The sequence below is a fragment of the Rana temporaria genome, chromosome 11, assembly GCF_905171775.1.
Source record: "Rana temporaria chromosome 11, aRanTem1.1, whole genome shotgun sequence".
In the NCBI taxonomy this organism is placed as follows: Eukaryota; Metazoa; Chordata; class Amphibia; order Anura; family Ranidae; genus Rana; species Rana temporaria.
This window is the reverse complement of record NC_053499.1, coordinates 10032349-10160300: the sequence shown is the minus strand read 5'-3', so window position 1 is coordinate 10160300 and position 127952 is coordinate 10032349. Positions and strand designations below refer to the sequence as shown.

At 42.7% G+C, this 127952-nt stretch overlaps 1 protein-coding gene across 2 annotated transcripts; it reads left to right on the top strand.

Annotated features, from left to right (window-relative positions):
• The first annotated feature begins 16841 nt into the window (after positions 1-16841).
• Positions 16842-121290, top strand: LOC120917024 (receptor-type tyrosine-protein phosphatase eta-like). Of its 2 annotated transcripts, XM_040328011.1 has the most exons (40): positions 16842-17386; positions 20305-20586; positions 20895-21032; positions 22588-22777; positions 64602-64729; positions 64844-64981; positions 65542-65743; positions 68354-68481; positions 68586-68723; positions 69826-70027; positions 73474-73607; positions 74422-74559; positions 77247-77448; positions 78357-78484; positions 79677-79814; positions 80797-80998; positions 82677-82840; positions 84489-84626; positions 86056-86257; positions 88903-89030; positions 90008-90145; positions 90748-90949; positions 92553-92662; positions 93328-93450; positions 96243-96327; positions 97796-97831; positions 99644-99841; positions 100685-100720; positions 104003-104200; positions 105905-106090; positions 107529-107564; positions 110341-110538; positions 112590-112677; positions 112782-112920; positions 113312-113385; positions 114604-114738; positions 117679-117798; positions 117907-118067; positions 119911-120046; positions 120896-121290. In XM_040328011.1, exons 2-40 carry the CDS (start codon positions 20310-20312, stop codon positions 121004-121006), a joined length of 5625 nt encoding a protein of 1874 aa, XP_040183945.1. In that variant the 5' UTR covers positions 16842-17386; positions 20305-20309; the 3' UTR covers positions 121007-121290. The 2 variants fall into 2 exon arrangements, with proteins under 2 accessions (XP_040183945.1, XP_040183946.1); XM_040328012.1 differs by lacking the exons at positions 65542-65743; positions 68354-68481; positions 68586-68723 and having other exon boundaries at positions 16844-17386.
• The last annotated feature ends 6662 nt before the right edge of the window (positions 121291-127952 follow it).

Here is a 127952-nt window from a genome sequence, read left to right as displayed (position 1 = left end):
CAGATTACATGAAGAGAATCTCCTGTTTACTCAGCAGCGTCTCTATTGGAAGTCCCGTCTCCTGGGATGCCATTGCGGGACTTTGTATTAAAGAGGCCACAGAGTAAACAAGAGATTCTCCTGTTTGTAATCTGTCGGCACTCGTCCCCGCCCCCCTGCCTCTGCCTTCCAAGGCTGCAGATGGGCAGGGGGGTAAAAGAATATGGTAAAGCAAATTAACAATTTGTATCGTAAAGCAGATTAACATGTATTCATATATCGGAAGGGAGGGCAAAAATTAAAAATCTGTGTAGATTGTAAATGTGTAGATTTTTAATTTTTGCCCTCCCTTCCGATATATGAATACATGTTAATCTGCTTTACGATACAAATTGTTAATTTGCTTTACCATATTCTTTTACTGCATACAGTATAATTGTCGCATGGACACCGGCCCCTGAAGAAGGGACTGAAATCTCGAAACGCGTAGGGCCTGAACTTGTCCCTGCGGACATATGCACCACTTAGTGACGTACCTTGTTTTTACAATAATGTGTTGCTTATCATAATTTTTGTTTTGTATTCTTCATATTAAATTTTACTTTACCTTATATTTTGTATCATTGTTACCGTTAAAGCCCCACCCTGGGGGAACCTCTCCTCTTTCCGATCTCAGAGATACGACGGCGTATCAGGAGATACACCGTCGTATCTCTATCTGAATCTGCCCCAGGATATCCAAAAAACACGCCCAAGCTCATCTCTTCACCACACACAAAGGCAATAGAATTCTTGTTGGGCCGTGTATCAGTGCTCGGACAAACACACTTAGACCGAATTTTTGAAAAAAGTTTGGACACCCCTGGGCTAGACTATGCTGGACATCTCCCAGCCAGGAAATGAGGTGGGCTCCCTCTGACTTGCTGCAGCTTCTAATGCACATTGTGAAAAGCTCACAGTGTACACTAATATCAGAGTCCCAACAACTGTGCAAGTATAAAAGGAAGGTCAAATTTAGGTCAAGTTCACTGTTAAGTGCAATCTTGTCATACTTACCATTAACCGCGGCGTGCTGCAGAACCTGTTTCTGTGTTTTATCCCAGGGTGCCCCCAGGCCTTTTTTAATTTGAGTCGTGTTCACATGTTGTCACACTGTTATGACTTTTCTACCTGTAAATCAGGCAGATTACCCTTACAGGCATTCTTAGTATTTACATAATGTTTATACCGATTGAATATTGATTACATGTGATTTTGCAGGTGCGATTAAAGCTTGGCGTGGTCAGTAAGCTGTCCTCGTATTTCATATTGATGTGTCACCTTACCTCGGGACAGTTTTATGTTTTATGACTTTGTGTTATTATCTGTTTGGGGTATTTTAGGCATTTTTTTTCCAATTTTGTTGCGAGGTGTCGTTAAAGATTATCTGAAGCTTCATCTCTGCTGTGTGACATGTAGGTCACAATATACCTTGAGGAGTCAATAGAGAATGTGAGAAAATGCTTTTCTTTCCTGGAGTCTGAGTTTACACCGATCGAAGTGAATTCATTAAGTCCTGGGACTGTTCTGCTGTTGCTACTTTTTGGGGAAAAAAATTATGGTCAATTTTCCATTCTGCAACAGGTACGCTTCATTATTTACCTCCATGGGTAAAATCTTATGCCACTGGCATGCTTGTGGGCAGGTGTAGTAATCCTTCCCACCTGTAGGTGGCCTAGTGCCATTATTGCATGGGAAGAGGTGTCTTGTAGGTCAGTGGTTCTCAACCCTGTCCGCAAGTACCCCCAACAGGCCATGTTTTGGGAATTTCTCTTAGATAAAATAGCTGTACAAAAAACAATCCATTGACTCTGATTTAAAGCACCTGTGCAAGGTAAAGGAAGACCTGCAAACATGTCCTGTTGGGGGTACTTGAGGACAGGGTTGAGAACCACTGTTGTAAGGGAATTGGTCCCCTTAGGCCTCGTACACACAGCCAGACATGTCCGATGAAAACGGTCCGCGGACCGTTTTCATTGGACATGTCTGCTGGGATGTTTTGGTCTGATGTGTGTACACACCATCAGACCAAAATCCCAGCGGACAGAGAACGCGGTGACGTATACGACACCGACGTTCTCTGACGCGGAAGTTCAATGCCTCAAAGGCATGCGTCTAATCAATTCGACGCATGCGCAGGATTTCGGGCCGCTGGTTATACGTCATAACCAGTGGACATGTCCAATGAGTCATACTGACCATAGGACATGTCCGACGGACATGGTTCCAGCGGACAAGTTTCTTAGCATGCTAAGAAACTTTTGTCCGCTGGAAACCTGTCCGCTAGCCCAGAAATCTGGTCTGGTAAGCCCTACACAAGGTCGTACATGTCCGCGGAAACTGGTCCGCGGACCAGTTTCAGCAGACATGTTCGGTCGTGTGCACGAGGCCTCAGAGATTCCCTACCTTGCTTTGAGAGGGGAAGGTAAGTCTGATTGGACACCGAACTCTCAAGAAACTTTGGCGGCCATCTTGGGTGAGGGAAAATGAAAAGAAAAAAGGTGCCTCTACATGCAGAAGAAAAACGTTATATTTCCCAAAAGGGTTAAAAATACTTCATGTCACAACATATCCCCCAAGGCAGTGGCGACTGGTGTTTTTTTTTGGGGGGGGGAGCGGCGAACAACCACCCCCCCCGGCGGCCAGCACTTATCCCATCTAGGTGGCAGGTGGCAGGCTGCGGGCAGCGGCTCCTGTGTCCTTGAGCATGGCAGACCCCATCTAGGTGGAAGACGGTGGGCTGTGGGTGTCCTCTCCTCCAGCACGGCGGCTTCCCCTCTCTCCTCCTCCTAGGCGCTAGGTGTTAAAGCGGACGTTCACCCTAAAAAACAACTATGTACCATGCCATCCAGCATACTAGCGTCAGCTACAGTATGCCTTTATTTTATTTTTTTGCGCTGTACTTACAGTTTAATCCTTTAGTTTCGTTTCAGACTCCCGCGGGGAAAGGCGTTCCTATTAAGAGGGGAACATGATTGACGGCCGGCTATGGTGCGTCACGCGTTCCGAAAATAGCCGGAGTAGGACTCGGCTCTTCACGGCGCTATACGGCGCCTGCGCACAGACTAGGAGCTGACTGCGCAGGCGCTCTATAGCTCCGAGTCCTATTTCGGCTATTTTCGAAACACGTGACGCGCCATAGCCGGCCGTCAATCATGTTCCCCTCTTCAAAGGGAACGCCTACTCCCCGCGGGAGTCTGAAACTAAACTAAAGGATTAAACTGTAAGTACAGCGCAAAAAAATAAAATAAAGGCATACTGTAGCTGACACTAGTATGCTGGATGGCATGGTAGACCAAGATTTTTTTTTTTTAAGGGTGAACCCCCGCTTTAAATAGGATCGCCTGACCTTTTGGTCAATCTGGAAATGGGTCTCACGACTGATTGGCGGGGAGGAGATTTAGTGTGAGAATAGCAATATTCATTCACTATCGTCACACAACTGGGGGGAACGGGGCACAGTATTTCAGGTTGCAGATAACTAGTGCTGAGGTTGAAGTTGTTGAGCATTTTCCATTTGCACGTTTAACTTTTGCTTGTATTCATCATTTGAGGTTGATTTACTAAAACTGGAGAGTGCAAAATCTGGTGCAGCTGTGCATGGTAGCCAATCAGCTTCCAGGTTGAGGCTGGGTTCACACTTGTCCTACAACGGTCCTACATTGGGAGCTCATGTAGCATGACGTGTGAAAATCAATGTTTCCCTATGAGAGCTGTCTTAACTGGTCCTACACAAGTCGGTCCGACTTTGAAACTACTCCCTGTACTACTTTGGTCCTACTTTGATCCTACATCAGCCCATTGAATATCATTAAAGTAGGATCAAAGTAGGAGCCTTGTCCTAACCATCCTACTTTTGACATCCGACTTGTGATTAAGGCTGGGTTCACACTTGTCCTACAACGGTCCTACATTGGGAGCTCATGTAGCATGACGTGTGAAAATCAATGTTTCCCTATGAGAGCTGTCTTAACTGGTCCGACACAAGTCGGTCCGACTTTGAAACTACTCCCTGTACTACTTTGGTCCTACTTTGATCCTACATCAGCCCATTGAATATCATTAAAGTAGGATCAAAGTAGGAGCCTTGTCCTAACCATCCGACTTTTGACATCCGACTTGTGATTACAGCAGCAGTAAAAGGAATTTATCTCACTCTGGGATTGTTTTGAGACTATCACAAAGTCGGATCAAAGTAGTATCCTGTTCATGAAAGTAGGGTGGATGTAGGACCTCAAGCTGGGTTCACACTACTACACTACTTTCATCCTACTTTGCTCTGTGTTCAATGTTTCCCTATGAGAGCGTCTTGTAGCGTCCTACACAAGTCGGTCCGACTTTGAAAATGCTCCCTGTACTACTTTTGGTCCTACATTGATCCTACTTCAGGCCCATTGAATATCATTGAAGTCGGACCAAAGTAGTATCCTGTTCATGAAAGTAGGATGGATGTAGGACCAATGTAGGATAAATGTAGGACCAATGTAGCAGAGCAAAGTAGGATGAAAGTAGTGTAGTAGTGTGAACCCAGCCTTATCGTCAGCTTAAAGGGGTTGTAAAGCTTTGTGTTTTTTCACCTTAATGCATCCTATGCATTAAGGTGAAAAAACACCTTGCACTCTACGGCCCAGTAGTGTATTTAGGTTTTGTGCTGCCCTGGGCCTGACTAAACTAGTGACCCACCCCTTCCTGTCAATTCCACACCCCTTTCTGTTTAAGACCCGCCCTGAAATTTTCAAGTGGGGACACTAGTTCTGGGGGCCTGGGGGGGAAGGGGGGGGCAATAGATTTCCTTAATTTGCATACATTTCCTCTCACTTCCTGTTTTGCTATGGGGCAGGAAGTGTAGTGAACTTTCTGCAATGGAACAGGGATGGTAAAAAATAAACTGACAGGGGCTATAACCCTCCCTTACTCTATCCAAAATGAAAAAAAAAAGTGTTGCCTATAGTTCTACTTTAAGAGCACACATTTCTGATAACTTTATGGAGAGGACTAAGAAGATATAACCATGCCAATGGTGCAGGAGAATACATATTGCACAGTGAGGAAGGTTTGTGGTCCAGGATGATAGGACAGTAAAAATAGGAAGCAGCACCCCCCCCCCACAGTTGTGGAATGCCGGCTGCCTGCATACCGGAAGCAGTGCAGCCACTTTATGGGAGCGCCTGACTAATTTGCCTCTCAGTCTGCCCCATAAGACTGGCGCTACACTAACAGTGTAGCGCAAGCCGGTGGGGACTCTATCCGTGCTGCCCCCCTGCAAAGTGCTGCCCTAGGCCTTGTTGGCCTAGGCCAGGATACAGCGTTGCTGTCACCCCCCCCCCCCCGAGCCTCCGTTTTACCTACCTAACCCCCGAATCTCCAAGGGCGCGATCCCGCGTCCTGCTCTCCATGGCTGATCGGATAGATTGATAGCAGCGCAGACATTGGTAATATAGTGAATGTATTGATTAGCGATTCACTTTTGGGATCCATCATTCTTTTTGTATCCTTTATTGATTAGCACTTGTTTCACCCAATATACAGTATGTTAGTAGGGCTGTTTGGGGTTTATGTTAATTTATTATTATTATTTTTTTACCCATTATTGGAATATTATCACTTTGTATAAGTACGCGTGTGTTAGCAGGATTTGTTTTTGACATATAATTTTGTATTGATTTGAGTGACTAGCAGCGTGACGCTATTTTCTGTCTTTTTAATGTTTACATATTGTTTAAATTGTTTAAATATTTCTCTTACTTTCTAATTGGAGTCGTAGTTCAGGTTGTCAGTAAAAAATGTGCTCTGTCAGTAAGTGGTTGGGGATTTACAACCCTGAACTTGATGGACATGTGCCTTTTTTCATCTTGCAAAACTATGTAACTACTCACACAATGATGCTTAATATTCAGCTTTAAAAAAATCTGAGAGCAACGTTGCCTGAAGGTGAATACATTATTTTATATAATCTTAAAAAAAAAACTGAACTGTGGAAATGATGCCTAAAAAAGGGGACACTGGGCACAGGATTGGCCACCAGTTTTGCCTGTGGTCTCTCTGTGGCTGACCATTTCCTCATTATTGACTTATTACCATGCCTTGTTCTACACTGTGTCTTTGTATCTATGGAGGCGGGCAATTTGGTAGGGCAAGGCTTGGCTTCCTGAGGTCTGCAAGTCTCCAAGCAAAGTGAACAGTGAAAAAAATATATGCAAAAATGTGTTACCGACGCCAAGATACCATTTAGTATATGCTTATTAAGTTTGCTGCAATCAAATATACACCGCTGTGAACTGAGTGTTTGAAAATTATGTAGGATAAGTGGATCGCGCTAACTTTTTTATATATATATTACCACTATCTATAATATCCAAAACCAACACCCAGGGCTGATCCTCACATGCGCCTGGGTGCAGAAATATTTCTGGTGCCCCACATGGGTGTGGTAATTTTACTAACTCCTCCCCATTTACCACCAGCGCCCCAGTCCTGTCAGTGTGATACCTCTTGGTACATCTCATTATACATCACACCTGTAGCTGCACTACTGAGGCACAGGAATGGGCAGGGGCTGTGTATCCTATGCAATCTATCACGCCATAAAACATTTAGAGCAGGAGCAGCCCAGAGCACATGTAAAGGGATGCTGGGGATGCCATCCTCCTGCACACAGCACACAGCACACTGAACACTGTGACTCACCTCGGTTCTATCTTTGTGCTACCCGAGATAGAGATGGGAGGGGGAGGCATTCCAACTGGAGTTGGTGGAGACAATGCGGGACCCAAGTCTCCCAGTGTGAGGAATTCATTCCTGCACATCAGCATTCAGCAGCCACTGAAAACTAGAACCCTTGTGTCAGGAAGAGGAGCGGTCCCTCCCCTGAGCACTGCCAGGCTGGACGGGCTGCCCTTTGCTCACACATCAGTTCTGGATGGACACACACCTATGCTCAGAACACTAGTTCTGGGCGGACACAAACAAGGAGAGAAGGAGGGAGGGGAGAGCTCTGGCACCTCGGCGCCCCCACTTCTGCAGGCGCCTGGGTGCAATGCACCCTGTGCACCCTGCATAGGATCGGCCCTGCTAACACCAATTAGTGTATAAATAATGTGAGCTCTGCGCTCTATAGGTATAGTATATCCAAACTTGTTATGTAAAACCTGTCATATAAATGCCAGTTCAAATTATGTATACCACGAACAACAATTCCAGTGATTAAAGTGCTTGTGCCCAATTTAAAATAAATTTAATTATGAAAATATATAAATATAAAAAATATATAGGATATATAGGAAAATATATAACTTATATAAAAAAAAACTTGCCACTGCAAAGAATATAGAGTGCTTAAACAAAAACCTATGTTGTGCAATTCATTAAGTCCATCATTAAAAAAACAGCGAATAATATCAAATGAAGAATCAAATGAAGAAAAAAATGTCCTCAGTGAAATGATCGCTCCTTTCCAAATAGTGACTTCCTATTCTGCTACCTTCACCATATATGTGAAAAAAACTTGAAAATATCTGCGCTAACTTAAATGTAAAGAAGGAAGTTGCTAGCAAAATATGTGGATAAGACAAGTAAAAATAAAGTTCAAAAGTGCAGCGCTATAGAAATTATTAATGAGGTAAAACAGTGTCCAAATGAGTATATAAAAAAATATATGTGCATCCACCACCTCCGCAGGGATGTGGCACGGCGGCCACATTGCAATTCCCGCATTCTGGAGTCTGCAGTGCCTATGATGGACGTCACACGTCCCGCGGTTCCGGCATTGGACCAGTGGGACGTCCATCATAGGCGTTGCCCAGGCTCCAGAAGGCGGGACCTGCTATGGCACTCGGCAGGACTCGGCGGCACTCAGCCACATTTGGCTGCGCTCAGGATCAGATCGGTCCCATCGCTCGCGGCTCGGGGCTAATAATGGAGAACTAAATACCTGAGACTCGGGGCTTTTCGGGGACCCGTTCGGGGCTCCAGCCTCCCAAGCCCGGGCCTCCCGACGCCCCTGGTGTTGTAGATCCAACAGAAATCCTCCCCACTGCTCTGTTTGAGTGTTTTGCTCTATGAACTCTCATGGAACATACAAACCACCATCATAGTGTAGTATATTATATGAAAATTTATTAAAGTAAAAAAATATCACAAACTCACATGTTCCGGTGCCTTAAGTCGGCACTAAGCTGATCCAGTCATGTATAAGAGTATGTCTGGTCCACATGTGTGCCCCTGTAATTCCTCACGGTAGGAATGCGTTCCAGACCTCGTTATCGCATGACCGGAAGAGACGAACAAACCCAGCAGCCTGTCCACTTTTTCATCTTGACTGCACCATTTTGGATTATGTTTTGATCTGGTTTTATCCAATAAAGACGTCGTTTAACAGAGTGCGGCAGTCCAGGGTTTTTTCCAATTCCGTATACCATAATATACCAGGAAATACACTGGGCCAGATTCAGATACAATGGCATATCTGTCCGGCCGGCGTAACGTATCTCTGATACGTTACACCGCTCTAACTTTGGGCGCAAGTTCTTTATTCAGAAAGAACTTGCGCCCTTAGTTACGGCGGCGTAACGTATGTGTTGCGGCGTAAGGCCGCGTAATTTAAATGGAGATGGAGGGGGCGTGTTTTATTTAAATTTGTGTTGACCCCGCGTTTTTTACGTTTTATTTGAACGGCGCATGCGCCGTCCGTAAAATATCCCAGTGTGCTGTGCCGGGCGGTCGTTCGTTTCTGAATCGGCGTAAATCCTAATTTGCATATTCCTTGCGTAAAACATACGGAAGCGCCACCTAGCGGCCAGCCTGAAATTGCAGCCTAAGATCCGATGGTGTAAGACACCTGGCGGATCTTAGGGATATCTATGTGTAACCCGTATCTCTGAGACCGGCCGGACTCAGAGATACGACGGCGTATCAGGAGCTACGCCGTCGTATCTCTTTCTGAATCCGGCCCACTGTTGTTAATTGAGAGGAATTCAGTACAAAAAGTTAGATTTTACTGGGCATAGCTTAGGCAAAATCAACATTTACAAATCTTCCCTATGACATATCAAACCTTTACTTTTTAAGTTCAGTTAACCCGTCTGTGGGTTCTCACTAATACTAACCACACTCCGGATATGAACCTTGACCATGAATCTTCCATATATTTGAAAATGTATGAAAATAGTAACATCTGTTTTAGTGATATATACTGCTAATTGGGCCAAACACAAATTTTGATACTATGCCCATACACAAATAATTGTTTATTTTGTACTCTAGCTAAAAGTCTGTAATGAATTACATACAAGGTAAACTGATAATAATTTGATTGTATTAGATCGTATTTGTCCCCAGCCTAAAGACCAGAGGTGGCTCTCAATATAGGCAAAGAAGGCGGTCGTCTGAGGCCTCGCGCTTTCAGGGGCCTGGCGGGCTCCTAATTTGCCTGATGTATGTCATATAATGGGAGGGAATGTCCCCAGTCAGTGTCCCCAAGCTGGCAGGGGGAGCGGGCCGGGGCTGGTAAAGGATCACCGTCTTTCGTATACAGCGCTGCCTGCTGCAAACAAATTGTAGAGGTGGAGGCGGAGCTGCCGGCTGCTGCTGAACCCGCCAGGAGGTAGGGGCGCACTGGGCGGGGCGAGGGGGGGGGGGCAGGGAGGTCTCTGATGCCTCGTAAAAATTGCGTAATTTTTTTTATTGCTTGAATTATTTTTCCCATTATAGGCGTGAGTGGGTCCCTTATGTCTAAGTTTTGCCTAAGGCCTCACAAAGCCTAGAGCCACCTCTGCTAAAGACCATGGCCCGGATTCAGAAAGGACTTACGACGGCGTATCTTTCCGCGTATTCAGGAACTGAGATACGCCTGAATTTTGCAAGATACGACCGACGTAAGTCTCCTTACGCCATCGTATCTTGGGTGCATATTTACGCTGGCCGCTAGGGGCGCTTCCGCAGATTTACTTGTCGAATATGCAAATTACCTAGATACGCCGATTCAGAAACGTACTTGCGCCCGTCGGATTTAGCTACGCAGTTTACGTAAGGCGTTGGTCCGGCGTAAGTTTACCCCTTATAAAGCAGGGGTAAGTCATGTTAAGGTATGGACGTCGGGAACGGCGTCGTATTTTACGTACGTGAATGGGGCTGGGCGTAGGTTACGTTCACGTCGACGTTCGAGCCGACGTATCTTAGGGAGTATTTGCGACATGATTTTGAGCATGCACGCACATGCGCCGTTCGATCGGCCATGCATTTACATGGGTCACACTTCATTATAATACAACACGCCCACTGCCTTGCTACTTTGAATTACGCGGGCTTACGTCGGCCCATTTACTTTACGCTGGCGTACATATGGGAGCAAGTGCTTTGTGAATACAGTACTTGCCTCTCTACGTTACGTCGGCGTAGTGCATATGAGATGCTCTACACCCGCTCAAAGATACGACAATGTATCTGAATCGCGGCCCATGTCTGTAACTTACAAAACATTACCTCTTTTCAGTTTTCAAGCAAACATAAGCAAAACTGTGACCAATTTTATGAAGCAAACATAAAGTCAAAGGCCAACATAGAATTTAAAGTATTTGAAACTTTCTACTAACTACGTGCCTCTCATGTAAGTGATCTTCTGCTTAAGGGATTCTGCATGCAGCCATGGCTACCATTGTTCAAGGAATTTCTGCATAGCGGCAGTGGAGCAGGTCATGAAAAAGATTTTCTAGAAGTGCCCAAAGTTTGGCAGACGCCATTTTTTTGTTTTCTGTAATTTTGAAAGTGTAAATGATGGAAATAAAATCTAACTTTTTTTTTACATATTATAAGAATGTCTAATGTGTAATTTAATGCCTTTTGGAGATTTTTCCATCTTTCCTTGGCTTCGTTATGCACATTAATACAAATTTTTACCTGGGGTGCCCAAACATTGGATCCCCACTGTAGTTCAGATCATCATACCTTATAAAATCAATGCAAATACTTGCAAATTCTCATATCACATCAATCTTTTTTTTTAAAGAAAAAAGCTGATAGATATAAAAAAAACGAGGTATCAGTTGAAACTGGTTTTGTTTCATATTCGGCCAACCAACCCCCAGGCCTTTACTATAACAAGTGACGTCTGAAAAATACCTTTAGAACAGGTTCACTCCTTGAAGCCAAAATTTGTCACTGACTGTTACTTAAAAACTTCATAAGGAAACTTACTTCATACAAGACTGTTTCTTGTACCATACAAATATTCATCAACCAAGCAGAAAATCAACCAACAAAAAGTCGTCAACCATACTTCCTGTTATTTAGGGATTAAATGCATTTTTTGGTGACTTTTGTTGACTCTAACAAGGATTCCTGTCCTGCATTTTTTATATCTTTTTTTAAGAAACACAGTTTGGATGTTGTCCTGGGATTGTCAATTTTTTGATTTTGGCTGGAGTCGTTTCATCAGAGGTAAGTTTCCATATTTTGGTTAACATAATTCATTTGTTTGGAAAAACTAACTTTTAGATGGGCAAAGTCTTAATCTGTTTCTACTTTAGACAGGGCTGGTTCACCTACCTCAACTATGACCTTGGCTAGCCACAGATCATTCCAATGCATCTATGATCCTTCACCCTTTTCCGTAGAAGAGTAGGGATAGGGGTCTTGAAAGTCTTCCTGTGGATAATAAATACCTCCACCTGCCCAGCGTTTGCAAGGAAAGCTTGACACTGTTTTACTTTTTTAGAACTTCTGTATTTATGGACAGATATTGTAAAGATTAATTAAGGGGAATCTGTACTTACACCAACCAAGTGAAGGACAGGGCTTGGGGTATTATATGTTGGGCTAATGGCCCAAAGAGTTAAGATACTTTCCCATTCAGACCTCAGTCAGCGTGGGACCCAAAGTCAGTGACACGTGGTGTATGCTCTATAGCAAAGGTCTCCAAACTTTCTAAGCAAATGGCCAGATTACTGTTTGGTTATCAGTGAGAGTACGAAAATTACATAGCACTAGTGATCAATAGGAGGAGAAATAGTGTCCTATCACTGGTGTTGGTGGGAGGAATAGTGCCCCACTGTTGGTATTGGTGGCAGTAGGGTTGCACCGATACTGATACCAGTATTGGTATCAGTGTTGATACTAAGTATTTGCCCTAACTTACCCCCTACTCTCCCCCACCCAGCCCTCACCCCTACTCTCCACCCTGCCCTCACTTACCTCCCTAATCCCCCCACCCTGCCCTCACTTACCCCTCTACTCCCCTCCCCATCCTGTCCTCACTTACCCCCCTACTATCCCCCCGCCCTGTCCTCACTTACCCCCCTACTCCCCCACACCCTGCCCTCACTTACCCCCTACCCCCACCCTGCCCTCACTTACCCCTCTACTCCCCTCCCCATCCTGTCCTCAATTACCCCCTACTCCCCTCCACCCTGTCCTTACTTACCCCCCTACTCCCCCCCCACCTTGCCCTCACTAACCCCTCTACTCCCCCCCACCCTGTCCTTACTTACCCCTCTACTCCCCCCACCCTGTCCTCCCTTACCCCTCTACTCCCCTCCCAATCCTGTCCTCACTTACCCCCCTACTCCCCCCCCTGCCCTCACTTACCCCTCTACTCCCCCAAACCCTGTCCTCACTTACTCCTCTACTCCCCACCAATCTGTCCTCACTTACCCCCTATTCCCCCCCCACCCTGCCCTCACTTACCCCTCTACTCCCTGGCGCCGTGTCCTCAGTTACTCCTCTACTCCCCCCACCCTGTCGTCAATTACCCCCTTACTCCCCCCAACCCTGTCCTCACTTACCCCCCACCCTGCCCTCACTACCCAACTCCCTAAATCCCCTTCCTAGGTGATAGGTATCGGTAATGGGTATCAGTAAGTACTTAAAAAAAATATCAGTACTCGTCCTTGGTGTTTAAAAAGTGGTATCAGCTCATCCCTGCGTGGGAGGAATAGTGAAAAATGTTGCTATCAGTGAGTGGAATAGCGCCCCATTGATGATGTAAGTGGCATGATTAGTGACCTATTGTTGGTGTCAGTTGGAGGAATTGTATCTGTGTCAATAATAATGCCCCAGGGGGCTCAATAAAAGCAAGCAAAGGGCCACATCTGGCCCGCAGGCCACATTTTGAAGAACGCTATTCTATAGTTATCTACTCCCTATTCAGAGCTGAGATCTCAGCTTTTGGTAATAGGAAGTCTTCAAGTTTCCTGTATATTGAGGTGTGCAACTTGTCATCTCTGATGTATACTGTGGTGTCTAGGAAGTTGGCGTGTGCTTGAATAGTCCATTGTTAGTTTGATTGATGGGTAAAATGTGTTGATCAATGAGTATATATTTCACCTCCTGTCCATATGATAACAATATCATTAACCACTTAAGGACCAAGCCACTTTCTGAGATTTGTTGTTTACGAGTTAAAAATATTTTTTTTTTGCTAAAAAATTACTTAGAACCCCCAAAAAATATAAAAAAAATTCTAACACCCTAGAGAATAAAATGGCGGTCGTTGCAATACTTTATGTCACACCATATTTGCACAGCTGTCTTACAAGCACATTTTTTAAATAAAAAAATTTACTTTTTTTAATTAAAAAATAAGACAACAGTAAAGTTAGCCCAATTTTTTCATATTGAGAAATACAATGTTACGCTGAGTAAATTGATACCTGACATGTCACGCTTCAAATATGCGAATATGGAATGGCGAATATGCGAATATGGAATGGCGACAAAATTTTACCCTTGCGAATCTCCATAGGCAACTTTTAAACAATTCTACAGGTTGCATGTTTTGAGTTACAGAGAAGGTCTAGGACTAGAATTATTGCTCTCGCTCTACCGATCGCGGCGATACTTCACATGTGTGGTGCAAATACCGTTATCAAATGCGGGCGCTGCTCACGTGTGCGTTTGTTTCTGCACGCCAGCTCGGCGCGTTTAAATTTAATTTTTTTTCCTATTTATTTTATTTTTTTACACTGTTTTAAAAAAAATATATATATATATTGTGTCACTTTTAGTCCTATTTCAAGGAATGTAAAATATCTGAAATAATGAATGCCGTATCTAAACAAATGGAACAGAACAAATTAATAATACATAATAATAAAAATAATAATAAAAAAAAGTTTTTATTATTATTTATTATTATCAATACGTTATGTTCCATTTGTTTAGATATGGCATTCATTATTTCGGATAATTCGTAACTTCGGATAAATTTGCATTTGAAGCGTTTACTAAGAGCCATAAGTTATTATTAGTTAGTTGTTATTTCAGATTTTCAAATTTTCAAATTTACGAATTTACGAATTTTCTATTTTACGCATTTATGCATTTACAAATTTATGAATATGTTGGAATATTCGGAAAAAAGATTTTCAAATTTACGAATATACCCGAGTTTAAGCCGACCCAAATATAAGCCGAGGCACCTAATTTTACCACAAAAAAATGGGAAAACGTATTGACTCAAGTATAAGCCTAGGGTGTCCATCTGCATGCCTCACTGTGCCTCACTTTGCCTCACTGTGTCCATGTGCATGCCTCACTGTGCCCATGCCTCACTGTAGAGGAGAAATGGAGCTACATGTGTGCCAAGTTCCGGGTCCAGGAAACCTACGACTGGCTGGTACCGGGTCCCCAAATTCACCAGAGAAATGACCGTTTAACATGGGAGTCTATGGAAGGGGTGCCCCTCTTTGAAAAATCGGTGCTCCCCAGCACACTTGTAGAGGAAGAGTGGGGCTACATGTGTGCAAAGTTTGGGGTCCAGGGCACCTACGGCCGGCCGGTACCGGGTCCGCCAAAGTCTGGGAGATCAGGCGCAAAAAGGTGACTCGAGTATAAGGCGAGGGGGGCATTTTCAGCAGAAAAAACTGTACTGACAAATTTGGTCTATACTCGAGTATATACGGTATTTGGAAAAAAGATTTTCCCATTTTCAGGTTTTCGAATTTACAAATTTTCGAATTTACGCATTTATGAATATTTGGAAAAATTCGATAAACGTGTTTTAGTTTATTCAGATATTTCCGAATGAACTAATTTTTCAAAATTAGAGGCAGGCGTACAAAGACTTTTGACAATATAGTGTATATACAATGGCGTACTCTATATATTATATACTGTATATACGATATATATATACTGTATATACTTTTTTACATCTGTTTATTTAGTTTACAGTTAATTTAATTCAAAGCCTGAGACTTTTCTTCTGTTATGTTTTGCTTAACAGATCCTTACCAACCTGGACCTTCAAGGTCTACATCCAGAACATGCGGCTCTCTTCAGAAAGACCCTATATGGCCGCTTTGACAGATGTGATAAGTTCTTGGATACCCCCAACTGCGGGAAAAAAATCAGAGAATGTAAAAAAAGAGAATTTAAATTGTACTGCACAGTTGAAGAAGCAAGACTATCCAATAGAGAGAGAAATATCGTACAAGCTTTGTGTCTTTTATTTTAAGTTCGGTTAGTTATAATATACAGTTCTAATACCTTCCTGCCCTTTAAAAATGTTTAATTGTCTAAAAAACAAAATGTAAACATTTTAAAAGGAAAATAAAGTGCGAACGAGGGTGGGGAGTTCTTCTTTTATTTCAAATAAAATTATTTTTAAAACAGTTGTCTTTGTTTTATTTTGATTAGGCAAAGGGGTTAGATGTCCCTTCCATTGTCCCCCAAGGGCAAAGGAAGGGACCACTTGGGGAGGCACCTTTCCCAACATGTAGAAGTGATCACTTCTACTACATAGCTAAAGAGGTAAACAAACTCCCGGATGCTCTAGCAGCCGGGAGTTTGTTTACATGCCGGTGCTCCCAATGCCGTAACAGTAATGGCAAGGGGATAACAAAGGGTGGGAGTGAAAAGTGTTTCTAAAACTGGTGTCTATGGTGTTTGTATCAAGTTGCAAGGTCAAATGTTTCTTCAGCTCTTCACCAGGGGAAGATGGACCTTTACTTCTACTCAATGCCCTCACCTTCTCTTAGGCCGCCTACACACGATTGGTCAAAACCGATTAAAACAGACTGAAGGACCTTTTCATCGGTCCAAACCGATCCTGTGTGGGCCCCATCGATCAGTTAACCTTCGGTCAAAAAAATGAGAACTTGCTTTAAAATTGAACCGATGGACTGGTAACCGATAGGTCAAAACCAATCGTTAGTATGGAAAACCATGTCCTTGTGTTTTACGTCACCGCGTTCTGACACGATCGTTTTTTTAACCGTTCTCATCGGATGGACTGATCGTGTGTACGAGGCTTTAAAGTACAAGAGAACCAGAAGAAGTTGAGTCTCATGTAGGCTTGTTTTTTGAGAGGGGGTCCCATTTTTATCACCCTTCCATCCAACCAGTATTGCCGCGTACACACCATCGGAAATTCAGAAAAAAAAGCCGTGGATTTTTTTCGAACGGAATTTCGGCTCAAACTTGTGTGGCATACACACGGTCACACAAAATTCCGACCGCCAAGAACGCGGTGACGTACAACACTACGACGAGCCGAGAAAAATTAAGTTCAATGAGTTCAAATTGATTCCGCATACAGACGATCAGAATTTCCTCCAAGAACTTTTCTCGTCTGAAAAATTGAGAACCGGCTCTCAAATTTTTCTTGGCGGAAAGTCCGACAGAAAAATTCAGATGGAGCCTACACATGATTGGAATTTCCGACCAAAAGCTCACTTTTCTTGTCGGAAATTTCCGATCGTGTGTACGCGGCATATGTCTTCTGAGCAGGACAGCCACTGTTCTGTAAAATTACGCTATTAAAAAAGTATTATAATTAAAAAAAAATACTAAAAAAATAAAATAACCTAAGCAGGAAAAAAGTATTGTTGATTAAAGGGAACCTCCAGCATAACAAATACTTAAAAGGATACTAACCTTGCTATTTTTTTCTTTATATAAAATTCCCATCACCCTTGTCTACTTGCTGACATTTTAGAACAGGCAGACAGTGGTAATTCCTGAATCGGAAGCAAGCAAAGACTGTAAGTCGTACAATCTTCCGTCTCTGTTTTCTCTCTTATCTATGTCACTGTCCGATATTTGTTTTTTCTTTGTTCTTGGGAACTGTCATTTTTTTTATATAGATTAAAGATGGTATTAATATGTTTTCCAAACCCCTCTTAACCAGGAAAAATAACTGTCAATGCAACTGGAACCACCAATGTCACGTTATCTTGGGAAGATCCAACGAATAAGACAGATGTGATATATGAAGTGAAATATTGGAATACCTCTTCCTCTTTTACTGTACGAAGTAAGAAGGCCATCGTCACCCTTCAAAACCTGACGTCTGGGACGAAATACAGCGTTGATGTAGTGAGAGTTGGAGCCGGAGGGTCTAATAATGGACATTTTGTTGGATCTGTGTTTACAAGTAAGTTCTACGTTCCTCGAAGTTTAACGTTTTTCAGCCCCAATCCGAAAGCCCCCAGTTAAAAAAAAAATCACAATTTTATACACAGATACAGTGGAACCTCGGATTACGAGCATAATCCGTTCCAGGGGAATGTTTGTAATCCAAAGCACTTGCATATCAAAGCGAGTTTCCCCATTGAAGTCAACGGAAACGAAAATAATTTGTTCCGCATTGACTTCAATGGCATGCAATACCGCATGCGGGCAGAATCGGGGGGGTGCCGGAGAGCAGCGGAAACGGCCGAAAAGGCCCGAGGACACCAAGGCTGACCTTGGCAAACCGCAGAAAGACTTTGTTCCACCGAGATTTGACAAGGTCAGCTGAGCTGTCCTTGAGCCTTTCCGTGCATTTCCGAACAGCGCCGGTGCCGTTAGCCTCTGCTCGGCTCAGGCGCCCCTCCACCTCAGGCCAAAGGCGGTACTGCACACCGCTTTGGCCTGAATCGGCAATTTTGTTTTCTTAAAGGGAAGCTTTATTTTTTGCCAGCCTATTTGAGTGTTAATTATTTGAAGGGTGGGTGAGCTGCCAATAAAGAGGACCGTGCATTTACCATACTTTAAATTGGATCTTCAGATTCACAAAATCTCCTCTCCATCCCTTCTCCCCTCCTCTACACAAATAGTGCATTTCTTTTTATTTAGAGAGGTGAAGATCCGCTTTAAATAGTTAGAGATGGCCAAAAAAAGTAGCGTTATTAGCAGGGCTTTGTTTCTCAGAGAGTAGGTGCAGGAACTCCCACCTTCCGAGTCACCTATTGTGTCCACCCCCTACCCACCTCCGAGAACAATTCCGTGGTTCCACCCCCTACTCACCTCCGAGCACCATTCCGTGGTTCCACCCCCTACTCACCTCTGAGCACCATTCCTTGGTTCCACCCCCTACTCACCTCCGAGCACCATTCCGTGGTTCCACCCCCTACTCACCTCCGAGCACCATTCTGTGGTTCCACCCCCTACTCACCTCCGAGCACCATTCCTTGGTTCCACCCCCTACCTACCTCTGAGCACCATTCCTTGGTTCCACCCCCTACTCACCTCCGAGCACCATTCCGTGGTTCCACCCCCCTCCGAGCACCATTCTGTGATTCCACCCCCTACCCACCTCCGAGCACCATTCCGTGGTTCCACCCCCTACCCACCTCCAAGCACCGTTCCGTGGTTCCACCCCCTACTCACCTCCGAGCACCATTCCGTGGTTCCACCCCCTACTCACCTTCGAGCACCATTCCTTGGTTCCACCCCCTACCTACCTCTGAGCACCATTCCTTGGTTCCACCCCCTACTCACCTCCGAGCACCATTCCATGGTTCCACCCCCCTCCGAGCACCATTCTGTGATTCCACCCCCTACCCACCTCCGAGCACCATTCCGTGGTTCCACCCCCTACCCACCTCCAAGCACCGTTCCTTGGTTCCACCCCCTACCCACCTCCAAGCACCGTTCCTTGGTTCCACCCCCTACCCACCTCCAAGCACCGTTCCTTGGTTCCACCCCCTACCCACCTCTGAGCACCGTTCCTTGGTTCCACCCCCTACCCACCTCTCAGTAATGGATACAGAACCAAGTATCAATTTGTGACGCTAAGTAATTTGTATGTAATTTGTTAATGATAGGAAGTAAAATAGATCCCCTGTAGCCAGCAACAACGGAGCACCCTCAGCAACAATAGACTCTGAACAGCTAGCAGCAATGGACCCCTCCCTCCACAGTAGATGTCTCCCAGCAACAATTGTCTCACAGTACCATAGGAGCCCCCCCCCAGCAACAATAGATCCCCCACTAGTAACAACTGACCTCCTCAGCAACAATAGACCCTTCCACTGAAAAAATAGATCCTCTCCAGCAGCAATAGATCCCCCAGCAGCCAGCATCAATAGACCCACCAGTACACCCCAGCACCCCTTGCCATTACATACATTCAGAGCTAGAGGTGCCAGAACTGCGTTCCCCCACATTCCTGCTGAAAAAAAGCCCTGGTTATTAGAAAGAGTATCATAGTGGCAACCTACATCCTTCTCTCATAACACGTTATCTTTAAACTGAATGTATAGATTTACTGCAACTTATCATTATGTTTTTCACTGTTTGTAAAACATTATAGCGGTATATGAATTGCAATGGCAAATCCTAGTAAATTGTTAATCTTGTTTTTATGAACACAGATAGGCCTGGATTCACGTAACACTTACGCCGACGTATCTACAGATACGCCGCGTAAGTGTAAATGTGCGCCGTCGTATCTATGCGTCTGAAAATAGGCTTCCTACGACCGATGTAACTTTCCTACGCCGGCGTATCTTGGGTGCATATTTACGCTGGCCGCCTCATTGCAAATATGCAAATGAGGGAGATACGCCGATTCACGAACGTACTTGCGCCCGTCGCAGAAAAAACCGCCTTTTACGTAAGGCATACGTCCGGCGTAAAGTTATTCCACCTAAAGGAGGCGCATCCCATGCAAAGGTATGGACCACGGAACAGCCGTCGTATTTTACGTTGTTTACGTAGGACTAAGTGAATAGGGCTGGGCATGCGTACTGGGAAGCGTCTACGGGACGGCGCATGCGCCGTTCATTCGGCCCATCATTTGCACGGGGTCACTGTTCATTTAAATGGATCACGCCCACCGTCCACCTACTATGAATTAGGCGGGCTTACGCCGAATAATTTACATTAGGGAGCAAGTGCTTTGTGAATACTCTGCTTGCCTCTCTGTGTTACGTTGGCGTAGCGCATATGAGATGCGCTACGCCGGCAGAAAGATGCGCCGATCTACCTGAATCCAGCCCATATAGTTTAAAATATTCTATAGCTATACAATATGTTATAATTATACATATTTTATAATTTGCAACATTGGTATTTCTTTGTTTTTAGAACCAATGCCAGTAAAAAGCTTGTGGGGCGCTCTGTCTTCCGCTGACTCCATTTCTCTATTTTGGACCAAACCGGATGAATATCAGGATACTTACAGCTACAGGGTGCAGACCAACGTCACATCATCATCATCTACACTGATCAGTGATAGAAAAGTGACCACCAATGAAACAGCTACAATAAAAAACCTGACACCAGGAGAGACCTATACATTCACCGTATTCACAACAGCTGCTGATAATGTCACTAAATCTGACCCCGTGTCACTGACTACCACCACATGTAAGTTATGTTCTGAAGGAAGAACCTATTTTAGAATGTTATTCATGATCAGGGCTTTTCTAAAGCAGGATCACAATTAGCCATGTCACCCTGATAAAGGAAGTGGTAAAATAAGGGGGTCTACTGGCAGGAACAACAGGTAATAATTGAATATGACAGCTGGGACAGCTGGGAAAAAAACAAAATCTACAATGTTACTGTTAGTGATAGACTGCATCATATACTGTATGTCATTTTTTAATATTTAGTCCACATCTTACACTTACCTGCAATTGGAGAAATTTTACTAATACTGAATTATTTTGCAGGGCCTTTAGAGATCCCAGACAGTGTGCAGATTGTCCGGTCATCCTCAGGGGATGCTATGAACATCACCTTTCAAGGTTTTGACACTACAAATGGACCCATAATGGCTTATGCCGTCATCATGACAACAGATTTAAGTGGTAGGAAAACAAACTTTGTAGAATTATATTAACTATCAGGATAACTGAATGTACGCATTTTAAATGTTTGCATATATATATATATATATATACACAACGTATATACTTGAGTATAAGCCGACCCGAATATAAGCCGAAGCACCTAATTTTACCACAAAAACTGGGAAAACGTATTGACTCGAGTATAAGCCTAGGGTGTCCATCTGCATGCCTCACTGTGCCTCACTTTGCCTCACTGTGTCCATGTCCATGCCTCACTGTGCCCATGCCTCACTGTGTCCATGCCTCATTGTGCCCATGCCTCACTGTGTCCATGCCTCACTGTGCCAATGCCTCACTGTGCCAATGCCTCACTGTGTCCATGCCACACTGTGTCCATGCCTCACTGTGTCTATGCCTCACTGTGTCCATGACTAGACTTACATTTAACATGGGAGTATATAGAAGGGGTGCCTGGCTTTGAAAAATCGGTGCTCCCCGGCCATAAGTCCCCCAGACAGCAAACATTGCACACTGTAGAGGAAAACTGGGGCTACATGTGTGCCGAATTTCGGGTCCAGGGGACCTAGGGCCGGCAAGTACCGGGTCCCCAAAGTTACCAGAGAAATTACCATTTAACATGGGAGTCTATGGAAGAGGTGCCCAAATTTGAAAAATCAGTGCTCCCCGGCCGTAGGTCCCCCAGGCAACAAACATTGCAAACTTGTAGAGGGAGAGAGGCTATTTGTGTGCCAAGTTTGGGGTCCAGGGGACCTACGACCTACGGTACCGGGTCCCCAAAGTCCAGGAGATCAGGCGCAAAAAGGTGACTTGAGTATAAGCTGAGGGGGGCATTTTCAGCACCAAAAAATGTGCTCGAGTATATACAGTATACTGTATATATATATATATATATATATCAATACAAGGTGTTTCTATGCTGCGGCGCAATGTCATCTGGGACTTCGCCCAGATGATTGACATCCTTGAGAAAAAGTTCCCCCCGGCCGGATAAGGCCCCCCCCTCTATTGCGTAGGCGCGTCATGAGTGTCACAGCGTTTCCGAAAGAACCCGAACATGCAGAGCTGCACGTCAGCTCTACGCAGCTTCTAGTCGGTGCGCATGCGCCGTGTAGAACTGACTCGCAGCTCTGCATGTTCGGGTTCTTTCGGAAACTCTGTGACACTCGTGACGCAACTACGCAATAGGGGGGGCCTTATCCGGCCGGGGGGGAACTTTTTCTTGCGCCGCAGCATAGAAACGCCTACTCCCGCGGGAGTGACTACCCGGAAGACGGATTGAAAATAGTCATAATAAGGTATGTACAGCCAAAAAAAAGGGCATACTGTACATGTTGGAAGTATAAAGAATATGATCTTACATCGATGTTTTTTGGGTGAACCTCCGCTTTAAGCATTCCATTTAAATAGACAGACTAAAAATTGTAATAATTATTAATTTCAAGATTTTTTTTTAAAATGAGTGCAAATCTCTCAATTATACTGTAGAAATCATTTTCGTGTTCAAAGTATTTGTGATGCTCATTGGTAATTTTTTTTTTTTTTTATCTTGCAGGCAACAAACTAACTAAGGGATCTTTATCAAAGACATATAATGATTTCAAGAATGGGTTGACCAGCACTTATGTGACCTCTGTCATTGAGCCGCAGAATATCCAATCGAATAAGATAAGTGCCCACATGGGAGATGGGACTGTTTCAAGGGGATATGTCAATGGACCATTGGACCCCACATTACACTACAGGTAATGGAGTTGCTTCCACATCCATCCAATAAGACACACCTTGGCCCGGATTCAGATAAGAGTTACGACGGCGTATCTCCGGATACGCCGTCGTATCTCTGAGTGTGCGGGGTCGTATCTATGCGCCTGATTCTTAGAATCAGCATAGATTTCCCTAAGATCCGACCGGCGTAAGTCTCTTACGCCGTCATACCTTAGTTGCATATTTACGCTGGACGCTAGGTGGCGCTTCCGTAGATTTCCGCAAGGAATATGCAAATTAGGTAGATACGCCGATTCAGAAACGTACGTCCGCCCGGCGCATTTTTTTTACGTCGTTTACGTGAGGCTTTTTCCGGCGTAAAGTTACCCCTCATAAAGCAGGGGTAAGTCATGTTAGGTATGGATACAAACAGCGTCGTATTTTACGTCGTTTGCGTAAGTCGTTCGCGAATAGGGCTGTACGTAAGTTAAGTTCACGTCGAAAGCATTGACAGTTTGCGGCGTAATTTGGAGCATGCACACTTGGAAACGTTTTTATATTGGCCTCTAGGGGCAGCATTGTCGATGTATCATCTCCAGGATATTGTTGATCTTTTGATCTTTGTCATCATCCATCCTGGCAGCCATTGCTCTCTTTGAAGCTTGCTTGCAGAGATATAATCAATGATTCCCATCCTCTCGCTCTAGCCCGACCAAAGCTTGGCTTTGTAATGCACAGTTAGAGGTGTAATTGGTTACATTCCAACTTGGGGGCCATCTGCCTGAATTACCAGAACTTTTATATTAAACCATGTTGCCTTCCAACAGTAAGCATTATGCTTAGAGTCGGCTTTGTGAATTAAAAAAAGCCATTGATCTTGACATCAGCACTGGGATGTTGGGAAAGAGAAATTACCGCTCAAGGTGGGTCTGCTGGACAATCAGTAGCTGCTCAGGAGGCCAGGAGTGCCGGCAATGCACGGGGCAAAATGTAGAAGTTGAAAGGATGGACAGCCGCACCCCCAAAAAAAACCTTAGGTTGTCTTTATTTAAAAAATAGGTAGAAAATGCACTACAAATAACAGCAAAGGGTGGAATACAATATTCCACCCTTTGCTGTTATTTGTAGTGCATTTTCCACCTATTTTTTAAATAAAGACAACCTAAGGGTTTTTTTGGAGGTGCGGCTGTCCATCCTTTCAACTTCTACATTTAGCACTGGGATGTTGATTACATGGCTTTCCTAGGAAAAAAATGTTTTTTTGGCATTTCTCTAAGTCAGTCTTTCTCAACCAGAGAGTGTTCATTGCTCAAGGAACTCCTGGCAACCTCTGAAGGGAACCTTAGGGTTCCATGGAAGTATTCTGCATGGTGAAACCTGAGGTTAATGTTGATTAAATTTCAGTGAAATTGTTACATTTGCTTCAAAAACATTTGGCACAAATAAAAGAATTGACATCGATCTCTTGGCATTCAGGGTCTACATAGTTGGCTTTACAGAGATAAACTATGATCCAGCCACAGACATTATCAATGAAGATCAGTCAACAGCAGCTGTTACCAACCTCTCTGGTTCTACTTCAACATCTACTACTTTTAGAAGAGGAAGAAGAGGTATATACATACTGTAATTTAGTTACCATTTTCTATGTGTGCTATACATTCTTTAGTTTATCAACTATATCTTTAAGAACATGTGCTGCCTCCCATCTTCCAGTCCTTCTCTACCGCCCTAAACCCTTCCCCTGCTCCCCTTCTCCTCCTCTCCAGCATGGTTATGGGAACTGAGTGGCACTTGTGTAATGATGTGTGTGCTCTGTTCAAGTTGCAGTACCATGGTCTCAGGCTGTTGTAAGGATGCAACCCCTGGGCCATGACAGCCTTTTTCTCTTGTGAGGAAGGGAGTTAAATGACACTGCCTGTCATCCAACCCTGAAGTGTACATAACTGGTGAAGGACACAGCCTTTCCTCTTGGACTTATTAAAGCTTACATTTGGAGAGTGTGACCAGATCTATAATCTAGAAAAATGTCCCTACTTTAAACTTTTAGCTACAATTTATTGTAAGATTCTATAACTTCTTAAAAAGAGGGACAAGAAGGGTTTGTAAGGACAGTTGCTTTGGCTGACCATGGATATACACCCATCAAGTAGGTTGTACTGGACTATCTTGGTACTGGTAAACAAACAATTCTTAAAGCGGGGGTTCACCCAAAAAAAAGTTTTAACATTACATTCAGCTGAGTTGTCAGAATGACAATTGGCTGTTTTTTTTTTATTTTATCCCCGTACATACCGTATTTTCACCGCCGCTTCCGGGTATGTCTTCTGCGGGACTGGGCATTCCTAATTGATTGACAGGCTTCCGACCGTCGCATACGGCGCGTCACGAGTTGCCGAAAGAAGCCGGACTGCGAGTCGGCTCTATACGGCGCCTGCGCACCGACGTTGGGCTTTTTTCGGCAACTCATGATGCGCAGTATGCGACGGTCGGAAGCCTGTCAATCAATTAGGAACGCCCAGTCCCGCAGAAGACATACCCGGAAGCGGCGATGAAAATACGGTATGTACGGGAATAAGATCAAAAAAACTGCCGATTGTCATTCTGACAACTCGGCTGAGTGTAATGTTAAAAAAGTTTTTTTGGGTGAACCCCCGCTTTAAAGTAAAAATATAATTTTTAATACATACTTTAAGTCTATTTTAAGCTACATGTTCATCTAAAATACTTTGTCCACATTGTGACAATATTACAACTCAGAAAAACAAAAACTGCAATGTTACTGCTAGTATACCTCTACAGTATACTTCCGGGTATGTGTAATTTTTCCTATGTGGCCCACATTTACACTTCAACTTATCTTTAAATAAAGTTGTGATACTGAACTATTTTACAGGTCATGCAGAGATACCAGGCAGTGTGCAGATTGTTCGCTCATCTTCGAAGAATGCTATGGACATCACCTTTCAAGGTTTTAAGTCTCCATCTGGACCCATAGTGGCGTATGCCATCATCATGACAACCGAATTACATGGTAGTAACCGCAAACATAGTAGAATTATACTAACTAGCAGCATAACTGTGAAACTGAAAATAATTTACACTGACAAGTCCTGCAGTTTTTTAAGGAAAACAATGAGTCTAGATTGCTTTAACTGTAGTTGAGATGTGATATTAGCCACACAGGGAGTGCATTGGTGTAAATGCTGAGGTTGACCCATAGAATTGCCCTTAAAGAAGGAGCTAACATGGCTTCCTTTATGAACATCTGTAATTACAAGTTATGCCTAGAAACATATTTTGATAACATTATTTAAACACAACAAATCCTTTTTAAATAGTTAACTAGACACATGCATTCGTTTTCGTCCGAATGCATTTTCGTCCGATTTTCAGGGATTTCCGCGTTCGTCTTAACAAACGATAACGAACACGCAGAATCCGAAATCCGAAAGAGCCGACATAAAAAATGCTTTATTTTCGTTTCGTTGCGACAACAGTTTGATATAGATAGAAGATTCGACATGACGATGGTGATCTGTGTCTATTGAACCTGCGGTTGAATGTGCCTAACCGAACTCTATTAGTCCGAGATTATTCGACATAGAGAGAAAAGATTCAACATTATAGAGACATGAAGATTCGACAAAGCAGCTAAAAGACATACGATCGCCACGGGCGGACATTTATGGTCAAATGCTCCGCCCATAGGCTATAGAAGAATTCTAAAGTTGGTTGACTAGTAATATTAATTAATAAATATAATTATTACTACTTATACAACATTAGAATTCTACTAAGGCTTGTGGGCGGAGCATTTGACTGGAAATGTACGATCGCGGCGTCGTACAGTTTAGCTGCTTTCTCTAATCTTCTTAGAACATTCGACAGACACCATAAGCCGGGGATATGCAATTAGCGGACCTCCAGCTGTTGCAGAACTACAAATCCCATGAGGCATAGCAAGGCTCTGACAGCCACGAGTATGACACCCAGAGGCAGAGGCATGATGGGATTTGTAGTTTTGCAACATCTGGAGGTCCGCTAATTGCATATCCCTGCCATAAGCCTTCAATGACAGATTCGACCTTAATTAATTCAGATTTTCGGACAATTTTTTTTTTAACAAAACAAAATAAATAAAAACTAATTTCGGAAGTAACTAAATAATTATATTTTTCAGATGGATACGAAATTCCAAAACAAAATATATCAGTGTGCACATGTCTATAGTTAACTATAGTTACCTAACATTTTAAGCAGTCCCTTGAAAAATTAAGATTAAAATTTAAATAATATTGTTATTTTTTTTAAGAAAAAAGAAAAGGCCAGTTTGAATCTATTGAATAAAGAAAATATCAATTGGTGTTGAATGTAGATTCATAAGTTATTTTACATGATTTCCCATTGTTAATTTGTTTATACCTTGCAGGCAATACAAATTAAGCATTCCCTTTAAAAAAAAAAGTCAGAATAAAAATGAAAGTAATGATTTTATTTTTTTAAGAAAAAGAAAGTAAGGCTGAATCTATTCAATATAGAAAATATCATTAGATTGTTGAAAGTATTTTCTTTGGCCATTTATCACTCTATCCAATTGGTCATTCTCTTTCAACTTTCAGGCCACAAACCAACTAGGGGATCTTTATCTAAGACTTATAATGATTTCAAGAATGGGTTGACCACTACCTATGTGACCTCTGTCATTGAGCCGCAGAATATCCAGAACACTGACCAATCGAATAAGATAAATGTCCACGTGGGAGATGGGACTGTTTCAAGGGGATACGTCAATGGACCTTTGGACCCCACAAAACCCTACAGGTAATGGAGTTGCTTCCATGTCCTTCCAATAAGACATTCCTTGGGCTAGATTCAGAGAGAAATGCCTATTCGCGTACGACTTACGCAAACGACGTAAACGATGCAAAATTCGACGCTGGCCCGACGTCCATACTTAACATTGGCTACGCCTCATATAGCAGGGGTAACTTTACGCCGGAAAAAACTTACGTAAACAACGTAAATCAATGCGCCGGGCGGACGTGCGTTTCTGAATCGGCGTATCTATCTCAATTGCATATTCTACACGGAAATCTACGGAAGCGCCCCTAGCGGTCAGTGTAAATATGCACCCTAAGATACGACGGCGTAGGAGACTTACGCCGCTCGTATCTTGGCAACATTGAGGCGTATCTGATTCTATAAATTAGGCGCCGAGATGCGACGGCCCGCATTCGGAGTTACGACGACGTATCTGGAGATACGCCGACGTAACTCCTTTATGAATCTAGCCCATTGTGTTTAAAAATCATGAATTACATTGCTTAGACACTAGAATGAATCTTTGCTAAATTTGAAAAGTTCCAAATACAGATTTTCAGATTAATGTGTGGTTGAAATTTCAATTAAACTGTTACATTTACTGTAAAATCATTTCTCTCAAATAATAAGATGAATGCTTCAATCTCTTGACTTCCAGCGTCTATATAGTTGGCTTTACAGCTATAAACTTTGATCCAACCACAAACGCTATCAAAGAAGATCAATCAACAGCCGCTGTTACCAGCTTCTCTAGTTCTTCTTCTTCAACCTCTACTTTTAGAACAGGTACATCCAGCTTCTCTGGTTTTTCTTCATCAACCTCTACTTTTAGAACAGGTACGTATCATAATGTATTTACCGTTAACATTTTCACATTTGCTTTTTGTGCTGTGTGTCCTTTAGTTTGTCACTTATATCCTAAAACATATCTGCTGCCTCCCGTCTCCTAGCCCTTTTCTACACTCCTAAAGCGTTTCACCTGCTTCTTTTTTTCAAATAAAATTTTCTTAAAAAGTACCCTACTTCCATCCTCCTTCTGGCCAGTCCATTGATGGTTTTTGTCCTTTATACTCCCGTCCAGCCATGCTGATGGGTGGATCGTACTGCAGAACTGACTGTCACCTGCAAAATGATGTGCGTGCCTGTGAGAGGGGTCACTTTGGGTGGGGGGTTTGTGCAACTCAGCTTATCTTAGAGAGCTCTGGAAACTCCATGTCCAGCTTCCCTGACCCCTTTTATGTGTAAATCACCATGTGTCTCTAATAGGGGCACAGGGTGATTGAGAACCCCACTATGATCTGTGCTAGTCAGACTCAATGTTGTATATATGTATATATTGTGTGCTGTCTCATGCTGTTGTGTTCTCTTTGCTGTGATGGTTTGGGGTGTGACTGTATTCTATTGTTCTGTTGTGGCTGTCTGCCTCAACTATTATGGGATGTGTAAGGCTGCATTCACACCTAGGCGTACAAAATCGCGGCGTTTTGTCCCGCGAATTGCGGCGACAAAACGCCGCGATTGTGAATGCAGCCTCACCCCCTCTATGGAGATGGTTCACATCTCCTATGCCGAACGCCGAAAGACGCCTGAAAAAAAGGTGCAGGACTTTTTTTCAGGCGGCAGGCGTACGGCGTTGGGCATTGGGCGTGGAGATGTGAACCATCTCCATAGAGGGCAATGTGTTTTCATCCCTCCAGCGTCTCGGGGCTGCTGCGGCGTCACACTACAGGCGACAAAACGCCTAGGTGTGAATGGGGGCTAAGTGTGTTTGCTGTGAGGAAAGAGGGAGGGGGATTCCTCCAGCAGCCCCCTGCTGATAAGACTGTTTACTGATGAGAAGTTTGAACACACCTGACCTGTGTCTCCATTGTCATTGGACAGTTTAACCCCCCCCCCCGGTTTTCCAAGGGTGGGGGAAAGAGTCCCTGAGGTATTTTATCTGTTTTTGCCATGTGTGATAATAAATGAGTTTGTTGTTTGCCACTCCAAGACTGGTGTTGTCTGGTGACTGGATGGGCTAAAGAGTCTTAAATAGTGCTAGTTCTGGACAGAGGAAGCATTGACGGAAGACATAGTCCTGGGTTTGTCACAGTGCCCTTTTCCATGTTGCAGTACCATGAACTCGGGCTGTTGTCATGGTGCACCCCTTGGGTGTGGATCCATGACAGCCATGCCTCAGAGGTAAGGGGTTAGGCCTCGTACACACGATAGGTTAACCAAAGCACAACGGTCTGAAGGACCGTTTTCATCGGTCAAAACCGATCGCGTGTGGGCCCCATAGGTTATTTAACCATAGGTTAAAAAAAAGCCGACTTGCATTAAAATTAACCTATGGATTCCTAACCGATAGGTCAAAACCGATCGCTAGTAGGCACAACCATCGGTTAAAAATCCATGCATTAACCGTTGTCCTCTGGTTAACCTATCGTGTGTACGAGGCTTTAAAGGACTTGGTCTTTCATCCAGGCCTGAAGTAGACTTCCATAAATGATGGAGGACAGCGCTTGTCCTCTGGGAATAATTACAGCTTGAATATGGACAGAGTCTGAGGGGTCTACTGCAGGAATAACAGGTAATAATAAAAAAAAAAAATGGGACTTGTAGTGTTACTGCTGATGACAGTCTACATCAAATATCTCATTTATTTATGTAGCCCAAACGTACACTTTAAATTACTTGTAAATGGAGACGTGATAGTGTTACTAAATTATTTTACAGGTCATTCAGAGATATCAGGCAGTGTGCAGATTGTTCGCTCATCCTCGAGGGATGCTATGGACATCACCTTCCAAAGTTTTAAGACTTCGTCTGGACCCATAGTGGCTTATGCCATCATCATGACGACCGATTTATTTGGTAGGAAAACTAAACTTAATAGAAGTATAGGAACTAGCAACATAAAACTGTAAAACTGAGAATGACTTAAACTGACTAGTCTTGCCATTTTTGAAGGATACGCTTGTATGAGTCTAATTGGCTTTAACTCTAGTTGAGATATGATATTAGCCACACAGGGGCTTATTTACTAAAGCTAGAGAGAGCAAAATTTGTCACAACTCTGCAGAGAATCCAATCAGCTTCCAGGTTTTATTGCTAAAGCTTAAAGGGGTTGTAAAGGTTCGTGTTTTTTCAACTTAATGCATCCTATGCATTAAGGTGAAAAAACACCTAGCAATCACCGGCCCCCAGACCCTCGTTTTACTCACCTGAGCCAGTTCACCTGGTCGGTGCGTCTCTGGCGTCCTCTTCTCCACGGAGTCCTGGCGTTGATTAGATAGATTGATAGCAGCACAGCCATTGGCTGCCGCTGCTGTCAATCAAATCCAATGACGTGGGTGTCGGGGGGTGGGGCCGAGTCATTCACTCGCCGTCTATGGACGCCGAGTGTATGACTCGGGAGCGCGCCCATAAAGTAACCGCCTCGGGAGAGCTCTTCTTCAAGGGGGTTATCTAATGCGAGGAGGAGCCAACAGAACCGCCGTGGGATCCCAGAACAGGTGGATCAGGACCACTCTGTGCAAAACGAACTGCACAGTGTAGGTAAGTATGAAATGTTTGTTATTTTAAAAAAATTAAAAAGGAACCCTAAGGGTCCTTTTAATTGAACAGGCTGAGGTTAGAAGTTGATTGGTTTCTCTGCAGAACTGTGACAAATTTTGCCCTCTATAGCTTTAAGAAATACACACAGGGGGCCAGATCCACGAAGCGCGTCGCTTCTTTACGGCCGGCGTAGTGTATCTCAGATACACTATGCCGCCGTAACTTACAGCGTATTTCCCGTATTCTCAAAGAATTTGCGCCGTAAGTTACGGCGGCGTAGTGTAACTGTGTCGGCGTAAGGGCGCGCAATTCAAATGGATGAAATGGGGGCGTGTTTTATGGTAATACGTCTTGACCAAACGTAAATAACATTTTTTCTGAACAGCGCATGCGCCGTCCGTGGGGGTATACCAGTGCGCATGCTCGAAATTAACCCGCAACAAGCCAATGCTTAGGACGTGAACGTCATTCTACGCAAAGCCCTATTCGCGAACGACTTACGCAAACGACGTAAAATTTTCAAAATTTGACGCGGGAACGACGTCCATACTTAACATAGGATACGCCTCATATAGCAGGGGTAACTATACGCCGAAAAAAGCCTTACGGAAACAATGTAAAAAATGTGGATTGCCGTATCTAGGTAATTTGCATACTCGACGTGGAAATCGACGGAACCGCCACCTAGCGGCCAGTGTAAATATGCACCTTAGATCCGACGGCGTACTAAGACGTACGCCAGTCGGATCTAGCCCAGCTTCAGGCGTATCTTGTTTTGTGGATTCAAAACAAAGATACGCCCGAGCAAACTAGAAGTTACGTGGCGTATCAATAGCGTAACTTCTTTGTGGATCTGGCCCAGGGAGTGCATTGAATTCAATGAGGAAAACATTTCATAGACTTGCATTGTGATGGGGACCAGTAAAGCACAACCATTGTGTGACACTGCTTAGCAGAAAGCAGATCCAAAAATACATATTGAGCTAACATGGCTTCCTTCATGTACATCTAAATTTACAAGTTATGCCTAGAAACTTATTTTGATAACATTATGTAAACAGATCATTTTTATAGGGCTACCTAAACTTTTGAACATACCCATGAAAAATTTAAAGATTGAAATGAAAATAATGTTTTTCAAGAAAAATAAATAGCGAGGCCGAATCTATCGAATATAGAAAATATCATTTGGTGTTAAATGTTTTTTCATTGGTCATTTCTCATACTATCCCATTAGCCATTCTTTTTGTAACTTGCAGGGAACAAACCAACTAAAGGATCTTTAGCAAAGACATATACAGATTTCAAAAATGGGTTGACCAGTACTTATGTGACCTCTGTCATTGAGCCGCATAATACCCAGAACCCTGATCAATTAAATCAGATAAGTGTTCACGTGGGAGATGGCACTGCTTCAAGGGGATACCTCAATGGACCATTGGACCCCACAAAACAATACAGGTAATGGAGTTGAAAAGTCAGTGAATTTGTTACATTTGCTGCAAATCATTTCTCCCAAATACTAAGATGGAATCCGGTCTCTTGATTTTCAGGGTCTACATAGTAGGCTTTACCGCAATAAACTTTGATACAACCACAGACACTATCAATGAAGATCAGTCAACAGCAACTGTTACCAGCTTCTCTGGTTCTTCTTCAACAACTACTACTTTTAGAACAGGTAGATATGTATTATATATATTATAATGTATTTACAGTTACCATTTTTCACATTTTCTATTTGTGCTTTATATTCTGTAGATTATCACGTACCGTATTTACCGGGATATACCGCGCGCCGGCGTATAACGTGCACCCCAAACCTAGAAAGGTAGTTTAAGGAAAAAAAAACTTACATTTTTGCCCTGCGTCTGTCTGCGGCCTTGCGCGGGGTCCGTCCAGCCTTGTGGGTGTCCGTCTGCGGCTTCTTTGCGCGGGGTTCTTCCAGCCTTGTGGGTGTCCGTCTGTGGCTTCCTTGCGTGGGGCCTGTCCATCCTTGTGGGTGTCCGTCTGCGGCTTTGGAGGTGTCCGTCTGCGGCTTCCTCGCTGGGTCCGTCCATCCGCACCTTGCCCGGGGTTGCAGCGGTGTGTATTTTTGCATTTGGCGTCGAGAGGAGCCGGATTTCCTGTGTGTTCGGCTCCTCGCGGCTTGTCTCAGCTTCTCTCGGCTCCTCTCGCGTGGCTGCGGGCGAAACCGAGCGTGGCCGAGCCTAGCCGAGTGCGCAGTACACTCGGCTCGGCTCTAAGCTGCGGCGCTCGGCTTCTCTCGCGTGGCTGCAGGCGGAGCCGAGCGTGGCCGAGCCTAGCCGAGTGCGCAGTACACTCGGCTCGACTCTGTCTATTTCGGCGGCGCCCGGGAACAGCAGTATCGGCGTATATCGCGCAACCACAATTTTCCCTTGATTTTAAGGGGAAAAAAGGGCGCGGTATATGCCGATAAATACGGTATATTCTGTTGCCTCCCATATCCCAGTCCTTTTTTACCCTCCTAAACCCTTTCCCTGCACCTGCTACAGTTCCTTAAAAAGTACCCTAAGTCCCTCGGTCTTCTGCCCAGTCCATCGATGGTTTGGGTCCTTTCTCCTCTTTTCCAGCTGTGGTGATGGGTGGCCCTTACTGCAGTACTGACTGGTAACGGCAAAATTATGTGCGTGATCTGTTCCTGCAATACCATGAGCTCAGGCTGTTGCCCTGATTCACCCCTTGGGTGTGCATCCATGAGAGGCTTGGCTCAGAGGCAAGGGGTTGAATGACTTGGCCTCCCATCCATGCCCTAAGTAGGCATCCATATGCAGTATGGTGGAGGAGTACAAAGCCTATCCTCTGGAAATTATTAAAGCTTATGTGTGGACACAGTCAGAGCCCAAGGATATCTTAGGTCGTGTACACACGATCAGTCCATCGGTTAACCGATGAAGCTGACTGATGGTCTGATGTGCCTACACACCATAGGTTAAAAACCGATCGTGTCAGAACGCGGTGATGTAAAACACAACTACGTGCTGAAAAAAAACGAAGTTCAATGCTTCCAAGCATGCGTCGACTTGATTCTAAACATGCATGGATTTTTAACTGATGCTTTTGCATACTAACCATCGGTTTTGACCTATCGGTTAGGCGTCCATCGGTTTAATTTTAAAGCAAGTTCTAAATTTTTTGACCGAAGGTTAACTGACCGATGGGACCCACACACGGTCGGTTTGGACCGATGAAAAGGTCCTTCAGTCCGTTTTCATCGGTTTTGTGTACGCGGCCTAAGTGCCCCTGCCACCAGATCACTCTAAAGTAAAAGCATTTTTCGACTTTTAAACTTTGAGCTACAATTTATTTAGGATGATTTAATTGCCTAAAAGTATTGGTTAAAATTCGTTTTTAATTTGTTTATCACCTACTTTAAGTTCATTTAAAGCTAAATGCCCATCTAAAACTGTCCTGCCTACATGGTGAATAAGTGGAAAAGTTAGGGGTCTACTAAAGGAACAAAAGGTAATAATGTAATATTACTAGTGGGATTGAAAAAAAAAATGCAATGTTCAGCCCAAACCTACACTTTTGCTTACCTGGAAATGGAGATGTGATAGTGATACTGAATTATTTTACAGGTCATGCAGAGATATCAGGCGGTGTGCAGATTGTTCGCTCATCCTCGAGGGATGCTATGGACATCACCTTCCAAAGTTTTAAGTCTCCATCTGGACCCATAGTGGCTTATGCCATCATCATGACGACCGATTTAATTGGTAGGCATAGCAAACTTAATAGAAGTATATGTCTAGTTGCATAGCTGTGAAATTGAGAATCATTTAAACGGACTAGTCCTGCAATATTTGAAGAATAAGCTTGTCTGGGTCTAATTTGATAAAACTGTAGTTGACATGTGATATTAGCCACACAGAGAGTGCATTGGTTTCAATGAGTTGGTAGACTCATAGACTTGCATTGTGAGAAGCATCAGTACAGCACAACCATTGTGCGACACTTCAAAGCAGAAAGCAGATCCAGATACAGGCTGTCCCCTAGTTACAAACATCCGACTCACAAATTACTTCTACTTAAAAACAGAGGGAGACAACAGGAAATGAGAGTAAATCTACCCCTAGGAAAGGAAATTCACTCCTTTAAAGCGGTTGTAAACCTTAAATTTGCACTTTTACCTACAGTACAGGTAAGCCTATAACAAGGCTTACCTGTAGGTAAAAAGAATATCTCCTAAACCTGTACGGTTTAGGAGATATTCCCCTCGCAATGCGGGCGGCGCATGCGCAGGGGGGATCCACGGCGGAAGATCCGGCAGCCGCCGGACCCTGCCGATTTTAAATCTCCCGCGCGCATGCGCGGGAGTGACGTCATCGCCGCTCCAGCCAATCACAGCGCTGGAGCGGCGCCGCTCCAGCCAATCACAGCGCTGGAGCGGCGATACCCGGAAGACACACCGGAGCAAGATGACATCTCGCTCGGCGTGAACCAGGTAAGTGTTGTTCACCTCGTTTTGAGGTAAGTATTTCATAATCAGCTATTATGCGGTGCATACTAGCTGATTATGCATTTTGCCTTGCAGGTAAAAAAAAAAAAAAATTATATATGCGGTTTACAACCGCTTTAAGGCCTCGTACACACGACCGTTTTCCTCGACAGAATCCATCAAGAAACTTGGTGGCAGAGCTTTTTTGACGAGGAAAACGGTCGTGTGTATGCTTTTCATCGAGAAAACTGTCGAGGAACTCGACGAGGAAAAAAGAGAACAAGTTTTCGTTTTCCTCGACGGGAGTCTCAATTTTCTCGTCGTGTTCTTCGTCGGGCTGGTTTCCGACGAGAAACACGATCGTGTGTATGCTAAGAAACCCGCGCATGCTCAGAATAAAGTGTGAGACGGGAGCGCACCTTCGGTAAAAGTAGCGTTTGTAATGGAGATAGCACATTCGTCACGCTGTAACAGTCTGAAAAGTGCAAATCGTCTCTCACCAAACTTTTACTTAACACGCAGTAACATGAGATTAGCAAATGCAGCCCCAAGAGTTGTGCCAGTGGAATCGAACTTCCCCTGCCGTTGTATGTGTTGCACGTCACCGCGTTTGAGAACGAGGAGATTCGGTCTTGACCGTGTGTACGCAAAGAAAGCTTGTCAAGTTTCTCGACAAGCCTAACAAGGAACTTGTCGAGGAAAACGATGTGTCTTTTCCGACGAGTTCCTCTGTCGCGTGTACGAGGCCTTAGAGTTATTATGGGTAAAAGGTACCTCCACTGATGCTTTATCACCAAGGCCTGTTACCACAACAACCCAAATTTTTCAAAACCCAAATCCAAAGTGAGGTAAAATCTTCTGAACAGGTGTTAACCCTTCCCTATGCTATCCAAAAAGCTTAAAAATCGTTTTTTTGGCTGGAGCTACACTTAAAAAATGAACCTGTTCTGACTCACATACAGGTTCAATTTAAAGCGGAGGTCCACACAAAATCTTAACTCAATCTTAACCCCATCAGTGCATTAAACATATGTACAAATGGGCCAAGAATTGTTTTTGTTTGTGCTGTATTTACCTTTAGATTGGTCTTTATTGTCGCACTTCCTGTGTGTCACTCCCGCGGGAGTAGGCGTTTATATTCTTTTTTCCCTGTGTCTCCTGGGAGCTAAGTGTCATGATTCCCAAGAGGCAGTGCGAATCGCCGCCGCGCAATCTAGGGAAATCGTAAGACCCGAAAGTGATGCCTGACGTCGGTCATGTGATGAGGGCGTATCCAATATCGCCATTTTAAATGAGGGCATTCAGGTAAATTGGTTTTGTTGCCATCACAACGGGGCGGGAACTTCCGACGACGCTGCCCGTTGTGATGGCAACCTGGAAGTTTACAAAGCTCTGCGCTGTAAACACTGAGCATGCGCAGGAAGGAGTGGTGAATGCTGGGAGCTCAGCATTCACTGCATTCTAGGAAATCAATGCTTGTGGGCTTCACATGCCCACAAGCAGGATGGAACTGGCCATCACTCATTTTTATAACTTCTCAGGTACAAAAACGGACATCGGCTGATATATTACGCCCAAAAAGTGAAAATTATATTGTGAGCTAACATTGCTTTCTATAATTAAATGTTATGCCTAGAAACCTATTTTTTTAACATTATTTAAAGTAACCATTGAGCTACATAAAAATGTATGCAATTCACTTAAATTAAAATCTTGATTTTGTTTCAAGAAAAAGTAAAAAATTAGTCTAAATCTATCAAATATAAAAAATATCAATCGGTGTTCAATTTATTTGTATTAATCATTTGTCATGCTATCCCATTGGCTATTATTATTATTTTTAACTTGCAGGCAACACACTAACTAAAGGGTCTTTATCAAAGACATATAATGATTTCAAGAATGGGTTGACCACGACTTATGTGACCTCTGTCATTGAGCAGCAGAATATCCAGAACGCTGATCAATTAAATAAGATAAGTGTCCATGTGGGAGATGGCTCTGTTGCAAGGGGATACCTCAATGGACCATTGGACCCCACAAAACACTACAGGTAATGGAGTTTTTTCCACATCCATCCAATGGGACACACTTTGGCCTAGATTCACGTACCCCGGCGTAAGTGTGGGCGGGCGTAGTGTATCGTATTTACGCTACCCTGCCGCAACTTAGGCCCCATACACACCATAGAATCTATCCGCAGATAAATCCCATCAAATGGGTTTCTGCGGATAGATTCTATGGTGTGTACACTCCGTCGGATATTTATCCGCAGATAAATCTCCCCTGGGATGGATTCCAGCAGATCGGATATTTGCTGTGATGCACAACAAATCCATCTGCTGGAATCCATTCCAACGGATGGATCCGCTCGTCTGTACAGACTTACCGGATCCATCCGTCAAAAGGGATTCCCCGCACGCGTCGTAATGATTTGACGCATGCGTGGAATTCCTTATATGACAGCGTCGCGCCCGTCGCCGCGTCATAATAGCGGCGACGGCGCGACACGTCATCGGCAGAGGATTTCAGCGGGGATTTCAATGCGATGGTGTGTACACGCCATCGCATAGAAATCTTCTGAAATCCTCGAGAGGATTTATCCGCGGATACGGTCCGCTGGACCGTATCTGCGGATAAATCCTCTTGTGTGTATGGGGCATTAGAGAGGCAAGCGCTGTGTTCACAAAGCACTTGCGTCCTAAGTTACGGCGGCGTAGCGTAAATGTGCCGGCGTCAGCGCGCCTAATTTAAATTGGGAAGAGGTGGGCGTGTTTTATGCAAATAAAGCATGACCCCACGTAAATGACGTTTTGAACGTACGGCGCATGCGCCGTCCGTGGACGTATCCCAGTGCGCATGCGTCGGATAGAATGCCTAAGATACGTCGAACACTGCCTACGACGTGAACGTAACTTACGCACATCCCTATTTGCGTACGACTTACGCAAACGACGTAAAAAGATACGCTTGTTCCGACGTCCATACTTTGCATGGGCTACGCCACCTAGAGACCTGCTTTATCTTTACGCCGGCGTATGTCTTACGTAAACGGCGTAACTAATTGCGACGTATCTTGCTCATTTGCATATTCAACGCGGGAAAACAACGGAAGCGCCACCTAGCGGCCAGCGTAAATATGCACCCTAAGATACGACGGCGTAGGAGATTTACGCCGCTCATATCTTAGCCAAATTTAAGCGTATCTGGTTTCCAGAATACGCTTAAATATACGACGGCGCAGATTCTGACTTACGACGGCGTATCTACTGATATGCCGATGTAAGTCTCTGAGAATCTGGCCCTTTGTGTTTAGAAATCAATAATCTCTTTGCTCACACACTAGACTGAAATTAAATTGTTAAATTGACCAGTGGTGTAGGGATTTGAAATTTTCCAAATACAGATTTTTATAAAGCTTTATATAGTCATCAGTAATGAGCGAAATTGTCAGTTTTCACTTTGGTAAATTCTGGGATAAAATGGGTTATTTTAGCAAAATTTAACAGCAAAAGCAAGTGATCCTTAAAGCGGAGGTTCACCCTCAAAATGAACATTCCAGCATCCTTAAAGCGGAAGTAAACCCATCAATTTAACAGTTTGAAAAAGCAGTTACATTCCTGGCATGCCGGGAATGCTAACTGTCACATTGGTTGTGCTCTCAACCAAACTGTCAAACTATCCATAGGCTGGTGTCATAACTGATCACATGTGCAGCATCATGGTAGTTGAAGATTAAACAGAGACCAAGACGCGCCTTAGCAGTCGTCAATCAACTCCTCTTCGATTAGAAACGCCCATTCCCCACAGGATTCCCTGCTCGGAGCCGGAAAACAAGGGCTCATATAACGATAAGTACAAGTAAAAAAAAAAAAAAAAACAGCATACTGTAGATGTTAGCAGTATGCTACAGCTAATGTCAAAAAGTGGATTTTGGGGTGAACCTCCGCTTTAAGCCAAATATAACATGGTGATCATGTGGCTTTGCCTATGAAAGGGTTTACACTAGGGTAAGCATTATGGCTAGGGTTGGCTTTGTTCATCGACAAAGCCAATGATCTCAATGCCATCACTTGGGTGGTAATCGCATCCTTTTCCTAGGAAATAAATCCATGTTTTTTGGTATTCCTAAGTAGCCTGTAAGGTGAAACGTTGGGTTCATGTTGGAATTTCAGTGAAAATTTTACATTTGTTGAAAAATAATTTCTTGCAAATACTAAGATGGACTCTGATCTCTTGACTTTCAGGGTCTACATAGTAGGCTTTACCGCAATAAACTTTGATCCAACCACAAACACTATCAATGAAGAACAGTCAACAGCAACTGTTACCAGCTTCTCTGGTTCTGCTTCAACAACTTCTACTTTTAGAACAGGTATATACTTATTGTAATATATTTACAGTTAACATTTTTCAGATTTGCTTTTTTTGATAAATGTTCTTTACTCTTTATTTAAATTGCAAACCATATCTGCTGCCTCCCGTCCCCTGGTCCTCTTCTATCCCCTAAACCCTTCCCCTTCACCTTCTCCTTGATTAAAATGTTGTTTAAGGATGTTGGCAGTACTATACACTTCCAATTCTCATACCATTTTTTCTTTGATTAAAATGTAATTCTTTTAAAAAAAAAAAGCGACCCTAAGTTCATCCATCTTCTGGCCATTCCAGTGAGGTTTGGGCCCATTCTCCTCCTGTCCAGCCATGGTGACGGGCGGTCCGTACTGCAGCACTGATTGGCATGTGTGTAACAACGTGTGAGTTCTGTTTAGTGTTTCAGTACTATGGGCTTGGGCTGTTGCAATTATGGACCCCCCAGGATGTAGATCCATGACTGCCTTAGCTCAGAGGTAAGGGGTTAAATGCCATGGCCTTTCATCCAGGCCTGAAGTAGGCAACAGTAAATGGTGAAGAAGAACACAACCTTTACCCAGGGGAATAATTACAACATCAACTTGGAGACAGTCAGAGTCCAATGTTATCCGAGCATCCCATCACCAGATCTGTCTAACTAGAAAGCTTTTTCTACTTTTAAACTTTCAGCTACTTTTTATTTTAATTTCCTTTAAATGCTTTAAAGTATTCGTTTAAGTTGGGCTTTAATTTGTTTGTCCCCCACTTTAAGTCCATTTAAAGTTACGTGTCCATCTAAACTACTCTCTCAACATGACAACGCTACTGCCAGTTTTTTTTTTTTTATTGAAGACCAATTAGCCTTGTCATTCTGTTAAAAGGAAGTAAACACATTAGAGATCTACTGCAGGAACAACAGCTAATAACACAATAATACAAGTGGGACTAGGAAAAACAAAGACTAAAGTTTTACTGTGGGTTACATAGTTACATAGTAGGCGAGGTTCATAAAAGACGCAAGTCCATCAAGTCCAACCTATGTGTGTGATTTTATGTTAGTATGTTGGTGACAGACTCCATCATCTACGCCATTCTTCTATTTAGCCCAAATTTACACTTTAACTTACTTGTAAATGGAGATGCGATACTGACATTGAATTATTTTATAGATCATGCAGAGATGCGGGGCAGTGTGCAGATTGTTCGCTCGGCCTCGAGGGATGCTATGAACATCACCTTTCCAAGTTTTAAGTCTCCATCTGGACCCATAGTAGCTTATGCCATCATCATGACAACTGATTTACATGGTAGGAACAAAACAAAATGAATAGAATGATATGGATTAGTAGCTTAGATGTGAAATTGAAAATCATTTAAACTGATTAGTCTTGCAATTTTTGAAGGTTAAGCTTGTCTGAACTGTAGTTAAGATGTGATATTAGCCTCACAGAAAGGGCTTTGGCTTCAATGGGTTGGTTGACTCATAAACTTACATTTTGAGAAGAGCAGAGCAGAAAGTAGATCCAGGATACGTAATGAGCTAACATGGCTTCCTTTGTGCACATTTATAATTACACATTATTGGCTAGATTCACGTACGGCGGCTTAACTTTCTGCGGGCGTAGCGTATGTTATTTACGCTACACCGCCGCAATTTAGATGGGCAAGTGCAGTATTCACAAAGCACTTGCTCCGTAAGTTGCGGCGGCGTAGCGTAAATTGGCTGGCGTAAGCCCGCCTAATTCACATGTGGAAGAGGTGGGCGTGTTTTATGTAAATTAATTGTGACCTCATCTAAATGACGCTTCGAACGAACGGCGCATGCGCCGTCCGTGAAAGTATCCCAGTGCCCATGCTCCAAATCACGTCGCAAAAAATCAATGCTTTCGACGTGAACGTAACTTACGCCCAGCCCCATTCACGGACGAGTTACGCAAACGACATAAAACGTGAAAAATTTGACAGCTGTCCGACGTCCATACTTAACATTGGCTGCGCCATGTTTTTGGTGGTTTAGCTTTACGCCTGAAAATGCCTTACGTAAACGGCGTATCTTTACTGCGACGGCCGTGCGTACGTTCGTGAATAGGCGTATCTTGCTGATTTACATATTCTAGGCGTAAATCAGCGTACACGCCCCTAGCGGCCAGCGTAAATAGACAGCTAAGATACGACGGTGTAGGAGACTTACGCCGGTCGTATCTTAGCAACATTTAAGCGTACTGTATCTCAATTTGAGCATACGCTTAAATATACGACGGCGCGGATTCAGACTTACGACGGCGTATCTACTGATACACCCGTCGTAAGTCTACCTGAATCTAGCCCAATGCCTAGAAACATTCTTTCTTTTTATATTTAATTTATTTTTATTATTTAAATAAAACAAACCATTTTTTATAGATTTACCTAACAGGTTAAGTAGTCCCTTGAAAAATAAAAAAATATTAAAATGAAAATAGTGTTGTTTTTTTTTAAAGAAAAAGTGAGGCTGGATCTATCAAACAGATAGAAAATACATTTTGGGATTGAATGTATTTTCAATAGTCGTTTGTCATGCTATCCCATTGGTCATTCTTTTTTTAATTTGCAGGCGACACACTAACTAAAGGGTCTTTATCAAAGACTTATGAGGATTTCAAGAATGGGTTGACCAGGACTTATGTGACCTCTGTCATTGAGCAGCAGAATATCCAGAGCGCTGACCGACTCAATCAGATAAGTGTCCACGTTGGAGATGGGACTGTTTCAAAGGGATATGTCAATGGACCTCTGGACCCCACAAAACATTACAGGTAATGGAGTTGCCTCCACATCCATACAATGTGAAAAACTTTGTGTTTAAAAAATCAATACTAGCTTTGCTCAGACACTAGACTGAATCTTTGCTAAATTGAGCAGCAGTGTAGGGATTTGAATACTTCCAAAATTTAGATTTTCATAAAGATCCCTATATAATAATTACTAGCATCTAGCAAAATTGTCAGTGTTCACATTAGTGAAATTTCAGTAATAATTGGACAATTTTAGCAAAATCTAACAACAAAAACAAGCGAGCTTGTGAAAAAAAACAAAAACAAGTGAGCTTTAAGTCAATTATAGCATGGCGATCATATGGCTTTGTGTATCAAAGGGATAGAACAAGGGTAAGCCTTATGAGTAGAGTTGGCTTTGTTCATCAATCACAATGTCAGCACTAGGATGGTGATTACTTGAACTCCTAGGAAACAACTCCATGTTTCTTGGTATTCCCCCAAGTAGTCTTCATGGTGAAACATGAGGGTAATGTAAATTATATTTCAGTGAAATTGTTACATTTGCTGCAAAATCATTCCTACCAAATAATGCCTGTAGATCTTTTGACTTTCAGGGTCTACATAGCAGGCTTTAGAGCAATAAACTTTGATCCAACCAAAAACACTATCAATGAAGATCAGTCAACAGCAACTGTTTCCAGCTTCTCTGGTTCTGCTTCAACAACTTCTACTTTTAGAACAGGTATATATGTATCGTAATATATTTACAGTTAACATTTTTCATATTTGCTATTTGTGATAAATGTTCTTCAATCATCACTTAAATCGTAAACAATATCTGCTGCCTCCCGTCCCCCTGGACCTCTCCTATTCGCTTAAACCATTCCCCTATACATGCTCCTTGTTTTAAAAATATATTCTTTAAAAAAAATCCCAATTTCATCCATCCCCTGTCCAGCCATGGCGATGGGTGGTCCGTACTGAAGCACTGATTGACATGTTGCGTAATAATGTGTAAGCTCTATTCAGTGTTTCAGAACTATGGGCTCAGCCTGTTGCAATGATGAACCCATCAGGGGGTAGGTCCATGACTGCCTTGGCTCAGAGGTATGGGGTTAATTGACATGGCCTTTTATCCAGGCCTTAAGTGGACATCTGTAAATGGCGAAGAAGGAAACAACCTGTACCCAGGGATTAATTATAGCTTAAATTATGGAGATAGTCAAAAGTTACCTCAGCACCCCATCACCAGATATGTCTAACTAGAAAGCCTTTTCTACTTTTTAACTCCCAGCTACAATTTATTACCATGATCTTGGGCTGCTGCAATGGTTAACCCCCCCCCCCCCCAGTCAGACCCTGAGGATACCTGAGCACCCCATTAGCAGATCTTCCTAAAGTATAAAGCTTTTTATACTTTAAAAGTTCAGCTACAATTTATTTTAATTTGCTTTAACTGCTTCAAAGTATTAGTTAAAGTTTGGATTCAATTTGTTTGTCCCCCACTTTTAGTCCATTTAAAGTTACGTGTCCATTTTAGCTAATCTCTTAACATGGTGACAACGCTATTGCCATTTTTTTTTTTTTTGAAGACCAATTAGCCTTGTCATTTTGTTTAAAGGAAGTAAACACATTAGAGATCTACTGCAAGAACAAAAGCTAATAACAATATTACAAGTGTGACTCGGAAAAACAAAGACTAAAGCTTTACCGTTGGTTACATAGTTACATACAGACAGTCCCCGAAGTTTCGAACACAATAAGGACTGTAGGTTTGTTCGTAAGTCAAATTTTTTCGTAAGTTGCAACACTGCATTTGTAAGTGTAACTTCTGGTCGGAACACTGCATTCGTAAGTGTAACGTCCACCTGTGCATGGATGTGGGATGTTCCAGGCGCTTGTTATGTTATCTGGGGCTCTTCTGGCCATGCAGTACATGTAGTACTGCAGTGTGGGATGTGTCCGGAGATGCTCGGAGGTATCCAGGACCAGCGTGGAGCACAAGTGGCTGGCATTTGAGGCCGTTTGTAAGTAGGAGTCGTTCGTAACTCGGGTGTTCATAACTCGGGGACTGCCTGTAGTAGGCGAGATTGAAAAAAGACACAAGTCCAACCTATGTGTGTTATTTTATGTTAGTATGTTGGTGACAGACTCCACCATCTACATCATTCTTCTATGTAGCCCAAATTTACACGTTAACTTACTTGTAAATGGAGATGCGATACTGACATTGAATTATTTTATAGATCGTGCAGAGATGCCGGGCAGTGTTCAAATTGTTCGCTCGGCCTCGAGGGATGCTATGGACATCACCTTTCCAAGTTTTAAGTCTCCATCTGGACCCATAGTAGCTTATGCCATCATCATGACAACTGATTTACATGGTAGGAACAAAACAAAATGAATAGAATGATATGGATTAGTAGCATAGATGTGAAATTGAAAATCATTAAAACTGATTAGTCTTGCAATTTTTGAAGGTTAAGCTTGTCTGAGTCCAATTTGCTTTAACTGTAGTTAAGATGTGATATTAGCCTCACAGAAAGGGCTTTGGCTTCAATGGGTTGGTTGACTCATAGACTTGCGTTTTGAGAAGAGCAGAGCAGAAAGTAGATCCAGGATACGTAATGAGCTAACATGGCTTCCTTCGTGCACATTTATAATTACACACTATGCCTAGAAACATTCTTTATTTTTATATTTAATTTATTATTTAAATAAAACAAACCATTTTTTTTATAGATTTACCTAACAGGTTAAGTAGTCACTTGAAAAATAAAAAAAGATTAAAATGAAAATAGCGTTTTTTTTTTAAGAAAAAGTGAGGCTGAATCTATCAAACAGGAAATACATTTTGGGATTGAATGTATTTTTAATAGTCGTTTGTCATGCTATCCTATTGGTCATTATTTTTTTAATTTGCAGGCAACACACTAACTAAAGGGTCTTTATCAAAGACTTATAATGATTTCAAGAATGGGTTGACCAGGACTTATGTGACCTCTGTCATTGAGCAGCAGAATATCCAGAGCGCTGACCGACTCAATCAGATAAGTGTCCACGTTGGAGATGGAACTGTTTCAAGGGGATATGTCAATGGACCTCTGGACCCCACAAAACATTACAGGTAATGGAGTTGCCTCCACATCCATACAATGGGAAAAATGGGAAAAACATTGAGCTAGATTCAGGAAGCCTTTACGTTGGCGTATCTATTGATACGCTGCGTAAGTTAGAAGATGCGTGCTATTCTGGGAGCTAGATATGCCTGAATTTCAGCTTTGCTCAGACACTAGACTGAATCTTTGCTAAATTGAGCAGCAGTGTAGGGATTTGAATACTTCCAAAGTGTAGATTTTCATGAAGATCTCTGTATAATAATTATTAGCATCTAGCAACATTGTCAGTGTTCACATTAGTGAAATTTCAGTAATAATTGGGCAATTTTAGCAAAATCTAACAACAAAAACAAGTGAGCTTTAAGTCAAATAAAACATGGCGATCATATGGCTTTGTGTATCAAAGAGATAGAACAAGGGTAAGCCTTATGAGTAGAGTTGGCTTTCTTCATCAATCACAATGTCAGCACTAGGATGGTGATTACTTGAACTCCTAGGAAAAAAAACTTTTTGGGGTATTTCTCCAAGCAGTCTTCATGGTGAAACATAAGGGTAATGTAGATGATATTTCAGTGAACTTGTTACATTTGCTGCAAAATCATTCCTACCAAATCATGCCTGTTGATCTTTTGACTTTCAGGGTCTACATAGCAGGCTTTACAGCAATAAACTATGAGCCAACCACAAACACTATCAATGAAGACCAGTCAACAGCAACTGTTTCCAGCTTCTCTGGTTCTGCTTCAACAGCTTCTACTTTTAGGACAGGTATATATGTATTGTAATATATTTACAGTTAACATTTTTCATATTTGCTATTTGTGATAAATGTTCTTTAATCATCACTTAAATCACAAACGATATCTTCTGCCCCCCTGGACCTCTCATACTCTCCCAAACCGCTCTCCTGTATCGGCTCCTTGTTTTAAAGTAAAAAGATGGGGGGGAAATTCTGTGCATCTTATGGAGAGAATACTGCCCCGGACTATGCCCCCCCTTTCCCCCCATTGCCATGTTAGAATACTGGGCTGACGATCTCTTTGTCTAACTAGAAAGCTTTTTCAACTTTTATATTTTCAGCTAGTTTAGTTTATTTTAAGTTGCTTTCACTGCTTAAAAGTATTAGCTGACGTTGGGCTTTATTTTTGTTCGTCACCCACTTTAAGTCCATTAAATGCTACATGTCCATCTAAACTACCCGGTCTACATGGTGACAATGCTGCTGTCAGATTTTACTGAAGACCAATTAGCCTTGTCAGTCTACAAAAATGTCTACAAAAAAGACAAAGTGGAAGGCGCACACACCTAGTGCATTACCAATGACAATTTATTGAATAGTAAAATCCATAAAAAGTGGATACTACTCCGGATCAAGTGAAGAAGTTTATTTTTCGTACAAGGAGACAAGATACAACAAAAGGACAGATATTTGCCTATTGGTTAATTATTGCGACCCATGCAATAGGGCAGCATACACAGCTATTAGCCTGATAGACGCCTATCTGGGCTTGTCTGGTCTGCAAATGAATAACTTGCATATTATATACTGTTACAAGTCTTGACTTAGCCACCTCTTCTGGATAATGATTGGTTAATGTGTGTGTCTGGGCTTGACCTTTATTTTCACATCCTAGAAGTAGGTGTAACTTAGTCTTACAAATACATAATAGTGTGAGCTCTGTTCAGCGTTGCAGTACCTTGAGCTTGGGCTGCTGCAATAAAGAACCCCCTGGGGAGTAGATACAGTACATGACAGCCTTGGCTCAGAGGTAAGATGATGAATGTTGGGGTATTTCATCCAGGCCTGAAGTCGACATATGTAAATGGTGGATAATGACACAACCTGTGTCCAAGGACTAATTACAGATTACATTTGGAGACAGTAAGGCCCCGTACACACGACCGACCAGTTTCAGCAGACATGTTCGGTCGTGTGTAGGCCCGAGCGGACAGGATTCCAGCGTACATTTGCCCGCCGGGCCTTTTTCCAGCGGGCAAATATTTCCAAACCTGCTGGAATCCTGTCCGCTCGGACATGTTCGGTCGTCTATACAGACCTACCGTACATGTCCGAGCGCCCGCCATCCCTCGCATGCGTCGAATGACTTTGAAGCTTGCGTGGAAGCATTGAACTGGCAGGGCCGCCCACGTCGCCGCGTCATCGTCGCGGCGACGGCGCGGCCACGCCCAGCGTATTGTTTACGTGCTGATTTCTGTATGATGGTGAGTACAGCCATCATACAGAAATCCCCGGGCAGACATGTACGGTGAAAACGGTCCGGCGGACCGGTTTCATCGTACATGTTTGCTCGTCTGTACAAGGCCTAAGATGTCAAGGTTACGGAGATTTATGGAAAGGACTTTTGGAAAGGAGTACTTATGATTTTCTGGGATTCCAGAGCCTTTCCTTGTATGAAGAAAGTCCGATCATCCTGTGCAAATTTTGCATTTACATTTGCATGTATTTTATTAGTGTCTTAAGATTGTATTTAATACAATTATATTTGTATTTTTAGATATATATTTGTCATAGTGGTGCCTTTCCAAAAGTCTCTTCCATAAACCTCCTTTCTGTATCTACTTACCAGGATGTGGCACCATTGTGGCTACCAAACTGGGCATTCAGATAAGAATTTTTGATTTAAAGCTACATGTCCATCTGAACTACAGTACTGAGTCAACATGGTGACCATGCTGCTGCCAGATTTCATTGAAGACCATTTAGCTTTGTCACCCTGTTAAAAGGGAGTGGAAACATAAGGGATCTACATCAAGAACAACATGTAATAATACAATGTTATAAGTGTAACTAGAGTTTTACTACTGGTGACAGATTGCATCATATATGGATTTTTTTTATTTAGTTCAAATCTACACTATAACTCACCATAAATAGAGATGTGATAGTGATACTGAATTATTTTACAGGTCATGCAGAGATACAAGGCAGTGTGCAGATTGTTCGCTCATCCTCGAGAGATGCTATGGACATCACCTTCCAAAGTTTTAAGTCTCCATCTGGACCCATCGTGGCTTTTGCCATCATCATGACGACTGATTTAATTGGTAGGCATAGCAAACTTATTAAAAAGATTTAGACTAGTAGCATAGCTGTGAAAATGAGAATCATTTAAACTAATTAAACTAAATTAAACAAATTTAAACCTCTGACCCCTGGGGGAGCCCCTGTCTCTCGGCTTCTTTTTCTCAGACTCTGGCCTCTGGCTTGGGGCACCTCTGATCCCTGGGTGAGCCCCTGTCTCTCGGCTTCTCTCTCTCAGACTCTGGCCTCTGGCTTGGGGCACCTCTGATCCCTGGGTGAGACCCTGTCTCTCTGCTTCTTTTTCTCAGACTCGGGCATCTGGCTTGGGGAACCTCTGACTACCGGGTGAGACCCTGTCTCTCAGATTCTCTCTCTCAGACTCGGGCCTCTGGCTTTGGGCACCTCTGACTACCGGGTGAGACCCTGTCTCTTGGCTTCTTTCTCTCAGACTCTGGCCTTTGGCTTGGGGCACCTCTGACCCCTGGGTGAGCCCCTGTCTCTCTGCTTCTTTTTCTCAGACTTGGGCCTCTGGCTTGGGGCACCTCTGACCCCTGGGTAAGTCCCTGTCTCTTGGCTTCTTTCTCTCAGACTCAGACCTCTGGCTTGGGGCACCTCTGACCCCTGGGTGAGACTCTGTCTATTAGCTTCTTTCTCTCAGACTTGGGCCTCTGGCTTATGGCACCGCGGACTATCGGGTAAGATCCAGTCTCTCGGCTTCTTTCTCTCAGACTCGAGCCTCTGGCTTAGGGCACCTCTGATCCCTGGGTGAGACCCTGTCTACCTTACAATCAATAACCCCATTTGTGAGGGTGGGGCACTGACTTCTAATCCTGATACTACATAAAGAACAGAACATACCTGTGCCATCAGTGGTCCTGTTTTCTCCAAAACCTGGCCCAAACTGCCTTATCACACAGTGGCAATACCTCGCCCTGCCACAATCTATAATTGAAAGTTATGCCTAGAAGCCTGTTTTTTTACATTATTTAAAGAAATGTTTTTTTTTTTATAGAATTACCTAAAATTTTATGCCATTTCCATGAAAAATAAAAAGGATTAAAATCAAAATCATTAAAAAGTAAAAAGCGAGGCCGAATTTATTAAATATAAAAAAAATTATTTGGTGTCCAATTTATTTTCATTAGCCTTTTTTCATTGATCATTCTTTTTTTCTTTTTTTCTTGCAGGCAACACACTAACTAAAGGGTCTTTAGCAAAGACATATAATGATTTCAAGAATGGGTTGACCACGACTTATGTGACCTCTGTCATTGAGCAGCAGAATATTCAGAATGCTGACCAATTGAATCAGATAAGTGTCCATGTGGGAGATGGCACTGTTTCAAGGGGATACGTCAATGGACCTTTGGACCCCACAAAACATTACAGGTATGGATTGCTTCCACATCTATACAATGAGACTTACCTTGGGGGAGATTTACTAAAACTGGTGCAGCTGTGAATGGGATCCAATCTGCTTCTAACCTCAGCTTGGTCAAGCTTTGACAATTAAACCTGGAGGCTGATTGGTTTATATGCAGAGCTGCACCAGATTTTGCACCATGTAGTCTTAGGGCCGGATTCAGAGAGATCGGCGTATCTTTAGAGCGGCGTAGCGCATCTGATATGCGCTACGCCGACGTAACATAGAGAGGCTCGTACTGTATTCACAAAGCACTTGCTCCCTTTCTTGCGCCGGCGTAACGTAAAATGGCTGGCGTAACCCCACCGAATTCAAAGTAACAAGGCAGTGGGCGTGTAGTATTATAATGAAGCGTGACCCCATGTAAATGCATGGCCGAACGAAGGCATACTGAACCAGCATGGCTACCACAGCATCTTGCAGCGGCATGCTATTCCATCCGGTTTGCATTTAGTTGGACCATCATTTATTTTTCAACAGGACAATGACCCCAAACACACCTCCAGGCTGTGTAAGGGCTATTTGACCAAGAAGGAGAGTGATAGGGTGCTGCGCCAGGTGACTACCTCTTGAAGCTCATCAAGAGAATGCCAAGAGTGTGCCAAGCAGACTCAAAGCAAAGCAAAAGGTGGCTACTTTGAAGAACCTAGAATATGAAATATATTTTCAGTTGTTTCACACTTTTTTGTTATGTATAATTCCACATGTGTTAATTCATAGTTTTGATGTCTTCAGTGTGAATCTACAATTTTCATAGTCATGAAAATAAAGAAAACTCTTTGAATGAGAAGGTGTGTCCAAACTTTTGGTCTGTACTGTATATATATATATATATATATATATATATATATATATATATTAGCATTAACACTTCGTAGTTTGGTGTATAGCCTGGAGTGGCAACTCAGATGCTCTTAAATAAAAGTCCTTTATTGGTTACATGGATACACGGGTACAGGCTATACGCTGACACGTTTCAGGCTAAGAAGCCTTCATCATGCTTTGATGAAGGCTTCGTACCTGAAACGCGTCAGCGTATAGCCTGTGCCCGTGTACCCATGTAACCAATAAAGGACTTTTATTCAAGAGCATCCAAGTTGCCAGCCCTTTTTGATTCAAGTATTATATTTGTGGGGCTAGAGCACCGGATCACAGTTCGTGGACTTCTATATTGGCATTGGAGCTGGGGGTAACATTTTGTTTCTTCTATAGCGTGGAGTGGGCTAAATAATTTAATCATGTGACATTGTTAATCAAAGGGTTGGCTAGGGTTGGCCTTTTTATATGAACAAAACCATTAATCTTAATGTCGGCACTGATAAGGTGATCACTTGGCTTTCTTATAAAACAAATCCATGCTTTTTTGGTATTCCTCAAAGTTGTCTGTATGGTGAAACATAAGATTAATATCAAATGAAATTGCAGTGAAAAAGTTACATTTGTTGCAAAATCATTCCTCGCAAATAAAAATACGGACATCAATCTCTTGACTTTCAGGGTCTACATTGTAGGATTTACCGCTATAAACTTTGATCCAGCCACAAACACTATCAATGAAGATCAGTCAACAGCAACTGTTACCAGCTTCTCTGGCTCTGCTTCAACAACTTCTACTATTAGAACAGGTATATATGTATTGTAATGTACTGTATTTACACTTAACATTTTTCACATTTACCATTTGTGATATATATATTTTAAGAGTTCATCACCTATATCTATATATTGAATTATTTTTAAGGTCATGCAGAGATACCCGGCAGTGTGCAGATTGTTCGCTCATCCTCGAGGGATGCTATGGACATTGCTTTCCAACGTTTCGAGACTTCATCTGGACCCATAGTGGCTTATGCCATCATCATGACGACCGATTTACATGGTGGGAAGAGCAATCATAATAGAATTGTATAAATTAGTTGCTAAAAACTGAGCATGATGTAAAGTGGCTAGTCTTGTATTTTTTGAAGGACAAGGTTTCCTGAGTCTAACTTGCTTTAACTGTAGTTAAGATATGATTTTAGCCACCCACAGAGGGCATTAATTTCAATGAGTTGGTTGTCTTGTTGATTTTCATTTTGAAAATAATCAGTAAACCGCAACCATTGTGTGACACTACAGAGCAGAAAGCAGATCTAGAACAAGTAATGAGCTAACATAGCTTCCTTCGTGTATATTTTAAATCATAAGTGACTAGAAAACACATATTGGTAACACCAGAAGGTTTTTCCCCCCTTAAAGCGGATGTGCCATAAAAAAAATAAATAAAAGCCAGCAGCTACAAATACTGCAGCTGCTGACTTTTAATATTAGGACACTTACCTGTCCTGGAGTCCAGAGCTGTCCGCAGCAGAGGACGAACGATCGCTCGTCACTCTGCTGCTCCCCCCGCCATCCTCAGTGAGGGAACCAGGAAGTGAAGCGCTCCGGCTTCACTGCCCGGTTCCCTACGGCGTATGCGCGAGTCACGCTGCGCCTGCCGATTGGCTCCCACTGTGTACTGGGAGCCGAGTGTTCCCAGAACACAACGGGAGGCGGCGGGAGGTGACGTCATGCCTGTAGTCTGCCCGAGACTGTTGTGGCCGGAAGTGGGTGCAAATACCTGTCTTTAGACAGGTATCTGCACCCCCCTCCCCCTGAAAGGTGTCAAATGTGACACCGGAGGGGGTGAGGGTTCCGATCAGCGGGAGTTCCACTTTAGGGTGGAGCTCTGCTTTAATGACCAGGCACTTTACCTGACGCTTTACCTGACAATTGTATGGTGGTGCAACACTGCACCCAAACAAAATGTATGTCCGTTCTTTTGGTGGTATTTGATCACCACTGCAGTATTTCTTTTTTGCGCTATAAACAAAAAAAGACAGACGATTTTGAAAAAAAAACTTTTTTTGCTATAATAAATATCCCCCCAAAAAATTGTCTTCCTCAGTTAAGGCTGATATGCATTCTTCTACATATTTTTGGTAAAAATGTTTGCAATAACCGTATATTTTGTTGGTTTGTGCAAAAGTTATTACGTCTACAAAATAAGGGATAGATCTGTAAAAATGTTATTATTATATATTTTTTTACTAGTAATGGCGGAGAATCTGCGATTTTTTGCGGGACTGCAACATTGCGGCGGACAGATCAGACACTTTTGACACTTTTTCGGGACCAATTGACATTTATACAGCAATCAGAGCTAAAAAAAAACACTGATTACTGTATATATGTCACTGGCAGGGAAGGGGTTAACACTAGGGGGCGATCGAGGGGTCAAATGTGTTTCCTAGGGAGTGTTTCTAACTTTTCCCATTAGACAATATAAAATATATATATATATATATATATATATATATATATATATATATATATATATATATATATATATATATATATATATATATATATATATTTTTTAGAAGGAGAAACAAAAAGTAAAAAACTGAATCTTTCAAATATAGAAAATATCATCAGGTTGCTTGAAAGTATGTTCTTTGGTCATTTATCATTCTATCCCATTGGTCTCTCTCCTTTGTCTTTCAGGCCACAAACCAACTAAGGAATCTTTATCAAAGACTTATAACGATTTCAAGAATGGGTTGACCAGGAGTTATGTGACCTCTGTCATTGAGCAGCAGAATATCCAGAACACCAACCAATCGAATAAGATAAGTGTCCACGTGGGAGATGGCTCTGTTTCAAAGGGATACGTCAATGGACCTTTGGACCCCACATTAAACTACAGGTAATAGAGTCGCTTCCACATCCATCCAACAAGACACACCTTGGGGGTTATTTACGAAGGGCAAATCCACTTTGCACCACAAGTGCACTGCGAGTGCACTTGGAAGTGCAGTCACTGTAAATCTGAGGGGAAGATCTGAAATGAGTGGAAGCGCTGTTGATTTTATCATTTAATCATGTGCAAGCTAAAATGTTGTTTTAATTATCCTTGCATGTCCCCCTCGGATCTACAGCAACTGCACTTCCAAGTGCACTTTCAGTGCACTTGTAGTGCAAAGTGGATTTGCCTTTAGTAAATAACCCCCCTTGTGTTTAAATCGGAGGTTCACCCTAAAAACATGTATTTAACATTCCATTCATCATAATTCCAACATTTACACTACGCCGTTTTTTGTTTTTTTTGCTGTACATACCGTCTTATTGATATTTTCCACCCGGCTTCCAGGTTCTCACTCCCGCGGGAGTAGGCGTTCCTATGCAGATGCTAGATGATTGACGCCTTGTGAAAAACTTTCCCCCGGCGCATAAGGCGTGTCACCAATTTTCCAAAAGTAGTCCTATACGGCGCCTGCGCAGTCAGTTCTACTTGGCAGGAGCAGGCGCCGTATAGCGCCGTATAGAGCCGACTAGCAGTTCGGCTACTTTCGGAAAACTGGTGACGCGCCTTATGCGCCGGGGGGGGCGTTTTTCACAAGGCGTCAATCATCTAGCCTCTGCCTAGGAACGCCTACTCCCGCGGGAGTGAGAACCTGGAAGCCGGGTGGAAAATAACAATAAGACGGTATGTACAGCAAAAAAAAACAAAAAACGGCATAGTATAAATGTTGGAATTATGCTGAATGGAATGTTAAAAACATGTTTTTAGGGTGAACCTCGGTTTAAAAAATCAAGAGTCACATTGCCTGGACAACAGACTGAATCTCTGTTAAATTGGCTCGTGTGGAAGAGATCGAAAAGTTTCACATATAGAAGTTAAGAAATATACAAAATGTACTAGTGATAAGCTAAATTGTGAGTTTCCACTTTGGTGAAAATCTAGCAACAATTATGTAATTTATTAAAAAAAAAAATTGCAGCAAAAATGTGATGATGATTTTTCAAACAATTCCAACATGGTAATTATGTAACATTGGTTATCAAAGGCTTGCCAGTAGAGTAAGCATTGTGGATAGGTTTGCTGCCCTTGTTTATAAGAAAATCCATTAATCTCAATGTCGGCACTGGTAAGGTGATCACATGGCTTTCTTGAAAAACAAATTCATGCTCTTTTGGTTTTCCTCAAAGCCATCTGAATGGTGAATCATAAGGTTAATGGCGATTAAAGGGGTTGTAAACCTTCGCATTAAGGTGAAAAAACACTTGCAGTGTCCGGCCCCCCAGTCCCCCCCCCCCCGTTTTACTTACCTGAGCCCGGAATTTTCGTGGGCACATCCTTGCCGTCCTTCTCTCCTTTGAGTCCAGGCTTTGATTGAATAGATTGACAGCAGTACAGCCATTGGCTCCCGCTGCTGTTAATCAAATCCAATGACGCGGGCGCCGAAGGGGCGAGGCCGAGTCATACACTCAGTGTCTATAGACGCCGAGTGTATGACGCAGGAGCGCGCCCGCAAGGTAAGCCCCTCAGGAGAGAACTTCCCAGAGGGGGTTATCTAACATGGTAAGGAGCCGCGAGAGCCGCCGCGAGATCCCAGAACAGGTGGATCGGGGCCAATTTGTGCAAAACTAACTGCACAGTGGAGGTAAATATTACATGTTTGTTATTTTTATTTTTATTTTTAAACGGGAACCTTTAGTGTCACATTCCTTCGCAAATTAAATAGATGGCATCAATCTCTTGTTTTTCAGGGTCTACATAGTTGGATTTACTGCTATAAACTTTGATCCAGCCGCAAACACTATCAATGAAGATCAGTCAACAGCAACTGTTGCCAGCTTCTCTGGTTCTTCTTCAACAACTTCTATTTTTAGAACAGGTATATATGTATTGTAATTTACTGTATACATTTCTAACATTTTCCATTTGTACTATACATTTTAGAGTTGATCACCTATATCAGTGTTTTACAACTCCAGTCCTCAAGGCACACCAACAGGTCATGTTTTCAGGCTTTCCATTATTTTGAACAGGTGATTTGATCAGTTTCACTGCCTTAGTAATCACCACAGTCTTTTCATCTAAAGGAAATCCTGAAAACATGACCTGTTGGTGTGCCTTGAGGACTGGAGTTGAAAAACACTGACCTATATTTATATATCAAATTATTTTTTAGAACATGCAGAGATACCAGGCAGTGTGCAGATTGTTCGCTCACCCTCGAGAGATGCTATGAACATCACCTTCCAAAGTTTTGAGACTCCAAATGGACCCATAGTGGCTTATGCCATCATCATGACAACCGATTTGCATGGTAGGAACAGCAATCCTAATAGAATTATATTAATTAGTTGTAGAACTGTTGAACTGAGCATCACGTAAACTAACTGACTAGTCTTGCATTTAAAAAAACAAACAAAAAAAAACTGAATAAAAGTGAAAATAATGTTTTTTTCAAGACAAAAGAAAAAAGTGAGACTGAATCTATCAACTACAGAAAATATAATAACGTTGTTAAAGCGGAGGTTCACCCAAATAACATCTATATCAGACCAAATTCTTTATACTTCTAACATGTACAGCAGGCACTTTTTTTTTTGGCTGTACATACCTTATTATCACTAATTTCAATCCGGCATCCGGGTACTCACTCCCGCGGGAGTAGGCGTTTCTATGCTGAGCTGCAATGTAATCGGGGAGATTGCCCAGATGATTGATGTCCTTCAGAAAAAGTTCCCTCCGGCAGAGAAGGGCCCCCCCGTATTGCGTAGGCGGGTCACGAGAGTCACAGAGTTTCCGAAAGTAGCCGAACATGTAGAGTCGCATGTTAGCTCTACACGGCGCCTGCGCACCGACTAGGAGCCGTGTACAGCTGACAGCGCAGGCGCCGTATAGAGCTGACTCGCAGCTCTACAGGTTCGGCTACTTTTGGAAACTCCGTGACTCTCGTGACGCGCCTACGCAATACGGGGGGGGGCCTTATCCGCCGGGGGGAACTTTTTCTGAAGGACATCAATCATCTGGGCGAACTCCCAGATTACATTGCGGCTCAGCATTGAAACGCCTACTCCCGCGGGAGTGAGTACCCGGAAGCTGGATTGAAAATAGCGATAATAAGGTATGTACAGCCTAAAAATAAAAAAACAAAATGCCTACTGTACATGTTAGAAGTATAAAGAATTTGGTCTTATATAGATGTTATTTGGATGAACCTCCGCTTTAAGTATTTTCTTTGGTTGTTTATCATTCTATCCCAATGGTCTTTCTCTTGTGTCTTTCAGGCCACAAACCAACTAAGGAGTCTTTATCAAAGACTTATAAAGATTTCAAAAATGGGTTGACCAGGAGTTATGTGACCTCTGTCATTGAGCAGCAGAATATCAAGAATACAGACCAATCGAATAAGATAAGTGTCCACGTGGGAGATGGCACTGATTCAAGGGGATATGTCAATGGACCATTGGACCCCACATTAAACTACAGGTAATGGAGTCACTTCCACATCCATCCAACAAGACACACCTTGTGTTTGAAAATCAAGAGTCACATTGCCCGGACAACAGACTGAATCTCTGTTAAATTGGCTCGTGTGGAAGAATTAGAAAAGTTCCAAATATAGAATTTAAGAAATATCTCTATACAAAATGTACCAGTGATAAGCTAAATTGTGAGTTTCCACTTTGGTGAAAATCCAGCAACAATTATGTTATTTATTCAAAAGATTTAGCAGCAAAAATGCGCTGATGATAGAGTAATCATTATGGATAAGGTTGCTGCCCTTGTTTATAAACAAAGCCATTAATCTCAATGTCGGCATTGGTAAGGTGATCACATGACTTTCTTGAAAAACAAATTCATGCTTTTCTTTTCCTCAAAGCCGTCTGAATGGTGAATTATAAGGTTAATGTCGATTCAGTTTTAATGAAAATTTTACATTTGCTGCAAAATCATTCCTTCGCAAATAAATAGATGGCGTCAATCTCTTGTTTTCCAGGGTCTACATAGTTGGATTTACTGCCATAAACTATGATCCAGCCACAAACACTATCAATGAAGATCAGTCAACAGCAACTGTTGCCAGCTTCTCTGGTTCTTCTTCAACAACTTCTACTTTTAGAACAGGTATATATGTATTGTAATTTACTGTATACATTTTTAACATTTACTATTTGTACTCTACCTTTTAGAGTTGATCACCTATATTTATATATCAAATGATTTTTAAGAACATGCAGAGATACCAGGCAGTGTGAAGATTGTTCGCTCACCCTCGAGGGATGCTATGAACATCACCTTCCAAAGTTTGGAGACTCCAAATGGACCCATAGTGGCTTATGCCATCATCATGACAACCGATTTACATGGTAGGAACAGCAATCCTAATAGAATTATATGAATTGGTTGTAGAACTGTTGAACTGGGCATCATGTAAACCAGGGGTGCCCAACCTTTTGAAGAGTGAGAGCCACTTAAGCGTCTTGGTACCCGGTCGCGGGCTACAATATGAAGATCAGATGGATGACAGGTCTTTGTGCAATCTGCATATGCAGAGAGGACACAGCCCACTCTACCCTATGGCCCCTGCGATCCATCCACCCAGACGGATCCATCTCCCTTCTGTTTTCTTTTTTCAGCAGTTCACATCAAAAGGTGAATGGAGGGTCCTACTGGGTCAGACCAATTGCGTGAAAAGAGTTTAAGGCTGCTTTCACACTGATATATAGAAAGCATTGGCTTATGCGGCTCTGCTCCACAGCCGCTTGCTTTCTCTACTGCTGGATTAATTTACAACACTGATGCTCTGGGAGTGGGAGGTCGACAGCCTGCGATCTGGGCTTGTCAACCCGTCATCCTAGAGCTGGAGGTCGCGGGCCACCTTGGAGTGCTCCGCGGGCCACATGTGGCCCCCGGGCCACTGGTTGGGCACCCCTGATGTAAACTGACTAGTCTTGCATTAAAAAAAAACTGAATAAAAGTGAAAATAATGTGTTTTTTTTCAAGAAAAAATTTAAAAGTGTGACTGAATCTATCAACTATAGAAAATTTAGTCTTTCTCTTCTGTCTTTCAGGCCACAAACCACCTAAGGGGTCTTTATCGAAAACATATAATGATTTCAATAATGGGTTGACCAGGACTTATGTGACCTCAGTCGTTGAGCCGCAGAATATCCAGAACACTGACCAGTTGAAAAGTATAAGTGTCCTTGTGGGAGATGGCACTGTGTCAAGGGGATACGTCAATGCACCATTGGACCCCACATTAAACTACAGGTAATGGAGTTGCTTCCACATCCATCCAACAAGGCTCAAACATTGCTCTTTGGGATTAATAAAGTTTTCTGTATTCTGTAAAGTGATCACCTGACTTTCTTAGAAAACAAATCCAAAATATTTTAGTATTTGTCTACAGTCTATATGGTGAAACATGAGGTCAATGTCAATGAAATGTTAGTGAAAATGTTACGTTACTGCAAAATCATTTCTCGCAAATAAAAAGATTAACGTGCCCGCATTCTCCACCAAAAAAATAAAATATTAACGTCTAGATCTTAACTTTCAGGGTCTACATAGTAGGCTTTACCGCTATAAACTTTGATCCAGCCACAGACACTATCAACGAAGATCAGTCATCAGCAACTGTTACCAGCTTATCTGGTTCTTCTTCAACAACTTCTATTTTTAGAACAGGTATATATGTTTTATAATGTACTATAGTTATAGTAAACATTTTTTATATTTATTATTTGTGATCTACATTTTGAGGTTGGCCTCCTATATCGATATATTGAATTATATTTAAGGTCATGCAGAGATACCCGGCAATGTGCAGATTGTTCGCTCACCATCGAGGGATGCTATGGACATCACATTCCAAAGTTTTGAGACTCCATCAGGACCCATAGTGGCTTATGCCATCATCATGACAACCGACTTACATGGTAGGAACAGCAATCATAATAGAATTCTACAAATTAGTTGCAGATTTGTTAAAGGGAGCATGACTTAAACCGACTAGTCTTGCATTTTTCGAAAAATAAGGTTTTGTGAGTCTAACTTGCTTTTAACTGTAGTTGAGATGCGATTTTAGCCACCCACAGAGTGCATTGAGTTCAATGAGTTGGCTGTCACATAGACTTTGAGCCCGGGTTCACATTATAGCGATGCGGGAACCAGCGCGATTCCAGCGCCGGTTCCTGCATCTCTCCCGCAGGCAGTTCACACTGCCCTCTACGAACTGCTGCAGGTGTCAATACAATCTTCATGACACACCCAGATTGGTTCACAGATGGCAGTGCAAACTGGTGATCACAGAGGTGATCAAATACCACCAAAGGAAAGCTCTATTTGTGGGAAAAAAAGGACATCAATTTTGTTGGGTACAGCGTTGCAATTGTCATAAAGCGATGCAGTGCTGTATCACAAAAAATGGCCTAGTCATTATGGGGGTAAATTCTTCCGGGGCTGAAGTGGTTAAATAAAGACATAATAAAACTGAAAATAATGAATTTTCCAAGAAAAAAATGTATACGTGAGACTAAATCTATCAGATATAAGATAGAAAATATCGTCAGGTTATTGAAAGTATTTTATTTGGTCATTTGTCTTTTTATTCCATTGGTCAATCTCTTTTGTCTTTCAGACCGCCATTTCACTAAGGGGTCTTTGGCAAAAACTTATAATGATTTCAAGAATGGGTTGACTAGGACTTATGTGACCTCTGTCATTGAGCAGCAGAATATCCAGAACACCGACCAGTCGAATAAGATAAGTGTCCACGTGGGAGATGGCACTGTTTCAAGGGGATATGTCAATGAACCATTGGACCCCACAAAACACTACAGGTAATGAAGTTGATTCCATATCCATCCAACAAGAGACATACCTTGTGTTTAATAATCAAGAGTCACATTCGTACATTCGTAAATTCGTACATTCGAAAATTTGTAAATTCGTAAATTTGCACATTCGGAAATAAAAAAAATTGGAAATTTGGAAATTAGAGAATCCTAAAAAGCCGAAAATTCGAAAAACTGAAATAATAACTAACTATTGAATTATAGGTATTGTAATTTCCTTTCAAATTTGGCTGTTAGTGAATGTAACGAATACAAATTCATCCAAAGTTACGAATTACCTGAAATAACAAATGCCGCATCTAAACAAATGGAATGGAACAAATTAATAATAAAAATAAAACGTTTTTATTATTAATATTGTTATTCATTATTATTAATTCATTATGTTCCATTCGCTTAGATACGGCATTCGTTATTTCGGAAAATAATTTGTAACTTCGGATAAATTTGTATTTGTTACGTTCACTAACAGCCAAATTTGAAAGGAAATTCCAATACCTATAATAAGTTAGTAATAGTTAAGTTATTTTTAGTTAATTATTATTTCAGATTTCTGAATTTCTGAATTTCTGAATTTACGAATGTACGAATTTAAGCATTTACAAATGTACGAATTTACGAATGTGCGAATGTACGAATTTAAGCATTTACAAATGTACGAATTTACGAATGTGCGAATGTACGAATTTACGAATGTATGAATTTACGAATTTTCAAATATTCAAATTTACAAATATTTGGAAATATTTGTTAAACGGGTTTTCGTTTTTTTCCGATATTTTCGAATTAACGAATTTGTCTAAATTAGTTAAAAAAACGAATTTGGAACAAAACTAATTGCCCATGTCTAATATGATCCCAAAGTCAATTCTAAAACAGTAATCATGTGACATTGTTTATTAAAGGCTTGGCAATAGATTATGGCTTGGGTTGGCCTTGTTTCCCAACAAAGCCATTAATCTCAATGTCAGCACTGGTAAGGTGTTTACATGACTTTCTTATAAAACAAATCAGTGCTTTCTTGGTATTCAGTCTGTATGGTGAAACATGAGGTTAATGTCTATGACATTTCAGAGAAAATGTTACATTTGCTGCAAAATCATTACTCGCAAAGAAAAAGATAGACATTGATCTTTTGACTTTCAGGGTCTACATAGTTGGCTTTACCGCTATAAACTATGATACAGCCACAAACACTATCAATGAAGATCAATCAACAGCAACTGTTGCCAGCTTCTCTGGCTCTTCTTCAACTTCTTCTTTTAGAACAGGTATATATGTATTGATATTTTTCTGTTGTTATTGTTAACATTTTTTGCATTCACTATTTGTACTATACCGTTTAGAGTTGATCGCTTAAACTCTATATATTGAATTATTTTTAAGATCACGCAGAGATACCAGGCAGTGTGCAGATCATTCGCTCACCCTCGAGAGATGCTATGAACATCACCTTCCAAAGTTTTGAGACTCCAAATGGACCCATAGTGGCTTATGCCATCATCATGACAACCGGTTTGCATGGTAGGAACAGCAATCATAATAGAATTATACAATTTTGTTGTAAAACTGTTGAACGGAGCATCACATAAACTGACTGGTCCGGAATGTTTTGAAGGGCAAGGTTTTCCTGCGTCTAACTTGTTTGTATAATCTTTATTTTATATTTGCAAATTTGCAAAATAACATACATAGAGAAGAACAAGACAAAAACAATAAGTGCCTACGGGGCACAGAAAGAAACAAGGGGATGCATTGGGTTGCAAGAGTCTAACTTGTTTGAACGATATTTGAGATATAATTTTAGCCACCCATAGAGTGCATTGAATTCAATGAGTTGGTTGTCTCATAGACTTTCATTGTCAGAAGGATCGGTAAACCACAATTGTGTGACACTGCAGAGCAGAAAGCAGTTCCCGAATATGTAATGAACTAACATGGAATGCTTTGTGTACTTTTAAAATGATAAGTTCTGACAAAAAAAAAACATATTGGTAACATTTTTTTTTAAATCCTTTATTTTCTTCGGATGCCTCAAACATTAGGCATTCTCTTTAAAAAATAATAAAGTAAAAATAATGTGTTTTTTTTTTCTTCAAGAAAAAAAAGTGAGACTGAATCGACCAACTACAGAAAATATAATAAGGTTGTTGAATGGATATTCCTTAATCAATTATCTTTCTATTACATTGGTCATTGTCTCTTTTGTCTTTCAGACCACAAACCAACTAAGGAGTCTTTATCAAAGACTTATAATGATTTCAAGAATGGGTTGACAAGGACCTATGTGACCTCTCTCATTGAACAACAGAATATCCAGAACACCGACCAATCGAATAAGATAAGTGTCCACGTGGGAGATGGCACTGTTTCAAGAGGATACGTCAATGGACCATTGGACCCCACATTACACTATAGGTAATGGAGTTAATTCCACAGCCATCAAACAAGAGACATACCTTGCGTTTAAGAATCAAGAGTCACATTGCTTGGACAACGTACTAAGGCCCGGATTGACTAAGCACTTACGCCGGCGTATCTCGAGATACGCCGCGTAAGTGTAAATATGCGCCGTCTTATCTATGCGCCGGACTCTGAAACCAAGATACGCCTGAAAATAGGCTTCATCCGCCCGACGTAACTTTCCTACGCCAGCGTATCGTGGGCGCATATTTACGCTGGACGTATTTGGCGCACCAGTTGATTTTCTATTTACATATGCAAAAGAGGGAGATACGCTGATTCACGCACGTCCGTCTGTCCGACGCAGTGCGCGTAAAAGTCCTACGTCCGGCGCAAAGTTATGCCCCATAAAGCAGGTGTAAGTCAGCAGCATCCATGCAAATGGCTGCACCAGGGAACACAAGCCGACATATTTTACATAGTTTACGTAGGACATGAATATGACTAAGCGTAGGTTACGTTCACGAGATAGGCAGTGACCCGGCGTATCTTAGGGAGTAGTTCCGACGAGATTCTGAGCATGCACACTGGGTTGCGTCCACGGGACGGCGCATGCGCCGTTCGTTTTTAGTACTTGTATGGCACTCGGCCCATCATTTGCATGGGGTCACGCCTCATTAGCATGGCTCACGCCCACTTCCACATACGACGGCTTACGCCGAGGGAACCCAGCGCAGTTTGGGAGGCAAGTGCTTTGAGAATTCGGTGCTTGCCTCTCTGCGCTACGTCGGCATAGAGTATATTGGATACGCTATGCTGGCATAATTATGCGCCAATGTATGTGAATCCGGGCCTAAATCTTTATTAAATTGTCTGTCTTTGGAAGAATTTTAAAAAATTCAAATATGGGGTTAAAGGAAGATCTCTATACAATATTTACTAGTGATGAGCTAAAGCAGCAAAAGCATGATATGTTCCCCAAGTCAATTATAAAATAGTAATAATGTGACATTGTTTATTAAAGGCTTGGCAATAGATTATGGCTAGGGTTGACCTTGTTTCCCAACACAGCCATTAATCTCAATGTCAGCACTGGTAAGGTGTTTACATAACTTTCTTAGAACACAAATCAGTGCTTTCTTGGTATTTAGTCTGTATGGTGAAACATGAGGTTAATGTCTATGAAATTTCAGAGAAAATGTTACAATAGCTGCAAAATCATTCCTCACAAATAATAAGATGAATATTGATCTTTTCACTTTCAGGGTCTACATTGTTGGCTTTACCACTATCAACTTTGATCCAGCCACAGACACTATCAATGAAGATCAGTCAACAGCAACTGTTGCCAACTTCTCTGGCTCTTCTTCAACAACCTCTACTTTTAAAACAGGTATATATGTATTGTAATTTACTGTATTTATTGTTAACATTTTTCACATTTACTATTTGTACTGTACCTTTTTAGAGTTGATCGCTTATATCTATATATTGTATTATTTTTAAGATCACGCAGAGATACCAGGCAGTGTGCAGATTGTTCGCTCATCCTCGAGGGATGCTATGAACATCACCTTCCAAAGTTTTGAGACTCCAAATGGACCCATAGAGGCTTATGCCATCATCATGACAACCGATTTACATGGTAGGAACAGCAATTATAATATAATTATACAAATTAGTTGTAGAAATGTTGAACAGAGCATCACATAAACTGACTGGTCCTGCATTTTTTGAAGGACAAGGTTTTCCTGAGTGTAACTTGTTTGAACTATATTTGAGATATAATTCTAGCCACCCAACAGAGTGCATTGAATTCAATGAGTTGGTTGTCTCATAGACTTTCATTGTCAGAAGAATAAGTAAACTACAATTGTGTGACACTGCGGAGCAGAAAGCAGTTCTCGCATATGTAATGGATAACATGGAATCCTTCATGTACTTTTAAAATGATAAGTTCTAAAAAAAAATACAAAAAGGTAAAAAACTAACATTTTAAATCCTTTATTTTCTCGGGATGCCTCAAACATTAGGCATTCTCTTAAAAAAATAATAAAAGTAAAAATAATGTTTTTGTTTTTTTTTCAAGAAAAAAAAGTGAGACTGAATCGACCAACTATAGAAAATATAATAAGGTTGTTGAACGGATATTCTTTGATGGATTATCATTCTATCACATTGGTCATTCTCTTTTTTGTCTTTCAGACCACAAACCAGCCAAGGAGTCTTTATCAAAGACTTACAATGATTTCAAGAATGGGTTGACCAGGACCTATGTGACCTCTGTCATTGAACAACAGAATATCCAGAACTCCGACCAATCGAATAAAATAAGTGTCCATGTCGGAGATGGCACTGTTTCAAGGGGATATGTCAATGGACCATTGGACCCCGCATTAAACTACAGGTAATGAAGTTGTTTCCACATCCATCCAACAAAACACACTTTGGCCCGGATTCACATACATTGGCACATATTTATGCCGGCGTAGCGTATCTTTTTTAGGCTACGCCGGCGTAGCGCAGAGTGGCAAGCACAGTATTTTACAAAGCACTCGCCCCCACTCCCTGTCAAATCTACGCTGGGTTTCCTCGGCGTAAGCTAGCGTAGGTGGAAGTGGGCGTGAGCCATGCTAATGAGGCGTGACCCCATGCTAATGATGGGCCGAGTACTTAAAATGAACGGCGCATGCGCCGTCCCGTGGACGCAACCCAGTGCGCATGCTCAGAATCACGTCGAAACTAATCCCTAAGATACGACGGATTACTGCCTACGACGTGAACGTAACCTAAGCCCAGCCCTATTCATGTACTACTACATAAACGACGTAAAATACGACGGCTGTTCCCTGGTCCATACTTTTGCATGAGTTGCGCCTCATAGACGGGGAATAACTATACGCCTGACGTAAGCCTTACGCAAACCGCGTATATTATGTGCCGGGCGCAACTACGTTCGTGAATAGACGTATCTCCCTCATTTGCATATTTGCAATGAGACGGCCAGCGTAAATATGCGCCCACGATACGCCGGCGTAGGAAAGTTACGTCAGTCGGATGAAGTCTATTTTCAGGCGTATCTAGTTTTGAGGGCACTGAGATGAGAAAGAAAACACAGGAGTGGGCTGCACAGTGACTGGTGACTGGGACCAGGGAGTCCTGGGTCCCAAATGGTAGTACGTGACCCAGGGCTCTCAGGGAGAGCCCAGTCTCTGTTCTGGGAGTATGCTGTGTGTCGCATTCCCAACGCAAGCACAAGTACGCATATATTCAGTCTCATGATAAAGACCCACTTCAAAGAGGCCACATATATATGTACGATCAGCAAGAAGGGATCAAGAAAGATCTATACAATATTTACTAGTGATAAGCTAAATCGAGGACTTCCACAATTGTGAAATTTTTGCAACAATTATTTTATTTGAAAAAAAAATTGCTGCAAAAGCGTGATATGATTCTTAAGTAAAATAAAACATGATAATCATTAGGCATGTGCATTCGTTTCCATCCGAATGCATTTTCGTCCGAAGTTTTGTGGATTTTCGTTTTAACAAAATCGGAAATCCGAAACATCCGACATAAAAAATGCTTTATTTTCATTTCGCTGCGACAACAGTTCGATATAGATAGAAGATTCGACATGACGGTGACAATAGAGATCTGTGTCTATCGAATCTGCAGTTGAATGTGCCTCACCTAACTCTATTAGTCCGAGATTATTCGACATAGAGAGAAAAGATTTGACATAGAGAGAAAAGATTCGACATAGAGAGAAAAGATTCGACATGAGGATTCGACAAAGCAGTCACCACGAGCAGACATTTATGGTCAAATGCTCCGCTTATAGGCTATAAAACAGGGGTGTCCAAACTTTTTGGAAAGAGGGCCAGATTCGATGACGTGAAATGTGCGTGAGGGCCGACCATTTTGCCTGACATTCTTTGAACCATTAAAATTCTGTGTCAGTATGTTCTTCCAAGCAATAATACACTGCCCAAAAATAATTCTCCTACCTTTGTGGCTGTGTGTGGTGAATATATATATATATATCTCCTGTTTGGCCCCCAACAAATCCCAGAGCTTCGCTCAGGGTAAGGATGAGCTCATGTTGTAAAATATATATACAGTATATTTTTTTCTCTTTATCCCCTGAGAAATATATATGTATATATATATATATATATATATATATATATATATATATATATATATATATATATATATATATATATATATATATATATATATATTAAAACCAAGCTCATCTTTACCCCATGTGGAGCTTGTGGGCCACAAAAGTGATAAAAGCAAATTGCAAGTGGGGGCCATATAAATCCAGGCCACGGGCCGCAAATGGCCCGCGGGCCGGACTTTGGACATGCCTGCAATAAAAGAATTCTAATGTTGGTTGACTAGTAATAATAATAATTAATAAATATAATTATTACTAGTGATACAACATTAGAATTCTACTATAGCTTGTGGGTGGAGCATTCGACCGGAAATGTATGATCGCGGAGGCATACAGTTTAGCTGCTTCGTCAAATCTTTTTAGAACATTCAACAGACCCCATAAGCCCTCAATTGACAGATTCAACCTTAATTCGGATTTTTGGACGAAAGCATTTTTTAACAAAACAAAATTAATTAAAAACAAATTTCGGGAGTAACTAAATAAATGTATTTTTCGGACGAAAACTAGATTCCGGAACAAAAAATTTCAATGTGCACATGTGTAGTAATCATGTGACATTGTTTATCAAAGGGTTAGCAGTAGAGTAAGCATTATGGTAAGGGTTGGCCTTGCTTTTCAGCAAAGCCCTTAAATTCAATGTCAGCACTGAGAAGGTGATCACATGACTTTCAAACAACAAATCCATGTTTATTGGCATTCCGAAAAGAGTCTGTATGGTGAAACATGGGATAAATGTCAATGAAATTTCAGTGAAAATGTCACATTTACTGTAAATCTATTCTTCACAAATAAAAAAATGGACGTCAATCTATTGTCTTTCAGGGTCTACATAGCAGGCTTTACCGCTATAAACTTTGATCCAGACACAAACACTATTAATGAAAATCAGTCAACAGCAACTGTTGCCAGCTTCTCTGGTTCTGCCTCAACATCTTCTACTTTTAGAACAGGTAGATAGATACGTATTGTAATTTACTTTAATTTTATGTTAACATTTTTTACATTTACTATTTTTAGAGTTGATTACCTATCTATATATTTAATTATTTTTAAGACCATGCAGAGATACCAGGCAGTGTGCAGATTGTTCGCTCATCCTCGAGGGATGCTATGAACATCACCTTCCAAAGTTTTGAGACTCCATCTGGACCCATAGAGGCTTATGCCATCATCATGACAACCGATTTACATGGTAGGAACAGCAATCCAAAAATAATTATTAAAAAATTGTTTTAGAACTGCTAAACTGAGAATCATTAAACTGACTGGCCTTGCTGTCATGGATATGCAATAGTCTGGCAGCTTACCTGTTTCCATCTGCTCATTAGAAGCCTGACTCTGTTCTGGTTCCCTTCTTATTACTTCCTCTTCCTGTATGGCCCCACCCAGGCCATCCCAGGAAGTCGAGATTAACTGTTGCACTACAGGTCTGCAGTGCTGTTCAACAGTGTTGTTTGCTTAAGTTCCTGTCTGCAGTGTGCTACGATTATCTTCCTGTGTACCGTTTTTGGCTCGTCCCTGACTTCTCCTGTTTGCCTGTGCCCTTGACCTTTTGCCTGTCCCTCGGTAACCCTAGTCTGCCTGTTGCCCTGACCTCGGCTTACCCATCACTACCGTTTGTCCCGCTTGCTGCTTCCCCTCTCTCTCTGCGGAGCGTGACCTAGGGGATCCCAGGGGTCGCGACCTGGATCCAGCTGTGGCGAAGGCCATCCTCACCACTAGAGGCTCTGGTGAACACAAAGCTGGGTCTGAGACTCCACGCCCTTGGCGATCTTGGGTTCACGCTTTCCCTCTGATAGCAGCAGTCGGCTATATGGTTCACTACCCTGTGGTGCATCCCTGACCCCAACGGGGTGCACTTGTCACCTGGCCACAGGTGACCTGACACTTGCATTCTCTGAAGGATAAGGTTGCCTGAATCTAATTTGCTTTAACTATAGTTGAGATGTGATATTATCCATACAGAGTTGTTTATTACATTATGTGACAATGCAGAGCAGAAAGCAAATCCAGAATATGTAAAGAGCTAACATGGCTTTCTTCATGGCCACCTATAATTAAAAATGATGCCTAGAAACACACCCTGATAACATTATTTACAATTTTTTTTTACAGGGATACATAAAACCTTAAGCATTCACATAAAAAAAATTGAAAATAATTATTTTTTCAAGAAAAAAAAAGTTAGGCCAAAGCTATTAACTGTAGAAAATATCATTTTGGTATTGAAAGTATTTTGTTATTGGTCATGCTATTCCATTGGTCATTTATTTAACTTTTTTGTTATCTTGCAGTTGACAAACCAACTAAGGAGTCTTTATCGAAGACATATAATGATTTCAGAAATGGGTTGACCAGGACTTATGTGACCTCTGTCATCGAGAAGCAGAATATCCAGAACACTGACCAATTGAAAAAGATAAGTGTCCATGTTGGAGATGGCTCTGTTTCAAGGGGATATGTCAATGGACCATTGGACCCCACATTACACTACAGGTAATGGAGCTGCTTCTATATCCATCCAATCGGACACACTGTGTGTTTAAAAATCACAAATCGCATTGACTTAATCTCTGTTAAACTGACTAGCACTAGAAGGATTTAAAAAGTTCAAAATATAGATTTTAAGTATATAGACTTATTGATAAGCAAAATTGTTAGTTTTCACTTTGGTAAAATTTCAGCAACCATTGGGTTGTTTTAGCAAAATTTAAAAACAAAAGCTTGTGATTGAAAAGCAAATTATAACATGGTGAATGTGTGCATTTGTTTATCAAAGGGGTGGCAGTAGGTTGCGCATTATGGCTAGGGTTGGCTTTGTTTATTAACCACTTAAAGGGGTTGTAAAGGTAAATGTAAAACATTGGAAGGTAAAACATCCGACGGTACCTCCCCCCCCGAACCCCTGTTTTACTTACCTGACCCCTCGAAAGTCCTGCGCGTGTCCACGTGATCCTCTTCGGTTCCCAGCCTGGCAGTTGATTGGCTAGGCTGGACGGATTGATAGCAGCGCAGCCATTGACAGCGGATGACACAGTTTTGCCGGGGGGGCGCCGAGTGATACAGTCGGTGGCTATGGCCGCCGCTGTATCACGGTAGAGCGCCTGCAAAAGCTTTCCCCAAGCTCGCTCGCATGAAGGTGGAAAGCTTTTGCGAGGAGGAGCCGAGACAGCCACCGAGGGACTCCAGAAGACAGCATTCGGGGACACTCTGTGCAAAACGAGCTGCACAGTGGAGGTAAGTATAACATGTTTGTTATTTAAAAAAAAAAAACTTTGCCTTTGGGAACCTTTAAGGACCGCCGTACGACTATATTTACGTCCTTAGTTTAAAGAGGGATATCTTGATAACGGCAGCAGCTGCTGCCACAACCGAGATATCCATCTCTTCAGGTGGCGGTCCTGTAAACGATAATGGTGGTCTCTGTGGCGGATTCGCCATGAGGTTACCGTTATTGGTGTTGGGAAAGGGCCCCCCCTCTCGCCACTCTCCCGCGCCGTCAGCAACGGTCTGAAAAACAGGCTTGGTCCTTAAAGCGGAGTTCCAACCACAATTAGCATTTTTTAAATGTGTGTCCTTTCATCCTGCGTTTTTATAATATAAATCTGGTCACTTACTATTTTACAATCCGCCGCCGATCTGCATAGATATTCAAAAAAGATAGTTTATAAAACTATATCTACACCGTTGTCATTTTGCTTGTGGGCATTGTGAAGCCTACAGGCACTTACTTCCTGGAAGTCTTGGATGGGGAGTGATAATTGGACAGCGCACTGCATCCTGGGAAATGATGACACACATTTCCCAGGAGCATTAGAGGGAGATGATGTCAGAATCCTAGGTGGTTTCAAAGGCAGATTTCGTGGGACCGCATAGCAACAGGCATTTCCAGTTGAGTAAAAAAAAAAAAAAAAAATTTTTATTTTTTAGTCGTAAGCTACAGTTTAACCGCTTGGGATCCGCGCTATAGTCAAATGACGGCTACAGAGCGGATCCCAATATCCAAGTGGACGTCAATTGACGTCCGCCCCTTTGCGCGTTCCCCGCGTGCGCTCCAGAGCGCGCAGCGGGGAAACTCTGTGTTGGCCGTGTCCCTTGGACACAGCCAATTACAGATCGCCACGAACGGCCAATCAGAGTGGCCGTTTGTGATGCGATCTGTGCGGCCAATGAGAGATGATCTCATATGTAAACATATGAGATCATCTCTCATTGCCGTTTTACACAGAGACAGCGGTGCTGTCTCTGGAGAGGAGACCGATCTGTGTCCCTTGTACATAGGGATATAGATCGGTCACCCCCCCAGTCACCCCCCCTCCACCTACAGTTAGAACACAATGCAGGGAATACATTTAACCCCTTCCTCACCCCCTAGTGTTAACCCCTTCAATGCCAGTCACATTTATACTGTAATTAGTGCATATTTATAGCACTGATCGCAGTATAAATGTGAATGGCGCCAAAAATGTGTCAAAAGTGTCCGATGTGTCCGCCATAACGTCGCAGTCCCAATAAAAATAGCAGATCGCCGCCATTTCTAGTAAAAAAAAATAATAATAAAAATTAATAATTATGTCCCCTATTTTGTAGACGCTATAACTTTTGCGCAAACCAGACGCTTATTGCGATTTTTTTTTTTTTTACCAAAAATATGTAGAAGAATACGTATCGGCCTAAACTGAGGAAAAAAATATATATATATTTTTTTTAAATTGGGATATTTATTATAGCAACAAGTAAAAAATATTGTATTTTTTTCAAAATTGACGCTCTTTTTTGTTTATAGCGCAAAAAATAAAAACCGCACAGGCGATCAAATACCACCAAAAGAAAGCTCTATTTGTGGGGGAAAAAGGACGTCAATTTTGTTTGGGAGCCACGTCGCACGACCGCGCAATTGTTAGTTAAAGCGACGCAGTGCCGGAAGCTGAAATTTCACCTGGGCAGGAGGGGGGTATATGTGCCCAGTAAGCAAGTGGTTAAAGCAAAATAGTTTTTTTGATGGAACCTCCACTTTAAGTGGTTAACAAAGCCATTCATCTCAATGTCAGCATTGGGATGGTGATTCCATGGCTTTCCCAGAAACAAATCCATGTTTTTTGGTATTCCTCTAAGCAGTCTACAAGATGATACATGAGGTTAATGTCAATGAAATTTTCTGTGAAACTGCAACATTTGGGAATCAGTGGCGGAGAAGGATTTGGGTGTTCTGGCTCCAGTTTACAAAAAGGATATTAGGGAACTGGAGAAAGTGCAGAGAAGGGCAACCAAACTGATATGAGGCATGGAGGAGCTCAGCTATGAGGAAAGTATAGAGGAAATGCATTTATTCTCTCTTGAGAAGAGGAGATTAAGGGTGTGGGGGGGGGGGGATATGATCAACATGTACAAATACATAAGTGGTCCATACAGTGAACTTGGTCTAGTGTTATTTACTTTAAGGTCACAGATAGTCGGATGATCCGACCATCTGTACGCTCCATCAGACAATTTTTGTTGGAATTTCCGACAACAAATGTTGGATGGTCATGCTCTCAAATTGTCCGACAACAAATGTGTTCCGTCTAATTATCCGATCGTGTGTTCGCAAATCCGTCGGACTAAAAACCAAAGTGCAAACACGCATGCTCGGAACCAATGCTAAACATCAGACAACAATAGCAGAAGTTGCCCAAAGGGTGGCGGTAAAGAGCTGAAAAACCATGTAGTTTGGTGTATGTTGGCAAAAAATGTTCTGCCGTCTGTATGCAGAACAAATTCACGGCCAACGCCCTTCGGACAAAAATCCACAGATTTGTCCGATGGAAGTCCGATCATGTGTAGGAGGCTTAAGCAGTCTGCATGGTGAAACCTGAGGTTATTGATTTCATTGCAATTTGTACATTTGCTGCAAAATCACATATCCCAAATAATAGGCTGAATGCTGATCTCTTGACTTTCAGGGTCTACATAGCAGGCTTTACCGCTATAAACTATGATACAGCAACAGACACTATCAATGAAGATCAGTCAACAGGATCTGTTACCAGCTTCTATGGTTCAGCTTCAACAACTACTGCTATTACTGCTAAAAAAGGTATATACATAGTGTCATATATTTATGGTTTATATTTTTTAAATTTTCTATTTGTGCTCTGCATCCTTTAGTTCATCATTTATACCTAAACCTTTCCCAAAAGCAATTTTTTGAAATCCCTAAAATGTACATTAATTCCTTCTGCCTCCTGGCCCTTCTGGTGATGGTATCTGGTTCTACTCCTACTGTTTGGTCATCAGGGCTGCCATCAGGGGGGTACAGGCAGTACACCTGTAAGGGGTCCGGAGGTCCCCAGGGGTCCGGAGGTTCACAGGGCCCCAGATATAAGAAACCATACATTTATTTTCAGGGCCGATCCGCCCTATAGGCTCACTATGCAAGCCGCTTAGGGCCCTGCAAAGCTGCGGAGGACCCCCCAAATTACTAGAGGCCCCGCCTGGTGAGAAGTGACCCCTCACACCACCTCTCAACTCGCTGGCTGCATGGGAGAAGAGGCAAGAAGTCAACACCCCCCCCCCCCGATTCTTGTCATTTCCGACAGCAGAACACCCCCTCCCTCCGCTTCTAAAATGTAATCTTTAATGCGACATGTCACTGTCGGCAGCGCCCCCTTCTCAACTTTAATGTGACATGCAATTTTGCTTAGGGCCCCAGGGAGGTCAGGATCGGCACTGTTTAAATTACACAAAGCTTGAATTTTCATTAATTGTAATTTTACCTTATACTTATATAATTTGTTGTGTCTCCCCTGGAACATGCCGTGGACACCCACCCAAATATTAGGATATAAAGTAAAAAGAACCATCTATGTCTGTATTAGTCATTTACACGTTTGATCACACTTGTGTTTCAGGTCCTGCAGAGATACCAGGCGGTGTGCAAGTTGTTCGCTCATACTCGGGGGATGCTATGAACATCACCTTCCAAAGTGTGGACACTTCATATGGACCCACGGTGGCTTATGCCATCCTCATGACAACTGATTTTAGTGGTAGGAACTGAAAACTTAACACAATTATACTAACTGGCGGATTAAGTGTGAAGCTGAGCAAATATAATACATGAATTTTAAATGTTTGACTTCTTTATATATCATTGCACTAACAGACCATTAAAAAAGTTGTTCCCGATAACACAACAAGCTCAAAATCTGGTGCCATTGAGAGCCTTATGCTCTCAATGAGAGCCTTACGCAGAACCTGTTCCAAAGTATAACAAATGTTATTCTACCCCCAAAGAAGCTGCTTGACGATTGGGTTCCTTAGTCCCTGGTAATAACCACCCTTGTGGGTATCTAGAACAGTGGGTTCACCATCAGGCTACCTCCAGTGGCCTTCAATGGTAACTACAGCAGCTCTGAGCAAGGTTGCAGCAATCCTGGGCAAAGTTACAGACATTTCAGGTGCAAATGTCCTCTCTTGCAGCTTGCTGGGTCCCTCCGCTGCAGTGCTTAGCCTTCTGTGCATGTCCATTGATCCCTCTGGTAACAGTGGTCACTAGTAGAATAGGAAGACACATATGTGAGAGACCACAGGGCTTCACAACCCAAAAATGTACAAAAAATGAAGGAATTTCCCCCAAGGGGTTTTTAGGCAGCAAAATGTTTATAAAAAGATAATTGAGTAAAAATCTTTTATTGGGTCCAAAAATAAATTCAGATGTAAAATATATTTAAAATACAAGCTCTGGTTAGCGACACAAACAACAACATAAAACATCACTCATGGCAAATAATACATCAAGGAGGCCATGGTTTGCCAATTACATTACAACACTGCTATCCACATGAATACCCCAATGCATTTCGACCCTTTCATTTCTGGTCTTCTTCAGGGGGATTTTTATTCTAGGTAAATATATTAAAAAAATCAAATTTAGACATTTTACAGTATACAAAACATTGTTAGAAATTTGATTTTGTGCAAAAGATATGTCTCCATATACGTGGTAGTATATTTACCATTTAGTAGATGGAAGAGTGAGAATGTATCGCACAACCCAGATTGCTAAAAACAGTTGCGTGATCCCATCGTCTCTGCACGTCCCCTCTGCGCCCTCCGGGTGAATCCTTGCAAGGAGCCACGCTCTTGGACCTAGAGAGGAAGACGTGGGGGCAAAGCACCTGCAATTTGGTATTCAAAAATCTCAAAAAGTAATCGGCAGATATTCTGTGAGTGTTCAATACTGCTTTGCCAGTCCAGAATGGTCGGTACTCAATCAAATATTGAAATTATATAAATTAGAGTTACTTATTTATTTTAATTTTGTAGTTTGTTAATTTATTAGGTTGGTTTATAAACTAGTTTCTATTGACATTAATCAAATAAAATGAAAAATGTGTGTATTAAGTGTTATTACCTAATTGATCAAATTATAAAGTGAGTGTGCAATAAAGTAATGTGTGTGATGATGAAAAGATTAAGGGTATAGGAATATGATTTGACGTCATACAAAACACTGGAGCACTAGTGTTTCAAAATTAAAAAATAAATACCGTATTTTCCGGCGTATAAGACGACTTTCTAACCCCTTAAAATCTTCTTAAAAGTCGGGGGTCGTCTTATACGCCGGTAACCTAACATCCTTACCTTATCCTAAGACATGCAGAATCGCGGCCGTACGTTTTTTCAAAAGCCGTGCCTCCTACGTCTTCTGTTCCGTGATAGGCGGAACACTCAGCTTCCCAGGAGGCACTGTGTTCAGTGTTCGCCTATCACGGAGGCCCTCTCGTCCTGTGTTTAGTGTCCGCCTATCACGGAGGCCCTCTCGTCCTCGGACGAGAGGGCCTCCGTGATAGGCGAACACTGAACACAGTGTCTCCTGGGAAGCTGACTGTTCCGCCTCTTTTAAAAAAACATACGGCCGCGATTCTGCATGTCTTAGGATAAGGTAAGGGCACAGCGAGTCTGGCATGTAATGGGGCACAGTCTGGCATGTAATGGGGCACAGTCTGGCATGCAATGGGGCACAGTCTGGCATGTAATGAGGCACAGTCTGGCATGTAATGGGGCATAGTCTGGCATGTAATGGGGCACAGTCTGGCATGTAATGGGGCACAGTCTGGCATGTAATGGGGCACAGTCTGGCATGTAATGGGGCACAGTCTGGCATGTAATGGGGCACAGTCTGGCATGTAATGGGGCACAGTCTGGCATGTAGTGGCACAGTGGTGGCACCGTGAGGCGAGGCATGACTAGTAGGAAGGGGGTAATCTTATACGGCGAGTATATCCCAAAACCAAAATTTTGGCTGGAAAATTAGGGGGTCGTCTTATACGCCCAGTCGTCTTATACGCCGGCAAATACGGTAATGCTAAAAATGTAAAAAGCTTGATGGTGAGCATTTATTACCTTTACTAGTGAAAAAAAAGCCCTGTGTTGAGTGAACTAAAATGAAGTATGGGGTGCCAGACAAACGAAGGGTGAATGGCACTAAAAACGAATATTCAGTACAGTGGTCTCTAGTAGGTGTAGAGGCGCAGCCTCGATCCGGTAATGCAGGGAAGTACTGTAACGTAGCAGTACCACTAGCACACCAGAAAATTCCCACAGCACAGTCCTCTTCCTTCAGTCTTTCACATGAAACTCCCCCCTAGCCTAGCCTAGGCTTTTCAATTGAATATATTTTCATTAGTAATTTGTCAGGTTATTCCATTGGTCATTCTTTTTTATCTTGCAGAAAACAACCCAACTAAGGGATCTTTAGCAAAGACATATAATGATTTCAAGAATGGGTTGACCACGACTTATGTGACCTCTGTCATTGAGCAGCAGAATATCCAGAACGCTGACCAATTAAATAAGCTAAGTGTCCATGTGGGAGATGGGACTGTTTCAAGAGGATACGTCAATGGACCATTGGACCCCGCATTACGCTACAGGTATTGGAGTTGCTTTCACCACAATGCAAGGAGACACAACTAATGCTTACAAAAGCAGAATCACATTGCTAAATCTCTGTTAAATTGACTGAATGTGGAACCATTTGAAAAAATAAAAAAATTGTTTATAGGAAAAATCGCTATATAATAATTTCTTTGGTGATGAGCAAAAGTTTTAACTTATATGAAAATTCAGCAACAATTGGGTTTTGTCTGCATAATTTAACAATATAAGCATGTGATCCTGAAAGGGGTTGTTAAGGTTCATGTTTTTTCACCTTAATGCATCCTATGCATTAAGGTGAAAAAACACCTGCCAATGACGGCCCCCCAGCCCCCCCGTTTAAGTTACCTGAGCCCGTTCACCTGCCCTTGCGCGTGTCCGGCATCCTCTTCTCCACAGAGTCTGGCCATTGATTGGCTAGATTCAATAGATTTATAGCAGTGCAGCCATTGGTTCGCGCTGCTGTCAATCACATCCAATGACGCAGCGTGCCAGGGGGCGGGGCCGAGTGATACAGTCGGGGGCTATAGCCGCCGGCTTTATCACGGGAGCGTGCCCGCAAGTTAACCCCCTTGGGAGAGAGCTTCCCATGAAGGGGATTAGCTCTTGCTGGGAGGAGCAGAGACAGCCGCCAAGGGACCACAGTCAGCCTCTTTCCTCTCTGGGATCTGTGAGAACCGAGCCAGCGGCGATGTTCGGTGGCTTGGTTCTCAGTGCACAGACGGCGGGGGACAGATATAGCATCGGTCTGATGCTCCATCCACCGAGGTAAGTATAAATATGGGTAAAACTCAATTCCCATACTTCTCCTTTAACGTTGATTACATTTTGATATAGTTATTACATTTGTTGCAAAATGACTTGTTCCTAATAATAAGATGAATACTGATCTCTTGACTTTAAGGGTCTACATAGTTGGCTTTACTGCTTTAAACTATGATCCAGCCACAGACACAATCAATGAAGATCAGTCAAAAGCAACTGTTTCCAGCTTCTCTTCATCTGCTTCAACAACGACTACTTTTGAAACAGGTATACACCTTGTGTAGTGTCCTCACAGTTTAAATTTTTCACATTTTCTTTTTATGCTATACGTTCTTTAGTTGATCACCTAAATCTTAACAAGAACATCTTCAGCCTCCTTCCCCTGAGTCAAATTATTACCCCCTTCATAAAAATTCACTTAATATTTACTTTAATTATATTGGTCTTCTGGGCAAACTGGTGATGATTTTGGTTCTTTTCCCTCCTGTATGGCCATTATGATTGGTGGTCCTGACTGTAGCATTGATTGCCACTTGTGGAATGAAGTGCATGCTCTTTTCAATGAGCTTGGGCCGTTGTAATGATATTCCCCCAGGATGGGGGTGAATCCATGAGAGCCTTGGCTTAGAAGAAGTGGGTTGAATGATGTGTGCTATCAACCAGCCATGGTTGGGCATCCACAAATGGTGGAGAAGGACATGCCTGTTCTGTGGGACTAACTACAACAGAAACAGTCGGAGCCTGAGGCCGCGTACACACGGTCGGTCCATCCGATGAGGGCTAGAGAGGCGGGGCAGCTATAATCTTGGGATTTTTTTTTTAAAAACACTGATTTTTACATACTGTCCCTGGTTTTACTAAGGCTGGCAACCCTGATGGGGCGCTCTAGTGGCATGGGGCCCTCAGGCAGTGCCCGGGTGCCCGAATGGTCAGTCCGCCCCTGATGCTGCTGTAACTGCTTAAAAAATATTAGTTGACATTGGGCTTTAATTTGTTTGTTGCAATTTGTTTATTCAACTACACTGTCCACATAAGTGAGTATGCTGCTGTTAGATTTCACTGTAGAACAATAAGCATTGTCACTCTGTTAAAGGAAGTGCAATAATTAGGGATCTACTAACCAGAGCAACAGCTATTAATACAAATAGAATTAAAGCAGGTCATCCATGGATCGAAATTAGAGCGAATCAGAAGAATTCACCCGAATTTTGATCCATGTATGGGTGGGCTGCTTGTACAGATGTCGATCAACTTCTATACAACCAGCCTGTTGGGTCTTCTCTGATCAATCAGTGCCGGCAGCACTAATTGGTCTATTCTGACTCCACCACCCACACTGAGTTGAACGAAAAAATTAAGCAAGTGTGATCTTCCATAGAAAAACAAAAACTGCATTGGCAGACTTGCATCATATTTGTCTATTTTTCTATTTTACCTTATCTGTAAAATTATTTTTCAGGTCATGCAAAGAAACCAGGCAGTTTGCAGATTGTTCGCTCATCCTCGGGGGATGCTATGAACGTCACCTTCCAAAGTCTTGACACTTCCTTTGGACCGACAGTGACATATGCCATCGTCATGACAAGTGATTTTAGTGGTAGGAAGAGCAAATGTAAAAGAAAAATGTTACCAATCAGCAGTATATAAAAAGTATATATTAAATGTTTGACTTTTATTTACAGTACATCTGTCATGTATATGCAATAGTCTGGCAGCTTACCTGTTTCCAGCTGTCCATTAAGAGGCCTGACTCTGTTCTGGTTACCTTCTTATCTCCTCTACTCCCTGTATGACCCCACCCAGGCCATCCCAGGAAGTCTATATTAACTGTTGCATTACAGGCCTGCAGTGCTGTTCAACAGTGTTGTTTGTTTAAGTTCCTGTCTGCAGTGTGCTACGATTACCTCTCTGTGTACCGTTTTTGGCTCGTCCCTGACTTCTCCTGTTTGCCTGTGACCTTGACCTTTTTGCCTGTCCCTCGGTTACCCTGTTGCCCTGACCTCGGCTTACCCATCACTTCCGTTTGTCCCACTTGCTGCTTCCCCTCTCTCTCTGTGGAACGCGACCTAGGGGATCCCAGGGGTCGTGACCTGGGCCCAGCTGCGGCGAAGGCCATCCTCACCACTAGAGGCTCTGGTGAACACAAAGCTGGGTCTTGGGTTCACGCTTCCCCTCTGATAGCAGCATTCGGATATAGGGTTCACTACCCTGAGGTGCATCCCTGACCCCTACGGAGTGCACTTGTCACCTGGCCACAGGTGACCTGACAACATCATTGTAGTAGGGGTCATAAAAAAAAAATTTCCCTAAAAAACAACAAGCTCAGAACCTTACCTCCTTTGAATATTTGATAATTGTATTCACTATATATATATATATATATATATATATATATATATATATATATATATATATATATATATATATATATATATATATATATACACTGTATTTATTTATATATATATATATATATATATATATATATATAAATACAGTGTATATATATATATTATCAATATCAATTTGGTGATCATTTGTAATCCTATGCCATTGGTCATTCTTTTTTTATCTTACAGACAACAAACCAACTAAAGGATATTTATCTAAGACATATAATGATTTCAAGAATGGGTTGACCAAGACTTATGTGACCTCTGTCATTGAGCAACGAAATATTCATAATGCTGATGAATTGAATAAAATTAATGTCAATGTGGGTGATGGAACAGTTTCGAGGGGATACGTCAATGGACCATTGGACCCCGCCTTAAATTACAGGTAACGGAGTAGCTTCAACATCCATCCAATGAGACGCACCTTCTCGTTATAAATTTGGAATCTCATTGCTCAGACACTAGACTGAAACTCTTTTAGATCAACTGGAGTTGGAAGGATTTGAAAAGATTCAAATTAAAATTTTTAGAAAAAAAACTCTATATAATAATTACCGATGCGCGTCACAGGTTGCCGGAAAAACCCGATAGTCGGTGCGGCTCTATACGGCGCCTGCGCACCAACGTTCGGGTTCTGTCGGCAACCTGTGACGCGCAGTATGCGCCGTTCGGAAGCCTGTCAATCACAGGCAGTGCTTGGGAACGCCCACTCCCGCGGGATCGCCGTGAGGTGAAAATCGGGATTAACAGGTATGTGCTGACAAAAAAAAAAAACACCGGCCTTGTGTCAGTAGGATGGCGCGACTTTGTGTAGTGTCAAAAAATGTTTTAAAGGGTGAACCTCCGCTTTAAGTCAGGAATAACATGGTGATTATGTGGCTTTGTTTATCAAAAAGTTGACGTTAGGGTATGAGTTTGGGTTAGGGTTGGTTTCCTTCATCAACAAAGCCAGGGCCGATCCTAGGGTCACAGACGCCTGGGTGCTGAAATATTTCTGGCTCCCCCACATGGGCATGGTCATCTTCCTAACTTCTCCCCTTTCTATGGCTACGATTCAAACACAGAGATGCTCCCCTAAGAAGTCTTCATTAGTGTCCCCCATCAGAGTCCCCTCCAGCAGGTGTCCCCCATCAGAGCCCCCCCAGCAGGTGTCCCCCATTAAAACCCTCCCACAGCAGGTGTCCCCCATCAGAGCTCCCCCACAGCAGGTGTCCCCCATCAGAGCCCCCCCACAGCAGGTGTCCCCCATCAGAGCCCCCCCAGCAGGTGTCCCCCATTAAAAACCATCCCACAGCAGGTGTCCCCCATCAGAGCCCCCCCCACAGCAGGTGTCCCCATCAGAGCCCCCCACATCAGGTGTCCCCATAGATCAGTACTATGATCCATGTATCTTGGGCACGCTGGGTGCAGAAGCACATTACACAGGGGTGGGGCATACGTGGCATCTTTGGTTACTTGGAGGGTGGCATTCGGAGAGCATTTCTGGGAGTGCACGGGATGAATGGCAGCAGCTCTGGCCAACCCAGAAGCCTCTCATCACACCGCCTATGGGAAAAGAGCTGACACACGCAGAGGGGGCAGGGCAGACAGGAGACTGCTCCATGCACACCGGACAGCTCCGCTGTGGTACCCTGCCCAGATTCCGAGGACAGCGGGAGGTATGCGCTCTTGTCAGTTGCCAGCGGAGAGAGAGAGCGGGATGGGGAACCGCAGCACCCACTACATGCGCTCCGCCTGTGGACACAGAGAGGGAGGAGGTTGGGGAGCACTTTGGAGCTTTGGCGCCCCCACCTTTGTGGCGCCTGGGTGCGGAGCACCCCGTGCACCCTGCCTAGGATTGGCCCTGAACAAAGCTATTGATCTTAAAGTCACCATTGGGATTGGTGCTCACCTGGCTTTCCTAGAAAACCAATCCAGGCATTTTTTGGTGATTCAGTAAAAAGTCTGTGTTTTGAACGATGAGTTTAATGTTGATGGAATTTCAAGGATTCAAGAACTATTACATTTGCTGCAACATCATTCCTTGCAAATAATAAGATGGACAATAATCTCTTGACTTTCAGGGTTTACATAGTAGGCTTTAGCGCTATCAACTATGATGTGGTCGAAAAAACTATAAATGAAGATAAGTCAACATCAACTTTTACCAGCTTCTCTGGTTCTACTTCAAAGACTACTACTATTACTTCTACTACTTCTACTACTTCTACTACTCCTACTACAACAGGTATATACGTATTGTAATGTATTTACAGTTTCTATTTTTCACATTCTCTATTTACGCTACACGTTCTTTCGTTTATCACCTGAACATCAGCAGCCTCCAGTCCTTCAGTCCTTCTCTACCCACTCCCCAAACCCTGCTCAACAAATCTATCTAAACTAAAAAGGGTTTTCTACTTTTAAACTTTCAGCTACAGTTTTTTTTTTACTTTGTTGTAGCTGCTTAAAAGTATTAGTTGGAGTTTAGGCAGTTATACTGCGGCAACTTGGCTCACCTTGCACGAACCGGCGTCGGTATACATCGGGCTCGTACATGGCGATCATCCGATGTCCGTGTTCATCCGATCCCCCCATAGGGGAGAGCGGAGAAAAGACAGGGCGGTCCCTGCACAGTGTGCGGGGACCGCCCTGTCAGCCGCCGGCTCAGCGGGGATTTTACGGAGCGTTCCCCGCTGAGCTTACGGACACACGGAGACGGATCATTACTGAAAGGGCCCTAAGGGGTAAATCCTTCCGGGGCTGACGTGGTTAAAGTTGGTGTAAACCCCTCCATATACCCAGTGAAGTGACTGAGCTCAGGTGATACACAGAGATGAAACAAATCATCCTACATAAGTTGTACCTATTTATCAACAGCAATCTTTCCCCTACACATCTATTCAAAGTGCAAAACTTACACAGAATCTCACAGCTCTGAAAAGCAGGGGGTGGAGAGCTGGAGTCACATAAATGAGGAGAGCAGATTGGAGGGAAGGGACACCCCCCCCCCCTTCACACAGCACCCAGGAACAGAGCTGAGGCTGTGCCCAGGGCGGGCCCTACCATGGGACCCGATGGTACCATTGTACCAGGCAGCACTTTCAGGGGGGCAGCAAATTGCCACCCGCACGCCATCCCATTCCACCAGCTCCGCTCTCCACTCCACTGTGGGGCTAATTGCCACCCGACCGCTCCTCCCGTTATGCTCTCCGCTCCACTGTGGGGTTAATTGCATGAATAGAGCCATAACAGGTCCTTTTTATACTCCTATATACATGTATAGAGCCATGATAGGTCCACTTTAGTTATAATGATATAAAATAATGAATGTGGGGGCATTTTGGTGGGCGTCATTTTTTTTGGGGGGGGGGGGGCAGCATTTCATTCTTGGTACCAGGCAGCACAATGTCTTGGGCCGGCACTGGCTGTGCCCTCTCCTGACACCTTTTTTCTTTTGTTATCAAGAAAACTTGTCAGAAGTGATTCATAATTATAGCAGAGGAGCAAAGCAGCAAACAGAAATAACACTTAGTGCTCTGGATTTAGACAAGAACACACTATAGAGGGATATGCTTTGTTCATATTTCATGTCTAAAGTTTACAACCACTTTAAGTCCATTTAAAGTTACATCTAAAACTGCCCTGTCCACATAGTAGCAATGCTTCTCCCAAATTTTACTGTAGAAAAATTTGCATTGTCACCCTGTTGAAGGAAGTGGAAAAATAAGGGATCTACAGGTATTCATACAGTATTAAATGTGGCAATCAGAAAAACAAAAACTGCATCATTAGTAATAGACTGCATCATATATGTTATGTATCTATTTAACCCATATTTACACTTTAACTTATCTGTAAAAGGACATGTGATACTGATTATTATTTTTTTTCAGTACCTGCAGAGATTCCAGGCGGTGTGCAGATTGTTCGCTCATCTACAGGGAAAGCGATGGACCTCACCTTCCAAAGTGTTCATACCTCATATAGACCCATAGTGGCTTATGCCATCATCATGACAACTGATTTGAATGGTAGGAACAACAAGTGTATGCTAACTGGACGAAATAATTATATTATTGGCGACCAGCTGCCAATGGAGTCGAGACACAAAGAACAGCTGCAGATTGCCTACTAAGCATTATATTATGTATTTGTTTTATTTAATACTAACAGTCTTGCACTTTATGAAGGATTGGGTTGCCTGAGTCTAATCTGCTTTAACCACTAGGCGTTCGCGCTATAGCGCGGACCCCGAATGCCGGGAGGCCATCAATAGACGTCCTCCCCTTCGTGCGCTCCCCATGCGCCCCTGCAGGGCGTGCGCGGCACACGCTGTGATCACCGAGTCACTGAGACTCGGGTGATCACAGATCCGAATAAGGGTCCGGTCCCAGCCCCTTACCATGTTATCAACTGTCAGCCAATGACATCTGATCACGTGATGGAAACAAAAAGCCAATCACCGGCTTATGGGCAAGGGACATTGGTCCCAAAGAGGAAGAGGCAATTCTGCCTCATCTGTGCAATCTGTACCCCCTGCCAGTGCCACCTGACTTTGCCACCTGCCAGTGCCCACAGTGCCCACCAGTGCCACCTATCAATGCCCACAAGTGCCACCTATCAATGCCCACCAGTGGTGCCAATTACTGCCTCATCAGTGCCACCTAGCAATGCTGCCTATAAGTGTAACCTACCAGTGCTGATCAGTGCCCATCACTGCCACCCATCAGTACCCATCACTGCTACCTATCAGTGCCAATCACTGCCAGCTTTCAGTGCCACCTATCAATGCCACCTATTAGTGCCACTTCTCAGCACCCACCAGTGCCACCTATCAATGCCCTTCAGTGCCACCCATCAGTGCCACCTCTCGGTGTCACCTCCCAGTGCCCACCAGTGCCACCTATCAGTGCCCGCCAATGCCGCCATATCAGTGCCCATCAGTGCAGCCCATCAGCGCAGCCCATCAGCGCAGCCCGTCAGTGCAGCCTCATCAGCGAACATCAATGAAGGGGAAAAATTACCTGTTTGCAAAATTTTATAGCAAAATATAAAAAAAATATATATTTTTTTTTAAAAACAGTCTTTTAAAAAAAAAAAGCAGAGGCGATCAAATACCACCGAAAGAAAGCTCTATTTGTGGGGAAAAAATGATAAAAAAATGTTTTGGGTACAACGTTGTATGACCGCGCAATTTTCATTCAAAGTGCGACAGCGCTGAAAGCTGAAAATCGGTCTGGGCAGGACTCGTAGACTTACAGAGCAGAAAGCAGATGCTGGATATGTAATGAACATGGCTGCCTTCAGGTGCAGCTCTATTAAAAATTATTCTCCAAAATACATCTTGATAACAATATTTCCATCAAACGAATCTCTTTTTTTTTTACAATAACAAAGGAAAAAGCAAGGCCATTCTAAAATATAGAAAATATCAGTTTCATCTTTTTCATTATTTTACAGGTAACAAACCAACTAAAGGATCTTTAGCAAAGACATATAATGATTTCAGGAAAGGGTTGACCACGACTTATGTGACCTCTGTCATTGAGCAGCAGAAAATCAGGAAAGCCACACAATTAAATAGGATAAGTGTCCACGTGGGAGATGGCTCTGCTTCAAGGGGATATGTGAATGGACGATTGGACCCTGCATTACACTACAGGTAATGGAGTTGCTTTGACCTGCATGCAATAAGACACACTATGGGGGAGATTTACTAAAACTGGAGCACTCAGAATCTGGTGCAGTTGTGCATTGGGAGCCAATCAGCTTCTAACTTCAGCTTGTTCAACTAAATTTTGACCACAAAACCCAGAAGCGGATTTGTTTCTATGCAGAGCTGCACCTGATATTGAGCTTCGATTTTAGTAAATCAACCCTGTAACGGTCAGGGGTTAACGCCGTTACGGTATCCCATTCCACCAACCCAAGACAGCTTCTGACACAATCCAGCAGACAGGACCCATTGGATTTTCCCCCAGAATAACGAGACACAGCTCTGTTCTCTGGTTCCAAACAGAATAGATCTTTTAATGGTAAAACTCAGGCTTGTTATATACAGTTAGTAGCCCCAAGAAACAATGGCTTAACTCCACCCGCAACATGACACAATGGGTGCTCAATACACATTCCTTTAGATAATGACATTCAGATAATCTACATGAACTAATTACTAGTTATTTACCCAGACGTTCTGACTCCGCGATAAGCTATTCTCACCTAATACACAATACACATTCCTTTGTAGACGTAATTGACATGCTAATCCACTAGAGCTGAAAAGTCAGCCATCTGACCTTTCAGACTGCCAACCCCCAACACATCTCATCAATAGACTTTCACACAATAAAATATCTTAGGAGCCAGACTCAATTAACACCTCAACAGTATGTGTCCCGACATGAATGAGTCACTCTCCTATTGACCTGTTGGGGTCAGAATTAATCACCTGTAATATTTCAAGATATCCTGCAATACATGAATTATCATTACTGCCCCATCTCATGTAATCCGAGATATAATTTCTCAGTCATCCTATGCCCCTATTGGACATAGGATGACCCTAGACCCAAGAGTCATTGGTGAAGCTGGCACAGGAGTACCCCACATCCTTCAAGAGCCTCTGGGTCCCACGGGCCATACCGTTACAAACCCCTTTATGTTTACAAATCCAGAATCACATTGGTAGACACTAGACTGATTCTTTGTTCGACTGACTGAAGGTTGAGGGATGTGAACAGATCCAAATAGAGGAGGTTGGAAGGTCTCTAAATCAGTGTTTCTCAAAATGTTTTTAGTTAAGGAACTCTTTACATTTATGGCCAATCTCAAGGTACCCTTTGAAATTATGGACAGTCTCAAGTCACCCCATTCTAAAATTTAAAAAACGACTCAAATAGTTTTACAAAATGCGGCAGTATCAACACACGTAGGACACCCAACATTAGAGGTTTTATTCTTATTTTATTCTTACAAAGCAAATACACTTTTGCATACCAGTACCAACTAGTATGCAACCTGTGTTTCTTCTCTCTCTCAGTTTCTATCCATCACTCAGCTAATGTGACCCCAGTGTTGGTGGAGAGAGGCAGGGAAGGGTCAAACAGGGATGCTGTGCAGGCAGGGCCGTTTGAAGGAATTTGGGGGCCCCAAGCAAAATGGGGGCCCCCAAGCACCCCACCTCCCCCCCCCGCATGCAAAGCCTATGTTAGCGCTTCACAATTTTTTTACACCCATGTTCTTACTCAGCCCCCCCCCCCAGTCCCTATGTTTTTCTATTCTCACCTCCCCTTCTTCCATGTTGGCTGCTGCTGTAGTGTGGCCGAGCTCCTCTTCCTCCTGTCAGTCCGGTGTTCTATAATTATGGGTCCCCAGTCCCCTATCAGATAGTGCCCGGGCCGGGTACCGTGCGGTACAGGAGATTCAGTTTTATGTGTTCCCGGCCGGACTGAAAGGAAGTGCGCACTCAGTGTGCACTTCCTGTCAGTCCGACCGTGAACAGGAAACTGAATCTCCTGTACCGTGCGGGGTACCTGGTCGGACTGACAGGACTTCAGGAGGCAGGAAGAGGAGCTCGACCACGCTACAGCCTGGGAAGGGGATGTTGGGGGCCCCAGGCCAGCTCGGGGCCCCAATCAATTGTTTGTTTTGCCTGTCCTGTAGCGACAGGCCTGTGTGCAGGCGATTAACAGCCTTCTTATCAATACTGATGGCATCACTGGTTGTTAGGATTCCGGTGACTGGAAGGCTGAAATGGTGCTCAATAGTAACCCGTTGCTTTTGATCAACCTGCTGGCTTGTATAAATGTTTTTCCCATTTTTAGGCATTTTGCCAAGGCAATAGCTGAAGAAGACCTCAAGGCACTTCAGGGTTCCTGGGCACCCTGGTTTAAAAAGGCTGCTCTAAATATTGACTAATTATGAGCGAAATTGTAGTTTCAATTTGGTAAAATTCCAGCACTTTGGGTTATTTCCGCAAAACGTATCAACATAGCAATGCGATCCTCAAGCCAGTGATAACATGGTGGTCATGTGGCTTTGTTTATCAAAGGCTTGACATTGGGATAAGTGTTATAGCTAGGGCTGGCTTTGCTTTTCAACAAAGCGATTGATCTTGCTGTAAGCATTAGGATGGGGATCACTTGCCTTCCTTAGAAAAAAATCTATTGGGGGGGGGGGGGGGCTAAAGCCTATTTCCTCTAAGCAGCTTGCATGGTGTTACAAAAGGCTTTTTTCGATTAAAGTTTAGTTTAGAAATTGTTGAATCCTAATAATAAGATAATAGGACAATGATCTCTTGACTTTCAGGGTCTACATAGTGGGCTTTACTGCTATCAAATATGATCCAGCCACAAACACTATCAATGAAGATCGGTCAGCAGCAACTGTTACCAGCTTCTCTGATTCTGCTTCAATAACTACTACTACTAATATAGGTATCCACCTAGTGTAAAGTATTTGACAGCTTACATTTTACACATTTTGCATTTGTACTAGGTTTTTTGGTTTATCACTTATATCTTAAAGGTCATTGGTAGCCTTCTGCCCCCCCCCCCCCCCAAGTTCATCCCTACCTCTTCCCTAAACCCTTCCACCACACTTTTTAAAAGTATCCATTGACATTTGTATACCTGAATTATTTTCTCCTGTCCGGCCATGGAAACTGACAGACCCTACTACAGCACTGAGCTCTGGCTCAGAGGACAGGGTTAAATGTCATTCAGCCCTGAAGTGGCCATCAACAAGTATTGGAGAAGGATGCAACCTGTTGTTGTCTTATGAGTGTGTATTAGTCTAGGCCTCTTTACTATGTACCAATACATTTTTGTTATTGTGTTAAAGCTTTGACTCATGGTCAAAGAACTCCTATTTAACCCAAATCATATCTGAGAGGTATTAAATCTCAAATATAGTAAATGGGACTAACTATCACTTTAACCGTGGTAACAGTTGGAGTCCAAGGATACCAGAGTGCCCTTGTCACCAGATCTGTCTATACAAGTGAGATATTTCTCCTCTTGAACTGTTAGCCACAATTTATGTTAAATTGCTCGAACTGCATAAACATTAGTTGATGTCAAAGGGCTGCAATCTAGGAGACCTTAGCAGCAAAAATCATCACCTCCCTGCAGGGTGCTGTGGTGGACCCCAGGGGGGCTCCTTAGATGCTGCGCCTTGGTCCTTCTAAGGGCTCTCACTTTCAGCAAACATATGGGCATGCTCAGTCTTATTCCTTCGGTGCCTCAGGTATCCTGCTTCTCCAAGACTCTGAGTATCATCTGTGGCCTACATGACCACCTTGCGCCAACTGCTGTAACTAAATTCTTGTCAGTAAATTTGTTCTTTAGTGGTACAGACTCTCATCCATGGCTGTAAATGGAGATGTGATACTGACAATGAATTGTTTTTCCAGTTCTTCTAGAGGAACCAGTCAATGTGCAGGCTGTTCGCTCATACTCGGGGGATGCTATGAACATCACCTTCCAAAGTTTTGAAACTTCATATGGATCCACAGTGGCTTATGCCATCATTATGACAACTGATTCTAATGGTAGGAACAGAAAAGTGAACTCAAGAACACTAACTATTGACATAAATGTGCAACTGGGCAAATAAAATGTATACATTTTAAATGTTTATTTTTAGATATATCACTGAACTAACCTCCATAAAACCTATTATGTGTGGGGGGTCTGCCAATGATTATCAAAGTGTTGGTAGTAGGACAAGCATTATGGCTAGGGTTGGCTTTGTTTACCAAAGGGTTGGTAGTAGGGCAAGCATTATGGCTAGGGTTGGCTTTGTTTGTCATTGACTTTAATGTCCCTGAGATCAGTTTAGAGAATAGTTGCAGTAACTCCCCCTTTCTAAGTCACCCTTCATCTCTGCCCGCTACTCACCTCTGAGCACCATCCCTTGGTTACACCCCCCTCCTACCTCCCAGTACCACCCCTTTTAGAGAATACAGAACCAAGTATAATTTTGTGCTACTAAGTAATTTGTATAGAAATTGATAGACACCACCCCAGCAACAATAACCCCCTGAAAAACACAATAGGCCAAATCCATCAAAAAAATCCTCATTTTGTTTATGAAAATATTTTCATTGGTCATGCTATCCTATTGGTTGTTCTTTATTTTTTTATCTTGCAGATGAGAAACCAACTAAAGAATCATTACCAAAAACATATAATGATTTTATAAATGGGTTGACCACGACTTACGTCACCTCTGTCGTTGAGCAGCAGGAGACACAGAAAACTAGTCATGAAAATGAGATTAGTGTCAATGTGGGAGATGGCACTGTATCAAGAGGATACATCAATGGACCATTGGATCCTGACTTACAATACAGGTAATACAGCAGCATTAACCTTAGCCTCCATGCAATGAGGCACCCCTTGTGTTTATAAATCCAGAATCACACTGCTCAGACACTAGATTGAACCTATGTTCAATCATGTGATCTTCAAGGCGATGATAGCTTGATGGTCATGGGGCTTTGTTTATCAAAGGGTTGGTAGTAGGGCAAGCATTATGGCTAGGGTTGGCTTTGTTTACCAAAGGGTTGGAAGTAGGGCAAGCATTATGGCTATGATTGGCTTAGTTTATTATAGGCTTGGTAGTAGGGCAAGCATTATGGCTAGGGTTGGCTTTGTTTACCAAATGGTTGGAAGTAGGGCAAGCATTATGGCTAGGGTTGGCTTTGTTTATCAAAGGGTTGGAAGTAGGGGAAGCATTATGGCTAGGGTTGGCTTTGTTTATCAAATGGTTGGAAGTAGGGCAAGCATTATGGCTAGGGTTAGCTTAGTTTATCATAGGGTTGGCAGTAGGGCAAGCATTTTGGCTAGGGTTGGCTTTGTTTACCAAAGGATTGGAAGTAGGGCAAGCATTATGGCTAGGGTTGGCTTTGTTTATCAAAGGGTTAGAAGTAGGACAAGCATTATGGCTAGGGTTGGCTTTGTTAATTAAAGGGTTGGAAGTAGGGAAAGCATTATGGCTAGGGTTGGCTTAGTTTTTTAAAGGGTTGGTAGTAGAGCAAGCATTATGGCTAGGGTTGGCTTTGTTTATTAAAGGGTTGGAAGTAGGGAAATCATTATGGCTAGGGTTGGCTTAGTTTATCAAAGAGTTGGCAGTAGGGCAAGCATTATGGCTAGGGTTGGCTTTGTTTATCAAAGGGTTGGAAGTACGGAAATCATTATGGCTAGGGTTGGCTTAGTTTATCAAAAGGTTGGGAATAGGGCAAGCATTAAGGCTAGGGTTGGCTTTGTTTACCAAAGGGTTGCATGTAGGGCAAGCATTATGGCTAGGGTTGGCTTTGTTTATCAAAGGGTTAGAAGTAGGGCAAGCATTATGGCTAGGGTTGGCTTTGTTTATCAAAGGGTTGGTAGTAGGGCAAGCATTATGGCTAGGGTTGGCTTAGTTTATCATAGGGTTGGCAGTAGGGCAAGCATTTTGGCTTGGGTTGGCTTCGTTTATCAAAGAGTTAGAAGTAGGGCAAGCATTATGGCTAGGGTTGGCTTTGTTTATCAAAGGGTTGGTAATAGGGCAAGCATTATGGCTAGGGTTGTCTTAGTTTATCAAAGGGTTGGTAGTAGGGAAAGCCTTATGGCTAGGGTTGGCTTTGTTTGTCATTGACTTCAATGTCCCTGAGATGGTGATCACAAGGCTCTTCTAAGCAATGTCTATGGTGAAACTTGAGACTAGTTTTGATAACATTTTGGTGAAGTTCTTAAATTTGCAGAAACATTTCTCATCCCTAATAATAAGATAAATGCTGATTTTTTGTTGTCTTTCTTAGAAAAAAAAATCTATATGGTTGTTAAATACATTTCCTCTAAGCAGTCTGCATTGTGGAACTAGAGGCTGTTTCCAACAACATTTTTGTGAAATTGTTGAATTTGCTGCAAAATCCCTAATTCATATATATAGATGGACAAAGATCTTTTGACTTTCAGGGTCAGCATAGCAGGCTTTTCTACTATAAACTATGATCAAGCCACAGGCACTATCAATGGAGATCAGTCAACAGCAGCCGTTACCAGCTTTTCTGATTCTGATCTTGCAGGTATTTATTTACCTAGTGTAATGTATTTATAGTTTATATTTTTCACATTTTCTCTTTGTGCTATATGTTCTTTAGTTTTTTTCTTATATCTTATTTGTAAATGCTTAAATTCATACATTCGTAAATTTGTAAATTCGTAAATTTGTAAATTCGGAAATCTGAAATAATAATTAACTAATAATAACTTAACTATTACTAACTATTATTTCAGAAATAACGAATGCCGTACCTAAACGAATGGAACTTAAAGAATTAATAATAATTAATAACAATAATCATAGTAAAAACTTTTTATTATTATTTATTTTTTAATTTGTTCCATTCCATTTGTTTAGATGCGGCATTTGGTAATTCGTAACTTTGCATAAATTCGTATTTGTTACGTTCACTAACAGCCAAATTTGAAAGGAAATTACAATACCTATAATTTAATAGTTAGTTATTATTTCAGATTTTAGAATTTTCGGGTTTTTGGATTTTTGAATTTAGAATTTCCAAATTTCCGAATGTTCTCATTTCCGAGATGGTGTTTTGCAGTAATTTCTAGCAAAAAAAAAAATGCAGATTTTAATATGTGTGCAAAAAAATTAAAACAATTGCCCTGGTAGACAAGTGGTTAACTTGGTAAATTAGAGATGTGATTCTGATACTGAATTATTTTTCAGATCTCATAGAGGAACCAAGTATTGTGCAGGATGTTCGCTCCTCCCTAAATGAAGCTATGGATACGGACAACATTTTTGACACCAGTTACCATAGTGCCCCTGTCAGAGAACCCGCCGATAACAGTAAGATCTTTCTTCTCTTGAACTTTTAGCTACAAATATTTTAAGTTGATGTAGCTGCTTACAAATATTGGTTGGAAATGGTCCTTAATTTGTCTGTCACATATAGTGCATTTTAACTTTTGCAACCAAATTTGGATAACACCAACATCATATTTGTTACACGTCCTCATACACATAGAATAACTTAAAACAAAAAAAATTCAATTGCTGCTTAGTATTCCAGGTGCTCTTTTCTGATAACTCCAGCCCTGAAAAATACTTAGTTTTCTTTATTTATGTGGGGGGCTGCGGAACTATGCTAAACCCCCTCTCCCACCCAACACCTATTTATTTAAGGTCCTAAACGTGGCTTTTTTTCTCAGAAAAGAGGTGCAGAAACTCTTCCTGTCAAGTCACCCCTTGTCTCTGCCCCTGTAACGGTATGGCCAGTGGGACCCAGAGGCTCTTGAAGGGTGTGGGGTATTCCTGTGTCAGCTTCACCAATGACTCTTGTGTCTAGGGTAATCCTATGTCCACTAGGGGCATAGGATGACTGAGAACTGATATCTTGGATTACATGAGATGGGACAGTAGTGATAATCCACAATATATTCAAGAATGTCTGCAAAGAACTAATTACAGGTTGTTGATTCTGAACCCAACAGGTCAATAGGAGAGTGACTCATTCAATGTGGAACATAGACTGTTAAGGGGGTAATTAAGTCTGCTACTGTCATGTAAACTAAAACTAGTCTGGCTTCTAAAGACCTTTTCATTGTGTGATGCTAATTAACACTGTTTTGGGTGAATTTCTATTGATGATAAATGTGTATTGTATAGCAGGTGAGAAAAGCTGGAGTCTTGATGTCTGACTTGTCAGCTGTAGCTAATTAGCTCATGTGGATTATATCGGTGCCAGAAAGCCTGACTAAAAATGTGTATTGGGCTCCTTGTGTCATGTTGTGGGTGGAGTTCAGTCATTGTTCATATTTGGTTGCTAACTGTATAAGAGCCTGAGTTTTCCCATTAAAGTGTCTATCCGTTTGGAACCAGAGAACAGAGCTGTGTCTCGTTTCTGGGGAATCCTATGGGTCCTGTTCGTTGGCCGAATTGTGGAGTGTCGATAAGCTGTCTTGGGTGGAATGGAATATCGTAAACGGCGTTAACTCCTGACGGTTACAGCCCCCTACCCACCTCCTAGCACCATCCCTTTTCTCCACCCCTTACCCACCTCCGAGCACTGTCCCTTTTCTCCGCCCCCTACCCACCTCCAAGCCCTGTCCCTTTTCTCTGCCCCCTACCAAGCTCCAAGCCCTGCCCCTTTTCTCCACCCCCTACCCACCTCCAAGCACTGTCCCTTTTCTCTGTCCCCTACCCACCTCCGAGCCCTGTCCCTTTTTTCTGCCCCATACCCACCTCCAAGCCCTGCCTCTTTTCTCCGCCCCCTACCCACCTCTGAGCACTGTCCCTTTTCTCCGCCCCTACCCATCTCCAAGCACTGTCCCTTTTCCCTGCCCCTACCCACCTCCGAGCACTGTCCCTTTATTCCTCCCTCTATCCACTTCCCAGTGCTTCCCCTTTTAGAGAATACAGAACCAACTAGTTTGTATGGAATTTGTTAAATGATAAGCTGTAAACGATATTCCCTGCTAGCAACAAAACACCCACCTTTCAGCAATAGTTACCCCCATCAACAATAGACCCCCCCAGCAACAACAGAACCCCACAACAAAGTACCCCCCAAGCAACAATAAATTTACCCCAGCATTAATAGACCCCTGCCAGCAACAATAGAATTTCCTAGAAACCAGCATCATTAGACCCCTCATAGCATCAAACAACAATAGACCCCTGCCTCAACAGTAGATTCCTAACAGCAGCAACATCAGCTTCTAACTTCAACTTGTTCAATTAAGCTTTGGCAAAAAAAAATGGAAGCTGATTGGCTTCTATGCAGAGCTGCGCCAGATTTTGCACGTTCCAGTTTTAGTAAATAAACCCCTAAGAGTTTTTATTCCTCTGGAATTCTAGCACAATTCTAAAGATTTCAGTGCAATTTAGCCATTCAGATGTTTTCTATGATCACCTAAAGGAGTTGTAAAGGAAAACATTTTTTCACCTTAATGCAATGCATTAAGGTGAAAAAACATCTGATGATGCTGCCCCCCCCCCCCCCGAGCCCCCGTTTTACTTACCTGACCCCTCGAAAGTCCCGCGCTCGGTCCCGAGATCCTCCTCGCCGCTCAGCCTGGCCGCTGATTGGCTAGAGCGGATGGATTGAGAGCAGCGCAGACATTGGCTGGGGCTGCTGTCAATCACATGCAGGGGCGGGGCCGAGTGATACAGTGAGTGGCTATGGCCGCTCGCTGTATCACGGGAGCGCGCCCGCAAGGACTCATCACCATGCGAGCTCTCTCGCATGAATGTGGTGAGTTCTTGCGGGGAGGACCAGAGACAGCCGCCGAGGGACCCCAGAAGACGTGGATCAGGGACAATTCTGTGCAAAACGAACTGCACAGTGGAGGTAAGTATAGCATGTTTGTTATTTTAAATACATTTTTTTTCCTTTAGTGACCCTAGGGGTTACTGAAGCTCATTTGTAAGTATCCTAGACCTGTTCTTGTGCCCCTTATTAGCTTCGTCATGTTGCTATTTTTGTTATTAATTGACAGTGAAAGTACACAATGATTAAAATAAATGAAAATTAAAAAAGCAAATACGAAAGAACATTAAGTTAAATAAACAAAACTGCCCTGAAATATCACTTTGTGATTTTTGTTTTTCTCTCCCTTGACATTCACATTTTCTTCTAGGCGGCATTATCGGAGGAGTGGTTGGCGGTATTTTTGGAGCTGTAGCCCTTGCTGGTTTGGGATTTTTGATTTGGAGAAAAAGAAGGTAAACCTGGGTAATTCTTATGGTGTACTGCAGCCTTCAGTCTGGCTATAGAAGTCATTAGCATCCCTCAGTGCAAACCAAAGATGGGGTATTTCAACCCCCTTAAAGTGGTGACAAATGCCACGAGGGTGCCTGTTGACTCTCTGGAGACCCACAACCTAACTGTCAACTGATCACTCAAATATTTGAGTAGATTAAAATTGAGCAATTTTAAATAAAGTTATCTATTTTTTGAAAATTAAATAGATGTAGAATAATCACTGTACACATAGAAGACTATATACTGCATAGCAAAAAGCAGATACCACTCCCAGTTTTCCACGGGATACCACAGTGTCACTCCACACCGTGGCCTGTATTTTACAGCCCATTCATAAAATGCAGACTACAATGTGGAACCTGAGAGAACTATGTGGTGGGAGGAAAGGCAGGTCACATACTGTAACTGGGCTCTACTCCCAGCTTTTCTGTTAACTTGAACATTAGAATGATGCACTTGTTTCTCAGTCCCAAGGCAAATGGAGCATAAAGCACATTTGTAAAGAACATCTCTGTGCATGGTGCTTTTTTATAAATCGACAATATGAACAGAAAGATTAAGATTTAGAGTGGTTACACCTAACCCAAATCAGGTGATGTGATTACCACACGGTACAGGAAAAGGAAAATAAAAGTCTGTAACAAAGGTTTCCCACGCAGGGGTTCTTCTCCAGCAAGTACACAGATCAGAAAATTCTAGCCCACTTGGCTCTCTGTAGCAACACTTCTGCACTTTATCCTTGTCACCCAGACCACAAGACTCCTCAATGTAGATGGCTTCCCTTTAGCGCCCACAGCTCTGTCTCTAGCAGTCACAAACGTTCTGGCTGCCTCCTACAGCCTCTCTGACTCCAGGAGACCTCCGGTCTCTCTTGGTGTGGAGCAGTCTCCAACTGGGAGCCATGAGGTCTTCCCATACCCTCATTATAAGGGGTGTGCTCACCTGAGCACACACCCTGCTGGTAATCTGAAAAGTTTGGACACAGGGTTGGAGATCCCATCCCACCCAAGACACTGTGGAATCTCCAAACGACAGAGCCCCATGTCGGAATACCAAAACCTGGAGAAAGTTGCGAAAGCAGTTTTCTCCAATCCACATCTACGCACCGCAGTCTTGCACCAAGCAAATGTGCACACCCTGTGTCCACCAAACTGTCCATTTTACCTTCACAGTATCTCCTACTCTCACAATCTGTATATATATATATATATATATATATATATATATATATATATATATATAAAATACAATCCAATATACAAGTAAAATTAATATTTTTCAACTCCACAAATGGTGAAAAAAACATTAAGCAGGTTTTAGTAAAAGGAAAAAAAATTGAATTTAGATAATGTTCAGAGTTGTTGTGATGTGAGGTATGTTCACTTCCTGTTAATGTTTCTTATGTTGATCTATTTAATCTAATTACAGGCAACGTGTTGGTTATCAAAAAAATGTATTGATTAGGTAAGTCTATGTTTGTGTTGTTTGATTATCTTGTTCTACTTAATTTGCATTGTACTGCTAAGAATTTCCACATTGATAATCAAATATTCTCTCAATAGAAGTCTAGGTTCCCTGGAAATCTTGAGAGCTTACCAAAAACAATCTTAAATGTTAGCCATGAAAACCATGGTTGTGTTAAAGTGGTTGAAGTATTATTGGGGTGTTGACTTTAACTTTAAATTTACAACTCAATTGTGGAAATAAAGGGGGCTCTACACAACCAGGTGAGCTCAGAGAGATCCTAGGATTCCTGGTCAAGTTCAGTCCAGCTTTTTCTTTTTTTTTTTTACAGCCATAGGCATGGCATTTTTACATGTTAAACCAGTGACTCAAACAGTTGTGTGCATACAGTAAGTCCCCTAAATATGTACCTTCAAGTTGCAAACTTTCCAAGAACTTTCCAATCATATAAGTTTGTTAAACTGTTTGGCGTACATTGTCGCATGTGTGCATCCGCTACATGTGGTTGTGCTTTTGTGCATTTTACTGTACAGTACTGTATAGAATACAGTAGTACACTATTATTATTTGTGTGAAATGTATTATAAATCCTTATACAGTACAGTACTTTATAGCTGATTGCGTTAGTTGGGTACCTAGGCTAACTTTGTTGGACTTACGAATAAATTGGACTTACGAAAGCTCTCTCGGAATGGAACTCCTTCATACGTAGGGGGTCGACTGTATTTAAAAAACCCTGTAAGCCAGTGGTTCTCAACCTAGGGTCGGGACCCCCTCGGGGGTCAAATGATGATTTGCCAGGGGTCACCAAATTCTGGGCTGTTCCTAAAGCCCGCACCTTTTTTGCAGCCACCAAGCAGGGCTGTCCCTGGAGCCCACAGCCGCCCACTCAGCCTCTTTGCAGCCGCCCATTCAGTTCACAACATGGCTGGGGGGGCAGAGACTAGAGGTCCGCTGACCGGTGAGGAATGTGAAGTGGGAGACATAGTGAGTAACACTACCTGTGATTATAGTTCCCATTAAAAGTTCCCACTACAGTTCTCAGATCAGCAAATGACCTTGATCAAGGGCACCTATGTTGGCTGATCAGAACTCTCCCACCAGCACTGCCACTCATCCCAACTCTCCCACCAGCACTGCCACTCATCCCAACTCTCCCACCAGCACTGCCACTCATCCCAACTCTCCCACCAGCACTGCCACTCATCCCAACTCTCCCACCAGCAGTGCCACTCATCCCAACTCTCCCACCAGCACCGCCACTCACCCCACCTCTCCCACCCCCACTGCCACTCATCCCAACTCCCCACCCCCAAGGATTAAGGGAAGGAATAAAAATAGAGATTACATGGAAAGGAAAGCAAAAGAGGGGGCAACAACAAATAAAAAGGGAGAGAAAGATTAAGAGAAAGAGCAAGAAAGACGGCTAGATTGAGGGATGGGGGTAAAAAAAGAAGAAATTAGGATAGAGAGATAAAAGGGGAAAGAAAGGAGAACAAAGAGTGGTACATACTAAAATCTACCATAAGAGTTAGGGGCGCAAATTACTTGTCTTGACTTAGGTGCTGACAACCAACGCTACGAAATTTTTTACTGTTAGGGGTCCCCACAACTTGGGAAGTTTTATCAAGGGGTCACGGCACTCGCACGGTTGAGAACCACTGCTGTAAGCCGTTCACCCTGGTATGGAGGTACAACAGAAGTAAATTTAATCTTTTAAAATGCCCCAAATTCTAACAATTTTCAGAGCTGCTGTGATATGATGTGTGCTCACATTACTTCCAATGGTATATTTATTAAATCTAATTACAGTCCAATTACTGGTGATGTCACAAACCTGTATGAGGAGCCCGAGATGCTGAGTGCAGTCTCTTGCACAACTGCTGCCCAAGCACTTATGGAAGTTGAGAAAGGCTCTGCAAGGACGATGGAACGGCACAAGGGCCAGGGAACTAAAACTGAAGAATGGAACTTGGGGGTGCTGGTATCGGACAAGCAGAAGTACAGCAGGTAGGGCACCCAGGGTACAAAAGTCCAAGCCAAGGTCAGTAACAGAAATGAGCAGCAAACACGGACAAAGAAAAAACCCAGAAGCAAGTCAGACAGAAGCCAGGTCAATATCAAGGTCAAGAATGACATTCAGGATCCATAAGGAACTACAGGCACTCACACTGAAAGACCATTCAGCAAGGATCCTATGCAGAGCTCTTAAATAGCCCACTAAGCATCAGAATCTGCCCATATGTTTTCATGCATGCTATTATTCTCACATTCCAGGCACATATGTGTGTGCACTGCAGTGTTGTATGTTTAGCTAGGATTCCATGCCTACAAACATGCCTTATGACTGGCACGATCTTTATTATGGCTGTCATGAGGTTCCTGACACCCCTCCTTAAGGAGAGCCTCGGCCTTGGCCCTTTGGCAAAATAAAACTATAGGTCTGGAAATGGAGATATCAAGTAAAAGCTTACTTACTGCATCCAATGTTTCAATGGATCTCCATCCATTAATTATGAATGAATGATTTGATCAACATTTGCATTTATTTTATTGGATAAGAAACTTCAACGCTTACATTGAGCTTGCCCACATTTGTGCTTGCTGAAATGAATATATACGATATATTAAATTATCCAAACCTCAAACACATTTCTTCATTAATATAATCCAATATACTACAGTATATCAGAAGTACATTTTAAAATTCCCCAAAAAGTCATTAAGCAGTTTATTGAAAAAAATAAAAAACATAAAATTTTGATCATTTTGAGAGCTGTTGTGCTATATATGCTTATTCACTTACTGCCAATGTTAATGCTTCTTATGATGTTATATTTACTCTAATTACAGGCAAAATGCTGGTTACGCAAAACCTGTTTCGATTAGGTAAGTCTATATGTGTGTTGTTTGGTTGTCTTGCTCTACTTATTTTGTATTGTGCTGCTAATAATGTCCACACTAACAAACAACTTCCAATCAATATTCTCTCCATAGAAGGGTAGACTTCCTAGAAAACAAGACAGCCTGCCCACCAACAACAATTTTAAAACTAAGGCCCCTTTCACATTGGGACGTTTTTCATGCGGTACAGCGCTAAAAATAGCGCTGCTATACCGCATGAAAAATCATGCCCTGTACTCTTCAATGTGAAAGCCCGAAGGCTTTCACACTGAAGCGGTGCGCTAGCAGGAACGCTCCAAAAGTCCTGCTAGCCGCATCTTTACCGCGGTATAGGAGCGGTGTGTTCACCGCTCCTATACCGCGCCTTCCCATTGAAATCAATGGATAAGCGCGGTAATACCGCTGTAATACCGCGGTAATACCGCCGCAACGCGGGCGGTATTAACGCTTTTTCGGCCGCTAGCGGGGGTTAAAACCTCACTGCTAGCGCCCGAATATCGTGGTAAACATGATGGTATAGCCGCGCTACAAATAGCGCGGTTATACCGTCACCGCGGCTGACGCTTCAGTGTGAAGCCAGCCTTAGTGACATATACTGCATACACATGATCAGAAATTCTGACAAGAAAGGTCCGATGTGAGCTTTTGGTCGGAAATTCCGACTGTGTGTAGGCTCCATCGAACTTTTCTGCCAGCAAAAATTTGAGAGCTGGTTCTTAATTTTTCCGACGGGAAAAGTTCTTGTCGGAAATTCCGATCGTCTGTATGCAATTCCGACGCGCAAAAAAACATACATGCTCGGAATCAATTTGACGCATGCTCAGAATCATTGAACTTCATCTTCTTGGCTCGTCGTAATGTTGTACGTCACCATGTTCTTGATGGTCGAAAGTTCCGAGAACTTTTGTGTGACCGCGTGTATGCAAGCCAAGCTTGAGCGGAATTCCTTGGATGTTTTTTTCGATGGAAAATCTGATCGTGTGTACAGGCATAAGGCCTCGTACACGCGATAAGATCGCCAGAGGACAACGGTCTGAAGGACCTTTTTTATCAGTCCAAACCGATCGTGTGTAGGCCCCATAGGTTATTTAACCTTCAGTCGAAAAAATTAGAACTTGCTTTAAAATTGAACCGATGGACTCCTAACCGATAGGTCAAAACTAGGGTTGTCCCGATACCGATACTAGTATCGGTATCGGGACCGATACCGAGTATTTGCGGGAGTACTTGTACTCGCGCAAATACTCCCGATGCCTTAATAGAATACTTTTTTTTTTTTTTTTGAGTGCTTCGCACCTCCCCGCCTTCCCGACGCTATGCCTCATGGATCCAGTAGTTTGGGCACCTGTTGGTCTGTGTGGGCTTGCACCGATTGGCCCGCTCGGCTCCCGGTGACGTCAGACGCCGGCGTGGTGTAGGACGCGTATGGGACGTGTGTTGCCATAGTCACCGACTATGCTGGTGCATGGCTTCGCACCTCCCCGCCTTCCCGACGCTATGCCTCATGGATCCTGTAGTTTGGGCACCTGTTGGTCTGTGTGGGCTTGCACCGATTGTCCCGCTCGGCTCCCGGTGACGTCAGACGCCGAGCGTGGTGTAGGACGCGTGTGGGACGTGTGTTGCCATAGTCACTGACTATGTTGGTGCATGGCTTCGCACCTCCCCGCCTTCCCGACGCTATGCCTCATGGATCCTGTAGTTTGGGCACCTGTTGGTCTGTGTGGGCTTGCACCGATTGGCCCGCTCAGCTCCCGGTGATGTCAGACGCCGGGCGTGGTGTAGGACGCGTATGGGACGTGTGTTGCCATAGTCACCGACTATGTTGGTGCATGGCTTCGCACCTCCCCGCCTTCCCGACGCTATGCCTCATGGATCCTGTAGTTTGGGCACCTGTTGGTCTGTGTGGGCTTGCACCGATTGGCCCGCTCGGCTCCCGGTGACGTCAGACACCGAGCGTGGTGTAGGACGCGTGTGAGACGTGTGTTGCCATAGTCACTGACTATGTTGGTGCATGGCTTCGCACCTCCCCGCCTTCCCGACGCTATGCCTCATGGATCCTGTAGTTTGGGCACCTGTTGGTCTGTGTGGGCTTGCACCGATTGGCCCGCTCGGCTCCCGGTGACGTCAGACACCGGGCGTGGTGTAGGACGTTGCTTTTGCGGTGTATACCGTGCTGAGAGCACAGAGCAGGGGGTTGCCAATGTGATGGTAAACGGCAGTCTTTGCGGTGAGCATCACTGCCACATCCTAATGTACAGTGTATTTTTCTTTATATTCCAGCTGAAATTGCCTTGCCCTTCTATCTGTGTATCTAATATAGCATTTACCGATATACATTTCCCCACCTTGTCTTTACTCTGTTTAAACGATTTGCACAGATTAATTTACCAATATAAATCCTTATGATAATGAGACCCAGTGTCCACCTTGTCTCTAATATTATAGAGACTTATCTACAAAATTTTTTTTTTCGTTTTAGCTATTTAAAAGCCTAATGCCATTGATATTTCTGGGCAAGGGGGAGGGGCTATACATGATGGTGCGGCGGGGGAACACAACAGCTATTCAAATGCAAATGACAGCTGTTTTGTTCCTCCAGAATTAAGGGACATGGCTGAATTTAGGGACATGGCTGAATTTAGGGACATGGCTGAATTTAGGGACACATGGCTGCATTTGGGGACACGTGGCTGCATTTGGGGACACGTGGCTGCATTTAAAAAAAAGTATCGGTATTCGGTATCGGCGAGTACATGAAAAAAAGTATCGGTACTTGTACTCGGTCCTAAAAAAGTGGTATCGGGACAACCCTAGTCAAAACCGATCGTTAGTATGCAAAAGCATCGGTTAAAAACCCACGCATGCTCAGAATCAAGTCGACGCATGCTTAGAAGCATTGAACTTCATTTTTTTCAGCACGTCGTTGTGTTTTAAGTCACCGCGTTCTGACACGATCGGTTTTTTGAACTGATGGTGTGTAGGCACGACAGACCATCAGTCAGCTTCATCGGTTAACCGATGACAACGGTCCTTCAGACCGTTCTCATCGGATGGACTGATCGTGTGTACGAGGCTTAAGGCATATTTCTGCTAAAGAGGTCCAAGTGTTGTTGGAATGCTGGCTGACCAAATGTTAAAAAAGACAACACACGGAATATAGTAAAAAAAATGACTAATGAAAAATTTCAAATTGCAACAATATTCAGAGCTACTGTGATATGAACGGTATTCATGCTCCTTCTAATGCTATAGTTAATCTAATTACAGGCAAAATTCAGGTGATGTCACATATCTGTATGAGGAGACTGAGTTGACGAAGGAAGCCACTCGCACAAGTACCTTCAAAGCTTCCCACGAAGTTGAGAAAGAGTCTGCAAGGATGAGGGAAGAGCACAAGTATGAAGGAGCTGAAACTGAAGACTGGAACATGGAAGCGCTCATATCAGAAAATATGAAATACAGCGGGTAGGGCAACCATGGTACCCCAAGTCCAGTTACAAGAAATTTACAAATTCATTCATTGAAATTTCAATGAATGTATTTGTAAACTTTGTTGTATAATAAATGATTTTTTTCACAAATGTTTTGGTTCGTTGCCTTAAAAATCCCACCTTAGAGTTGTTCTCATAATTCTTCAGCTGTTGTTGTATGGTGCTTGTTCACTTCTTCTCTAAAGGTTCCTTATGTTGGTATATTCTAATTACAGGCAAAATATTGGTTATGAAATAACTGTTTTGATTAGATAAGTCTATGTTTGTGTCGTTTGATTGTTTTGTACTACTTCATTTGTATTGTTCTGCTAAGAATTTCCATGCAGAAGAAGAAAGCATAAAGCATAACTTCCAATCAATATTCTCTCAATGGAAGGGTTCCCGAGAAACCTAGACAGCCTTCCCACCAACAACAATCTTAAAAGTTAGCCATTGAGCCATATTTATGCTAAAGAGTGTCAGGGCACTGACTTCAATTCTGGAGACAAAGGTGTCTCTCTATAAGCAGGTAGGCCTAGAACAGTGGTTCTCAACCTGGGGTTTGGGACCCCCTCGGGGGTCAAATGATGATTTGCCAGGGGTCACCAGATCCTGGGCTGTTATTGAAGCCTGCACCACTCTCTCTCCAAGCCTTTTTGCGGCTGCCCACTCACTGTTTTTGCAGCCGCCCATTCAGTTTACGGCATGGCTGGGGGGCAGAGAGTAGAGGTCAGCTGACTGGTGATGAATGTGAAAACCCCCCGCCAGCATTGCCGCTCATCCCATACCCCCCACCTACCCACTAAGGAGTAAGAGACGGAAATAAAATAGAGAATCCATGAAAGGGAGAGAAAAAGAGGGGGAGGAACAAATAAAAAGGGAGAGAAAGAGCAAGAAAGACAGCTAGAGAGGGATGGGGGTAAAAAAAACAAGAAATTAGGATAGAGAGAGATAAAAGGGAAAGAAAGGAGAACAAAAAGAGTTCTAGAGCCTCAAATGTACCAGAAGGATCTTAATACTGTACGAGTGGAAGGGTCTCAGAAAGCGCTAAATGCTCGTGGGTTGGGGGCGCAAACTACTTGTCTTGCCTTGGGTGCTGACAACCCACACTACGAAAATAATTTTACTGTTAGGGGGGAAATTTTATCAAGGGGTCACGGCACTAGAAAGGTTGAGAACCACTGGCCTAGAAGGATCCTCCGATTGCTGGAAATTAAAGTAGTTAAAGGATGAGAGTCCACAGATATTTTGTAAGTTTAGTAGATTTTTATTTTTCACAATAAAAACTCACAGCAGTAGCCAGGACATTTTCACATGTTAAACCAACAACTCAAGCATAGGCAGTTCACCCTGGTCCTTTTTTTTTCTCCACTACCATAGCTCTACAGAGCCCTGTGAAGCGGAGGAGGTATCTATTGTATTCTCATCTCAGCTATTAGTAATTTTAGATTTACAATGAGAGAAAGAAGTGACTGTTCCAAAGCTGGTTTTCATTTAGTTGAAGCTCACACAAGCTTCTTTTTTTTTTACAGAATCCATCACACAAGGGTATAGCTGAAGAAAAATGTAACATTTGAAAATTCCCCAAATGGGGAAAAAATAAATTAGGCAGAATATAGTCAAAGTGCAAAATGTTAAATTATGAGTTTTCAAAGCTATGTCCACTTTCTTTTTAATGGTATATTTATTCTAATTCCAGGCAACATACTAGTGATGTTGAATACTCGTATAAGGAGTCCAAGATGGCAAAGGCATCTTCTTGCACAATTCCTGTCCAAGCACCCCTGGCAGTTGCAAAGGCAAATGAAGGGCACAAGAGCCAGGAAGCTGAAACTGATGAATGGACTGTGCGAGAGCTGGTATCAGAGAAGCAGAAGAACAGAAGGTAGGGCATACTTATGAGTTCAGTTATGAGTGAAGTTGGGTCATAAGTCAGCTTTAGTAACAGTCAAGCAGGAAGGCACCAAATCAAGTCAGAATCAAGGTCAGTAGCAGTGTTAGCAATAAGCAGGTAGCGATGTGCAGAGTCAAAAAACTTTGGTCAGAATTCCAGGTCAAGGTTAGTAACAGAGATGAGCAGCAAACATGGACAGACAAGAATAATCCTGAAACAGGTTGGACAGGAACCAGTAAAATAGCAAGGTCAAGCATAAGGTTCAGAAGCAGAAGATGCAGGAAATGCAGGACTGAAAGACCAATCAGCAATGATCTTATGCAGAATTTGGGTTTAAATAGCCTGAAAGTTTAAAGTATCTGTGGTAAACTTGCCTGTAAGTTCATTGGCACAAGTTAATTAGCACAATGAGAAGCGTGCATTCCAATGTATGTATGTGTGCGAGATGTCACACATTAAGCTAGACTTCTTTATCTAAAAACATGAAACATGCCTTACGGCTGGCAAGATTTTTCACATGGCTAGCATGATGTTCCTGAATTCTGATGTGGAAACCTGATGTAGAAACCTAAAACGTGTTGTGAGTAGGTAAATCTATGGGGGTTGATTTAATAAAGGGAAAATAAAGGAAATAGACTGTGTACTTTCCAAGTGCAGTTGCACTCTGCAAGCGTATTTGCTCCAGAGCTTAGTAAATTAGGTGAAGTTTCACTTTGCAAAAAATACCCAATCACATGTGCAATTTTTGCTTGTACGTGATTGAATGATACAATTTTGCAGAGCTTATCCTCATTTACTAAACTCTGGAGCAAATGCCCTTGCAGAGTGCAACTTCACTTCGAAAGTGCACAGTCTGTTTGTCTTTAGTTGTTTTTATGGTCTTGTACTACTTAATATGCAGCTTAAAACAAAAACAAAAAAGAAATTAACAATTGGTTTGCCACAGGACATTTTTCTGATATGTCAAATTCTAGATTGGTGTTTTTATCAATGTATGAATTGTGACAGATTCGCAGGACAGTTTAGAGCCATAAAACAAGACCCTGTATCAACCTAGATGTTATTCCAAAATGTTTACTTTATATTTGAAGTTTATATAAACAGCATAAACAATTTTTCAACACCCTGGTTAGATACTGGAACAAATATCTGATAGAGCAGGGGTGTTCTAGGTGCCCATTGCTGTTCCATAAAACAAATAATTCAATGGAAATAAAGGCAGAACGTGTGGCTGTAATTTATGTGTCTCATTCCTCTTTGTGAAATGTTTTACATATGGCGTGATATTTTCCATGATTATCTGTTTACACTCACTTTCTTCTTTGATACAATCCAATATACAATGGTAAATCAGAAGTACATTTTAAAATTCCATAAATTGTGAAAAGTCTTTAAAGTCCTTATGATGTTATATTTACTATAATTACAGACAAACACCTGGTTATGAAAAAAATATGTTGATTAGGTAAGTCTATGTATGTGTTGTTTGATTGTTTCACTTTACCTAATTTGTTTTGTACTGCTTAAGAATGCATAAAAAAGGATAGGGCAGAATTTCCAACCAATACTCTTTAAATGGAAGGTTAGATTCCCTAGAAACCTGGAGAGCCTGCCCACCAACAAAAATCTTAAAAGTTAGCCACTAATTCATACTTGTGTTACAGAGGTTGAAGTGTTGTGGGGGATCTTACTTTAACTTTGAAGTTACATCTCAATACTGGAGACAATGGCAGCTCTCTATAAGCAGGTGGGCCAAAAGGGTCCTCAGATTGTTGGTAAATGAAAGTATTAAAAGGATGAGCATCCACAGATATTTTGTAAGTCTCGTAACACTCACAGCAGTAGCCATGGCATTTTAACATGTTAAACCACATTCTACAGTGTTTATACATTTAAACCCAAACTCCAGGATAATAACAACCCACTCACCCCCTCTCAAAATCCAAATGGCCATTTCTTTTTAAACTAAAGCCATGGGAACATGACAATCCTTCTCTCGCCTTCTTTTTACTTTTTGGGGTCCTTCTTCGGGTGTCCACATCACTGCCTGCATGATGAGCACACCTCATTATGCAGGTGACATTTTTAGTGGCTGGATCCTCTCTCATAGGCTCCAGAGGCAGGAGAACTTATGGGGGCATTGAGGTGGTCACCAAAGAAAATAAAGAGCAGGAAAAAAAAGTCTGGTCCCCGGGGCAGGATATTAGCTTTTCTAATAGAGGAAACCGACTTTGATCCATTACACTGCAGAAGAGACATGTGCAATTTGTTTTGTTCCAAATTTTTTTTTGAAGAAATTCAACAAATTCATTAATTTGGAAATATTTGAATTAATGAAAACCTGTTTAACAAATTTTTCCGAAAACAAAAATTCAGAAATTTGAAAACTGGAAAATCAGAATGATAATCGGAAAATTAAAAAGAACAAAAATCCAAAAATTCGAAAACCCGAAAATCTGAAATAATTAACTAACTAATAATAATAATAACTACTACTAATAACTAATAGATGATAGGTATTGGAATTTTTTATTCAAATTTGGCTGTTAGTGAACGTAACGAATATGAATTTATCCGAAGTAACAAATTATCCAAAATAATGAATGAGTGAGTGAGTGAGTGAGTGAGTGAATAACTTGTATAGCGCTACAAATGCGAACTGAATCACCTCAAGGCGCTTGGTATCCATTTCCATCCTTATCCTTCAGAAAAGGTGTGTCTTAAGTTTTTTTCTGAAGGCCCGATGATTTTCTTCCATTCGGATGTTAGTTGGTAGCGCGTTCCACAGTCTGGGTCCTTTGACTGCGTGGAATGCTGCATGTCAACGAATGTAATGGATTAATCATAATAATTAAACAATAATAATAATAAAACGTTTTAATATTATTTATAATTATTTATTTGCTACATTCCATTCGGTTAGATGCAACATTTGTTATACCGGATAATTCATAACTTTGGATAAATTCGTATTTGTTACGTTCAATAACAGCCAAATTTTAAAGAAAATTCCAATACTTATAATTTAATAGTCAGTTATTATTAGTTAGTTAGTTATTATTTCGGATTTTCGTTGTTTCCGATTTTCGTTTTTAATTTTTGGATTTTTTAATTTTCGAATTTCCAAATATTTGAATTTTTCGAATTTCGATCATAATGTATGACCCAAAAAATGGCAAAAAAAAGAAAACAAACACATTTTTCAGCAGTGCACATGTCTACTGCAGACAGGCTTAGGGAGAGTTGTCTGACTATTTTAAATTTTTTCAGGAGCTGGGTTTTTAATTTTACAAACATGGCTGAATGAGTAAAATAAGTGACTGTTGTTCATTTATTTGAAGCGCAATTTTTTTTATTCTTTCATACAGTCTAATACAGTCCAATAAAAAAGGGTATAACAGGAAAAACTGAGGGCCAGATTCTCGTAGATTTGAGGCGGGCGTAGCGTAAGCCATTTACACTACGCCGCCCCAACTTACAGGAACAAGTGCTGTATTCCCCAAACACTTGCTCCGTAGTTTGGGGCGGCGTAGTGTAATTGGCCCGGCGTATCCCCGCGTAATTCCAAGGGGGCGGCTTGTATTTAAATTAAGCGCGCCCCGTGCCGTTCGAACTGCGCATGCGCCGGGCTTAAAATAGCCCAGTGCGCATGCTCCAGTTCTCGACGGAAAACGTCAATGACGCCGACGTGTGCGTCATTGACGTAAAGTCGTATTCAAGAACAACTTAGTAAAACGACGTACCCGACGGGAAAAGACGACGCGGACCCGACGCCATACTTAACATGGCATACGTGGGACTGGCGTAAGGTTACCCCTCATATAGCAGGGGTAACCTTACGCTTACGCAAACGGCGTAAGCGACGGTTACGCGACGCGATTTCGTTCGGGAATCGGCGTATCAGGCTCATTTGCATAAACAAATGAGACCTGAACTTAAACGCCACCTAGCGGCCGGCGGCGAATTACATTTAAGATCCGACAGTGTAAGTGATTTACACTAGTCGGATCCTAGCCTAAATCCGGCGTATCTTGTTTTGTGAATACAAAACAATGATACGCCGGCGGAAAATTCGATTAACTTGTTTGAGAATATGGCCCTGAATATTTAAAAAAAAATTGTGAAAAAAGACTATGAGCAGAATATATTTAAAGTGACATTTTTCTTAAATTAACAACATTTTAGGAGCTTTTGTGGTGTGAAGTTTGTTCCTTCTAATGGCATGTTTAATTTAATTACAGGAAAAGTACTGGTGATGTCAGGTACCTGTTTGAGGAACCCAAGGTAATGAAGGCAGTCTCTTGCATAATTCCTCTTCAAGCAGACCTAGAAGTTAAGACAGAGTCTGCATGGGTGACAGCAGGGCACAAGGGCCAGGTAACCGAAACTGAAGACTGGAACATGGAAGTGCTATTATCAGAGAAGCAGATATATAGCAGGTAAGGCACCCAGGATACACCAAGTTTAGTTATGAGCAGATTTAGGTCACAAGCTTGGTTCAGTAACAGCTGAGGAGGGAGGAAGGCACCAAATCATAAGCAGAATCAAGGTCAGGAACAAGTAGAGGTTAGTTAGCAATATGCAGGCAGTGAGGTACGAAGTTGATAGACAAATCTTGGTCAGAAGTCTGGGCGAAGGTCGGTAACAGACATTAGCAGGAAACATAGTCAGACAAGGATAATCCATAAGCAGGTCAGACAGAAGCAGGAGCAATAACAAAGTCAAGCACGAGGATCAGGAATTGCAGGACCTTGGGTTTAACTAGCTTGATATACGCCAGTATCTGTGCTGGATGTGCCGGTACATGGCGCTTAATTTGTATTATACTGCTAAGCATGTCTAAACTGATTTGTTTTTTATTTCAATAATATTTATTAATGTTCCATAAAGAAAAGAAGAAGAGTTTTGCCATATATACAGTAAAAAGGCAACTGAGAAAGTGCTCAATATAAAATTGGCATACACCATACAATTAATAGTAGAACAAAAGTCAGAAAACATTAACATTCTCCAAAAGATATTCTTTAGGGTATAACCTGAATCACAATCCAAGAAAATAAATTTGATTGAAGTAATTTGATTTGTAAAGAAGTATTATGGTGCAAGGAAAGACCATTGAATTATCCACCCTTAGTAACATAATGAAACATATGTTCAAACTGATTATTTATGCCAAATATAAGCTTAAAAATAAAAAAAATCAAGCAATTCTTTGTCACGGTACTTTTTCTACTATTTAAAATTATTCAATTTTTGTATCTATATTAGCAATGTATGAATTGTGACAAATATATTTGAAAGTTTAGAGACAAAAAACAAGTCCATTATACCAACGTGTATGCTAATCCTAAATGTTTCATTCATATTTTGTGTTTCTAAAAAAAACGTTAAAAAAATTCTTAACAACCTTGGTTAGATACTGGATATAGCAGGGGCGTTGTTGGTACCCATTGCTGTTCCACAAACAAAAACAAATCGTTTAAAGGAAACAGAGGAATAAATTATGGCTGCAATTTATGTTTTTAATTCTCCTTTGTGAAATGTTTTAATAATGCCAATTTTTTTTATGATTAACTGGGTTTACTCAATAATGTATGTACATCCTTACTGCCAAATACAAAAAATACAGTAACACAATTTACTCAAGATTAGTATAAATACATTTTGTAGTGACAATATTTTATTATGTCTGCAAAGGTTTTAATTAATTTAGGTAAATATACAGTAAATGTAGTTTGTTGCATTCAGCTAGACTTGTTTAGTAATTTTGAAGATGTCGCATTTTGTACCCAAGCAGCTTCTACAGTCAGGAACGTACCCTAGCATTTATATCCACATAAATAACACAGTCACCTTAATTCAGTCATTATGGAAGGTGTCAAGACAGATGTTGATTGTGCAAGAACATGATGGGAGATGGAAAAGCTTGCGAAACATTGTATAATTACAAAATTACATAATCCACTCACTTTGGTGCTATGAAGTTGGAGGTGTGTTAATAGTTTGAGTAGCATTGCTCGAGTTATAGTAAACTGACAAATCATCCCTAAACAGAGGTTGAGTCCATCTCTACTGAAGTAATTCACACCTTCAACTTGAATGGTTAACACCTGTCCCATGTCTATGTCACTATGGTTATTGGATTATGTAGTTAAAGCAGGATGGTCTTACTAACTTTCCCAACTCATGTCCTGTTCTTGGAAAAATCAACACATTTCTTAACACATTTCATGGTGAATAGATTACGGTATCGGAGTTTCCAGTGTGGTTATAAATGCCGCGCCATGTTCCTAACACTCATTAGAGCTGATGAAGCTGCTTTGATAAGCAGTAATACATCTTTCACATTACAGAAAAAGTCCAGTTGAGTGTAAGATATTACTTTTAGATAATATTTTATTGTTAATCTTTTGCAAAACCATATTTACAACAATTTTTCCTATTATGGCTCCTAAGATTCTACTAGGATTTCGCATTTTTATATTTTCAGGAAACAATCTGTGAAGATTGAAAACTTCCACGCAGCATATCAAAGGCTGAGAACAAGTGACTACAGAGGCCTGATTCTTCAGTTTGATGTATGTAAAGAAGACTTAATTTTCTTATATATATTGTAAAACATTGAATTCATAGTTTACAATTTTGTGAGCTTTTGTAGTAACACTATTATTATCTTATGCAGAGTCTAAAGTCTATTGAAGTTTTGCAGTCCAGATCTATAACCATGAACCTTGCCAAAACACAGAAGGAGCAACTGGATGCCGAAACCCAGAAGACAAGGATCGGGGGCCACTCTGTGCAAAACGAGCTGCACAGTAGAGGTAAGTATAACATGTTTGTTAAAAAAAAAAAAACCTTTACAACCCCTTTAAGGGGATAATTCAAAGAGTATCCACTTTTTTGGGGGGATCCAATAGACAAGTGCAGGCCTAGTCAGCAGCTGGTTTGGCATCCAATCCAGCTGTTGACTATACCCGTGTTCGTAATCACATAGGAAGGAGTAACAAATACTGGTATATGTTCAGCTGACTTCTAGTCCATTCACATTGTTTTCACTCAAGCCTATTTGCCTTTAGTAAAGTAACACCATTGTGTGTTCTATTCAGTCAATAAAAGTTATCTTAGCTTCAAAATATACTATGTTCTGTTGTTGTGCACTATGGCCGATCCAGTGGTGTTTCTAAATGTATTTTCTTACAAACTGTGTTATAGATGGAACGTCTCATGCCAGGACGTCAGCTCTTGAAGGTTCCATTTATGGATATATCAGCGCTAGCTATATTTCTGTAAGTTATTTAAAATGTTAAAAAAAATCATTTCATGAGTTTACACACACATATCCCCGTTCTGGCTCTGTCAGGAGTGATCGCAAGTGCCCGGCGGAAATCGCGGCCGCTGGGCACGTGCATCGACTCCTTAATTTTTAATGCATTACCGTATTTATCGGCGTATACCGCGCCCTTTTTTCCCCTTAAAATAAGGGGGAAATCGTGGGTTTGCGATATACGCCGATACCCGCTTCCCGTGCTCATTTTGAATGCCTCCGCCGACATATACTGAGTGCAGTACACTCGGGTACATTCGGCCAGGCTCGGCTTCGCTCGTGCTCACGCATAAACGTCACAGAGCGTGACCACGAGCGAAGCCGAGCCTGGCCGAATGTACCCGAGTGTACTGCACTCGGTATATGTCGGCGGAGGTGTTCAAACTGAGTGCGGGAAGCGGGGATTAGACTCGGAGACAGCGCAGGAGAAGCAGGGAGGACACCACAGAGGCCCCAGACGGACGCCGGACCGGACAAGGCCGCCGATGGACACCAAAACTGTAAGTATAAAATGTTTTTTTTTACAGGAATTTCGGGTCCACATTAGGGGTGCGTGCTATACCCTGGAGCACGCAATACCTTGATAAATACGGTAAGTAAAAAAAATACCTTCTGTGTGCAGCATCTCCCCTCAGCCCCTGTAATATTTCAGCTCGTCTTTATCCAACGATGTTGCAGGAGTGTCTAAGCTGCCTGAGATTCTCCTTCCTGATTGGCTGAGACACAGCACCGGTGCCATTGGCTGCCACTGCTGTCAATCAAAGTCAGCTAGCCAATCAGGGGAGAGAGGGGGCGGGCCGCGCCATGGCTCTGTATCTGAATAGACACAGGGAGCTGTGACTCAGCTTGGGTGCCCCTATAGCAAGCTGCTTGCTGTGGAGGCACTGAACAGGAGGGAGGGGCCAGGAGCACAGAAGAGGGACCCGAGAAGAGGAGGATCCGGGCTGCTCTGTGCAAAACTACTGCACAGAGGAGGTAAATATAACATCTTTGTTATTTAAAAAACACAATCAAATGAGACTTTACAATCACTTTAAGCTAATTGCTTAAAAAACAATAAAAAAAAATTGTTATTCTTAAACAAATGTAAGGGTCAGCTTATATGAAAAGTTTTCTGCCTTATGTATATATGGGACTTTGCATGTATTTCACTATTAAAGCCCCTTTTCCTTTCTTTTAGGGTTATAGATTTTCACGGGAGTTCATTGCAGCACAGAACCCTCAGTCTGATACAGTGGGATATTTCTGGTACTTGATATGGGAGAAACACATAAATACCATAGTGATGCTGTCCAGTTGTCAAGAAAATGGCAAGGTACATTGATAACCATTGTTTTCTTAGGAAAAGGATAATTTTCTTAGAAATAAGGAAAAAATATTATTCTAAGGGCACTTTCACAATTGGCGGTGAGAGCGTCGGCGGTAAAGCGCCGCTAGTTTTAGCGCCGCTTTACCGTAGTTTTAGTGTCTTTTTTTGGCCGCTAGAGGCTTTTAACCCCCGCTAGCGGCCGAAAAAGGGGTTAATAGCGCCCGCAAAGCGCCCCTGCCGAAGCGCTTTGCAGGCACTTTGGCAGCGGTGCCCATTCATTTCAATGGGCAGGGGTGTTTTAGGAGCGCTGTACATACCGCTCCTAACGCGCCCCAAAGATGCTGCTTGCAGGACTTTTTCTAACATCCCACAGGCTTTCACACTGGAGTGACAGGAGAGGCGCTTTACAGGCACTAAAATGCCTGTAAAGTGCCTCAGTGTGAAAGATCTGCAATTTTTAGTGGGTCTGCAACATTATGACAGACACATTGGACACTTTTGACACATTTTTGAGACCATTGTCATTTATAAAGCAATCGGTGCTATAAAAATGCACTGATTAATGTAAAAATGTCACTGGCAGGGAAGGGGTTAACACTAGGGGGCAATCATGGGGTTAAAAGTGCTCCCTAATGTGTGCTCTAACTGAAGGGGGGATGGGACTAACTAGGGGAAGAGACTGATCAGTGTTCATGCATAGTATGAACACATGATCAGTCTCCCCACCCCTGAGAGAACCGGGATGTGTGTGTATCACACATCCCTGTTCTCGCTCTGTAATGAGCAATCGCGAGCGCCCGGGCGGTCATCGCGACTGCCCGGGCACTCGCATCAAGTCTGGGTACATGCTTTGGGCGCGTGTGCGCGCCGCCGGGGGTGCCTTAAAGAGCCAACGTTCAGCTACAATGGCTCACGCAGGGGTTCCAGCCTGCCGCATAACTGCGGCGGCTCGTCTGGAAGCGGTTTATTGACAGTTATGTACATTACATTTATCTACAAGGAACCTATACTGACAATGTTGATCGCTTTTCACAAACCTGACCATCTCTCGCTTTAATCAAAGCTCCTGATATGTAAAGAGTCAGTGAGTAAGAATCCTTTTACACGGGTTCCTTCTGCTTCGATCAACAGCGGTTCTGTCCGCTGATCCCCTGCTGATTGGAGCAAAGCGGGGCTGATATCAGGTCCGTGTCAGCTCAGTTTCAGCAAAGTGGACAGGGACCAACCCTGCTCTATAAGCGGCCGAGAGTGAACGAACTCTGCTGTCCATTTACACCTTGCTGCCTCCTATCCAGTGCGCCAAACAGAAGAGGGCGCAGCCCACTTAAATTTTTTTAGTTGGCCTGATTGGACCCAGTGGTGGATGGGTGTGAAGAGACACAAGTCTTTTTACACCCGCCGGTCCATAGGAATACATGGACCATCTGATCAAGTCCACCTGAAAGACTGACAGGCGGACCTTTTTGGATTGACTATGTGAAAGTACCCAAAGAGGTCAACAATTGCAGCTTAGTGATGCATTGTGAAGCTTTGATGAACGTAAGTTAATGCACATTTTGTCACACGTTTATGGAAGAGTGCCGCGTGTCCAGTTGCAAATTGAAAGAACTTGTATTGTAGTCAGAGTATAACAGTTCACAACAAGCCCAGAGAAAGGCAGTTGGGATCACTCACAGGTGAACAGCAGTTTGTAGCAGAGCAGATCTCAGCTGAAGTGACAGCATCTGTCTTGAGGGGAAGCTACAATTACTGTCCCTGATACATGCGTTCCTTCACTACCTACACGCTAAATCAGCTCGAAACTCAGGAGCCAGGGCCTTAAATAGATTCTGTGTGACCCAATATGGCTGCCAGAGTCACATGGGCTGTCAGCCTCCAACCAGATCGCTGCCACTGCGACCCAAGAAACCACAGAGCAACGATGTTACTTTTAACTTCCTCTCCCTCAGCACTACCGCTGCGGTTGAGTGCCACCTGCAGTGGAGAAAAAAGACTGCACCTACCCATACGTTAATATATGTTGCATTATGGTAGCCCATTTGTTTTGCTGCGAAAAGCAACACAGCGCAAGACAAAATAGTAAACTAGGAGGGGCTTTACAATTAGCTTGAGCACCAATATTACCTAGTTGGAGCAACTGATGTTATGATGGTGTCTCAAGGAGAGGAAGATCTATGGGCCAGATTCACAAAAGAGATACGACGGCGTATCTCCTGATACGCCGTCGTATCTCTGTGATCCGCCCGTCCTAACTATGCGGCTGATTCATAGAATCAGTTACGCATAGATAGCCCTAAGATCCGACAGGTGTAATTGACTTACACTGTCGGATCTTAGGATGCAATTCTATGCCGGCCGCTAGGTGGCGAGGCCATTGCGGTCGGCGTAGAACATGCAAATGACTAGTTACGGCGATCCACGAACGTCCGCGTTACCCATCGCTCTAACTTTACATTGTTTCCGTCGAGATACGCGTCGTAAAATTAGGGCTGAGCCCTAGGTGTTCTAAGCCATGTTAAGTATGGCCGTCGTTCACGCGTCGTCCGTGAATGGCGCTGGACGCCATTTACGTTAACGTCTAAACAAATGACGTCCGTGCGACGTCATTTAGCGTAATGCACGTCGGGTAATTTTCCAGACGGAGCATGTGCAGTACGTTCGGCGCGGGAACGCGCCTAATTTAAATAGTGCCCGTCCCATTTGAATTAGGCGGGCTTGCGCCGAGCGGATTTATGTGACACCGCCGCAAGTTTACAGGTAAGAGCTTTGTGAATCAGGCACTTACGCTGTAAACCTGCGGCGGTGTAACGTAAATGGGATACGTTGCGCTGCCGTGGAGCAACGTAAATGTATCAGAATCTGGCCCCATATCTCTATCTATCTATCTATCTAACTGTCTATTTCCTGTAAATAAGTGAGACAAGGAATAATATTTGCCCATTTTAGGAATGCAGTGAGCAATATTGGCCCTCCAGAGAAGCTAAGGTATTTGGTGACATCATGGTGACTTTTGTATCAGAAGACATTCACCGTAACGGGACTGTACGAAACCTGTTGGTGACAAATGTAAGTAGATTCAGTAATACATTGCAGTATGTAGATATCATACGCTGTTCTCTTTTAATTGGTGCACATCGTATAATTTCTCTAACAAAAATCACCTTTCTAACTCAGCTTAAGAGCAGTGAAAGTCGTCAGGTGCGCCAATTCCAATACACTTTGTGGACCACCAGTTGGGACTTCATTGACAGAGACATCCTCATGAAGTTTGTCAGTTCAGTTCAGCAGTACAGAAAAAAGAATTCTCCTAATTACCCCACCTTGGTGCACTGCAGGTAGGTACGGTCGGTACCAAGGGTCAACTGTAGCCACAATGGCTGTCTCGGGTATGCATGATTGCTGGGAAGGTGAATCTCATGCTGGTTTTTTTATGTGTCTCTTGTGGCAAAGGCATTTCTCTCAGAATACTTAACTCCATTCTGCTACAACTTTTCCACAAAGATAAATAATGGCCAAGAAAATTAAGCTTTTTGTTATGACCTTGCTAGAAGAAGAGATCTGAATTGCTGGGGAAAACTGCAATGAATCCATTGAAGGGTATAGGAAGCTGCCAAGTGATTCAACCAATGACAGTCAACACAACTATTTAAAGCCGATTCCATTCTACATTTAGTCCAGCGATAGCTGCATGCAGTGGCTGCTATTGTTTTTTTCTTCTGGGGGTGCGGCAAACAGCCACCCCCCCCCCCCCGGAAGGGACTGCCAACCCCCCCCCCCGGAGGACAACCGGGACATCAAAGCCCCGCAACTTACCCCATCTAGAAAGCAGGCGGGCAGTATGTCCGGCAGCTTTCTTTGCCCTCCTTTGGTGCGGATCACACCATGCATCCCCCTCCTCCTAGGTGTCCAATAGGATCGCCTAACCTTTCAACCAATCTGGAAATGAGTATCAGACTGGCACTTCCTGATTGGAACGAGAGCAGCTCAGATTTTTAGGGGGGGGGGGGTTCTTAATGCTTGGGCGTTACTTTATTTTTGCCTCTTTTTTTCACCCAAATAGTATACCACATAGAGGACAAAAAATCCTTTATGTGATATAAATTATTTGTAACAGGTTCTCTTTAAGGAGATATCAGGGGTCATTTAGACCCCTGATGTCTCACCTGCCTTCCATTGAAGCTGCAGGGAAAATGTCACCAGAAACTGGCAGTGCAGTGACGTTATGCCTGTTGCTTCTGGGTTCTTTACAGCCAGGGGAGATCAGTGAACTGACGTTGGCTGGTCTCCCTTGCCTACACCCGGGGGGAGGAGGCCCGCAGTTGAAATTTTGCCCTTGATAAACCGCTGGACTAATATCATGTGAAAATAAAATATTTTCAGAAAATATATAATGTTTTGAGGGTTTTAACTAATCTTCAGTCCTAAAATTACTTTTTAAACGTGTGCAAAAAAAACACAAAATGGCCCCTGGCAGGAAAAGGGTGGGGAGCTTTCACTGCAATTAAATACAATTTTATAGATTGGGTTTACATATTTTTCAAAGTGTGCCCATGCTGGGCTCCGCCATTATAATCTTCCACTGCAGAAATAGAAGGCACTCCTAGATGCCTCCATGGTTAGACTGTGTTCTTCTAGAGCAGTGGTTTCCAAACTGCGGTCCAGAGGGTTGGATGTGGCCCTTTGCTTGCCATTATCTGGCCCTTGGGGCACTATTCCACCAATGGCACCATCAACAAGACTATTCTTCTCATTCATATCAACTATGGGGCCTAATTCTTCTCATTAAGACCAATGATGGAGCACTAATGTTGGGGCACTTTCTACTCCACTGCCCAAATGTTGGGCCCCCCTAAAGGACAGTAAACTGGCCCTTTCATTAGAAAGTTTGGAGACCCCAGTTCTCGAGCTCCCTGGGAACCTTTAGACCCAGGGAAATCTAATATGCACAAATGTACTTCCTATTTAAAGCCAAATCATAGCCCCACTCCTCTCCTGTAAAACAGTAGGATGAAAATGTATTAATCTACTTCACTATACATATATTGTTCTGTTCCCGTTACCTACATTCCTTTATCTTTTTCATATTTATTTTTAGCTTTACTTTTTACTATTTATTTTATATACAGTATATACTTTTTGTGTGTATTTTTTCACAATGTTCATATTACGTTTTATCAGCTCTGGAGCCTGCAGGTCGGGAATCTTCATTGCTCTGGATTGGATTATATCCCAGCTGAGAGAGGAGAGTTCTGTGGATGTGTATGGAATATCTCATTGTCTGAACCAGCAACGGCCTTTAATGGTGCACACAGCGGTACGGTGATATTTTTCACTTAGGTTTCTATTAGTATTTGTGATTTGACCACTTTTGCCTCCTGTTCTCCCTCATCCTTTATAGCCGTGGTCTTCAAACTGCAGCCTGTGGGCCCGATGTGGCCCTGTGCTTGCAATTATCTGGCCCTTGGGGCACTATTCCTTCACCTGATATAAGGTATTATTCCTTCCACTGACACCAACAACGGGGCACTATTTCTTACATTGTCATTCAAAGGGGTAGATTCACAAAGGAGATACGACGGCGTATCTCCAGATACGCCGTCGTATCGCTGAGTCTGGCCGGCCGTATCTATGCGCCTGATTCTTAGAATCAGTTACGCATAGATTTCTATTAGATCCGACCGGCGTAAGTCTCTTACGCTGTCGGATCTTAACTGCATATTTACGCTGGCCGCTAGGGGCGTGTACGCTGATTTACGCCTAGAATATGTAAATCAGCTAGATACGCAAATTCACGAACGTACGCCCGGCCGACGCAGTACAGTTACGCCGTTTACATTAGGCTTTTCCCGGCGTAAAGTTACCCCTGCTATATGAGGCGTATATGCGGCGTACCAATGTTAAGTATGGCCGTCGTTCCCGCAACGAATGGGGCTGGACGTCATTTACGTTCACGTCCTTGCGGCGTACTTTGGAGCAATGCACACTGGGAAATTCCACGGACGGCGCATGAAAAACTTCAATCACGCCAAAGTGCGTCAGCGCTGAAAGCTGAAAATTGGTCTGGGCAGCAGGGGGGGTTAAGTGCCCAGTAAGGAAGTCTTTAATAGATTGCAAACATGACTTGTGTGGAAAAGTTCATGATATAAAACTTTTCTTGTTTTAGGCTCATTACATGTTCTTGTACCAGTGCACTCTGGAGCTGATCATACGTCAAACAGAAGATATAAGTGGTTTCTATGAATACTACGAGCAAGTAAAAGAAGAGTCCGTGTAAAAGAAAGTACACAACATTCATCGCTCCCTACAGGCAAAAAACAAAGTGTCTATGAGCAGAATTCTGAATGACTGAATAGGGACTTAGTGAGACATGTATCCTGATGTGCTCTTTTTTTCAGACTTTTTATATAATATATTACCTCTAGGTGTAAGTAAATCTATTGTAACCGGTTTGGGCATACGAGAAGTAAATAAAACCATTGAAATACAATAAAAACCTTTAAAATAACTGTCTGTAAATCGATCAATTTCAATGACATAAAATACCTTTTTGAAGTCTTATGTATTGTGGTCATGTGATCTTTCCTACGCTTCTCCGCACCTCACTATCATACCTTCCAACGTAAGAACTTGAGAAGGAGGAACACCTTGGAGATAAGAGGACCTGCGAGATGTCCACATGGTTACATTACATCAGTGGCGTCACCAAGGTTGGTGTCACCTGGTGCGGAAAAAATTGGTGTCACCCCCTTGTCCACCATCTATACTCCCCCCACAGTACAGACCCCCCACTACCAACTACAGACCCCCCTCCTGCAGTATAGATCCCCATCACTAAGTACAGACCACCCTCCATTAGTATAGACCCCCCTCTTTAAGCACTAACCCCCTCCATCAGTACAGACCCCCCTCATCAGTACAGACACCCCCATCAGTGTAGAATTCCCCCTCTTAGTGCAGACACCCCCCTTTAGTGCAGACACCCCCATCAGTATAGACGCCCCCTTAGTTCAGACCCCCATCAGTATAGACACCCCCCTTAGTACAGACTCCAATCAGTAGACACCCCTTAGTACAGACCCCCATCAGTATAGACACCCCCCTTAGTTCAGACCCCCCATCAGTATAGACACCCCCTTGGTTCAGACCCCCATCAGTAGACACCCCCTTAGTACAGACCCCCATCAGTATAGACACCCCCTTAGTTCAGACCCCCATCAGTATAGACAACCCCCTTAGTTCAGACCCCCCATCATTATAGATACCCCCCTTAGTACAGACCCCCATCAGTATAGACATCCCCCTTAGTTCAGACCCCCATCAGTAGACACCCTCTTAGTACAGACCCCCATCAGTATAGACACCCCCCTTATTTCAGACCCCCCATCAGTATAGACACCCCCCTTAGTACAGTCCCCCATCAGTATAGACATCCCCTTAGTTCAAACCCCTATCAGTAGACACCCCCTTAGTACAGACCCCCATCAGTATAGACACCCCCCTTAGTTCAGACCCCCCATCAGTATAGACACTCACCCTTAGTACAGATCCCCTGCATCAGTATAGACACCCCCCTTAGTACAGAATCCCCCCCCCCCCTTAGTACAGACCCCCACAGAATAGACACCCCACATCTGCATAGGCACCTCTCTCCCCCGCACATGTCCATCTAGAGTGTAAATACAATACAGACCTCGGAAAACAGCGCAGCCGCGGACGTGTACACACAGCGGTATGTGTCCCTCATGCTTTTCCCCACAGGATTTGTAAACAGAGAGGAGGAGGTGCCGGCGGCTTCAGTCCGCTCCGTTGACACAGAGCGTTAGTTAGGTTAGTGTAGGGGCAGCAGCGGTGTTAGCGGCACCGCAGCTGCCGATATCCAGGGGTGTCACCCGGGTGCGGCGCGCACCCCCCGCACCCACCTAGCAACGCCACTGCATTGCATTGAATATTGGATGTGGCTTAAACAAGTTGCATTTTACACCACATACATATGCCGCATTCCACGTACTCAAAAAACACCCTTTAACCCCTTGGCGCCGACGTTACACAAATGAAAATGACACAGCCACCCCCCGGGCCAATCTGATTCCCCCAAAAAAGGTTGCCACATCACCTCTTTACTCACTGACAGTACTTGTCCTGGCCGGGAATGCCTGGAAGAGCACAATCCCCGCCCCCTGCTTGTGATTGGAGAAATCATAAATCCCGCCTCTTGTGTCCAATCACTGGGCTGTGATTCGTTACAGCACAAGCTGATTTTTGGAAAGGGGGGTGTCCCTGAATGGTAGTTTGGAAACAGAAGGTCGGTAATCGTTTTTTTTCTCTTCGCGCTGACAGCGTGAGGAGAAAAAAGAGCCAAAAAAACTGGTTGGCACATCCGCCTCATCTGTGCCAACCAGGAACCGCCTGCCAGTGCCACCTGGCAGTGCCGGCAGTACCACAAATCAGTGCCCACCAGTGCAAAACAGTGCCACCTATCAATGCCCACCAGTGGTGCCAATCAGTGCCTCATCAGTGCCACCTAGCAGTGCTGCCTATCAGTGTCACCTACCAGTGCCCATCACTGCCACCCATCAGTGCCCATCACTGCCACCTATCAGTGCACATCAGTGCCACCTATTAGTGCCACTTCTCAGTGCCCACCAGTGCCACCTTTCAATGCCCTTCAGTGCCACCCATCAGTGCCACCTCCTAGTGCCCACCAGTGCCACCTTATCGGTGCCTATCAGTGCCCACCAGTGCCGCCTTATCGGTGACCATCAATGCAGCCTATCGGCGCCCATCAGTGCAGTCCATTAGTGCCCATCCGTGCAGCCTCATCAGCATACATCAATGAAGGACAAAAATCACCAGTTTGCTAAATTTTATAACAAAATATAAAACGGTTTAAAAAAAAACTTGAATGGACTTTTTAAATTTTTTTAAACAAAAAATAAAAACCACAGATGAAATCAATACCACCAAAAGAAAGCTCTATTTGCGGTACAGAGTTGTATGACCGCGCAATTGTCGTTCAAAGAGTGAGAGCGCTGAAAGCTGAAAATTGGTCTGGGCAGGAGGGGGGGTTTAAGTGCCCAGTAAGCAAATGGTTAATATACTGTAAAACAAATAAGCATTTTAACTGAAATTTTCTAGCAAAAAATACAAATTTAAAGTTTTAAACAAAAAGTTCCAGAAAAGACCTGGTCAGGAATAAGATTTGTATGAATGTTTTTGGGATTTAACCGGTTAAGACTCGGACCAATATGCAAGTTAAGGACGTTGCCCCTTTTTGAGATTCGGCACTGCGTCGCTTTAACTGACAATTGCGCGGTCGTGCGACGTGGCTCCCAAACAAAATTGACGTAATTTTTTCCCCACAAATAGAGCTTTCTTTTGGTTGTATTTGATCACCTCTGCGGTTTTTATTTTTTGCGCTATAAACAAAAATAGAGCGACAATTAAAAAAAAAAAACAATATTTTTTACTTTTTGCCATAATAAATATCCCCAAAAAAGATATAAAAAACGTTTTTTTCCCTCAGTTTAAGCCGATACGTATTCTTCTACATATTTTTGGTAAAAAAAAAATCGCAATAAGCGTTTATTGATTGGTTTGCGCAAAAGTTATAGCGTCTACAAAATAGGGGATAGTTTTATGGCATCTTTATTACTATTTTTTTACTAGTTATGGCGGCGATCAGCGATTTTTTTCCTGACTGCGACATTATGGCGGACACATCGGACACTTTTGACACATTTTTGAGAACTATTGGCATTTTCACAGCGAAAAGTGCTATAAAAATGCACTGTTTACTGTGAAAATGACACTGGCAGTGAAGGGGTTAACCACTAGGGGGCGCTAAAGGGTTTAAGTGTGACCTATTGTGTTTTTCTTACTGTAGGGGGGGCGTGGCTGGACGTGTGACGTCACTATAACAGGGAACAGACGATCAGTGACAAGCCACAGAGAAGAACGGGGAAGGTGTGTTTACACTCACCTCTCCCCGTTCTTCAGCTCCTGTGACCCGATTGCGGGACACCGGCGGCGATCGGGTCCGTGGGTCCTGCGGGCGCGGTCACGGAGCTTTGGACCGGGTCGCGCGCGCGACCCACGGCTGGGCACTTAAAGGGCAACGTACCTGTACGTGATTGTGCCCAGCCATGCCATTCTGCCGACGTATATCCGCCTTAAGCACTCCTTAAGTGGTTTAACCACTTAACGCCCGCCGCACGACTATTTACGACAGGCAGAAGGGCGTATATATACGTCCTTGCTTTCTAGCGGGTGGGGGGTCCGATCGGGACCCCCCCCCCGCTGCGTGCGGCGGGCGGATTCCCTCGGGGAGCGATCCAGGACGACGGCGCGGCTATTCGTTTATAGCCGCTCCGTCGCGATCGGTCCCCGGAGCTGAAGAACGGGGAGAGCCGTATGTAAACACGGCTTCCCCGTGCTTCACTGTGGCGGCGCATCGATCGTGTCATCCCCTTTATAGGGGGGACACAATTGATGACGTCAGACCTACAGCCACACCCCCCTACAGTTGTAAACACACACTAGGTGAAACCCTAACTCCTACAGCGCCCCCTGTGGTTAACTCCCAAACTGCAACTGTCATTTTCACAATAAAGAATGCAATTTAAATGCATTTTTTGCTGTGAAAATTACAATGGTCCCAAAAATTTGTCAAAATTGTCTGAAGTGTCCGCCATAATGTCGCAGTCACGAAAAAAATCGCTGATCGCCGCCATTAGTAGTAAAAAAAAAAATATTAATAAAAATGCAATAAAAATATCCCCTATTTTGTAAACGCTATAAATTTTGCGCAAACCAATCGATAAACGCTTATTGCGATTGTTTTTACCAAAAATAGGTAGAAGAATACGTATCGGCCTAAACTGAGGGAAAAAAAAAATTATATATGTTTTTGGGGGATATTTATTACAGCAAAAAGTAAAAAATATTGCATTTTTTTAAAAATTGTCGCTCTATTTTTGTTTATAGCGCAAAAAACGCAGAGGTGATCAAATACCACCAAAAGAAATCTCTATTTGTGGGAAAAAAGGACGCCAATTTTGTTTGGGAGCCACGTCGTACGAGCGCGCAAATTGTCTGTTAAAGCGACGCAGTGCCGAATTGTAAAAACGCCTTTGGGCATTTAGCAGCATATTGGTCCGGGGCTTAAGTGGTTAAGGAAATGAAAAAACGGGGAAAGGTTTGTTCACTCACCTCTCCCCGTTCTTCAGCTCCTGTGACCCGATTGCGGGACACTGGCGGCAATCGGGTCCGCGGGTCCTGCGGGCGTGGTCACAGAGCTTCGGACCGGGTCCAGGACCGGGTCAAGAGCGAGCGGGTGGCGGCGCGCTCGCGACCCGCGGCTTGGCTCTTAAAGGGGACGTACCTGTACGTCCATGTGCCCAGCTGTGCCATTCTGTCGACGTATATCGTCGTGCGGCGGTCCTTAAGTGGTTAAAAAGGCATAGCGCAACATTATAAATAAGTTAAAAACTATATCGCACAGTTCGAGTCAATATTTATGATGACATTACTTTGGGGTTTTTTCAGTAATGTTTTGCATACGTCGACATTTTTTTTTTTTTTTTAGAAGGAAGTAAGTTGATAGCAAAAAAAGAAAAGAAAAAGTCCAGTATTTGTTAATTGAAGTGCGTTTCCTGAACCAACCAACCCCCAGGAGTTTTTCTATAACCCGTGACATCTGAAAGTATCTTAGAACCGCGGTCCACTCCCTGTATAGGAATCCAAACCATTTCTCTGTGACCTTTACTGAAGAGCATCAAATAGAAACTTGCACCTTAAAACTCACAGACCGCTTGTCTTCCACAAGGACTCGTCCACCAAGAAGACGCTCTACCATATTCATTCCTTGTTATATAAGGACTATTTTCTTGATGGGGAATTTTGTTGAGTCTGACACGGATCTATTTCCTGCATTTTTAGAATCTTGTTTTATGAAACCCAGTTTTGGATGTTGTACCGAAATTATTTAAGGTCGGCTTTTGGCTGAAAAGAGTTCATGGCTGGAGTGATTTCGGGATGGAGTGATTTCCCGGATGGAGTGATTTCGGGATGGAGTGATTTGGGGATGGAGTGATTTCGGGATGGAGTGATTTCGGGATGGAGTGATTTCATGGCTGGTGTTATTTCGGGATGGAGTGATTTCATGGATGGTGTCATTTCTGGATGGGTGAGTTTTCACATTTTGGTTGATATGATAACATTAACTCGGTTAGATCATGTATCCTTTGGTTGGACATGGTCTTGAGCCAGTTTGGTTTCAAATTGCTTATAACAACTTTTTTTGATTTTTCTTTTGAAACTAGTCATTAACCAATTAAGCCCCGGACCATTATGCAGGTTAAGGGCCTGGACCCTTTTTGCATACCGGCACTGCGTCGCTTTAACTGACAATTGCGCGATCGTGCGACGTGGCTCCCAAACAAAAGCGAAAATTATGAAAAAAAAACAATATTTTTTACTTTTTGCTATAATAAATATCCCAAAAAATATATATATAAAAAAAAAAAATTTCCTCCGTTTAGGCCGATACGTATTCTTCTATATATTTCTGATTACAAAAAAATCGCAATAAGCGTATATTGATTGGCTTGTGCAAAAGTTATAGGGCCAGATTCATAAAGGATGTACACCGGCGTATCTCCAGATACGCCGCTGTAATTTCTTTTTTTTATTTTTTAACAGAAGGAATATTTATTCAAGAAAATCAGATGGTTACATGCTCATATCAATTGAATAATACAGAGAGGGCCACAAGGCCCCAACATTGGTTACAGACAGTGCAAAGAAAACCAATTGCATTAGAAACATCATGATGGCTTATCCAGATAGGAGAGGAGGGCAATAAGGGGGGGAAGGGGAGAGGTAGGTAGGGAGGGAGGAGAGGGGGGGGCCACATCCCATCCAGCGAGCCAAATGAAGTGCCCACACCACATAACACAACGCGCATCCACGGTGTCTCCCAAACATGACATCATTACCAAAAAACCTAAGTGTGAGGGCCCCGCTAACCCAAATCATGGACCGAGGAGGGGTAGGGGAAACCCCCGGGACCACCCCGGAGGAAAAAGGGGGGCACACAACTAGACCCAAGCACATTACACCGTCAGTCTCCTGGCCGCCACCCAAGCCCCCCAGACCTTGTCAAACTTCTTGGGGCAGTTACGCCCCATGTACGTTAGCTTATACATGGGGAGGGTGTCATT

Excerpts from the sequence above, each read along its gene's own strand:
- LOC120917024 (XM_040328011.1), top strand. The coding sequence starts at position 20,310 with ATGCCAGTAAAAAGCTTGTGGGGCGCTCTGTCTTCCGCTGACTCCATT. Across the intron at positions 73,608-74,421 it reads TGCTATTACTGCTAAAAAAG|GTCCTGCAGAGATACCAGGC; the intron begins GTATATACATAG and ends CTTGTGTTTCAG. Across the intron at positions 84,627-86,055 it reads CATGACAACTGATTTGAATG|GTAACAAACCAACTAAAGGA; the intron begins GTAGGAACAACA and ends ATTATTTTACAG.